Here is a 144,179-nt window from a genome sequence, read left to right on the forward strand (position 1 = left end):
ACAATGCCTCTCAGAGTGGAACTGTACTTTTTAAATGCCCAGGCAGTCAACGGCTCACTGTCTGTTGCCTTTGTCCACACCACAGCTTGAAGGGGTCATCAGGGACATGGCTATGATGGGGGTAACACGGAGGGGTGGCACTAACTCTGCTGGAGACTGAGCAGAATTGGATGGACACTTGTTCTCTGATGAGTAGGCTTAAGGGACTCCTGAGCTGACTCCCTGGTGGGCATTGTCACAACGCCCATGTCACCCACTCATGCCTTTGGCTCTTAATACAACATGCTTCCCAGAATTGAATCCTTTCTCCCCAGCTTAATAAAATCGGATATGGCATGGGACCAAAAAAAAAAAAAAAAAAAAAAAAAAGACTCCCACAAACAAGTGCCATGGATTCCATTTAGGGTTTCTGGAATCATAGACACTAGAGATCAAAGAGATTCTTTAAAGACCTTTTCTTAAGTCCTACGGACTAAAACAAGACAGAACAAAAAATCAGAAGTGAGGTCTCTCCCCAGATCAAACAAAACCACTAGTAGAATTCCAAGATATAAAGTAAAATTTCAAAGCCAAGCTGGTTGGGTTGCTGGAGGAGTTTGGTGTTATTTTGTTTTGATAGATTTTATTTATTTATTTATTTATTTGAGAGAGAGAGCACACACGAGTGCATGAGGGGGAAGGGCAGGGGGGAGAGGGTGAAACAGACTCCCCACTGAGCAGGGAGGCTGACTTAGGACTTAATCCCAGCACCCTAGGATCATGACCTGAGCAGTAGGCAGATACTTGACCAACAGAGCCACACAGGCACCCCAGAGTTGGATGGTGTGTGTGTGTGTGTGTGTGTGTTAGTTACAGGGGGAAGGAAAGATGTGCTTAATCCCAGACCACCAGCCTATCCTTCGCCCCTCATTAAATCTTTATCATTAAATTAAGTCTGGGGAGGGGCTTAGTCGGTTGAGCATCCAACTCTTGATTTCAGCTGAGGTCATGATCTCAGGGTCGTGAGATCAAGCCCCACATTGGGCTCCTCACTCTGCATTGAGTCTACTTGGGGTTCTCTCTCTCTGCCCCTCCCCCCACTCACACACTCAATCCATCCATCCAACAATCTTTAAATCAAATCTTTAAAAATAAATTAATTAAGTCTAGGGGATAATCAGCTCAGGATGAAAAAAAATTCCTTTAATTGAAAGAGGGGGAAACCAAGGCTGGGAGAACTTAAAAGTCTAATAACCCAGAACCAACTGCTAGCAGAGCAAAGCCAGAACCCAGCTCCTGAGTGTTCTTTCTGTTCCTTCCAGAACAGATCTGCGTTTGGCATAAGCTGGGAAGGAAAGTCAAAGAGGCACAGGGTGAACTTCAGAACAGTTGCTAAGAAATGGTGAGAAACACTGGCCTCACCTTCAGCTCAGTGGCTCCTTCTTGGCAAAGAGAGTTGTCGGTACAAGAGGGCATTCTGCAGCTCTCACGCTCCTGTTTTCCATGTCTGTGGCCGGGCTGGCTTCCAGAGCTTCCCCTCTTTGTGCAGTGAGTGAGTCAGGAAACCAAGGGACAAGGACATTCCAGCGTGGGCTGTCAGGATGAAAGGAGATTGTCTTTTCCATCAAATCTATATTTACATCTCAAATGGAAACAACCCTAAGAGACCACTCCTAGCAACCAAGAACATTCTAACCATCACCCTGTTACGGTTCTGCGACCGCACTCCAGGCCGACATCCTTCTCTGGCATCTGGGCTCCCATGGGCTCCGGGAGCGAGATGAAGAGGAAGGGGAGAGGAAAAAAAAATGGCACAGCAGCTGTTGTCACCAAGGGAGAGGAGAGCACACGGAAGGCAGCAAACTGCTACCTCAAAGGCTCATTGAACAGCAGTTGACACATAGACACACAAAGGTTCAGGATCCAGAATAATAAAGAGTCATTCTGAATCATCCCACAATGTTGGCATTAGAGGGAGAATCAGGAGACTCTGTTTTATTTTATTTTTATTTTTATTATTTTTAACAAATTTTATTTCTTTATTTGACAGAGAGAGAGCGAGAGAGCACAAGCAGCGGGAGCAGCGGGGAGAGGAAGAAGGGGAAGCAGACTCCCCGCTGAGCAGGGAGCCCCATGCGGGACTCCATCCCAGGACCCTCAGATCATGATCTGAGCCGAAGGCAGGTACTTAGCTGTCCGAGCCACTCAGATGCCCAAGTGCTTACAACTTTAAACCATACTTTTCCACCAGTTTTTTGGTCATCAAAGTTCTAAAAAAGTCTCAGGGCATCCCATAACATTTATTCCTCTCCTACCCAAGAAAAATTGGAAGGCTTCTATGTGTCACACGTATTTATAGGAAAGTACTTAACCACCGTTGTGTTTGTGAATGATGATGATACGCATTTGGAACCTCTGACAAGTGCCCATTGCCTGCCTGCCAAGGACCAAGAACGGCTATTTTATGAGCTGCCATATTGCAAAATGCACCTTTCCAGAAGGAAGTGAAAGTGCATCTCTCAGCCCCACAGCTTGTGGGAGCTCCCCTGATCCCTGAATGACACCGTCCTCTATTCTTTTTTTTTTTTTTTAAGATTTTATTTATTTACTTGACAGAGAGAGAGAGATCACAAGTAGGCAGAGAGGGAGGCAGAGAGAGAGAGAGAAGGAAGCAGGCTCCCCGCTGAGCAGAGAGCCCGATGCGGGGCTCGATCCCAGCACCCTGAGACCACGACCTGAGCCGAAGGCAGAGGCCCAATCCACTGAGCCACCCAGGCGCCCCACTGTCCTCTATTCTTATACTATCTGTCTGCACTCTTTCGCTCGTGACTTGAACTTTTTCCTGGACTGGAACCCCAGGTGTTCTTAGCAGATTCTCGCGCTGGGGTCCAGGGCAGTGAAAGTCAATGAATCTGATCCCAGCTTGGAGAAAATCTCTTTCGATTCAGCTTTCGGTTCAACAGCCAAGATCTTACCCAACATTGAAAGCTGTGTTATTTTATTTTAAAGAACAAGTGAATTTCAACTCTTGGTCAACATCCTGCCAGACTTTTAGTTTTTATTGGAGGGAGCTCCTTCCCCTCTCAGATGGTGGAAGAATTGAAGAATGTAAAAATGGATGGACCAAGTATCTCCAGGCTTCTGTTCATCTTGGTTGTCACTGATAGGCTTATTCCTTAAATCTGTATAGTCTGGGGAAAGATCCTGCTTTGTGCCAAGGCTCAAGACACTAGTTCCTAGAGTCTGGCCTTTTTAGGTGCAATATAGACCTACTCTTTTTTGAAATACTAGTAGGGAATGAGCACAGGTCCTACTAAAAGAAACCACACCCCCCCCTTTTTTTTTGGATGGGAAGATATTTGCAAATGACATATCTTTATTTCATTTTTTATTTACTTATTATTAACATATAATGTATTATTTGTTTCAAGGGTATAGGTCTGTGATTCATCAGTGGTACAGAATTCACAGCACTCACCATAGCACATACCCTCCCTAATGCCCGTCACCCCACCACCCTGTCCCTACCACCCCTCCTCCCCTCCAACAACCCTCAGTTTGTCTCCTGAGATTAAGAGTCTCTTATGGTTTGTCTCCCTCTGTGGTTTCATCTTGTTTCATTTTCCCCTTTCTTCCGCTATGATCCTCTGCCTTCTGTCTCAAATTCCATATATCAGTGAGATCATGTGATAAAAGTCTTTCTCTGATTCACTTATTTCGCTTAGCATAATAAACTCTCTAGTTCACCCACATCGTTGCAAATGGTAAGATTTCATTTTTTGATGGCTGCATAATTCCATTGTATGTATATATGTACCACATCTCCTTTATCCATTCATCTGTTGATGGCCATCTGGGCTCTTTCCATAGTTTGGTTATTGTGGACATTGCTGCTGTAAACATTGGGGTGCAGGTGTCCTTTCGGATCACTACGTTTGTATCTTTGGGGTAAACAGCCAGGAGAGCAATTGCTGGGTCATAGGGTAGCTCTATTTTCAGCCTTTTGAGGAACGTCCACGAAGAGGAATCATGTCCTTCCCATTCAGCTTCCCACAAAGAACTACTAAAGAGCCTGCCTCTCCAGCCTCCCCAACCCCTGAACACCCACCATCATCTCTTCCATCAGTTTATGCTTTAGGGGAAGAAAAAGGCCAGGAGGAGAGGTTATCTGGAAGCCACTTCTTTAGCCCCTGAGGCAAGAGTTTTCAAAGGCAGCTACTTTCTTGGAATAAGGGAAAATATAATCAGAAACAAACAAACAAAAACCCAATTCCTGGTATTCTTTCTGATTTCTCTAAAGTAGCATAAGCAAGACACAAATTAATATTCTTAAAAAAAAATTGCCTTGCTACAACTCAGTACAAGAGTAAGCTGGGGCCCACTGAATAAAGCTCTGCCTTAGGGGCTGGGCAGCCCTCAGGAGGTTTTATCTTTTATCTTTTATCTAGTGGTAGATCAAACACAAATTCCTGTGGCAGAGCTGACCTGGCAAGAGCTGCCAGAAAGTGAAAGTGAAACTGTGGAATCCCAGAGATGGAGAGATTCCCTCCCTGGGGGACCTTCTGGAAGACATGATCCTTGACCAGAGGAGTATCACCTTGGAGAGGAGGTGCTATTTCTTCCAGAAGGCAGGGTCCTGGGGCAGGGTGCATTTCAGGCCAAAGACAGAAGAACAAAGCCAGTAAGGTAGGAAAGTGTGATTTGGCCAAAGCTCAGGGAGGCCTAAGATCTGAATGGAAGACTCCTTGGGTGGGTGAGGGGCCAGTGTGATCACAACAGGAGCCGGGATGTGTTTCCTTCCTTCCCTCCCTTCCTTCCTTCCTTCCTTCCTTCCTTCCTTCCTTCCTTCCTTCCTTCCTTCCTTCCTTCCTTCTTTCCTTACTTTTAAAGATTTTATTTATTCTACAGAGAGAGAGAATGCATACAAGCAAAGGGGAGCCACAGAGGAAGAGGGAGAAGCAGGCTCCCCACTGAGCAGGGAGCCCAACATGGGTCTCGATCCCAGGACCCCGAGATTGTGACCTGAGCTGAAGGCAGACATGTCTCTAACAGACTTACTGCAGTCCTAGTTTGGGAAAGAATATTCCCAAAGAACACTGAACATTCCCAATGAACATTTCCAAGAGCGCGTTGACCAACTCACGATGGCAGTATAAAGACTCCCAACTCCTCTGCCTTGTTTTCTGTAGACTGGGGTGTAGATGGGATACGGCTGCTGCTAGGACAGCATGATCTGCCAACACCTGATGAGCTCTGAACAGAGGTGCCTGACACCAACCTCTTAGTGACTTGTGTCTGTCCTCTTTAGAATACGAGGGCTCTTGATACCTTTTGTTCTCAGCTTTAAGACTCAGCTAGATTCTGGAAGGATGGATAAAGACCCACTTGCCTCCTATTACACAAGGCTGTAATTCTGGTGGAAGAATTTTGCCATGGGCTTGATGGAAGATATTTAGATCTTGGTGCTTTCCTTGGAAAACACCCATGAGTTTATTCGTAAAGTCCTCTGTCTTTGAAGCGATGGAGTGTTTTCCAAGTTTCGTCAGGAAAAAAAGAAAAAGAAAAATGACTAGTCTTGCATTGATTAAAATGGTATTATCAGGGGTAAAAAGATGATGATTTTAGTTGCTGTGATCTTTCCGTCATTCCTACATTCATAAATTCAACACATCTCTTGAGCTCCTGAGTAGTGGAAATCTGTTGATTTTCTGCCTAGCATATAGTCTCCTCTTTCTTCTTCCTTCTCAACAGAATTCTAATTATCTTTGGTGACCTCAACCCCCACACCAATACGTTTGATTTGGTGGAACTTGTTCCAGCCTTGACTCCAGAGGTAAACACATGACTCAGGCCAGGGCAGAGATCATACCCTAGCAAATGGGTCAGGGATGGTCATATGATGCAATCAGAGTCCATGTACCTGGGTCTCTTAATAGCTACAGAGAGACTATGAAGAAATAACCCTTTATCCTTCCAAAATTGAAACTGAAGTCGTAAGCCTGGAGACATTAACAAGAGAAGACTGGAGAGTTAAAAAAAAAATAGAGAGAGCAAGACAAGAGTCCTAAAAATCAGTGTGGATCCCTTGATACACCCTTGCCTGAGCTCCTGGACCTCACAGTTCCATAACCTTGTTTTGTTCAAACCAGTGTGGGTTACATTTAGGCAGTTGCATTTGAAGAAGTCTGATTTATTTATATATTTATTCATTTATTATTATTTTTTCTATTTTTTGTGTTTGAATGAATCTTAATGGAAACAACCTAGAATCCCGATCTGGTGCCATAGGGTCTCACTATAAACACAGCCCTAAAAATTATAACCCTAAATAAGAATAAAGCACAGCCCAGTCCCAGCCTTTGCTGTGACATGATAACTCACTGCATCCACTTGGGAAAAAGAAGACCGTTCCCCGGCCCATCCAGACTGAGGTCCTCAATAGTGTTTTTCTGTTTTTTTTGTTTCTTTGTTTGTTTGTTTGTTTTTAAACTACAACGTCCCAACAGGTTGACGGATTTCGGACAGGAAAGTCATAGGGTCACCATTGCGTGGGGCACCTTGTTGATTTTCTGTCCTTACTCAATAGTTTTTCTCTTTTGCCAGAGGGCCAAGGTGTCCTGAGCAGAACCATCTGTTTTGGTTTTTCCATTACCTACCAGTGTGTCCTTGGACAAAATATTTCATCTCCGTTTTGCCTAAATGTCATCAACTCTGAAATGGGGTGGTGAGACATAATATTGCTGCCTTACCTTCAAAGATTTCTCTAAAGTGAAAATTATATGTCTATATCTGCAAACATGATTTAAAAATTGTAAAGTGCAATAAAAACAAAAAGGTGAAAATGTATACTTACATAGTCCAGGCAAAACTTGTTTTTATTTTGAATTGGTTGAACGACCTTAGACACTTTGGTACGCCAGCAAATGTTTAACAGGGTCTCTCACGGAAGAAAACTACCCTGATTTACAGCATTGACAGCTGCCCGCGGTGTAAACACTCCCACTTTGGTCGGTTTTCATCCCCCAATTAGCTTGCAAAATTCCAGAGTCTCAGCTCCCATTTGTGGACCTGTACAGGCACAACATTTTTCGGGAATACTGGTCAACCTCAGCCTCATCTGCCTCAGTTTCATTTATACTAAGACCTGTTTGGATAAATGCTCACCGAAGTACATTTCATCTTCATGATGGCGCGATCTCATTATTTTATATTTATCAGTTAGATGAATCTTGCAAAAACTTACAATGGTATGGCTTTTCCTGAAAGGTGCATTGTGAGGGGCGCCTGGGTGGCTCAGTGGGTTGAGCCTCTGCCTTTGGCTCAGGTCATGATCTCAGGGTCCTGGGATTAAGACCCACATCAGGCTCTCTGCTCAGCGGGGAGACTGCTTCCCTTCCTCTCTCTCTGCCTGCCTCTCTGCCTACTTGTGATCTCTGTCAGATAAACAAATAAAATCTTAAAAAAAAAAAAAGAAAGTTGCATTGTGGTGATATACAATTATAATGACACTTTTTGTCTTAGCTACGTCATGCCTATGAGGGCCCTTCACATTGAAGTCTCATCAATCCTTAACTGCATTAATTTCTTTTTTTTTTTTAACTGCATTAATTTCTAATTCTATAATATTTTGACCACTCCTGTGCAAAGCATTTTTCTAGTTGCACTTTTGGGTAAACATTTTACATATCACTATAGTGTATGGATATATAAATATAAATATTTTATTTATTTACTTTAAAACATTGCTTTTTGAGATTTTATTTATTTGGCAGAGTAGAAGCAGGGGGAGCAGCAGGCAGAGGGAGAAGGAGAAGCAGCAAGAGGGAGAAGCAGACTCCCCTCTGAGCAGGGAGCCCGAGGTGGGGCTGGATCCCAGGACCCTGAGGTCATGACCTGAGCTGAAGGCAGAGGCTTAACTGACTGAGCCATCCAGGCACCTGAAATACAAGTATTTTAAACAGACAATCAGTTCCTGAGTTTGTATAAGGATGTCCCTCAGACCACTGATTTAGGATTAAATCAGTGTTCAGAACCACATTCAGTAGATATGAGTCTCCGCACTTCCCTTATGTCTTTTTGTGAATTCCTTGAAAAACAAACAAAATGTCCCCCATGAAGCAAATGTGAGGCACGTTTTCGAAGCTACCACATCGTCTCCAGTCTTCACTACCCAAAAAACCTCGGTGATGAAAACGACTTCAGGAAAGCATTGATTTTCCTGTGGAGCAGCAGAATTCTTAATTGACCATGATTAGATCATTCATTTTCCCAAGAACACGTGGGCTTTCCCCAGGCTCTCTCGCTTATGATAAGTAATCTCTGCGAGCTTCAAGCTTCTGGAAGTGCCAGAGGCTTCCCGTGAACGCATCTGACCAATGAACAGGGCGGAAACACTAAAATGAAAAGCGATGACATCAGGGGACCCAGTCCCGCCCGGGAGGGGTACTTATCAGCCTGAGCAGCTGGCCCTGACCTTGTGTTGTTACGTCATTTCCCCGAGTGGGGGTGCTGAGCTAGCTTGTTGGTTTTGTAAAAACAAAATGTGTCAACTGATATTTGTGAAATGACATTCTGCACATGGTTATTCATTGGAATTGTTTGTAATCGTACAGGTCTGCAAATCATGTCAAAGTCCACCAACGATGAGCTAAACTATGGTACATTCAAACAGTGGAAAACCATGACCCCACCAGTTGAAAAGAAAGAAGGAAGTGTTGGCATTCTGATATGGACAGCTTTCCTCATAAGTGCACAGCCTGGACTTCAGAATATTACCCTGCGTCTAAACAATAAAAATAAATAGGCAAACACGGAGAGTGGTAATAGAGGTTACTTCTAGAGAGGGAAAGAGAGAGCCTGGGTCCAAGAATGGGAAGGATGCTCTTTACCATATGCTTTTTATGTTGTTTGTGTTTTCTAAGACAGTATGTGTCACCCATTGCAACACACACACACTCACACACACACATTCCCATCCTCCCCGCACACTTTTATTTTTTTTTTAAGATATTGGAGCTTTCAGAGAAAGAAAAATATGCTATGATTTCACTCATATGTGGGATTTAAAAAAACAAAACAGATGGGACACCTGGGTGGCTCAGTTGGTTAAGCAGCTGCCTTCGGCTCAGGTCATAATCCCGGGGTCCTGGGATCGAGTCCCACATCGGGTTCCTTGCTCGGTGGGGAGCCTGCTTCTCTCTCTGCTTCTGCCTGCCACAGAGAGAGCCTGCTTGTGCTCTCTCTCTCTCTGTCTGACAAATAAATACGTAAAAATCTTAAAAAAAAAAAAAAAACAGATGAACTCAGGGGAAGGGAAGGAAAGATAAGATAAAGCAGAGACGGAGGCAAACAAAGCATAAGAGATTCTTAACTCTCGGGAACAAACGGAAGGGTGCTGGAGAGGGGGTGAGTGGGGGGATTCAGTAATTGGGTGATGGGCGTTAAGGAGGGAATGTAATGTAATGAGTGCTGGGCGTTATAGGCTACAGACAAATCACTATACTCCTGAAACGAATATTCCACTATATGTGAACTAGATTGAATTTAAATTAAATCTTGAACAAAAGAAAAAAAAAGGTATTGCACCTTTCCTTGGGGAACACCCATGAGACTATCTGTAAAGTTCTGTCTTTGAAGTGATTTTTTTTTTTTTTAATTCAAGAAGAGGGGCACCTGGCCGGCTTAGTCAGTAGAATATCTGACTCTTGACCTTGGGGTTGTGAGTTTTACCCCCAGTTTAAGTTAAGTCTAGAGATTATTTAAAAATAAAATCTTTTTTAAAATTCAAGTATAAAAATAAATACTAATAAAAATAATTTAAAAATTTTAAAAAATCAGTATAATTAACATACAGTTCACTATATATAGCTCAAATATAACTAATAAACATGGTTTCTGGTGTACAATACAATGATTCAACAATTCTATACATTGCTCAGTGCTCATCATGGTGAGTGTAACTTTTTTTTAAACCCACTCCTTGGGGTGTCTGGGTGGCTCAGTGGGTTAAGCCTCTGCCTTCGGCTCGGGTCATGGTCTCAGGGTCCCGGAATCGAGCCCCGAATTGGGCTCTCTGCTCAGCGGGGAGCCTGCCTCCCCCTCCCCGCCACCTGCCTCTCTGCCTGCTAGTGATCTCTGTCTGCCAAATAAATAAATAAAATCTTTAAAAAAATAAAAAATGAAATAAAACCCACTCCTTCATTGTCCTTTCCCCAGATATAATCTCTCCACTGTCTGCCATAAGTATACTCTTTTTTGCTTGTTTTAAATTTTTACTTCAATTCTAGTTAGTTGACATACTGGTTTCAGGAGAATTCATCACTTTCATACTAGACCCAGTGCTCATCTTGAGTGCCCTCCTTAATGTCCATTCCTCATCTAGCCCATCCCCTACCCACCTCCCTACATCAACCCTCAGTTTGTTCTCTACAGTCAAGAGTCTCTTTTGGTTTGCCTCCCTCTCTTTTTCTGTTTTTCTCCCTTCCCTAACGTTCATCTGTTCTGTTTCATGATAAGGATGTTCTTATTCCCCTTCCCCTCTTTCATGATGGGGGCATTTTGTAAGTTTCACCAGTAGAAATAATTGGAATTATGGAAAAATGTACATAATATCTATCATTTTAACCATCACAAATGCACAATTCAGTGACACCAGGTACACCCTTCACAATGTTGTATACCCATCACCACGATCTACACCCAAAGCACTTTCAGGACCCCCGACTCTAGACCCACGAAACACTAACTTCCCCTCCAGTCTCCAGTCCACTTTCTGTCTCTATGAATTGGCCTAGTCTAGGTACCTTATGTAACAGTGGAATCATACAGTATTTGTTTTTTCTGTGTCTGGCTTCTCTCACTATCCCATATCCCCTTTTAATTTTTTAAAAAATTTTTATTTATGTATTATTTTCTCCTATACACTTTTTAAAGGACACATCTACGAACTGGATCCTTAAAATTGTGAAAGTCTGAAGTGTCCTTCGTGTTGTTAGAAACACAGAGAACAGACCTTGTGAAATAGGTGGACATGCCCGGGACAAGGTAGCATGGGTTTCCGATGTTTCCTGGAAACCCCTTTGTAACTTTTAAAAGGTTAACGCCCTCCCCGCCTCCAAAATGAACTGAAATGGCCACTACTGCCCACGCTCTTAGGCTCCCCTAAGACAAGGTTCTTTAACTGGAGCTTCCAGGGACCTTGGTGAGGTGGGGGTCCAGGAGCCTTTTCTGAAACTGTATGCCAATTTGTGGTGTGCTGGCCCTGAACTTGAGCATTCCCAAGTGCTCTGTGAGGTCAGTAAGAAAAAAAAAGGCTGAAGCCCCATTGCTAAATGGGATCACTAATGCCCTCCCCTCCCATGAAACATACCTAAAAGCTATTCCTCCATCAGCTGGTTTGTCTAAGGACATGATTGATGAAGCTACACAAAAAGATAGCCACTGAAGTGGGCCCAGTCAAAGAAGTCTCTGGCTTTTATAAAAACATGATCCTTGGGGCGCCTGGGTGGCTCAGTGGGTTAGAGCCTCTATCTTCAGCTCAGGTCATGATCCCAGGGTCCTGGGATGGAGCCCCACATCGGGCTCTCTGCTCAGCAGGGAGCCTGCTCCCCCCCACCCCCGTCTGCCTCTCTGTCTACTTGTGATCTCTGTCCAATAAATAAATAAAAATCTTAAAAAAAAAAAAAAACATGATCCTCAGAATTTCCATACTTAATATAAAATGACACCTGTGATTTGGTGACCCAGGGAAAGAAGGTTCGTAGCATCAGGGTACACGAATGGCCCTACAGGGCTCCCATCTTACTGGTTAAGATTTAGCCAATTTTTTTAAGACCTAAAAATAAAGAAAAAAGAAAAGAGGAAGGACCCTTCTCAGGTATTTCTAAATGCTTCAGTGAAATTGGATAAAGAGTGGCTGGGTGTTTGCTTTTCTGTAAGGTGGTTGCAAAATTCCTTTCTAGGGAGGTAACTCTTGAGCTGACTCCTGAAGACCAAGAAGAGGCCGCCAGAGAAGAGAGTGGGGACACGGGCATGCCAGGCAGAGGGGACAGGCCGTGCAGGAGCTCCAGCTCCAGATGTGATGAGAGGTCCTGAGCACAGAGGTCATCCATGGGCCCAACAGCCAGCCCTGCCTTTGACGGACTGCTCACACCCGGCTCCTTCCTCCCCCTCTCCCACACTTCAGTCCTTACCTCTTCATATCCCATTCATCTTTTAGCAACCAGCACGATTCCAGCAGCCCTCAATGTTCCCTCTCTTCCTACAAAATCCATTTGGGCCTTTGATAGCTTCATTGCCTTGCCATGTATGCAAATACCTCATCCAGCCAAGAGCTTTGAGCTCCTGGAGGAGAAGCATCTTTGCTCCTTCCTGAACAGTCGTGGGCGACAGACAACATGGCCAGTCTCAGAGAGAAGGGTGGGCAGGACGCCCAGGATGGCCAGACATGAGAGTGGCCTTTTCAATGGAGGCTCAGCTTCGTAAGGGTCTTCAAATTGAGATTTGGCCATGATTTGCCGCACACTATGTGTTAAAAGTACTATCTATTAAATACTTATACCATATATATAAAACATTTACCATCTTTTTTCTTTTATAATACACTAGGAAATACAGAAATTGGATGTGGTCCAGATTGCTCTTACCTGGGAAGACCTAAGAATAAAGAGAATGAGTTCTAAAGGAAGTTGCTTGGGGTCAAATCCTAGGTTTGTATCTTGGTAAGATAAATTTGGTAAGTTTCTTTTTAAAAAAAAATTTTTTTAAGATTTTGTTTATTTATTTGACAGAGATCACAAGTAGGCAGAGAGGCAGGCAGAGAGAGGGGGAAGCAGGTTCCCCTCCGAGCAGAGAGCCTGATGTGGGGTCGATCCCAGAACCCTGAGATCATGACCTGAGCTGAAGGCAGAGGCTTTGACCCACTGAGCCACCCAGGTGCCCCAAATTTGGTAAGTTTCTAAACCATGCTTAACAGTTCTAAATATGGGGACCAACTGGTGTTCCAGATGGATTATAATAGAGCCTTACCCATACCTAAAGGATGAGATTTGGGCAAAATATTGAACTTTCAGTTGACCCTGGGATGTGGTCAGTATACTTTGCACACAGAATGGACCTGGCTCTCTGGGAGCAAGAGAGCAGACTGGTAGAATGACCCCCACAGACATCCTCATCCTGGCCCCCAGAACCTATGGATGTATGATCTCACATGCCAAGAGACTTTACAGATGGAAGGGTATAGCGTAAAGACAGAGATGATTTCTAGTTGCTTGAATCCTTCCAAGAAGCAAAGAAAAGCAAAGAACAAGTTGGAGTGCAGACATACAGGACTCAGCCCGCCATCGCTGGCTTGAAGATGGACAAGTGGGTCCCGCACCAGGAATGCAGGCAGTCTCCAGAAGCTAGGGAAGAACGCCCAATAAAACAGGACAGAGAACTCACAGAAAGGAAACGCAGGCCTGCCGACATCTTGATTTTAATGCTGTTGAAACAGACTTCTGACCCATGGAGCTCTAGAAAAATAAATCTGTGTTGCTTCAAGCCACTAAGCCTGTGGGAAAATGGCATTAAAGCAGCAGTAGAAAACCAACACGTGGCCTAATTAAATGAGGTCATTTTCCAGAAGTTAGTACCTCCTAACAACTTAGAAAAATGGAGTAAGCACTCAATAAATGGTTAACATCCTCCTCAAAGATGTAATAAAGATATGAATAGTTCTACAAGATGGCGTCAACAACAAAGCAATGACCTACATGGAACCATCTTCAAAGGACTTGACTTTCTGTGTAAGTTTCTGGAGATCATCAATTCCAAGACTATGACAGGTATTCCTAAAATGACTGCCTGAAGTAGGAGCAGCAAACTCAAATACGTAAGCGTCTTTGCAGGTAACATCAACAGGGCAAACCAGCAAGCTGGGCCAGATGGGAGGTGGCCCCACTTGAAGGGGCAGATCTGAGCCCAGCTCACTGACACCAATGAAAATGCATGTGGTGACTTCAAATTTTCAAGAAGCTAGAAATCTACACGTTGTTCTATGAAATCTCTTTTTAAATGTTGGGAACCAATTCCCATTGAAACATGGACAGACCCACACCTAATTTTCAGGCCAAACTGCTCACATTGGTCAATCACACGGGGGCCAGAGCCCCTCAGCTTCATACCCCTTGGGCATTTAGTGAACATATGTGAAGCATGAAAAGGTAAGCTGCATTGAATCCTTTTTTTTTTTTTTTTTCCGCTCTCTCACCACCTCACCTCATGAAAGTATCTTTTGCAGTATTGGTATCTCACCAAAGTCTAAAAAAGTATGAATTAAATGAAATTCCCATCATGTTAAACAGAAAGACAACTTGGAATTGTATTCAAATCCAGTTTTATTAAAATTATTTGGCAATGTTAGTGGCAGTACAAAGTCTTTGACTAGGACCACTGGACACATTAGACGTGAATTTGTGTTTTTGGTTTGGCCTGGGTTTAGGGGCACAGGGACTTTCCTAAAATCTTCTGGCCTCCCTTTCATTACCTAACGGCAAAGTGCCTTGAGTTTCTCTGTCTACCATATCCTACTTTATGGACAGGAATTTGTCAAGTAAGAATGAAAAAATAAAATCCATAGATTCAAAAAATTCTCTGCAAATATTAAGAACATACAAATAATACAAAAGACGCCTACATTTAGTTCTTCAAGGAACAAGGCAAGCATCTGATGTCTGTGGTTTCTGGTTTTTATTTATTGCTAATTATAATTCAGAGACCAAAGGGTTTCCAAAAGCTGTAAAAACCTTCATTGAATTGATGATAGTCATTGACATCCCTCCCCCATATGGTTCCACTGAATTCAGAGGAATAAACCAGGAGAGCACTTGCATTGGCCTTTTAAAATTACGAGTCTGTTTTGTCTTTAATGGGGTTTTTCTTCTGTAGTAGCTTGGGGCACTATCTGCTCGCTCAGTGCTTGACAATTAGCATCTGCCTTGCAGGAGATCTAAGGATTGGCTTCATAAAGTGTATTACTGGACAGCAGCTGCTGGAGGCGTCCCTGTCCAGGGTAAAACTTTTAGCAGACCTTAAGCTTAACACCTTAGAGGATGTGGTACTCCTTAGTTGTTCTCCAGGGATCCTGAAGCTGTCTGCAAGAGACAAAGAAAGTTGTGTCAGAATCTTTACATGAGAACTTTCAGCCCATTCCTAAGGAATCCTCACTTTTCTAGAGGTATATGAAAACCTGGCTTTGGCAGGGAAGCCCTGGTGTTTTGTCCCTGTGATGAGACTATCTCTTGGGGATGAGAATGCAGACAATGAGGTTGGGCAATCACCTGAGAAAATTCTGCTCTCGCTTCCCTTCGAGGCAGTATTTTAAGATTTGTTTAGGATCGTTTCCAGTATCAGTTTTCAAGCACTGTCTATTTCTGGACAGTCTCTTGTGAATTTGAAACTGTTCCCCTGAATGGCCAAAGTATTTCAGCAGCGGGAGAAGATTGGCCATACCAGACCACTGTTGGGGGCCTGATTATTTTTAGGAGGAAACATGTGGGGAACAAATTACCAGAGTCTCCTCTCACTGATTTGTGGTCTACACAGTATCACTACTCCAAGAAAAAGCAACTTGGTCATCAAAACGGGTGTGTGTTTGTATCATCAGAATAGGGCCTTGACTTTGGGAAAGTTAACTATGGGAGTGATTTGTGTTGTCCTAGTTCACAGGCAGGCCTGTGATTATTAAGTCACAGCAGGAGCAGTTAACATCAAATAATAGTTTTTATTCTTATTTCTCTAAGAAATGAGGAAACATTTTCTTCAGGAATGAGCATACATTTTTAAGTTCCTCCATGCATAACTCCTTGCATCGAATTTACGTTGTTAAAGAATATATAAATGGAAAAAAATAAAGAATATATAAATGGAAAATATCCTCTCCCAAGTTAAAGAAAAAGAATTAGGATACAAGGGCCCCCTCCACCACGTTAAGGTCATCCCACTCTTCTTTTCAACAATACTTAACCACAAGACATTCAAATAGTATCTGGAACAAAAAAAAAGCAATGTGTACAGTGTCATGTCATCAACCCACAAAGCACTTAATCCTAGGAGAGAGAACTTCTACTTACAAATGGAGTCCTGATTCCAAATTTGCTGTGGAATGTCATGGTGACTTTGTTTTTATGTCCTGTTCTTTGATCAAAGGCATGGCATGTATCAAACGGTGGACTGTACAAGTGAAGGCTCACAGCAGGTTCCGTGTGGCTAATGTTCTCGACTCGATGTAAGCCAATGGAATCTACACAAGACCCCAGAAGGAGAAGCGGATGAAGGAGCTTAGACGACTGACAGGTGCCGATAAAAGTTTTGTTAACCACCTGAGAGCATAAATCAATCTGCTACTGACAGCAGTTACTTCAAAGGGACTTTCCAGTTAAAGACCATAAACGCTGTGCTCTCTACTCTCTCCTGAAAGCCCCCTACAATTGTATTAGAACAATTTTCAAAGGGCATCAGTCCACCAAGACCAAAACACCACCACCACCAATGGGGAAAGAGCCAACATCAATAAAAGTTTAAGAGCCTGAAAGTAGATGAACCATTTGGCCAAGGACAGAAAGCTAATCCTGAGCTATCCGTGGGAAGAGCCAAAAATTAACCTGACCGCTATCTTGATATCACATCTTTATCTGTGTACAACAGCTCAGGGATTGGCAACACAGGTGCTTCTGGAAACGGGGATGAAGATGGGGTGAAAAATCCAGGAACTGGTTCAAAGCTCAAATCCCTTTTACTATTTCTTTCCCTCATTTCCCTCGAGTATAAGTCTGAGATCTATACTCTAGAAAGAGCCTAATACATGAACTCAGGACCAGCAGAAGTGACTTTAACAGGTGATCATTTACCTACTAAATGGTAAAATCCCTGCTTTCTTCCCCACTTAGCTGCCAAAATGCTGCCAGACAGGATTCCTCCCTGCCCCCTACCAGACAGGAGATGGGAAGCACCTTCTCAGGGAATCTGATCGGCTCCAGAACAGCTTTTCAAGATGTCTCCATCAGTTGTTCCTCAAGGAGAAAGGTCTGCCAGATTACCCTAGAGGGAGTCCAGTTGACACACACCACCCATGTTAACTTTTTTTTTGTCCTCAGTTTTCAAGTATTAGCATACAGCCAAGGCCACCAGACAACTGAGCAAAGCCTCTAATAGTAAAGACATGGGCTAGAGCACCACGCCCCCCTCAAAATACAGACCCCTGAATCAGACACTACTCAGGAGAAAACTTTTAAAAAAAGCAACTTTATGATTAATATCCTCAAAGAAGAGATGAGAAAACAGGATCCTTGTTAAAGGAGCTCTCAGAAAATAGAAAGGAATATCTGAGAAATAAAAACCTGAATCGAAAGGCTTAAAGAAAAACTGAGGAAGCTGGAAAAGACTCCGAGAACAAAGGGACAAAACCAGAAAACAGGAAAGAAAAAAAAAAAATCAGACGACTAGTTCAGGAGGTTTCATATCTGAGCAATGAGAGGTTCAGAAACAGAACCAAAACACCAAAACCCCATAAAACCCCAAAGAAATAACTTGAGAATATTTTCTTGAATAGAAGGATGCAGATTTCCAGAATGAAAGGACCCACAGACTACCCAACACAATGAATGAAAGTCATGAATCAAGAGAGAGGACTGTAATACTGGGGATAGGAAAAGATACCAAAAGGTAACATTCCAAAGTTTCTAGAAAGAAAACAAAATTTCACAGAAAGAATCAAGAAACAGAATGGCACCAGGCTTTCAAAAAGAAGACTGAAAATGAAAAGTCAAGGGATTACTTTCATAGCTCTGAGAGAAGATCCTAGGTCCTAATTCCACATCTAGCTAACTTATCGACCATGTTATGAGGATGGAATGGACATTTTTAGATACACGAGGTCTCAAAAACATACTTTCCATGAACCCTTTCTCATAGAGCTAATGAAGATATCCTTCACCAAAATGAGAGCATGAACCAAGAATGAAGCAGACAAGAGATCAGGAAAAAAAGGGGATCATCAATGGGAGGGAGCAAAGGGAAAGCCTGCACGGTGGGAGGGGAAGGAGGGAAGAAAGGGATGGGAAGGAAAGGAGGGAAGACCAAATACTCAAAAAGATGTTGAGAAAAAATTTCTAGTTAGGAGAGAGTTTGAGGAATAATCAAGGAAGGAATTGTGTTAATTTGTGTAGTCAAGGGAGGCACCAAATTCTGATTTATGCTTCATGATCTGGCTCCGTGAGCTCGCGTAAGACAACAGCAAAGCCTAGAAGGCAAAGACTGAAGTTCTATCCCAGCTATAGTTAGACCACCTTCCAACAACTCACAACTTCTGGGATCTTTAGACATTTTCTTCATTTCCCCAAATGGGACGTAATTCTCAAAGACAGACTCTTTGGTTCTATAGCTTACTGCTCATAACAGACTGGCTTAGGCACAATTCTGAACCTAGGTTCCACATTCTGAAGAGATGGCCACCCTTATATAAACTGGTTGTTTCTCCAACTGCAAGCTGCACAATCCTGCAGGCATAGACCCCACATAGCCACCAACCTTTAGAGAAGCCCCTGAAACTCCTGCCTGATACCTACTGTTAATAACCCCAGCATCCATCCATCCATCCACCCATCCACCCATCCTTCCGTCCATCCAGTCACACATCCATCCATCTTTGCCTCCTTTCCTTTATGCCTATGGTGTACCATCTCTCACAAAAACCCTGGACCTTTCTTGGAGATACTTATGGATGTCAATTTGGTCCAGGCATGTCTACCATTTGCCTTTACATTATTTAATTTCATCTCCTTGCCCCAATTTCCCTTTTCCTCCACCCTATGTTGTACCCCACTATGGAATCCATCAAGATACTCCCAATAAAATTCTACTGACTTAAGCCAGCTCTTAATTTCAGCTGGTTTTGGAGGCCCAGGCCCTGATCTCACTCTACTCTCTTACCACTCCTGTCCAGGCCCATTCTCCCTTCTTCTCTCTAGTGAGACCATTCCAGAACTTTTCATTCTTTGCAAAGATTGTGCCTTCCCTTCCCGCACGCTCTTCCCTGTACTTGAAACATCATTCCAGCATCAGTACCCATCTGTACTCCTCCTGCATCTGTAAAAATCAAAGGCTGAACTTTGAGGCTTTTGATCTTATGGACTATTAGTCTACAAAAATATTTAGTTTATCCCCCACCGCCCCCCCTCCCCATATTTTACCAATTGGCAAAATTTCCCATAGAAATCAGAATTTCCCACTTTGGTGGAAAAGAATTCGAACCATGTGGCTGGAACTGAGTGGCCGTCACTAACCCCCTTGGACAGTGTGGCCTGCACACACCAGTACCCTGCAGCCTTACTCCTGGCCTGTATTGCACCTGCTTGGTTCCTGGAGGTTTTGCACTGAATACCCTTGAATAAAGCTTACCTCCTCTTTAAGACCTAATCTAGTTTCATAAAGACTCGAGGACTCCAGCTGAAAGCCTTTCTGGCCTTATTGGGCAACAAAGTTTTTCTAGGAAATTTGGAGTGCCTTATATATACAGCAATCCTCAAATAAAAGCTTCCTGCCACATAAGAAATGGACACCTTTGTGCTTTGTGAACGGGGGAGAAAACTTCCCATACTATTTGACCTTTGTAATTGGCTTACATTCTTTTCTTTTCTTAAGATTTATTAGTTTGGCAGAGAAAGAGAGAGTGTGCACACACAAGCAGGGGAAGCAGGGAGGGAGATGGAAAAGTAGGCTCCACACTGAGCAGAGATCCTGATGTGGGGCTCAATCTCAGGACCCTGAGATCATGACCTGAGCTGAAGGCAGACACAAAACTGACTGAGCCATGCAGGTGCCCCAGTGGCTTACATTCTTAAACTAATGAATAAACTGAGGCCAAGTATCACAACTAATATGGGACTTTAAGATACATGAGGAAAAGTTGCATAGCCAGGAAAAAAGTCTCTATGGTATTTTCTTTTACATCAGTGGGATGGCATTCCAATTAAGAGTATGAGCTTGGGAATCAAATGGCTTGAGTTCAAATGCTGTCCGGCACATAAAAGCTGACTGATCTCAGATGAGTTATTTATTGTTCCTATATGTTGGCAATCTCATCCATAAACGGGAATCAAAAATGATCTCCCATCATTTTCAGCAGGCTTTGTGGAAAGTTAGTATCTATCCCCTTTAGAAATACAGATGTTAATCACAGCCTCTTCTAAAAAGCATCTGGCTCTCCCAGATGGCATTTAGGAGGAAGAATGAATTCTTGGTAGGAGATCTATAAATCATTACTAAATAATGTGCTCTGTAAAGATTCCCTTGAGAACATGCTTTTAGGGTATGCTGTACGCATATTACAAAAACAGGGACGAGCCAGCACTCCTAATCATTTCCAGAACATTTCCTTACATTTTCTAACACAAAGACTAATATTTCCAACCTGGCTTTGCTCCCTAAGAATCAACTTTTTGGGTGCCTGGCTGGCTTAGTTGGTAGAGCATGAGACTCTTGACCTCGGGGTCGTGGGTTCAAGCCCCATAAAATCTTAAAAAAAAAAAAAAAAAAGAAGAAGAAGAATCTACTTTTGTACATTCATACTCAACGCTAACTGTCCTCAGACTTGGCAGGAAATAACTTGTCAATGGGCGCCAATCTACGGGCTCTGGCTTGTACTTTGAGTAAGCGATCCTAACTCAGATGCAAAGCTTTAAAAAACAAACAAACAAACAAACAAACAAACAAAACTACTGCTGGGGCACCTGGGTGGCTCAGTGAGTTAAAGCCTCTGCCTTCAGCTCAGGTCATGATCATAATCCCAGGGTCCTGGGATGGAGCCCCTAGTCGGGCTCTCTGCTCAGTGGGGAGCCTACTTCCCCCTCTCTCTCTGCCTGCCTCTCTGCCTGTTTGTGATCTCTGTCAAATAAATAAATAAAATCTTAAAAAAAAAAACAAACAAAAACCAACCTACTGCTTTTAGATCATTTTCTAAGTATCTGGAACCATGACTCCATGAACCCAATTCTGCAGTGTTTCAGAAGGGAGTTGAAGGCTTTTCCCTCTTGCCCTTTGAAAAAGGTAATCGATTGTTACCATTGATGTAGGCACACTGGTTTTCTCTCAAGATTCTTTCAGACTTCTTGATCATCTCGTTGGATTTTTTGTCAGGCCAGGCAAATAAGGTCTCCTTCAGGTTTCCCTGCAGCATCTTCAGAAAGCAGTGGGAGTCAGTGTGATCATGGATACTGCTACACATAGACAAGAAAACAATGGAACTCAGTGGACAGTCCAGCACCCCGGGCCACATAACACTCTGCCCAGAGCTTACCGCTGCAGCACACTGTCAAGAGCACAGGTCACAAACCATTTCAGCTGGCTTTGCAAATATATCATCAATTTGTAATTAACAGCGTTCAGGGCAACATGTAACATACTAGGTCTTCCATATCAGTACATATATGCAGGGCAATTTGGATGCATAACCGAAGTACAGAACAGTCTGTTTTTAAAAAGCGAGTTTGTAATACTACTACTTTGATAACAGAAACACAAAACCAGCCACCTTTTATCCTCTGCAAGACATAGCTTTCAAGAACTCAATTAAGCTGAGCCACAACTCAATTATAAAACTTCAGAGAAACTGGAGAAAGGATAATCATCTCTCATAATTGCATCACACTGGTAATATCACTTAACATAAAGTGTTTTTTGGCCCCACCCCCCAACCCCAGGCCTTTTCTATTATCTCCTCCCTCTGGGGGACACAAAAGCCATGTGTATGTGTATTAACACCCAGAGGTTTCACTGCAATCATGCCAGTATTTTGTAGATTCAGAACCACCTGTGATTAATTCCCAACAATAGAGGGAGAAAGAGAGTACCTTGAATCTGCAGAAATCTTTTATTCACGTAACCTTAGAGTAATAAAAGGTACGAACCTGTGTGTTATTAGCCTTTATCTTCTATGTTGAATGCATAAAACCATAAGAACTCATCTTCTAAATCCATAGAGGCTAGTTGTGGTTTTTTTTTTTTTTTTTTTTGAAGATTTTACTTATTTATTTAAGAGAGTGAGAGAGAGCATCATGAGAGGGGAGAAGGTCAGAGGGAGAAGCAGACTCCCCATGGAGCTGGGAGCCCAATGCGGGACTCAATCTGGAGAATCTGGGATCATGACCTGAGCAGAAGTTAATCACTTAACCAACTGAGCCACCCAGGCACCCAAGCCTAGTCCTACTCTTGACATAATCTGCTTTCAAAAAGTATGGAGAGAATGAATGCAAACAAGGCCATTCCCTATGAGTAAAGTCCTCTATAGACCTAACTCACCCCAAATCACATCAATGCAGGTCTCCTCTCTCCCATCAAAAAGGGGTCTGCAAGTATTGTTTTTACCATTCTCAAAGGCCCAAGAAGGATCTGTTTACAGAATTAACAATACTCAAAAGTGTATAAACGAAGGACAAATTAAGAAACCAAGTTTCAAAGAATTGGTGTTAGTTTAAGCTGCCTAGCCCTCTACATAAAAAGACTAAAAGAATGAAAAAGGGCAAAGACAGTAAACAATTAACTTGAAGTAGCAAGAGATTTTCTGAATTTGTGAACTGCTTTTCTAGATCCAAATGTGGACACTGTGTCTTTGGTCCCGCAATTGTTTACGGACTTCAAAGCACCACCAAAGTCAAGTTTTAGCAAAATTCCAGATACATTTAACTCCACAGAAGACACAGAGAGAGATATTAAGTTAAACTGGTTACTTACCTCCTTTGATTTACTACTCATTTGGGGAGTTGGTTTTGATATACGTGGTATATGCCTAAACCCCTTCTGTTAATTCCCAGGAGAATTTTTGTTGGGACATTTTGAACAAACAACTGTAAGGTGAGATTTGTTAATGCTCCCAAACTTGTGGCCATTCTGGCACTGTCCTTTTCTTGGGCTGGAACAGATGATCTACTAAGGATTTGCAAATGAGTAGCTGCGTTACCTGCCGTGTCCTTCACCCCAGCATAGAATCATTAGATTGAATTTTCCATTTCCTTCATCCACAAGATTTCGAGTATACCTGAAAGGAAGGTATTCAGAAGTTTGAATCTGGTCGATGAAATGTGCATTGCAAAAAAGAAGTACGTCACGAAGTATGGCTCACTGACAGGTTAACATTTCTACCTCTATACAACTTATAAATGTGGTTCTACCATTAGAAAAATACAGGACAAATGAAAACAAGTCATTTTTCCACAGTTCACTTTGGACATTTTTGTAGTTTGTATTACCATGTTTGTAACTGCTCTGTTTTAATTAATTGCACCAAAAAGGTAAAAGGAAAAAAAAAAAAAAGCAAATTCCTTAATTTTCCTCCTGACAGCCTCAAACTGATAAAAACAGGGTTTCTTAAAGAAGTATTTACAAGGTGCATTTACTAGGCAAGAATGTTGCTATTGTCTTTTTTTCCACCTCCCTGTAGCTAAACTATAACGTTAGAAACAAGGTTTCATTAAATAGCTGTTTCTGAAATTCTTAGTTTCTGTCCTAGCCTAGACACAAACCACATTCAAAAGCACTCATAATGAAAATTCCTCCACAAATAGGGTGGGGATTGACTTAAGTACACAACAAATGAAATTCCATAGGGAAGTAAGTAACACTCTAAAACCTTTTCCAGGAGAAACCAGTAATTGGCCACAAAAAAAATCCCAGATGTAAACTACCACAAGCACACCATCAGAAAAACAAAACAAACAAACCACTTCTAAAGTTTCTCTTGGTTAAAGAGGTACTATCCACACCAACTAATTAGCAAAGTCTGATAATTATGACATTCATTCAGATTTTTTTAAGACAAGGAATCTTTATCCCATAGTTGGGGGAGTGTTTGATCACAGGATCATCTGTTCAGGTTCGTCCTGAATGCCCATTCCACCCCTTTCCTCCCCAAGCAGGAGGCCAGGTGCTGGCCGGGCAGGGTCAGCAAGGGAAAGAGAATTAGTAAAATGCTTTTTAGATGTCAGTCATCCTTATTGGGTAGCCCTTGATGACCTAGCAAGGAGCTGTGCACACAGCCTTTAATTCCCAATAAACTCCGCTTTGGTGTCAGGATACTCATTCTTCCTCTACCAGTCTTGGGGTCACCCTGCCGTTACCTCTCTGGGGTATTTCCAGAGAATTTGCCATCTGCCTCACACTAGAACATATTCCATCTTGGTTTTTCTTTCTTTTCTTTCTTTCTTCCAAGACTTTATTTATTTATTTACTTGTCAGAGAGAAAAAGAGAGAGCATGCCCGAGCGAGTTTGCACGAGCCGGCAGAATGGCAGGCAGAGGCAGAGACAGAAGCAGGCTCCCCACGAAGCAAGGAACCCGATGTAGGACTGGATCCCAGGACCCCGGCATCACAACTCGAGCCAAAGGCAGCGGCTTAACCGAGACACCCAGGTGTCCCCCATCTTGGTTTTTCTGCACTGGTTTTCCCAAGGTCAGAGATCAGAATCCTTCGCAGTACTGGGACATCTATTCCGTGCAAAAAAAAAAAAAAAAAAAAATCTACCAAAGTGATTTGCGCTCTCCTACATCTCTCCCTCCACGCTGCCCCAAGGGCCCACCCAGGACTGCATCATCTTCCTTAGTTGCACCTCTGGATACCTGTGCAATAGTCAACACGAATGTCTGCATTTCAGCTGATCTGGAATTCAAAGCCCCTGGAAATGCCCTTGTTCTAAAGATTAAGAGCCTAAGCCTACTGACCTTGGTGAATTTCACTTGGTCAGTATCTAGACTTAGAGCAAACTACCATGACACCAGGGATCTGCGGAAAGGTTAGTGGTCCTTTAGAGTGAGAGCTCGGAATAATGATGCTAATTTGAATCTCGGAGCTACCTGATCAAAGTCTGACTCAGTGCAGGTGCTCCAATCTTTTTATTGCCTACCTTCCTCATCTGTAAAACAGGGATAAGAATTGTACCTATCTCACACAGCTGTCATGATAAATGAGTTAATACACCAGGAAAGTGACTGGAAGGGACCTGTGCCAGAGTTAAGACCTCATTTAGAGCTCACGGCAAAATTAGAAAGTGGACTCTTGTAGCCTTATTGGCAGCCACAGAAAGATAGGAACCAAAGGAATTTCCTGGAGCCACTTCCAAGTGCAAAATGGGATCTTAAGCAAGCTTCGCTTTATTTCAAATCCTAAAGTGCAGAAAAAACAGCTGCTGCCTACAAACATACCACCTATCTTTAGGTAAGGTAACTAAAAGGAACTGCTCCCAAGGAAAACAATCTCGGTTGATTCTTATCTTTCAGGTATTTTCCTCTGCCCAGCCTCAGCCCAACCAACCACAAAGGGTGAATCGCTAGCAGCCCTTTGGGAAAGAAACCCTCACCATTCGGGGCGAGGGAGTGGGATCAGGTTTTATTTCTGGCGCTGGAGGACTGGTAGAGATTCATTTTTATTTATATCACCAAGCCAGAGCTGCAAAGGACCATCTCACTCTAGCACAAGTGGGAAGCAGGGGTCTGAAAGCAGGGGTCTTTACAATTTACACTCCAGAGCCTCAGAACTAAGGACAGGAGAGTGCGTATTGCTTGGGGGCTCAAAGGGAAGCAGTCCTTGCATTCACAACCCTGATAGTGGGTTGAAAATAACCCCACAGTCCGGCAAGTTAAATGGGTTTGGGAGGGGCAGCAGGAGCTGAAAAACAGTAGCACACAACCCCACGACGCTCTTTTATAGTGGCAAGAACGCCTGCTGGCAGGTGCCCGGCTGCGGGCGGCCAAATGATGGAGAACTGGCTCGGGGGACTGTGTCCTCCACCCTCACCCCCTTTCTCGGGATGGCTGATGGAGTTCTCTCCGGGGAGTACGCTCCATCTGTCCCCCAGGGACGGCGGGCCGCGTACAGCCTGAGCTCTGGGGGCCACCGGGGTTTCCCTGCACCGCTGCGCCTGGCAGGCGCCCCAGCGGGAGGGAAGCGTCCAGGTGGACCGGCGAGAAGAGAACAAAACAGTCTGCAGCCGTGCGGTGGCCTCCGCATCCGGGCAGCCCCGCGGCTGGACGGCGAGAAGGAGCAGCACTGGTGTGCGGGCGAGGCGGGCTGACGGCGGGCGCAGGGCGGCCCCCTCCTCCCCCACTGCTCGCTCCTGCTCGGACTCGGCAGCCGGCGCCGCCTGGCTTCGGAGACCCGCGCCCCAGCTCCCGCGGCCAAGGTTAGGGCGCGCGCACCTGTACTGGTCGAACTTGGCGTACGCTGCCCACTCGGCGGGGTCGCTCTCGTAGGCTTCCATGACGGCCTGCACCTCCTCCACGTTGACCTCCTCGCCGGCGAAGAGCTGGTGCAGGAGGCGGATCAGATCCTCCAGGCTCCGCGGCTTGAGCACCTCGGTCTGCTCCATCCCTCGCGGAGCTGGCGGCGCGCGCGGCTCTCTGCGGGCTGCGGTGCGGGAGCTGATCGCAGGGGAGCTGGGGGCGAGGGAGCTTAGGGGCGGGCTGGATAGCTGCACGCACACACACACAACCCCCAAACAAGAGTGCCCGAGACTAAAGAGCTCCCCGACCCCCAGCAGGGCAGAGGATCCGGGCTCGCGAATGAACGCGCTGCGCACCCGAACCAGGACCTAGTCTGCGGGTTCGGCGGCCCGGGCCCTTTTTAAGCTCTCGGAGTCGGCGGGACTGTACCAACAGCCCTCGGAGGGTGGGGAGAGGCGGGGAGCGACCCGGGGACCGTGGCGGGGGCGGCGGGAGCGTGCGGACAAGGTCCACACGCGCCGCCCCGAGCCCCCCTCCCGCGGCACCGCGGCGCTCCCGGGGGCCCCTGGCTCCGCGTCCCCGCCTGATCGGTGGGCTGCGCGCGGTCCTCCGCCCGCCTCGGCTCGGCGCGTTGTGTCCGCCCATCCCGGCCCCTCCGCCCGCGCCCCCCGCCCCCTGCCGCCGCGCTTCGCGACGCCAGGACGTAGACCGGAGGGGGTCGGAAGAAGGCTGGAGGGCTGGGGGGACGCTGACGAGCGGGGAAGGGGACCCACCCTTCTAAACAGAGCTGAGGAATTGTGAATTGCTTGCGAAGGTTGACGACGGAGTCCACTCCCTGGCTGGAGAGCTACTGTGTCGTCGACCGCAAAGTCTCCATAACATGCTCCAGGCTGGGTGGAAAAGCAAAACAAAAAGAACTGGAAGTCTTTCTTGGGGGAAAAAACCCCCAAACCTAAATGTATTGTACTGAAAATGCATGTTCACAAAGGACACTTGGGTCTTGAGCAAGTCTAGGGAGACGACGGAAGGCCAGGGACCCCTCTTCGATTTTAAAATCAAACAATTCCTTTAAAACTCTTAGGTGCAAAGACCGGATGGATCATTGATGGCGCCTAAAGCCGTTAATTTAAAGGGTTCTAACTGGACTACTAAAATCAAATCGATGCGTGCACTTGAACGAGCCTACTGTTTAGGGAAACGTGTTTCTGTGCTGTGCAGGGCGCTCAGCACGCTTTCGGAAGGACACGACTTGAGTGTGAATGAAAATACGTGTGAGGGACAGATTCATTCCTTCTCATTATAAACGGACCCAGGGAATAATTCGGATTTAAGGCCTAACTTTCTGCAAGACTGGTCTTTCCCTGCCCCCCCACCCCCATTTTGCTTCACTGTATGTGTGTTTCTATTCTTAAATTTACTTGTGCCATGTAGTAAGTGCCCTAAAGTTATATTTTAAACATGAGTGTTTAAACTGATTACACTGTAAATATTAATATGTTAGGAAGTAAAAATGACGGTTGGATCGCCATTGTTCAGAAAGAAGTGGAAAGCACCTCAGAAGCCATTTTTTTGTGATACAGGTTGCTGAGAAGTGGTTAATTGATGTACTCTGGGGCAGACTACTTTGTACATGCTTTTTATTGTTTACTCGAATTTTTTTGGGTGTGTTTTCTGTTGAGTCTCTTAATTACTTCGTTTTAGCTATCCTAATCTGCTTTCACTGGCTCTTCTTCTTGACCCTCAAAGAATTCAAGAATCTTACCTAATATAGCCGTATTCAGGCATTCATATTCATTGCCTCTCTTCTCTACATCTTCCCACAAACACAATTTCATTGGTTGTTTCTATGTGGATGTCGCCCAGTTCTCCCTAATTTTATATACGGAGACCAGTTCTATTTAACATCATTTGGCACCTGAAATGCAACATATTTGAAACTCCTTTCGGGACGCCTGGGTGGCTCAGTTGGTTGGACGACTGCCTTCGGCTCAGGTCATGATCCCGGAGTCCCGGGATCGAGTCCCACATCGGGCTCCCAGCTCCATGGGGAGTCTGCTTCTCCCTCTGACTTTCTCCTCGCTCATGCTCTCTCTCACTGTCTCTCTCTCAAATAAATAAATAAAATCTTAAAAAAAAAAAAGAAACTCCTTTCAAGCCATGCTTTTTAACTCCTGGAGATTCTATTTCTTCTGCAGTGTGGCTACCTAGGCTCAAAAACCGCATCTATCACGGCCAGCCCCTTTCCTTACTTCATTCTCAAACCCTTCTCCCAAATGCCACATTTTATACCTCCATTATCTTTTATGATTTCCTGCCTTTCTATTCCTATTGTTACTATACATGCTTCAGCGTCTATGTTGGCTAGATTGTTGCAGACCTCCTAAACAGCATTCCTTGGTTCCAGCAAACTCCTCTCCTCTCCCTATGCCATTGGGGTAAATTCTTTATTCACAGCCACTTAGATTCTTATCCTAAGGCAACAGCTCATGATGTCATTTCCCAGCCCGATATTTTCAGTAACTCTTATTTCTAATACACAAGTTTGTCAGTCTGGCATTCAAAGTTCTCCGCCTTTTGCCATTATTTACTTTTTTTTAACAAATAGATCTTTCAGCAAAATGGAAGTAGCAACTATCTTGTGTTTACCCAATCCATTCTTTTGATTAAGCTTCTTCTCCTGACTAGATTCTAGAAGGTCTTAGCTCAAATGCTTTTCTCTCGAGTGAACTGTATTTCCCGCTGAACTGGGGTGATAACCAGTATCCTTCTTAGGGCACTTACTACATCAGAGCACGTAATAGTTGCTCATGGGAGTCATAATGTGACACACAGAACCTTCAGGACAGTCTCTGCTTACATTTTATTTTTGTATCCCCTTCAGTGCTGAGCACACAGTGCCCTGTGTATGCATGAAGGGCAAAGTTAGGAAAAACAGAAGTAATTGTCTAGAATAATTCGATTGCTTGGTTTTCTTTAGGGATCCTGGGGTAGAGAATTCAAATCCAGCAGACTTCTCTCAGTTGTTTCTGGTTTCTGTGCAAAGGACACCTGAATTCTTCCCTGAACAGTTACACTGCTGAAAAGAAGGAGGAGGCGGCGCGGGAGGAAGAGGAAGAAATTAGAATAAGAGGAAAATGATTGGCATCATAGGCTCTATTAACAAAAAGTAGAATACCTAGACCCAAGGAAGTAGTATTTCCACTGTACTCGGCATTGCCCAGGGCAATGATTATCACATTTTCAGACACTGATGTAGGGTAGATATCCACAGAAGGGAACAGGAGTTACTAAATCTGGAAATAATGGCCTATCCATCCATTCAACACATTTTTATTTTTTTATTTTTTAAAAAGATTTTATTTATTTGACAGAGAGAGAGATCACAAGTAGGCAGAGAGGCAGGCAGGGAGAGAGGGAAGCAGGCTCCCCGCTGAGCAGAGCCTGATGTGGGGCTCGATCCCAGGACCCTGAGATCACGACCTGAGCAGAAGGCAGAGGCTTAACCCACTGAGCCACCCAGGTGCCCCATTCAGCACATTTTTAAAAAGCACGTGCTATATGCTAGGCACTCTTCACAAAATGAAGGCTCTGCCCTTACAGGGCTTATGCTCTGGAGTGGGGTAGAGGAAGATAGACACGCCAGCGAATATTAGAGTATGTGCGGAGAAATGGACACATAATGTACACAAATATGTAACAGAGACAAAAACAGCAGAAGTGGGATAGAGAGGGTGGTGAGATCTGTCATTTTACAGGTGTTCAGGGGAACACTTCCCTGATGAAGTGGTATTTCAGCAGGGACTGAAGGAAGTTAGTGAGATTTGTAGCCATCTGGGGGAAGTTTACAGGTAAACAGTTAAATGCAAAAGCCCAGGGAGGAAATATTAAGTGTTTGATGAACACAGATAGAGGCAGCAGCGAGTGGAAGTAGGGACTACAAATCAAATAGGCCCTCACAGAACAATGTAAATCACTGAGGGAGTTTGGCCGGAGAGCAAGCAGATCAAGGGAAGCCAATTATTTGGCTATTAACAACCATCTGAGTCAGAGATAACAGTGGCTTTGGCCAGAGTACTGGCAGAAGAGAGGACAAATGGCTGCTTTTGTAATGGGTTTTGAAGGTAAAGCTGTTAGGATTTGCAGATTTGGAAGTGGGTTGTTAGAGAGGGATCGAGAATGAGCCACAACGGGGTCCCTGGGGGAGTGGGGGAGCTCAGTAGGTTAAGTGTCTGCCTTTGGCTCAGGTCTTGATCCTGGAGTTCCAGGATGGAGCCCTGAGCCTAGCCACTGTGTTGGGCTCACTGCTCATCAGGAAGTCTGCTTCTCCCTCTCCCTTGCCCCCGCCCCCAGCTCCTGTTCTCTCTCTTGCTCACTCTCTTCTCTCAAATAAATAAAATCCTTAAAAAAAAAAAAAAAGTCACAATGACTGTAACAGATTTGCCATTGACTAAGAAGATTTAGGGTGACTGGGGTGGGAATGAGGAAAAAGATAAGCTTTAAAGGTCTAGGTAGTGGAACAAACTGCAAATAGTTGAAGAGGCAGGAGGAAGAGAAGACAAGGAACAGAGCCGTCTCAAAACGGTAGGGCCTTCTTTCTGGTGACCGCTCTGAGCAGTCAATATACAATGCCCGTGTATCCACTGTGAGGACACAGACAGAACTGCAGATTTGTAAGGACTCTTGTAACCTACTCAAACATACACGGTTTATTTTTCATTAACATTATGTAAGAAAACAGGTACATCTAGTATCTGGTACCAAACTTTTTTCCTTTCCATTATTTCTAAAAATTCAAGTTAAAAACACCCAAGATTTCAGGGGCGCCTGGGTGGCTCAGTGGGTTAAAGCCTCTGCCTTCGGCTCAGGTCATGATCTCAGGGTCCTGGGATGGAGCCCCTCATTGGGCTCTCTGCTCAGTGGGGAGCCTGCTTCCCTCTCTCTCTGCCTGCCCCTCTGCCTACTTGTGATCTCTGTCAAATAAATAAACAAATCTCAAAAAAAAAAAAACCAACTCACTCAAGATTTTAGTTTAAATCTAAAAACCTGCCTAATGAGAACCAAAGTGCTGAGAATAGGGATCTTGTCTTATATACCAAAGCTGAGGGCATATAGGCACCTTAGTGAGTGAATAAATGGGAGGTACAAATAAGAGTTGTTTCAAGACTTTTGATAGATTTTGCTTAACTGTGCCTTGAAAATGTGGTGCCCATTCATATTTCATGCACCAACAATATGATGGGACTTCCCTCCCCACAACTTTGCCAATACTGACAGTCACCGTGCTTTCTACAACTGCTAGCGTGGTGACAATTAGCATCTCATAGTTATTTGGGTAAGTAAGGGGGTTCTGCACTTTTTGTGCTTTAGTAGGCATCTGCATTATAAATTTTTTAAAAATTTTAATTTCCATAGAGTTAACAGTGGTATGATAGTTTCTGGTGTATGATACAGTGATTGAACAATTCCATGAGTCACCTGGTGCTCATCACAAGGGCTTTCCTTAATCCCCATCACGTCTTCACCCATCAACCCCACACTTTTTCTTCTATGAATTGCGTTTTAATATTTTTTGCTCATTTTTCTGGTTTTTTCTTCTCCAACTGGTATGAGTTCTTCATACACACTAGAAGTTAAGAGCATATATATGTTGCAAATATTTTGCTTTATCTTAAGCCATATAAAAATTTAAGATTTTCTTTTATGTTGCTTTGCCATGTTAAATATTTTGCAGGTTGCATTTAAAAAGTTCATTTAATGTATAATGAATTACTATGAATGTATAAGAAAATGTACTAAATATTATGTGTGGGTAGCAAATAAAAAACCAAAAGGATCCTATTTTCAGGCACATTACAATCACAGAAGGTTGTTATATGCATGTTTATTTTATTTTGAAGGTTTTATTTGAGAGAGGGAATGAGAGAGAGAGAGCGAGCATGAGAAGGGGGAGGGTCAGAGGAGAAGCAGACTCCCTGCTGAGCAGGGACCATGATGCGGGACTCTATTCCGGGACTCCAGGATTATGACCTGAGCTGAAGGCAGTCACTTAACCAACTGAGCCACCTAGGCTCATGAACGTTTATGATAAAACTATGCAGTAGGGCCGTGATATGCATATTTAACTATGCAGTAGGGCTGTGATAGTGGAAGTTCACTGTGAGTGTTCTTATGAAGCAGAGAGTATCCTGAATGATTTAGACAGGCTTTAAGGAAAGTTAAAATCAGAATTAGGCAGAGAGGTAAGATGTGAAGCGGGGGAGTTCTAGGTACACTTCCAGAAGTCAACTGCATGAGCAGGTGTCAGGAAAAGGCACATTCAGGGAACAGTGCATTATCTGGCGTGGGCTGGCTAATGTTGTAGAGAAAGAGTAAGACTACACCTGCTGAATTGTTTTGAATACCTTCCTTCCATTATGTGGCCTGTAGCTGCCTTCGCCAGTGCCAGAAGCTTACCCAGGATAAACCTTGGAAAATGAAGCAGAAGCTGCAGGAAGGGAGATTTTCATTTTCATACTCCTTGCACACCACGGACCAGCCCATTTTGGGTTATGCACAGATGAATCAGGTTGACTAACATCATATAATCTCAGGCATGGTCTGCACTTTCAGTTCTCTAATCTGAGTAGAATAGGTATTTAAGGCCCCTTGAGGGTAAAACGTCTAGGAAATCATAGATACCACACAGTATCAAATCTTATTTGGATCACTAATAAACATTTTTAGCTTACCTGAGACCCTAAGTATGGGGAAATCCTGATGAGATCCTTGGCATGGATATAGTCAGAGGCAGAAGCACTGTACTCCATTATTATCTATGTTCCGTGGGCTCTGGGTCACTGTTGCACGGTAGGATAAAGAACGACATAGCAGACATCGATTTCCTCATAAACACGCAAAACTTAACATATAATTGGAAGGTTCAGTGCCCTCCAACCTCCAGGTTCAATTACAATTAACACAGGTTAAACCAGATAGCTGCCAAAATACTTGTGAAGTGTATTTTAATTTCTAGTCACTCAATAACTTGTGAGATCCAGTCTTAAAAGTAAATGTTGCAAAGTCAGCATGGAATGATAAAATCCTTTGGGTAAGGATTTAAGAGATAATAGTGTAAATAATGTTTGAAAAAAATGCAGAGTTCTGTATATTCTTCAAGGTTATTAGAGACTTAAACAGGTAAAGTATGGTGGCTCCTGGCTCAGTTGGTTAAGCGTCTGCCTTCAGCTCAGGTCATGATCCCAGGGCCCTGGGGTTGAGCCCTGTATCAGGCTCCCTACTTAGTGCGAAGTCTGCTTCTCCCTCTGCCTCTGCTGCTCCCTCTGTTCATGCTCTCAATCTCTCTCAAATAAAATCTTTAACACAAACAAAAAGGTATGTATATTTAGCTAACCTGAGATTTTCTTCACTGTAAACTGAATTGTTCCCTAGCATACCCTAAGGCTAATACAGGACAGATCATTAACCATAAAGTACATTGTGGGATTAAAGGGACAAAAGTGTAGTTCAAAGGTTTTTGACAAAATCATATATTCCTGTTACCTTTGAAAATAAACACTCAGAATTCTTGTATACATCTTAGATCCTGCTTGGACATTTCATTCAATTTATTGGAATGCTTTTTGAAATACCGCATTACCATTACAATACAGAATGATATAATACAGACTTGCACTTCAATTACCAGTCTAACAGCATCAGGGAAAATGGGACTTTTAGTCATAGCATGAAATATACATAGAATCTAAGGCTATCCAATTATTTGAGTGTTTTCAACTTAAAAAACATTGTAAAAAACTCAAAAGATGTTGCTAGGTTTACTGAGTGCTTCTGACAGTGTAAAAATAAGACATGAAATAACACCAGTTACAACCATTAGGACTCACAATCATTTAAACGAAAGGACTGAAGAATTGTATGACTTAATTGTCCAGAATTTGTAAAATTCCTTGTTTCCCAATAAAATATTTCTAAACCATGCATATTCTCTAAAGCAGCTTTCCAGTGTATCAACACGCGTGCTCTCTTGGCTAGTTGTTTGCTAGAAATTAGCAGGAATCGCTTTTTTCCTCCACTATCATCCAAAAAACCAAACTCCTTAACTCCTTCTGCCAGCTAGGCTGCCCCCTACTGGACTGTGTAAGACATAAACCCAGCAGGACGATGGGACTATTTCCTAACTGTACATGAGAAAAGGCATACCCATACTTCAAATTGAACTTCCCTGAATACGCACAGAAAGAATCCTTCAGAAAACTGACTTTCACAGTGGGGGAAAAAAGCAGCAGAGTGTTCTTTCTACAAGTAAACGATTTCAGTCACTGAGAATTGGTAGAAAAGGAGCTTTCTACAGTCTTAGTCTCCTTTTTCAACTCCTTGGTGGCCAACCTGGAACAGTTGTAGTTCATGGGTATATTGTAAAGCCAAACTTTTATGATTTGTGTATTAATACAAATCATATTTTTGTGAGTCCATCTAATCTATGGATTTCTTTATGCATAAACACGATTCATAGTAGATACATGCTATGTAAAGCACCTACACAAGTCTCTTGTCACAAGTATCAACTTTTTCCAGAGCTGTTTGCTTTGCAAAGATTCATTTGGGTAGGAAGAGCTTTTTCTCTGTACTTCATCCCCAGGCCTGAGATTTGCAGTAATGCAGGACCAGTTTACCATCACTGCCAAAACACTACAAAAAGAAAAAAAAAAAAAAAGGCAATAAATTAAACTCCATTTAATTATTATTCCTAGATGAGACTAAGGAAAAGAATGTCACATATATCATAAAATATCCTCCACCATGTAAGTTATCTAAAAGACTATTTCTTTAAACAGATCCAGATTACTCTCCGATTCGGATCGGTAATCATAAATGTGAAATAAAACCTAGCATTTTAGGCACGGGTGGGCTTGCATATTATTTTGTTCCTTTCCTACATCTCTGACGATAAGATTTGTACTGTTTTCTAGTAGTGGTGCTAGTGTGTACACACGAATAATTACGGCCATTAAACTCTAAGAATGTTGAGTACAGTCATTCTTATTATGTAGCTTTCCTTTTCAATGTCTTCGGAGGCAGATCTGGATTACTGTACTTCAAAATCATTGTCTGTTGGTATTACTTATTTCTTAATTCTTCCATCACTATAGTCTGAGATCCACCTATGTTCTAAGTGTTAGATGTAACAAAGTAATCTCTCCTTTCATGACAGCTGAGAATGGCATATCATCTCTTAAAATGTTGTCAGTTCAAGATCACATAATACACACAGATGTGCATACTTCATTAGGAATCAAAGCACTGATGTTTATTACCTCATAGAGGGTTCCAACTTCCTGGTCTGGGGAGGGGGCAAAGGACTGATTCACATAAATAAACTGCAAGAAAGAAAAAGAGGATTCATTTTTAATGGTATCCTGATTAATCTGCACTTTTCTGGGTTCAGTCAGCTATTTCAGAATTGTTTTCAGAATTGTAAAAAGCTTCCCTAGACTCCTTCTAATTCCAGTAACTTACTTAACTAATGAGATCTCTCAAAGATCACATCTTTTCTCTGGAGGACTAAAAATAACAGAATTTCTGTTCCTAGAATAGTGGTTCCCAACTTTTTATAACTAAGAAACTTTTAAATATTGTCTTTACAAATAGCATTTGAAGGTTCATTCAAGAAAGTAATTACTGGAAAAACTCATATTTCCACTTATAATTAAAGACAGAATTTCTTCTGATGAAATTCTATACATAGCCCCAAATCAAGAAATCTAATATTTGAGCTCTATGTGTACTTTGCCTGGGGGGCGGGGGGGGATGACAAACATGGTTGGAGATACATACCTTGCTATCACCCGGGAAAACTCTCAAAGGTACTGCAATTCAGATGGGGTACCACTACTATTAAGTCACTTTCAGCCATGTGAGGTTTAAAAAAAGGAACACAACTGAAGTAAAAAAGTAACATAGCTTTGTTCTTTAAAGGATTCACTCTTCAATGATTCAGTTTGATCTATTTTCACTAAAACATTTCTAGTACTTAAAACATTTCTGGGAGCACCTGGGTGCCTCAGTCTGTTATGTGTCTGCCTTCAGCTCAGGTTTGGGATCCAGCCGTGCATCAGGCTCCCTGCTCAGCCGGAAGTCCGTTTCTCTCTCTCAAATAAATAAATAAAATCTTTAAAAAAAAACAGTAACAAAACAAAAAAAACATTTTTGAAGACTCTAAAATGAAAGGCCACAGTGTCAAAGTGGCTTTTGATAATTTTCTTTTTTAGAAAACAAAACACATTATTTGCAGGTAACATAATTTTCCTTTGTAATCAAATTCTAAGGCTAAAACTTCCTGGGCTTAACATAGTCTTTTTTTTTTTTTCAAAGATTTTTAAAAAAATTTTATTTATTCGACAGACAGAGATCACAAGTAGACAGAGAGGCAGGCAGAGAGAGAAGGGGAAGCAGGCTCCCCACTGAGCGGAGAACCCGATGCGGGACTCAATCCCAGGACCTTGAGATCATGACCTAAGCTGAACACAGAGGCTTTAACCCACTGAGCCACCCAGGCGCCCCTTAACATAGTCTTTAAAGAAAAAAAAAAAAAAAAACCAGCACTAGAATAGTTGAGAGATACTACATGGGTTACCAGCTGTAACAATAAATATAGCTTCCATGTCTCCCCAGGGCAATACAGTGTAATTGTGAAGATAAACTCTCTAAGAGATAGATCTAGGTTTGAATTTTGGCTCCAAATACAAATAACCTTTCTCACCCTATTTCCTTATTTCTGGATGTGGAAAATAACAATACCTGTGCTTCACGGGGCTGCTAGGAAAGATAAAATGAGATAGGACACATCATGGATCAGTGCCTGGTGTATGTACTCAATAGACACTAGTTATAATGATTATTTCAAAATAGTCCATGCGTCATTATCAATTCATGGTTAAGACTGAGTAATGTTCTAACATTAAAAACTCAAGAACTTAACAGAAATCAGTGTGCATTTTAATGTGAATTACCTATAATACATACATAATAATTTGTGTTTAGTTCCTGGCAGTTTTGACTGGACAGAGACTTTAGTCTTGGTACATTTTAAATTAGAAGAAGGGCTCTCGATGACTGTTTATTTTAGCAAATAGTCACTGAATGTCTCCTATGTGCTGGAAACTGCACAAAGTGTGGAACTATGAAGATTATTATGATCTCCTCCCTCAGTGAGTTGTTGATCTAATGGAGAGGCAGATACACAAATATAAAAGAATACAGATGGGGAAAGTGCCAGTGACAAGGTATACAGTGCACAGAGATGTGGCATCAGTTCAGCCTAGCAGAAAGGTCAGGGAAGTTTCCTGAAGGAGATACTTGAGAAATAAACAGGATTTACTAGGTGAAGAGAATATTAAGGGCTTTGGAGGCAAATGGGCAAAAGTAAGGACTGTGAGTGTTGAGAGGACAGTAGAGTAAATGTAGTAGAGAAATACAGGAACTCAACGTGGTTTGTATAACAGGAGTTAGCAACTGAAAGCGATTAATAAAGAAAAGCAATACACCTAATTTAAAATTCCATGAAAGTAAAATGTTCATGATGTAATCTCTGGCTAAATACTACAACGCGGGAAGATAAAATTATTTTCAAAAATGATTTTATTTTTAAATCGCTAGTCTTTGCTTTCATCAAGATGAAACTTTCTGTAGTAGCTTCCTCTGGAAGGGCTCATGGGAACAATTCCAAGTTTTTGCGCATTGCTAACAGTTTATGTCTATTGAAAGTCAGTTTTGGGGGTGCCTGTGTGGCTCTGTCAGTAAAGCATCCAACTCTTGGTTTTGGCTCAGGTCATGATCTCAGGATCTTGCTATCAGCTTTGAGTCAGGCTCTGTGCTCCAGCATGGAGTCGGCTTGAAATTCTCTCCTTCTCCATCCCCCTGGGCTTCTCCCCAGCTTGCATGCACTCGGTCATGCGTGCCCCACCACCACCAAAAAAAAAAAAACAAATAAATAAAGCCAGCTTTGTTGCATAGAAAATTCTTATCTCAATTTCTTTCTTTATAACTTTGCTATCAACATTTGATGATAATCAATTTTCTTTCAAAGTCATGTTCTCTTTTTTTCCCTATGTGTCTAAAGGAGTTGTTTTTTGTTTTAATTTCAACCCTAGTTAATCTCACCAGAATACTTCTTGGTGCTTGTTATTTTTTGTTGATATGGTCAGATAATTTTTCAATATGTAGTTCCAATTCTTATTAAGAAATTTCCCTTAATACTTTCAAATATTCATTTTGTTCTTTTGCCTTTTCAGGGACTCCTGTTATCCATATGTTCACTGTCCTTTATCCATACTCAATTACTTGCCTCCTTTTCTGAAATATTTTTTATCCTTTTTTTTTTTTTAAAGATTTTATATATTTACTTATTTGACAGACAGAGATCACAAGTAGGGGGAGAGGCAGGCAGAGAGAGAGAGAGGAGGAAGAAGCAGGCTCCCTGCTAAGCAGAGAGCCCAATGCGAGCCCAATGCGGGGCTAGATCCCAGGACCCTGGAATCATGACCCAAGCCGAAGGCAGAGGCTTTAATCCACTGAGCCAGTCAGGCACCCCTATCTTTCTTTCTGATTAAAAAAATTGGCCTTTATTGGACTCCTGGGTGGCTCAGTCAATTAAGCATCTAACTCTTCATTTCGTCTCAGTGACATGAGATCAAGCCCTGAGTCAGGCTCTGCACTGGGCCTGGAGACTACTTAAGATTCTCTCTCCCTCTCCCTTTTGCCCCTCTCCTAGAAAAAAAAAGAACAAAAAACAAAACACCATAAAACAGGTTTTTTTGCCTCCTATTTTTTCTAAGGCATTATTGGTTATTTGCTCTTAGGTTTCTCCTACTTAAATCGCCATTTCCAGAATAATTTTTTTTATTTATAATTCTTTTCCTGAGCTGTGTCACTTCAATTGAGTTTTCCTAATGCTGATTTCTGATGTTCTTTCACACCTTTTATCATTTTTCTTAATGTCTTTTAGCTTGTTCTGGAATATTAAGTTAGTTATTGACTTACAGCACATCTTTTTGGCATGCTTTCATTGTCTTCAGGAATGTTATTTTTCTTTCTTATAACATTGTATGGGATTTAACCTTGATACTTCTCCATTGCCCCCCCCACTTTTTTTTTTTTTTTAAAGATTTACTTATTTACTCTCTTGAGAGAGAGAGCAAGAGTGGGAGGGTGTGAGGGATAGGAAGAAAGAATCTCAACCAGACTCTGTGCCAAGGGCAGAGCCTGACATGCGGCTCTATCACAGGACTCTGAGACTGGGACCCAAGCAGAAACCAAGAGACAGCTGCTTAACCAACTGTGCCACCCTGGTGCCCCTCATTGCTTATTTTTATATGTAGTTTCTTCAACTTTAGCTTTCTACTCTTTCTCTCCACTTTGACCTGGTATTTCTATTTCCTTCTTCTTTCATGTTACTAACGTGTTCATTTTTGTTTCACTTCTAGAAGTTCCTCCTCAGTGTGGGGTCTTGTTCCGAGATGGAGCCCTACTGAGTCTGCCCCAGCCCCTTCAGCCCTCCTTGGGACAGAAGCATTGTAATCACCTGCTACCGCACAGGAACAAATCCTCTCAATTTCAGCTACCATACTTATGGCCTGCTCTACTTCCCAGTGAATACACGCTGGCTATTTTAGGCTCTCCTTCTCTCAGTGCTGCCAGGGGCCGAACCTGTCACTTCTTTCAGCACATTTGGTGATGCCATGCATTTTAGGGTTCATGAGGATACTCCCTCAACTAGGTTTGTTATAAATACTCACCAACTGTTTTTTGGTTTTGCTATCTAATCAACAGCATTTTTTGTGGTAATGTGAAGATCCAATCATGCCTCTGATACCACTATCTTCATTGAATCCCTAGCATTTTATTTTCCTTAACATCCATTTTGCTTAAAATACTGTGGGGTACAGCTAACTGACAGTCAGATATGAGTTCTAGTTCAGTCAAGGGAAGCAACAAAATGATTCTACTTTTGTTTGTTTCCTATTGCTTCCATGGAAAGAACTAATCAGATTCACTACAAAGGTTTGAAGTTGAACCATATGAAACTGCTATTTTTATCTGTTATAATGGTTGACTGATGGCAGTTTTACATGGTTCAAGCTAATACATATTGGTATCAAGCAAGTGTTTTCAGATTACTGATTACAGGCAACACAAAGAGTCAAGACTCTAACATGGGACATGGCATCATTTCATCTTCTACTCAGAAATTTCTGACAGTAATGCCTTAATTATTTGGTACTCTTCCAGTTTTCTATTTCACCAACTCTTTGGGCTGTATCCTTTGTACAGACAGCTTCTGCTCATTTCTCCCAAGTCTGTGTCCTCAGTCCCCTAACGTTTCCATGTGGTCTTGGATGCTAGTAAAGTCCTCTGCTCCTGTGATTTTAGCTACCATAAGCATGTGGATGACATTATAATCTGCCACGCATCCTTGGCATTTCTTTAAATTCTATACAGCAATCTTGTAAAACACGCTTTTCTCACTCTAAATGATCACAAAGGCAACTTCCTCTGGAAGATTCTTTGGCTCTATGCTATTCCTGCCTCAAACACCTTCTATTTATTGACCTACCCTGCACTTACTTTTGTACCTATAACCTTCATGAGAGTCACTTACAGCCAAACTCTTAGGTCAGTTTCTTCCCCGTCAATGACAGAAAGAAAGAAATTCCAACACATACCACTTTAATAAATTCACTCATTTTATGTATTCTTAAGTTCATAAACAACTATAACACTAACACTAATGCATACAAATCTTAATTCGTATTTTAAAAACACTTACTGATTCTTCATTTACCAACTACTTCTTATACTACCTGTGTTAGTATTGACGACAATTGTGATCTGCAGATAAAGGTGTCTGATATATTACTTATAACGTGACAAAAAACAACAACAAATACACGTAGCCATTTAAAATTCTGTAGTGAGATACCAAGTCAAAAACCAGTGGCATTTAAAATATTACTCCTTACAACTGCCACCACAAAGTGTTTACCATGTACTGTATTATGAAATAGGTTATTTTCCTTAGTTCTTCCATGACATCGCAAAAAATATACTGCCTACCTCAAGAAGATTGGGAAGGAACACTGATAGTAAAAAACAAATTTAAAAAAACCCAGAACTTCTCTGTACTAATGTTCTGAGAGATCTTTCTGCATGAGCTTTCAGTGACTGAGGAAAAAAAAAAAAAAACCCAATACAGTAGGTTAAAAAGCAGTTTGCACTGTAAAAGCAAATCGAAAAATCGTTTCATTTCTGAGTTCCCCAGAGAATTCGATGAAGTACAGAAATTCCATCAACAAAAGAAATACAGACATTACTAAAGGAACATATGTGGCTCCATATTCATTTCTGTGTACAACAATTATTCACAGTTGCCTAGGAACTACTGTGAATTTGTGTAGGGAAATGACCACTTTTACTTTCATACCAACTGTTCAGAAGCCACAAGCTTAAGGAACTTTTTGATGAAGTCAATGAGTCCTTGAATGGTTCGGGTTCGCTCTACAGCCCACTTCTTTGTTTTCATTATAGGGGTGTCTCCCACAGCTTTCAACAGGACGTCAACTGTCAAAGAAAAAAAAAAAACACTGGCAATTACACTGAGCCATCCAAAGTAAATGTGATATAAAAGACTTCAGAAAACTTAAACCTTTAATTGACATACAGTTTATGTATTTATGATACTGGAGGCATGTCTAAGATGTACAAATGTTAGGTAATATTCTTTCTCATCATGCTTTTGTGGACTTTTTCCCCTTGACCCTATAGTCCGACAAAGACCTCCCCATGAAACTGACCTTTAAAGTGCATTTGCACATAACAGGCTATTCCAAAGAGAAGAAATGAAGACAGAAGAGGAAAAGATAGTACAAAAGAAAGTAAGAAAAAATATATAAGATAATGTTATGTCCTTTTTCAACGGTCAAACTAGTAAAATTATAATAACAACAATGTAGACAGTATTACTGTTGGGAAAGCAAAATTATACACCCTTTCTGGGGAATATTATGGTAATAGATATCCAAATACTTCATGATATACTTTGACTCAGTAACACTTCTAGGAATCTAGTCTAAGAAAAATATGAGATGTGAAAAGAGTCACTTAAAAGGATTTCACCTTTGTTGAAGATTTTATTTTTACAGAAAAAAACAAAAAACAAAAAAAACACCTTGGTAAACCTAAATACCCAGCAAGGATATTTAGAAGATTGGTAAATAAAGGATATTATGCTCCATGATAGAATTAAGTAACATAGTAAAGCACAACATTCTAAATTCCCTGGGATCAAAATCCAGCTTTTGTCACTTACTAGGTTATATATCAGGACAAGCTTTTAATCACCCTGTACCAGTTTCTCCATTTGTAAAATGAGGATATCATCTACCTCACAAGGTTGTGAGGATTAGATTAGTTAATACACATAAAGTACTTAGAACAGTATCAGCTCATAACTCATACTTACTGAACCCTAAGATTATTAAGCTGCCACTAGAGAAACATTATAAAAACATACTTAAAATGTGACCAAGTTATGAAAACGTACTAAATACGAAACAGCATGTACGATAGGATATCAATTTCATTAAAACCACTACAAACACATATTCACAGAAATGTGGACTATAGACCAAAATGCTACTTCTCAGTAGTGACATTAGAGACGATCACTTGATTTTATTTGTGCTTTTGTAACCACCAAGTGTTCTACAATAAACTTAATAAACTAATAAAAAGTATTAGAAAGACAATACAACTAGGAGCCAAAAGACTTCAGAATCAAATAAAATCAAGTTTCAATATCTAGACAGGGATGCCTGGGTGGCTCAGGTGGTTATGGGGTCTGTCTTTGGCTCAGGTCATGATTCCAGAGTCCTGGAATCAAGTCCCCCATTGGGCTCCCCGCTGAGAGAAGCCTGCTTCTCCCTCTGCCTGATGCTACCGTGCTTGTGCGCATGCTCTCTGACAAATAAATAAAATCTTAAAAAAAAAAAAATCCAGATATCTACAATCAAGAGTTAACACTGAAAGCAAAATAGTGTACTGCTGCCCCCTAAAGTCAGCTCTATCCTACTACATCTTCCTTGTCTCATTCCTTGGTCTTAAACGTTTGAGATTCCCACCAGGTCTCTGGAGTTTATTCAAGGTTTGCCTCTAGAATGAAGGAACCCAGAACACAGGACACATACAATTTATTTTCCAGCTAAAGTTTATCTTCCTTTCTCCATTTAATAATTATAGCTTCAGTTATTTAAATATAAATGAATTGGGAGATAACAGAGAAGATTTTGGTTGACTCAGCTTCCATACCTCCCTTAACCCTTGGGACCTATCGATAACTCAACTATAACTGGGTATTTCAGTAAAGTGAGGCAGAAAATATTGTGAGTTATATATACTACTGAAGGAAGAAGAGCGGGAAGGCAAAAAGCTAGGAAAGTTACTTAGTTATAGCTGTAACTTTTTCTTTTTTTTTTTTTTAATTCTAAAGGTGATTTGCTTAGAGTTCTCAACCATAGCTATACATTAGAATCAAGATTTACAAGAATACAGGAACCCACAACAATTAATTTGGAATCTTCTGGAAGTAGTGCGCTGGTAAGTTCAAAAGCTCTCCCAAGTAATCCTAATTAGTTCCTAAGGACCAACAACCTTGGTCAGCTTCAGGAATCTGAATTCTTCTGTAGCTTAAACTAAAGCTGGAGCATATGAAATGCTGAAGCTTCTTCCATCAGAAGAGATCCTCAAAAAAGGACAACTTCAGGGTAGATATTCAACAGCTAGAAACTAAGTTTTTCATCACAGAGGCGAACTCAAATGCTCCCAAGAGCCAGAAAATGAAAATACCATTTCTCAATGGTGGTTTAAAGAAAAAGAAAACTATGCAGACAGAAGAAAACACGCCATATAACCTGAGGCCGTATCTGGGTTATGGGCCACTAATTTTTTTCCCTCTGTTTTCCTCAGGTATCTTCAGGGTCAAGTAGTAAGCTTTTGACTGAGGCTGTCAAAGCCAACTCCAGGCACCCCCCCCCCCCAAACAAACAAACAAAAAACCCTCAACAATAAAACCTTTGAAGTCTGTTTCTGCTTATAGTAAAATGAGAAAAAAAAGAATCATGGAATTCTTCTGAAAGACTCTAGTGCTTCTTTACAGAAATCATCACAGGTTTCTGTTACTCTACTAGGGCATCGTGTGGAAATAACAGAGTATGTTTCCCCCCAAATGTAGAGCCGGTCTGACTTCAAACGGAGCGGGTACCCGGAGACCATTCTCCAAAAGCAGCAGAAACTGATGTTCTATCCAAAGGCTGTGAGACCACGGACTAGAAAACATGCCATACCTAGATTTTAAAACTCTGGACTGATAAAAACAGAGGACTAGGGTCAACCAATCCGAATTGTAATTGCTGATGCGAGGATTTTTTCAGAGGCAACGCTATAGCGGATGCTCAAGGCCAAGTGACTTCCTCAGGATTTTCCATCAACGGCGAACTAATTCCCAAGCAATAAAGGGTTTGAGGACTAATTCAAGCAATGAAATGACTCGCTTATAAAGGTTCCAAACCTTTGGGGGTGGTTTGGGGTGGGGCGGCGGAGGAGGAGATCCTATGCCTTTGGTTTTCTGTTGACACTCTTCAAACTTGATAAAATTTGTTTTGGGCACAAGGAGTGAATTCACAGGCACTTGATATAAGGCGTTTCTTCTAATCCAGACTTGCCACCGACCATCCCTAACTTAACCTTAAGCCATTCATCAAGTAATTACGACCCCTGTTAAGCACCTGGAGCTCCCTGAGCTCCCACTCAGCCCCCACCTCCAACGGGCCCACCGTCTGGCTAATTCAAAGAAGGAGTGGAACGCAGCGTAGGAAGTACTGTGGCGGTCAAGGACCCCACACCACACCGCGAGGGTGCGTCCGGAGACCGCTCTCCCCAGAGCTACTCAACGCAAAGGTCCCGAAAGCCGAAAACCACACTTCCTCTCTCCTCACTGGTCAAAAGCCACGACTGGGCCCAGCCTCCTCGAAAGTTTGCCTTTATTGGCCGCCAGGGACCCAGTCGGACGCAATCTAAACCTCCCGCCTCTGCCTGGAAAGAAACTGCTCTCAAAATTACTTTTTTTCTTGGTGTCGCCGGCAGGTTCCTCTGTCCCCGGGGAGACCGCAGCGGAAGAAGGGGGCTCCGGAGTGGCTGTCTCTGGGGAGACTTCCGTAGGTCCTTCGCCTTCAGCAGCGGTTGAGGGAGGAAGCTGCAGCGCCGACTCTGACTCCTCAGCCATCTTGCTCAGTCGAAGGCGAGGGCGGAAGTGGTGGCTCAGCGTGTTCAGGGGGCGGGGTTTACGACAGAGGGCGTCGCTGAAGAGGCGCCGGAGTGGTGGCCGGGGGAACTCAACCCAACAGTGAAAGTTGGGAGTGTCAGTTGGTCCTCTACGTGCAACATGCCACGGAGCCCTGACTACTAATCCCGCAACTACGCTTTTGCACCGCAACAATCCTCCGGAGGGAGTCTGCGAACCTCGTACCTGCGCGCCGCGTAGTGCGCAGGCGCCTCTCTGACTAGCGGGCTCGGGGCTAGAGATGTTTCCGCTTCCCTTCACGTCGGCCCCGCCTAGGCCCCGCCCAGGCCCCGCCCCGTGGCTCGGGAGCGCGCGCGCGCGCGTGCGGGAGGGGGCGGGTGGGGAAGGATCGCCGGTGAGATCCTGAGGCGAGGCTCGCGCGCCCGCCCCCGCCCTGGCCCCCAGCGCCCACCCGGTCTGCCCGGCTCAGCCATGATCAAGGCGATCCTCATCTTCAACAACCACGGGAAGCCGCGGCTCTCCAAGTTCTATCAGCCCTACGTGAGTATCCCGCCGCCGCCGATCCGCGGGAGGGGGAGTCGTTGGCGGCTGGCAGCGCCCTCAGGGAGACCCCCTGAGGCGCGCCGCGGCCCTTCGCGCGCCCTCGGCCGCCTCGCGCTCCCGGGCTGTCAGCCTCCCGCCCGAGGCGAGCGAGGTGCCCACCTCCCGCCGCGCTCCTGTCCTCCGACGTGGCTCTACCCGGGCGGCTCCTCCGCCGGTCTGTGGGCTGGGCGGCTTCCCCGAGGCGCGGGCGAGGCCCTGGGGACTTCCCGGGGCCGGGGGCCCTCGGCGGTCGGGCGGCCCCAGCCCACCTGCACCCGCGAACACACCCGGCGCTCCGGCCTGCCCGCCGCCGAGCTCGGGGCGCGCCGAGGGGCTGGGGCTCGCGGCCCCACCTCCCTGACTCGCAGCCTCTCCCGGCCGACTTCTCTCTCTCCTCCCGTGGACAGATGGGCTCCTGTTTTTCCCGGTAATCCCTTCGTCGCGCAGGAACTTGGGGCTTCCTGCGTTCGCCTGAGCGCTCGCTCTGGACCGTCTCCCCTGGGTGCTCGGTCCAGCCCTCGGCCGCCCGCTGTGACTTTCAGGTGCCTCCTTATTAGAGAAAAAAAGTGAGGACCGAACATTTTTTTTTTTTTTTTTAAATGGAGCTTTTCCCCTAGTGGCCGTGAAGAAGGTCCTGCAGTAGCCGGCGACGTTTAACCCGTGACAGCTGTGACCGTCCCTAACCTGAAAGTTCCCATTGCAGCTGCTGGTTTGGCATTTCGCTCCCTAAAGGGATGGGGTCTCGTCTGTAGCTTTTCTTCTACTTAGGAAGAATGGTCATATTCGTAAAACTCTCCGTGCAGTGTAAATGGTGTTGCAGAAAATGCAGGAGGTTTTAAGGGGGTGGGGGGTAACTGAGGGTTACAGACGTAGGTGCCTGTCTGAGGGCAAAATTCACCGCTAGGTAAAACGTAAAATGGAGCTGTCCGTGTGAGGATTCCTGTAGAGATACTAACTGTTGGGTCGTGTGGGGGCATTCTGCTTAGAGTCAGAAATGAACTTTCAATTAAATACTGAAATCGTGCCAAGGCTAGCACTTCTGTGCAGATAAACCCCAGATGGAAATGATGCCTGCCGTTGAAAATGAAATGTGAAAATGTCACTTGGCTTAAAATGATAATGCAGTCTGTGGAGGTGTTAGCCGAAGTGAGAAATCTTGAGCTTATTCCTCATTTCCTTAAGTAGTTTTGCTTCTGTGGGTGATAAGGAATATTTTCCTCTGTTCCCATTTGGTTTTAGTATGGTGTACTTCAAATACTAACGCTGTTGTTTCTGAGTTCGGTATGATTTTTTTAAAAGATTTTATTTATTTATTTGACAGAGAGAGACACAGTGATAGAGGGAACGCAAGCAGGAGGAGTGGGAGAGGGAGAAGCAGGCCCCCGCTGATCAGGGAGCTCAATGCGGGGCTAGATCCCAGGATGCTGGGATCATGACCTGAGCCGAAGGCAGATGCTTAACGACTGAGCCACCTCTATATGATTTTTTTTTTTATCATAATGAGGCGCCCCTCGATATGATTTTTTTTTGACCCAGAATAAAATCATAGTTGATCCTTCTGAGTGGGGGAAAAATGCCCTTAACTGTACGTTGTTACCCATTTTCCTAAAATGCAGTATTGGTCTTTACTGAAGGAATCTTTTTTCTTAACTGTATTCCCTGGTTCATCCATTTGCAGGGTAGGAAAGGTGTTTTGTGTTACTGAAACAAATCAAAGATGTGTTTTTTCATAGCTACACTTAATATCAGTACTCAAAATAGTAAGTTTCCTGGCTGCTTCGTGGTATCAATGTAACCCACTCATGTAGTTCAGAATTTAAGCATCAACAGAAAGATGTATTTAATTTGAGAATCCAGGAATACATCTTTCTCCTGTCCGAAAAATGGGAGAAGTGCCTTTTACCTTTACTTAGAGGTAGCAGTGAAGGTTACTGTGGGAGGAGGCAGTCCTGGCATCATGGCAATTCTGGTGTCATTTTTGGCCGTTGCATTAGTGACAGTGTTACTGGAGACAGGGAGCTAAGAGGTGTAAAAAGAAGAACCTAGTGTTCACTGGACATGTAGAAGTGGGAATGCCAGGAACTGTTTCTATTAATTATTAGTTTTTCCTAAATTGGGTTTAGCCAACTATATATTTGTTTTTCTTGGTCAAGAATAATGTAATATAACTGATTTGAGGGGAGAAATCTTTTCCACTCCTTTATGCCATCCAGCCAGTTTGTCAGCATATGTTCGTTTCATGCCTACCTTGTCCAGGCAGGGTTTTAAAATCTGGAAATGAACAAACATAACTAATGCTCTTTTGGTGGGGGCTGGGGGATGGACAAAGCTAATAAGAAGTAGAATATGTATACCGTGTCAGATAGTAGTAAGTGCTGTGAAAAAAATAAAGTGGAGTAGGGTGAAAAGGGAGTATGAGGATGACAGTTTAAAATAGGATAGTCAAGTAAGTCCTCACCGAGAAGGTGACATTCGAACAAAGTCTTGAAGTAGGTAAGAAAGCCAAACGTGCGGGTATCTGAGGGTAGGTCATTCCAGGCAGAGGGAGCAATTGATGCAAAGGCCCTGAGGATGGAATGGCTATTTGAAGATTCTGTCCTTTTTGAACAACACCAAGAAATAGCATGGCCAGAGCAGACTATGTAAGGAAAGAGTATTTGGAAAAGAGTTCTGTTTGTATAGGGCTTCAGAGTTACTCTCTTCTGACTGCCTGGAATGTCCTTCCCGTGTATTGCCAAATGTCCAGATTTGACCTCTTGTTCCACATTTAACTCGAACATCACTTAAGCACTTCCTGAAGCTTTTTATCTTGCTGGATGACTCCTCTTGGTTCTTAGGATTTTATTTTTATCGTTATTTATGGTACAGTATTTGGTTGCACAGCCTATAATTCCTTGGGGGCATCCTATAGATTCCTTGAGAGAAGGTATCAGGTTTTAGATGTATTTGTGTCACCCCTAGCAACCAACATTGAATTTTGAATATAGAAAGCTCTCAAAAGTCTTTGCTAATGTATAGTATCTATGTATTTGTTAGATTCTCCTAGCCTAATATGGAGTTTGGATTAGAAGTGACTTCTAAGGCTCCTTCCACCTTTTAAAATTTTGTCCTTCATTAACTGGATGTTTTAAGAATTCATGCCTTCGGGATAAAAGCAATGGTGGAATAGTTGTTACTTCAGCTGTTTCTGTTTTAAGTTGAAGTTTCTAAGAAGTATGTATTCTCAAGACTGACAGTTTTGAGTGTAATTTATTAAGCAGCCCCCAGGGGTGTGGTCCTGATAAGATGCCACAAATTTGATTCCAACAATAATGGTTTAGCAGTGAGCAGTTTGAAAACTGTTGAACCATTTGCCAGCCGTTTCCCTTATTGCATTGGATTTCCATTCCTCATTTATCCTTCCTCTTTTTAAAAAAAGGTTTATTTATTTATTTATTTTTTTAAAGATTTTATTTATTTATTTGACAGAGAGCGATCACAAGTAGGCAGAGAGGCAGGCAGAGAGAGTGAGAGGGAAGCAGGCTCTTCACTGAGCAGAGAGCCCGATGCGGGACTCGATCCCAGGACCCTGAGATCATGACCTGAGCCAAAGGCAGCGGCTTAACCCACTGAGCCACCCAGGTGCCCTATTTTTAAGTAATCTCTATACCCAACTCACAACTCATGACCCGGAGATCAAAAATCACATGGTCTTCCAACTGAGCCAGCCAGATACCCCTATTCTTCCTTTTGATACAACAATTTATATGTTCATCTTTACCCTTTGGTAGTGCAGATTTCTGTTTCCTGCTGTAATAGATTTTTTTAGATTTTTTAGGTTTGATTGTGCCTGCCAGCTATTGTGAGGTTTGATATATCCGAAGTCACACATCTCTTTTGCTAAACTGAAATTTTTGGTTCATTCTGCTAGAGTCAGATACTAAGAATTCAAGGGTGGACTCAGAATACTGTCACCTCTTGTTTTTGCCCTCTGTTTCCTTGAGCTATGATTACAGAAGTTTGAATGTTTTCCTTGGTTTAATTGTTTCTGTAATTGATGGTTAGCCCCAGCAACTTGGCAACAATTAACTTTAGTCTTTTAGTATTTGCTTGGCAATATTTGTGTATTGCCATAAAGAACTAAGGAGACATGTAGTTAATAAGCCAGATTTATTTTTACATAGCCATCAAACAAAACCCTTGGGTTTTGATTCCTTTGTTATTAATAAAGCATGACGTATCACTATAAATAAAGTGAACATGTTTTTCTTTTATATGAATTATAGTAGTTGTTTCCACAGATACAAAAGATTGTGCACATATAAAATGCACTGTTTATACATGAATTACAAACTGTTATATATATGAGTTGCCTCAGTTTTCTTATAAACTAAATCTGATTATTATTGTCAATTAAATGCATGCCCTAGAACGGACCTAAGATTGTTCTTTCCTTTTTTGAATTTGTTGACATAAAAAGCAAAAATTTATAAATATGTATAAGTTTTTTTTCTTTTTAAATTTCTAAGAAAGATACATCCATGTTTACCAATATCTTTTTTTTTAAATTTTATTTATTTCTTTGACAGAGACAGATCACAAGTAGGCAGAGAGGCAGGCAGAGAGAGGAGGAAGCAGGCTCCCCGCTGAGCAGAGAGCCTGATGCGGGACTCAATCTCAGGACCCTAAGATCATGACCTGAGCCGAAGGCAGAGGCTTTAAATCACTGAGCCACCCAGGCACCCACCAATATCTTTTCTTAGTGACTCTTAAGACAGACAGTGTGGCAGATGGGATAGTTAGATTTCTTTTTATGACCAAAATATCATTATCAACAGTTCTTAGGATTAAGGTGCTAACACATGGTAACATATACTTTTTGAGCTGTCTCATTAAGAAGAGAATTCCAAATGCTTTGATTTCTTTCCATATTAATTAGGATGCTGTTGACTATATAAATAGAGTTTTATTTAGCCTGACTTAAATTTGCTTGAAAAGAACCGTATTAGGATACATAATAGGAAGTGCAGAATAGTAGATTCCAAAATTATTTCATTCAGCAAATTAATGACTTCATCACAGCTTCAGTTTCTTTCTCTTTTTCTTCCTTGCTTTTCACGAAGTTGATATTCAGAGATTGGCTTCCTCATTGAAATCAGTGGTAACCAATTCAGTCTATAAGCAGAGTGTGATCTGTTCCTGCTAGATATGTCTTCCCCTTCAGTCTGGTTAGCTCTGCCCAAGATAAATAACAGCTTACAGTAATAAGTATCCACCCTTGGAGCTGAGGGTGGACACACGAATGAATTTACTATTCTGTTGGAAACATGTAAGAGAGGAGTGGATGTTGGGCAGGCAAACAGGTGTCACTATTCCCTCTTGAGTCATGCACATTTCTTTTGAATAGATACTGTTATGTCTTCTCTCATAATTTTACATTGATTCTGAGGTGGTTAATACCAAGAAAAACATATTGATAATACGTGGTTCTGAACATGTATCACAAATATTAAAAAACTGAAGTTTATTGTTGCCATGTTACTGGTTTAATCATCAATTAAAGGTACTCCTTAAAGCATCATTGAAAAATTCAAATTCTAATATCATTATTTTCCTTGTAAGGAAAATTATGTATCCTTGAAGTCTTGCTTTTAAAAAATTGATATTAAAGCTGTTGACAATTGTAAAGAAGGAAATAAAATGTTCAGAATTGTAGTGATTTTTTACTTTCATGGAAAGGTTGTAAATAAGACAATATTAGAGGTCATTCCTCTGCCTTTCAAAGAAGTAGAAGGCCTTGTATAGGGTAGCTGTATTATGTTTCTTTAGTAAAGTTGTTGACTGTTAAATTACTTAATTTTTAAATACATTTCCTTTTTTGTGATTATGTGGAAAATATTAAAGTGTTAAGATCACTAAGGTCATCTTGATTTCAGCATTCATAGTTAACTATTAACATTTACTTTAATTCCTTCCATAATGTCCCAGTGAAGAATATACACCTTTTAGACATTAATAACATAAAATGAATGCATTGAAAATGTTGGTGGATTTATAAAATATTTGTGGCTTTCAGATAACAAAATATGTTAATGTCTGGCAATTCTGTTGTTAAAATGTTTTAAAATACATTAATGTAAATAGCGTTTAGTCATTTGCATTCATTGTTTTCTCTGTGTATGTCTGTCTCTTTACGAAATTGAATTTACATGTGTGACCTGAGTGTATGAGGGCCCTTCCATTTTCTCATCCCAAAGGGAAATCTTTGCTAATTTTCTTTGGAAGGTCAAAGAATTCTTTCTTGTCTTTAGCACTTGGACTTGTCTTTGTACTTGTAAATTGTGGATTTCTTTTTTTTTTTTTTTAATTTAATTTTATTTTTTCAGTGTTCCAAGATTCATTGGGAATTGTGGATTTCTTCACTGTTCATGCTAAACCAAGGTGATTCTGAGTTGTTGTCCCCCTAGAGGAGCCAGTCTTCTTCCAGCTTCTTGTCACATAAAACTCTCATATTGGGACAAATTACACTTGTTCTTTCCTTGCCCATTCTGCCTTATCAGCCTTCCCCTTCCCAAATCCTTTGAACTGAAGTATAGATAAACAAATTTTTTTACAGAGAGATCATGCAATGCTCAGAAGGGTATTGCAGTATAGGAGGAGTAAAGGCCAGCATTCTAGCTAATGGATGGTAAGTTCTTCAGACTTCAAGGGGAGGCACTTCTAGACAGGGCTTTGAGAGGAGGAGTGGTCTTTTTGGATACTCCCGGACCTGTCCATTGTCCTCTCCTTTCCATTGTGCCCTGCCCGTATTTCTTCCGCAAATATTTGTTGTTTGTGTGTCCCTGTTCAAAGCACAGGTAATTTGATGACCAAGACAGGTATCACCCCTGCACTGTGAGTTTTACATTCTGGTGATAGGTTATAGACAGTAAACAAAGTATGTAAAATTGTGATTAGCTTGAAGAAAAATGAAATGGTGGAAGGGGATAAAGAGTGGTGGGGGAGGGACTATTCAATGAGATCCTCAAGGAGAGCCTCTTTCAGGACATTTAAGAAAAGAACCGAATGAGGTAAGGGAGTGTTTGAGAACAGCTGAGGAAAGAATATTTCAGGCAGAAAATGGTGCAGGATCCCTCAAAAGGGACCGAAGTAGGTGTTGAGGAATATCAAGAAGGCAAGCTGAGTGATCACAGGGATGTGTGGCAAGAGATGAGGCTGGAGAGGACAGGGACAGCCCTGTTTTCATCTCTCTCAGTCTGATGACATCATCTCCAACATGCTCTTCACAAGAAAGGTATTTCGCCCTGAATCCTACTTGTAGTTTGCACAATTGGACAGTGCCTCTGGCCTCTACAGGCTAGGTAGTGATGCTTTCTTCTGCTCATTTTCTGCTCTACCCCAGTCATCCTTAGGCTCCAGAGAGGTGGGGGTGCTAGCCCAACAAATGAAGGTCAAAGTGACTGCCCCAGTTCTGTGCAGCCTAGTACTAATGAGACCTGTGATCGAGCTGGTTACATTTCCTAAATCACCTGTGAAGTCATGGAGAAAAGCATTTATTTTTCTCAGACATCTCACAAACTTAATTATAGGTGAGCACTGTTTATGTGAAGCCCCGTAGACCACCTCTGTTACTGTGCTGAGAAGCGTTTATATCTTTCCTGCCTTGTTTTTGAAGCCTGGTATAATTCAAGAATCACCGGCTGTCAGTCATTGTTCTCTTTGTCACCCAGGAGGAAAGGGCTCTTTTTCAATGTGCCAGACCCTTTGAATTGTTTTGATTTCTTTGTGCTATATAATTAAATGCGTAAGATTGCCAGTTCATCCCACCACAGATATATTCTGCTGTTTCCTGTAATGAATATATCTTAGCATGACAATTCTGAGTTTTTTAAGGTGGAGAAATACACATAAAATTGACTGTTTTAAGCATACAGTTCTGTGGCATTATGTATGTTCCCATTGTTGTACAACTGACACCATTATCCATATCTGGAAGTTCTTCATCTTTAGGAATTGAAACTTTGTACACATTAAACACTGACTCTCATTCTCGCCTTCTACCAGACACTGGCAACCACCATTGTATTTTTTTGTCTCAATTTGACTACTCTAGGAACCTCATAGAAGAGGAATCATATGGTATTTGTCCTGTTGTGACTGGCTTATTTCACTTAGTAGAATGTCTTCAAGATTCACTGATGATGTAGCATGTATCAAAATTGCCTTTTTGAGACTGGATGATCTATTATATGTTACACGTATGCTACATGGTTTACTTGGATTGCTTCAACTTTTTGGCTGTTGTGAATAATCCTGCTATGACCATGGGTCATCAGGTATACATGGGAACATGTGTGTACAAATACCTGTTTGAGTCCCTACTTTCACTTCTTTTTCTACCCAGAAGTGGAATTGCTGGATCATGTGGTAATTCTATGTTTAATTTTTTTGAGAATTTGCTGTACCATTTTCCATGGTAGCTGTGCCATTTTCCATTCCCACCAGCAATGCACCAGGGTTCTAATTTTCCTACATCCTTGCTGATACTTGTTATTTTCAGTTTTTTCATTATTGCTATCAAAACGGCTATGAAGTAGTAGCTCATTGTGATTTTGTTTTACATTTGTGTAATGACATCTTGTGTTAGCATCTTGTCATGTGCTTACTGATTTTATATCTTTGAGGAAGTATATATTAAGTCCTTTGTTCATTTTTTAACCTGGTTGTTTTATTGTTGTTGTTGAGTTGTGGAAGTTCTCAATGTAGTCTAGATATCATTCCCTTATCAGATACATGATCTGCAAATATTTTCTCCCAGTCCATGGGCTGCCTAAGCAATGGCATCTTTTTTCAAAAGATAATGTCCTTTGATGCATAAAAGCTTTTAATTTTGGTAAGGCCCAGCTTATCTTTTTTTTTGGTCTCCTGTGCTTTTGGTATCATATCTGGAAAATAATTTATAGTGATTGCATAATAGTATCATAATTTAGCTAGCCTACCACTGTGGAGTTTTATTTTGAATAAGGGTTTTTTTTTTTTTATGAAGGCTAAATAAGAAAATACTTACAGATTATACAGACTAATAACAAAATTAATAATAACAATTACCTTTATTATTACTACTACTTGCTACTTCCTACTGTTGGTTGGAAGATTATGTAGCTAAGGAACTGTAGAATATTCCAGAGATAGTTCTCAGATATTTTTTGCATTTCTGCAGTATAAATTATCTCTTTGTAGGCTTTGTTTTGGAATGAACTTCTTTCTTTCTTTTTTTTTTTTAAGATTTTTATTCATTTATTCGACAGAGAGAGATCACAAGTAGGCAGAGAGGCAGGCAGAGAGAGAGGAAGGGAAGCAGACTCCCTGCCAAGCAGAGAGCCCGACACGGGGCTCGATTCCAGGACCCCGGGATCATGACCTGAGCCGAAGGCAGAGGCTTTAACCCACTCAGCCACCCAGGTGCCCCAAGGAATGAACTTCTTTCTTAATACAGAATACTAAGTCATCCAAAATTCTTCCAGAGGAGCAGTTTCATAAGGAGACTTTTTAGGAGAAAGTTAGTTATAAAACTTGCCCTGGCTTTTTTTTTTTAAAAAGAATGACCTAGTCTTTAAAAGTTACAATTAATATGTTATAAAATTCACCCATTGAAAGTATATACAGTTTAGTACAGTTAATTGTATTCACAGTTGTGCATATGACCATCACCATAATCTAAATTTAAAACATTTTCATCAAAACAGTTGAAACCTAGTACCTATTAACAGTCACTCCCCAGATCCCACTGCCCCTTTTCCTTGGCAACCACTAATCCTTTTCCCGTGTCTAGAGGTTTTTCTATTCTAGATGCCTCATATAAATGAAATCATAAAATATGTAGTCTTTTGTGACTTGCTTTTTTCACTTACCGTGGTGCTTTTCAGATTCACTGTGTTATATATCGGTATATATGTGTTATGTATCGGCCTTTTAATGGCCAAAAAGTATCCCTTTGTATAGATAGACGACCTTTTTTTTTTCTTTCTTTTCAGCGTAACAGAATTCATTGTTTTTGCACCACACCCAGTGCTCCATGCATTATGTGCCCTCCTTAATACTCACCACCTGGCTCCCCCAACCTCCCAACCCCCGCTCCTTCAAAACCCTCAGATTGTTTTTCAGAGTCCATAGTCTCTCATGGTTCACCTCCCCTTCCAGTTTCCCTCAACTCCCTTCTCCTCTCCATCTCCCTAAGTCTTCCATGTTATTTGTTATGCTCCACAAATAAGTGAAACCATATGATAATTGACTCTCTCTGCTTGACTTATTTCACTCAGCATAATCTCTTCCAGTCCCGTCCATGTTGCTACAAAAGTTGGGTATTCATCCTTTCTGATGGAGGCATAATACTCCATAGTGTGTATGGACCACATCTTCCTTATCCATGCATCTCTTGAAGGGCATCTTGGTTCTTTCCACAGTTTGGCGACCGTGGCCGTTGCTGCTATAAACATTGGGGTACAGATGGCCCTTCTTTTCACTACATCTGTATCTTTGGGGTAAATACCCAGTAGTGCAATTGCAGGGTCATAGGGAAGCTCTATTTTTAATTTCTTGAGGAATCTCCACACTGTTCTTCAAAGAGGCTGCACCAGCTTACATTCCCACCAACAGTATAAGAGGGTTCCCCTTTCTCCACATCCTCTCCAACACACGTTGTTTCCTGTCTTGCTAATTTTGGCCATTCTAACTAGTGTAAGGTGATATCTCAATGTGGTTTTAATTTGAATCTCCCTGATGGCTAGTGATGATGAACATTTTTTCATGTGTCTGATAGCCATTTGTATGTCTTCATTGGAGACACTTGTCTGTTCATGTCTTCTGCCCATTTTTTGACATGATTATCTGTTTTGTGTGTGTTGAGTTTGAGAAGTTCTTTATAGATTCTGGATATCAACCTTTTGTCTGTACTGTCATTTGCAAATATCTTCTCCCATTCCGTGGGTTGCCTCTTTGTTTTGTTGACTGTTTCCTTTGCTGTGCAGAAGCTTTTGATTTTGATGAAGTCCCAAAAGTTCATTTTCGCTTTTGTTTCCTTTGCCTTTGGAGACACATCTTGAAAGAAGTTGCTGTGGCTGATATTGAAGAGGACCACCTTTTATTTCTTTGTTATGTGATGGATGTTTGAGTTGTTTCCATCTTTGACTACTATGGATAATGCTGTGAACATTACATTCATATACAAATATTTGTGTGGACGTTTGTTTTCATTTCTCTTGGGCATATATCTAGGTGTGGAATTGTTAGGATAACTCTATCCTTAGTTGTTTGAAGAACTGCTGGAGTGTTTTCCAAATTGTACCATTTCACATTCTCATCAGAAGCGTATGACAGTCCCAGTCCCTATATCCTCATTAACTAACTCTTACTCTTGTTATTGTTCTTTTTTGATTCTGACCATCCTGGTGGATGTCTAAGTGGCATCTATCTGTTGTGATTTTTTGAGTTGTATTTTTCTAATGACAAATGATGTTGAGCATCTTTTCATGTTATTATTGACTATTTGCATATCTTCCTTGAAAAAAAGTCTTTTCAAATCCTTTGCCCATTTATAAGTTGGGTTGTATTTTTATTACTAAGTTGTAAGAGTCCTTTATGCATTCTGGATGCAAGTGCCTTATCAGGTGTATGATTTGCTCATATTTCTTTCTATTCTGGTTATTGGTTGTTGCCATTTTCCTGCTGATATCATTTGTAGCACTTATTAACTTATTAATCTTATTATAATTAAAAAGATTTTTAATTTTGGTGTCCACTTTATCTATTTTTCTTGTTTGTGCTTTTGTTCTTATATCTAAGAAGAGTTTGTCTAATCCAAGGTCATGAAGATTAAGGAAACCTGTGTTTCCTTCCAGGAGTTTTGTAATTTTAGTTCTTACATTCAGGTCTATGATCCACTTTGAGTTCGTTTTATATATGACCTGAGGTAGGGATCTAACTTTGTCCTTTTGCATGTGGCTCTCTAGTTTTCCCAGAACCATTTGTTGAAAAGACAACTGGTTTTTTTGCTTGTTTGTTTGTTTTGTTTTGTCTTAAAGATTTTACCTATTTATTAGAGAGAGAGAGAGAGAGAGAGAGAACATGAGCAAGGGGAAGGGAGAGGGACAAGCCGACTCCCTGCTGAGCAGGAAGCCCAATGTGGGACATGATGACCCGAGCCAAAGGCAGACATCTAAACCACTGAGCCACCCAGGTTCCTCAAAAGACGGCTGTTCTTTATTTATTAAATTGTCTTGGTCTCTTCCTCTAACTACCCCCCCCCCGCCCCGCCCTTCCAATTTTACCTTGTTCTTGAATTCTCAAACCTTTCAGCTGCCGCTGTGGTTAAATTCTCTCTTTAAATATTTCAAACTCAGTCTGTCACCTCAGCTATGTGTTCAAAAAAAAAAAAAAGGGTCTTTGCTTCTGAAACTGGGAGATAGTATAGTGAATGGTAGTTGTAGAGCGTTAATAATAGCTATCATTTATTGAGCACTTTATTGTGCTAAGCAAGTTTAATACATTTTTACACATTATAAGGGAAGATACCAGAGGGTTTTTCTCTAAAGAAATTTAATGAAGGATCTGGGCAAGTACTAATACTCTTCCCTCGATGTTTGGGATTTAAGGTAGCCCCATTCTCATTGCTTGTCCATTATGCACTCGGGCTTAAGTGAGGCCTACTTACATAGCACTGAGGCTCTGTGCGGACTAGACTTCCTGCTGGCAAAAAACCCACACTCACTGAATTTTCTTTCCTGGGACCTTTTCTTTTTCATTATTTCGAAATGTTAGGTTGTTCTGAGGCTTAACCTTCATACCTCTCTTGCTTTTAATGAAAAGTGAACTTTGTTTCTCATATATACACCTTGCTCTCCTGATCTCATGGTTTTGCCTGTTTTTTTTTTCCAGCTTTGAATGCCATGCAATTTCATATTCTCTATTATTGAATTTCTAAATTCTACTTATTCTATAAGTCTCTTTCTAGACATCTGTCTCTTCTTCGAAGATGATGATGTTGCTGCTGAAAATCATTGTTCCTCTTTACCTCTTGTAGTATGCTATTTGTATATGCTTAAATCAGGAATTGCTTTCTAACTTTTATTACAACGACATCTATTTCTCTTTGGGAATATTAAAAAAGGCAAGACACAGAACACCGAATAAAAGTTTGAAATGGTTATATTCATTTTATTTTTTGTTTTAATTTCTCAGAGAAAAAGATCTCTTTCTCTTTCATCTTGGTAATCCTTGATATTCTAGCAGCTAGCAGAGTCTGAATGCATTTTAAGAAAAAAATTCTCTGAGTGTGTATGGGAGGGAGGGATGAGGATTATGACATATTTACTGTTTGACTAGAGGGATGTTTTGGTTTTAAAGTTGCCTTTATGACATACATATAAGAACAGGAAATGAGCATAGGAAGAGAGAAAAGTTTTGTTAGTGGGTTACTGAGTCTTTAAAATGAATTTTCACTAATGCATTAAGAGAAGTGTTTATTTCTTTTTAAGAGAAGTAACTAAAACAACAAATGTTGTTGCCTTTATATAATTCTAGTTGTCTTTAGACTGATGTTATCTAGGAGTTGTGACCAGCTGAAATGTATCTGTTGACTTCTGTGATGAAGCTATAGTATTAGGAAATCTGATCTGCCTGAAACAAGCTCTAGGCTTCTTTATGAAAGCTATTAAATTAAATTGATTAATAAAGAAAGGGAAATTTTCTTATGTCAGCAGAGACTTGATTTGTTTAATCTTAAACTTTGGATGTTTGATTAATTTTCTTAGATGAGTATTGCTGACATTTTAAGAAAGGTGCTTATGAGAGGCAGTCTTAGAAGTTTATATGAGAAATTATTTTCACTGATAAAATAATAAAACATAGTTATGGTTTAGCTTATATAATCTGTAATTTGTTTATAAACAATAACAGTGCAAAAAGTATAACTTTTCTTAAAAGAAAACTCCTTACAAGATTTTACATCTGTCATTAGAATTCTAGAGCTTCTTTTATAGACAATCCCAGAGACAGATGTTTTAAGTAAGTCATTGTTAATCCATGTTTATTATGTGCCAGGTATTGTTTTTAAGAGCTTTATGTATTTTTTTTTTAGATTTTATTTATTTATTTGAGAGAGATATCACAAGTAGGCAGAGAGGCAGGCAGAGAGAGAGAGGGAAGCAGGCTCCCCACTGAGCAGAGAGCCCGTTGTGGGGCTCTATCCCAGGACCCTGGGATCATGACCTGAGCTGAAGGCAGAAGCTTAACCCACTGCGCCACCCATGCGCCCCAGAGATTTATGTATTTTAACTTAATCCTTGCAACAACTGTGCGAGGTAGGTATTGTTATATTATTCATGCTATAAATGTTATGATATTCAGTCACAGAGACGTTAAGTAACTTGTTCAAAGTCACACAGTTAATAAAGAGCCTGTCCAGGAATAGACCCATATAGTCTGGTTGCAGGTTTTATACTCTCCTCCCTTCCTTCTCTATTTTTACTTTGTTTAACAAAGTTATACAGACACATAGGTTAAAGGATCTAATAGTTCTTCTGTAAGGCTTATTATGAAAAATAACTTTCTTTCATTTCTCCCTTCCCACAGGTAGATACTTTTAGCTGATTATTCAGTATTTACATGTTTCTAAATGTGTTTGTTTTGCTGCCATATTTTTTCAGTTGCAGGCATGATCTGTTTACTTCTGCTATTGACAATGCTTCTTTAGCTCCCCACTCTGTCCCACCCAACGTCTGCATCCTTCCCAGTCTTCTCACTGTTATTTCATAATACTGGTTAGAGCAGTATCTGGTGTTTTCATTAATTTCCTGTGTAAATACTTTTCTCACCTGAACTGTGTTGTAAATTGTGCTTAGTTTTTTTTCTCTCCTGACAGTTCATTTTCCATGGAAATAAACAATCGCCTTTTTCTTTGATCTAGTTTTTTATTTACTTACCACTAACTGACATCTTTGCCATTCATCACAATCATATGCTTCTTCCTCAGTGTCATGTTCCTGAAGAAATCTCTTCTGGAATCTTTTGACTAGGCCCAGTCTAGACCTGTTGGATGGCAAATATCTCTGTTATCTTTGTTATCTTTAGCCTGCTTTTATGTTGGACCTCCTATTGCTTGATTGCGTGGTTTGTTACCTTACCATGGAGAACACTTCTCCAGTAACGTCTTAAGAAAGGCCATAAGGAGATAAATTATTTGAGACCTTGCTTGTTTGTGAAGAGTCTTATTGTAACTTCATATTGTCTGTCTATAGAATTTTAGGTTGGAAATAATTTACCCTCAGAATTTTGATGGCATTGCTCTATTGCCTTTTAGTTTCCAGTATTGCTATCAAAAAGATTGAGGCAATTTTGATTATTTTTTCTTTGTGTATGGTCTGTTTTTACTGTCCAGAAAGTATGTAGACTCTTGTTTTTCTGAGATTTCTAAAGGTTCATAGACCCTTTGCTCTGAGGCTGTTTTATCAGGTCTGCGTACTTGATGAGCTCTTTTTTTTCCTCAACATTCTTTTTCTCTCTGCTTGAAAAATTCCTCCATTTCTTCTGTTCTCCTTTTGAATCTCTTTTTATTCAGCATTCCTCTTGACTGTTCTATTTTTCTTATTCCTCCTCTTGTTTTCTGTCATTTTACCCTTTGACTCTATTTTGTGGTTGACTTCTCAACTTTATTTTCCAGTGTTTTCCCGAGTTAAAAAAATTTCTGTTTAAATTTTTAATTTCCATGAGCTCCCTTTAAAATATCTGGATATTGTTATCTTATAGTATGCTGTTCTTATTTTATAGTTGCAATTTCTTTATTACTTCTTTGATACTAATGATAAATATTAAAAAAATTTTCTCTGCCATACTTGGTTTGTTTTCTCTAAGTTATTTTCACTCCGTATTTTGTCTTTATGTGAGAGCTGTCTTCAGATGTCCAGTAATCCTTGATTGACTGCTCCTGGTTAGGATTCTTAAAGCTAATTAGCAGCTCTGAATCCATGATCGGTGATTGCCTATGTGAGCTGTACTTGAGATTATCAGACTAGGCAGTTTAGCTGTTGTGAAAATGGCAATTGCTGTTAACAATTCACCAAATCTTAGTGGCTTGACACAATAAAAGTTTATTTTTCACATGAAATCCAATATTGGTGATCCTGATGAGCTAGAAACTTCTTTGTGGGCATTTGTTTTTTCTTGAGGGAGGGGTCAAAGGCACTTCTGCATCTAGTTAACATGGGAGATCAGGCAGCATTTTTATATTTTTAATAACCAGCTCATCTAGGAGGAAAAAGCTATAATTTGTAGCCTTTGCTACGTGGTGTCAGTACTCCCATGATGGCCAGTTGTCACGCTCTCAACATGATGTCACAGAATGCAGAATTGGAAAGAGGTAAGCACAGTTGTTTTCCAGTTGTGCCAGCTGAAGCATTCCGTTGCAACTACCAACCACATTCCATTGGCCAGAGCCTGTTTGTGTTGGTCTACATTAATTCAAGGAAAAAATGAAAAATATTGTTGAATTGTGTGTCTGAGAAGTAAAGGAACTGCATTCTGGTGAACAGATAACAGATTCTCCATTGTGGGAACTCCCAACGTCATTATCTTTAGATCTAAGTAGAGTTCCTGGAGAAGTTTGTGCCAGGTTCCTGCCTAGAGGGTGAAGAAAACCTGGTTTAGGCATTCTGGGAACTGATTGAAAAAAGGACTAGCAACGGGTATGGGTACATTTTCCTAAATTTTCTGTTTTTAGTGCACTGTCTGTATTTGCTTTTTATTGCTGCTCTGACAAATGACCAAAAATGCAGTGGCTTAAAACAGTACAAACTTGTTATCATACAGCTCTGTGAGTTACAAGTCTGATATGGGATTTACTGGGCTCAAATATACATATCATTAAAGCTGCATCCCTTTCTGAAGGCTCTAGGAGAGAATCCATTTCCGTGCCTTTTCCAGCTCCCAGAGGCTGCCTGCATTCTTTGGCTCTTGGCCCTCTTCCTCCATCATCTAACCAACTGCATGGCATCTCTTTTGATTATTCTCTGGTCACATCTTCCTGACCACAGCCCAGGAAAGACTGCCTGATTTTAAGGAGCCACATGATTAGTTAGGTCCTATGAGATAATCTGGGATAATCTTTCGAACTCGAGGTCATTACTTTAATCACCCCTGTAATGTCCTCTTTGTCATGTAAGGGGATATATTTATAGGTTCCAGGGATTAGGATGTCATTTTTGGTGAGTCATTATTCTACTTACCGTAGTACCCCTTGCTCTCCAAAGACCCAAAATTTTATCTTCTCCTTGAAATAAGTTTACAGATTTTTCTTGGGGATGGCAGAGGGAATTTAGTGGTCCTTCTACCTCAGAAACAGTCCTCCTTATTTTACATTCCTCTTTTCCAGAAGTACCTATAAGTACCAATTCTTGAGCCCTTGGCCATTTTGTGATACAGATTGGGTTAGTTCTTGGGTTTCCCTTTCGCCAATTGGGATTAGGTTTTCTGAGATTTACTTAATACTTGACCACTCATTCAAGCCACTTACTAAATTTTGTTACCCTGTCTTCTTTCTCATTTTCCTCATCCTCATGGTTTATGCCCTTAAAAGGGGGGGGTGGATTTTGATACTGTTTTAGCTGGGTTTGAGAAGGCCACAAAAATAGATGTTTTTGTACATTTAACCTACTGTCTTAATTAGAACAGAGCTCATACCTTTAACTACTACACCATACTGCCTTTACTTTACTGCCTCCCTTTTTTGGAGTGTGTCATGTAATCCTGATGTTTGAAAATATGAATGAATGTGGCTCCCTTCTTCTACATTTGATGTTCATTTATTCAGTGTACTTATATTGGTGACTCTATGCCAGCCACTGTGTCCAGCATTTCACATTTAAAGAAGATTTGGAGGGGGTTAGAGTCTGATAGAATTCAGATATTTACAAAGGAAATTTGAGCACACTGTTAAAAGTATATGTTAGGAATAAAAACAGTATCACGGAAGCACTGAAGAAGAAGGAAATAATTTTTTCCTGGGAAAGTACAAAAACACTTGACAAACCATCATGTTTGATCTGAGGCATAAAAGGCTGTTGCTAGAGAATGGGGTGAGGGAGTAGGAAAATAGGAAGGAAGCGCATGGTGAGAAGTTCAGTGCAGTTGAAGTAGATTATATAGGAGATAAGAGATAGATGATGAAAACTTGTAGGTAGGTCAGGAATCGGCTTTGGAAGGTTTTGTTTATGGCCTGGAGGGAGTTTGGATGTTAGGTCAGATGGAATCCAGGGAACTAAGACAGGAAGTAACAAATACTGTTACTTAGGAAGGAATTCTGGTCCCATGGGTGAGATGGTTTGGAGTGGAGAGACAGGTGGCAGAGTTAATGTTTAGGTGGTTCTTACAGTATTCTGGGTAAGAATAAGAATCTGAGTTGAGACAGTATCTGAATCCAGGTTTACTGTTGTTTCTGCAGTTGAATTAACAGGACTTGGTGACCCAATAGACATGGAAAGTGAAAGGAAAGAAATCAAGATTTTTGGCTTAAGAGATAGGGTGAATGGTAATGCTGTTAAATGAGATTAGAAATACAGTAATAAAAATGGGTTTTGTTAAGAGGTACAAACTTCTAGTTAGAGTATATATGTCACGGAGATGAAAGTACAGCCTACAAAATGTGGTCAGTGACATTGTAATGATGTTGGATGGTGACAGATGGTGACTATAATTACTGTGTTGAGTGTTGAGCAACGTATAGAATTGTCACATCACTTTTTGTACACCTGAAACTAATATAACATTGTATGTCAATTGTACTTGAATTTAAAAATGAAAGAAAAACAGGTTTTACTTTTTAAATTTTTTTTATTTTTTATTTTTTTTAGAAAAACAGGTTTTAGAAGAAATGTGATGTTTTTAGTCTTTCACATGTAAGTTTTTATATGACTTTATGGATTATAACTGGAGATGTCTGTAAGCTGAAAATATCTGTCACCAGTTCAGAAAAGAAGATGGACTTCTGTTAAGCACTAGGGATATAGGAGAATGAAAGATTAGGGAGATAGCATGGTCGAAGCCGCAAGAGGAAGTAAGGTCATCCCAGGGATATTGTTTATTTCTAAATGAAGACTGGAAGGAGATGGCTGAGATAGATGATCAAGCAAACCTAAGAAAGGAAGAGGGCAGCCTTCTTATACAGTGCTTTTTCTTTCTTCCTCCCTCATTCTTTTGCATATTTTTATGAAATATTGAATAGATGAAAAATAAATGTATATATTGAATATCTGCAAGATATAGGAACTAATACTTTAATTGCTGCATGTTCACTATCCCCTTTCAAACAAAAATTAACAGTACCCTTGAAGTCTTTCTGCACCTCTCATCTTGTATCCTTTCCTCTGTGTATTTAAGAGATAACCACCACATTGAATTTTTAAAAACCATTTTCATTTTTGTTTTACTACGTTTTTGTCTTCAAGCAGTTCACTGTTTAATTTTACAGTATTCTGGGTAAGAAACTTATTTTTGAACTTTTAAAAAGTAAAGTCATAGTATTTATATTCTTCTGTGACTTGATTTAAGAAAAATTCAACATTTCTTAGATTGTTACTGGTGTTTTATATAGTTATAGTCATTCATTTTCATTGCTGTGTGATATTCCATGCAAGAATATAACACAGTTTATTTATACATTTTGCATTGATGGACATTTTACATTGTAATTTTTTTTTTTAATTACGAACTTTAGTGCTGCTATAAGCATACTTGTAAACATCTTTTTGAATTTCTTTAGTGTGTAACTAGGAGTTGAATGAATGCCTTTGTCCTTCGGTATATTCATGTTACTAGGTGATGCTGGTCTGTTTCCAGCAGTGGTTGTACCAATTTCAGTTCTTATAGTATGGGTGCTTTGTTGCTTTGTATTCTTGCCAATACTTGATATTATTAGACATATTTATATATCTTCATTGATAGTATGGGTACTTAATGTTGTTATTATAGTTGTTAAGTAGTAGGGTTTTTTCCTTTTTTGATTTTTCTTTTTCTCCTGTATGAAGTTGAAGTCTTTCATAGTTTATTTACCATTACAATTTCCTTTTCTTGATGATTTCTTAAGGTCTCTTTTGCCAAGTCATTTTTATTTTGAGATTTTATCTTTTTCTTACTGATGTCTTCTGAGTGTTTTTTATATATGCTGGGTATTATTCCTTTGCCAGTTTTTATGTACTGCAACTATATTCTTTGTGATTGTGGCTCCCCTTTCTTTTTCTGGAGTCTTTTGAGCATTAGGAATGCTTGCTTTTGATATGATCAAATTTGTCTGTCATTTTCTTTATGGTTAGCTTTATTTTGTGTCTTATTTAAGAGTCTAGCACTATTACAAGGTCATAAAGATTTTTCTTATTATACTTTTAAAGCTTTATAATTTGAGCATTGACATTCATTTTTAACTAACCTGGGAGTGATTTTTTAGTATAATGTCAGAGGTCTAAGTTCATTGTAGTAAAACGAAAACAACAATTTTTATTCCAGCACCATTCGTGGAAATGTCCTTTCTTTCTCTACTGTTCTATAATGCCTATTCAGTGTTTTAAATTTAATTAACTTATATTTGTGTGGGTGTGTTTATGGTTCAGTTCCATTAGTCAGTTTCCCTATTTCTGCATCAGTATCATGTTATCTTGATTACTGTGGCTTTATCATATTTCTTACCTGCTCGAACAGGCTTACAGTCTACTCGAGAGTGTCTTGTCATTCTTGTCTTCTGATTTAATAGATATGTTTTGGAATCAGATTCAGGTTATTAAGTTTTTCTCTCTCTGTTGGGATTTTGGTTAGAATTACCTTGATCCTTTGGAGCATTTTGGGAAGATTGAGAATCTTCATACTGTTGAGTCGTTCAGGCTATAATCACTACATTTTTCCATTTACTGAGCTCTTCTATAATTTTTTTCAGTAGAATTTTGTATTTTCTTCACAGAAGTCTTGCATGTTTTTGTTTGACTTATTCCTAGGCACTGCATGTTTTTTGATGGTATTGTATGCGGTATCTTTTTAAAATTATATCTTCCATCTGACAGTTGGAGAAGTTTGGAATTGCAACAGTTTTGTGTGCTGGCTCTGTCTTGTTATAGCTTTTAATTTTAACACTTTTGTGTAAATTATATTAGATTTTCTATGTGAAAAATCTTGTGGTCTGTGAATGACAGTTTTATTTCTTTCAAATTCTTTTACCTTTTATTTCTTTTTCTTGTTTTTCTTATACTGATGACAGCTGATAAGGCACTGAATAGGAAAACCATTATCAGTTAGCCTGTCTTGTTTCTGATCTTAAAGGAAGAGAGTGCTTAAACATTTTGTTTGTGCATATGTTTGCAAAAGGTATTTTTTGGATAGTCTTAATTAGAGGAAGTTCTCTTTTTTTAAATTTGCCAAGAGCTTTTTTTTAAATTCAAAAATTGATGTTCAATTTTATCAGATGCCTTTTCTGCATCTGTTGAAGTGACCTATGTTTTCTCCCTCAATCTGTTAATGTAGAGAATTACATCAGTCTGTTTACTAATAATAAATCAACCAGACATTACTAGAATAAACCCATTTGGGTCATGATGTATTAATTTTTTTAAATATTAATTTTTGTATGTATGCTTTTTGGTGAGATTGGTCTGCAGTGTTCATTTCTCATACATTCCTTGTTTGATTTTGTGTCAGTGTTAGCTTCATAAAATGAATTGAGGATGTTAATTCTTTATCTATGCTTTGGAAGAGTTGTATAAGATTAGAATGATCTGTTTCTTGAATCATTGGTCATGCTTGGTGTTAAAGCCATCAGGGCTTGATTTATTTTTGGTAGAGAGATTTAAAATTATTGTTTATCCTCTTTATGATAATAGGATTATTAAAGTTTTTCTTTTTCTCCTTGGGACCATTTTATTAATTTTTTTAAGGAATTTGCCACTTCATCTTGGATTTTTTTTTTTTTAAAGACTTTATTTGTTTATTTGACAGACAGAGATCACAAGTAGGCAGAGAGGCAGGCAAAGAGAGAGAGAGAGAGGAAGAAGCGGGCTCCCTGCTACACAGAGAACCCGATGTGGGGCTTGATCCCGGGACCCTGGGATCATGACCTGAGCCGAAGGCAGAAGCTTTAACCCCCTGAGCCACCCAGGCACCCCACTTCATCTTGGGTTTTTAAACTTACTTATTACTTACTATGCTTATTATGTTCATCATATTAACTTATTATCTATTAAATCTCTGCAACATCTGTGACTAGATCTCCCTTTGGATTGTTCATTGGTAGTGTATAGAAATATAGCAGATTTTTGAGTGTTGATTTTGTATCTTGAACTTTGGTAGATTTGTTTATTAGCTTTAACAGTTTTTTTCTGGATTCTTTAGACTTTTTTGGATATATGATCAATCTGTCATAGACGCCATCTGTGAATACAGATAGTTTTACTTCTTTTTTTTAAAGTTTTTTTTGTTTTTGTTTTTTAAAGATTTTATTTATTTGACAGACAGAGATCACAAGCAGGCAGAGGCAGGCAGAGGGAGAGGAAGGGAAGCAGGCTCCCTGCTGAGCAGAGAGCTCCATCCCAGCACCCTGGGACCATGACCTGAGCCGAAGGCAGAGGCTTTAACCCACTGAGCCACTCAGGTGTCCCCAGATAGTTTTACTTCTTAACAATTTGAATGCCTGTTTGAAATTTTTAAAAAACCTGTCCTTTTAATTATTTATTCTTTTACCTAATTGCAACGTGCTTAGAGAATATAGTCTATGGAATCAGTACTTTGAAATTTGCTAATCATTCCCTTGATATTCTTCACAGTTTTATTTTCATTACATATATGTGTATCAAATACTACTTACTTTTACATATTTTTTAAAAGATTTTATTACTTTTACATATTTTTGAAATTTATATTGTTGAATGATTACATGTCATTTTGTTGACTTGCTTTTTTCCCCCTGCTATAGACTGAGGTATCTTCCTATCCCCCCGAAATTCCTATCCCCCCCCAATATGTTGAAACCCTAATCCCCAGTTTGATGGTATTTGGTATTGGGACTTTGGAAGATATTTAGGTGTTTTCTCAAGTGTTGATACCATTTGCGCTCCCACTTGGTGGGATGAGTTTGGCTCCATATCTTTGTCTACATGTGGTATTGTAAGACTTTTACACTTTGCTAATGTGATGCATGTGGAGTTATTTCATTGTGACTTTAATTTGTATTTCACTACATTGCCAGTGAGGGATAACATTTTTTTTTTTTAAGTGGGGGAGGGACAGCAGGAGAAGTGAGAGAATCTTAAGCAGGCTCCAGGCTCAGCATGGACCCTGAAGTGGGGCTCCATCTCATGACCCTGAGATCATAACCTGAGCCAAAACCGAGTCAGAGGCTTAACTAACTGAGCCACCCCAGGCCTTCCATGTCTTTTCATTTGTTTATGGACCATCATATTTCCTTTCCTGTGAAATTCCTATTTGTGATTTTGCCCAGTTTTCTCTTGAGGTGTTTGAGAAGCTGACTCTTTTACTAGCATGTGAATTGCTTGGGGAATTTAATACTTACTGAGCAAACTTTTGGTTTTACGCTATGCTTATGACTAATATGATGGACTTATCTCAGTTTGCATTTAAACTTAATTGGAAGCTCTAAACTTCTATATTTTCCTTCTAATAAAATATAGATTAGCTACATGAATTATTTATAACTTTACCTCTCTGTTTCAGGTTACTCATTTGTAAAACAGTCGCCTTTGAGTTGTTACTATCTAGTGTCCCTTTTACTAGTAGTCTTTAATTCATCTGTCTAATATTTTTCTTCCTGGATTTTGAAATTGAGAAGTGTTAGTTTTATTGTAGTAGCAAACTGTAAAATGTTGGTTTTGTTTTGTTTTTGCTTTTTGTTTTTACATTGAAAAGTGATGGGTTTTGTTTCTGTGAGATGTGGTAGGTTAGTTCTCCAAAGACCTCCCTCATAGATTAATTTCCCTGACAGATAATACTGCCTTTTTCTTTTAAAATTCTTAAAATGCTGTTAAACCTAGAAATTTAATCCTAACATATATAAATTATTCTTTCTCAGAGTGAAGATACACAACAGCAAATCATCAGGGAGACATTCCATTTGGTATCTAAGAGAGATGAAAATGTTTGTAATTTCCTAGAAGGAGGATTGTAAGTAAAGCATTTCATGGACATTTCTAATCTTTGACTATATGATTAAAAAATATACTGTTTAATTATTGGTTACGGTAAAAATTTCCTAATTTTGATTAATTGGATGAGGAGATTAATTATCACCTATGTTAGCTATAAATCTAACTTAAAGAATTTTTAAAGATATGTAGTCTTTTTTTTCCTTAAAAAATGTTACAGAAGCATTTTATGTAAATGTACTATATTCATGTGGCAAAAATTCAAACGTTACAGAGACGTGTAAAATTAGTTATAAACCAAGTCTCCCTTTCCTAACTTTAATCTTTCTCACTTTCTTGTGTATCCTTCTAGAAAATTAATTTTTCACTGATTAACATATAAAGATACAACCTTAAAAAAATTTTATTTACAGGATCACACTGGGTATGCTGGTTTGCATGTTGCTCATTTTCGCTTAATATTTTTAGAAGTTTTGCATATAAACACATTTAGAGCTATGTCATTCTTTTTAATGACTAGAGGGTATTCCTTGGGGTGAATAGTCCTGTTCATAACAACTTATGAATTCTTTTATTATAAGCAGACTGAAATCTGCTTTTCAAATAAATATCTGTGTGCATGTATATGTATCTATATATAGGTATATCTGCATATAGGTAGAATTCAGCTAAAGAGTTTACTATTTTTAAAATGAATAAATAAATATTAGTTATATTTAGCTTGCCAACTATTATAAATAAATACTTTTAAATTAGCGGGTTCCATGAAAGCAGTTTTATAAATGTTCCTGCTCATGTTAATATAATCAATTTCTTAATGAGATATTTCTTCATTGACAAGTCAAGAAGTAAACTTCAGCCGAGCCCCATTATGAAAAATTATATATTAGGCAGAGAGACCTGTACTTTTCTGTATTTTAATGTGTATGACATATATTTTGAAAAGCAGGTTGAGGGGCGCCTTGGTGGCTCAGTGGGTTAAAGCCTCTGCCTTTGGCTCAGGTCATGATCCCAGGGTCCTGGGATCGAGGCCCGCATCGGGCTCTCTGCTCAGCAGGAGCCTGCTTCCTCCTCTCTCTCTCTGCCTGCCTCTCTGCCTACTTGTGATCTCTGTCTGTCAGGTAAATGAATGAAATCTTAAAAAAAAAAAAAAGAAAGAAAAAGAAAAATAGGTTGGATAATAGAAAATCCATTCTTACTTGACCATACATCACTGTTATCACATAGAAAGTTTACTTGCATTTCTTAAAGGGTTAGATCGTGCTGCGGTTCAATCTACACGTACACACTTAAAATTTATAAATTTTGCTATTGCCTCCAGACCTCCCAGTTTAATAGTTGAGACAGGTGTACCTGCTTTGTGTTTTTCGTATTTTAATTGTGCTTTATGTCTGCCACACTTCTGCAGGAGTTGAGTGATCTCTGCCATTACCACTTTTCTTCATCTCAGCATTTTATTCTCTTGCAGGGACTTGTCACCCAGCACAGGGCACCGAAGGTGATGGTCATGCAAGAACCTGGCTCTTCCCAGGCAGGGCACTGTGCGATCTAGAAATCAGGGCTCAAGTCTGTGATCATTCTTTTCCAGGCTTACAAAAAGCAGAAGGCAAACATTGCATCAGAGATGAGGCTACACAGCTGATTCAGGCCTAGTTTTGTGACTAACAAAGCTGGTTTTCTTGGTCAGGTCACTTCTTGTACCTCGGTTTCCCCCCCTGTAATATGAGATATTTAAAGTAAGGGGGGTTTTAAAATTCTGTGGTTTTATGTGGTATGTTGCCTTCCATACAAGAATTTGAATCAGTATTTATCAGTGTTGCACTCTAGTTTGAAGATAAAATTACATTTTAAAAGGCAATATACTTGTCATACTATGTATTAAGTCTTTGCTTTCTTTTAATGGCATGGATTGTCATTTTGAAACTTATAGTTCTCAATAGTTTGCTCTTCTTTTACGGTAGAGCTGAACAAAAGTTTAAGATAATCACTAAATTGCTGATTCAGGATGAACTGAATCCTGCTGTGAGCGTTCTTTTTTGTGTCTTCTCAGGAACCGTTGCCATCATAATCTATAAAAATCATCTCAGAGATTCTTTAAATTGCACATACATATTTTTTTAAAGCATTTTTTTTTTAATATTTTATTTATTGATTTGACAGAGAGAGATCACAAGTAGAGAGGCAGGCAGAGAGAGAGAGAGGGAAGCAGGCTCCCCGCTGAGCAGAGAGCCCGATGCGGGACTCGATCCCAGGACCCTGAGATCATGACCTGAGCCGAAGGCAGCGGCTTAACCCACTGAGCCACCCAGGCGCCCCGCACATACATATTTTTAATCAAATATCTTTTCTAGAAATATGTCTAGCATAGTAGTCATTCTTAATTCTTGTCAAAAATCATTTCCACTTTTGCTATAAGAAGCTATGAAAGAAGTGGGTACTTACAGAAGTTGTTTCTCTGGCCTTGTGAATTCAGTGTTAGTTTTTTGTTTTTTTTTTTTAAAGATTTTATTTATTTATTCGACAGAGAGAGATCATAAGTAGGCAGAGAGGCAGGCAGAGAGAGAGGAGGAAGCAAGCTCCCCGCTAAGGAGAGAGCCCGATGTGGGTCTCAATCCCAGGACCCTGGGATCATGACCTGAGCGGAAGGCAGAGGCTTTAACCCTCTGAGCTACCCAGGCGCCCCTTCAGTGTTAGTTCTACAGAGTTAAGAAATAGATGCTATTTTCCTGTGTCTTGTTTGAGTCTTCCCTTAGCTTTGATTACATTTGGCCTTGATTTTATTTTATATTAGGTTTAAACGTCTTTTGAGAAGTAAATTAATTACTGTAAATGTAACTATGAAATAGCTAAACTAGAAAAGCATAAGGTGTTTGGAATGAGTCCTAAATTACTATTTTTAAAATGCTGACATTCCAGTCAGTATAAATAAAAATGTTTGATGAAAGAATTGAGTATTTCTTACCTAAGTTTTTTGCATTTATATTTCAAAATAAAATGTATTTTTGGAGGAGATTTTGAAGGTAAATTTCTCTAAAACTTAAGTAATGTTATTATTTTTTTCCTCCCCAGTTAATAGTCAGCTGTAAGCTGTATAACTTACTGTGACTTACAGAGTTAAATCTAATAAGCATTTAAAAATGCCCTGTGACCTGGTTCCTGCCTACTTCTGTTTGTTAACTAATCTTTTCTTGTCCATGCACCCTCTTTCTCTTCCTTGAACATACATATTTTGTTCTTGATGACCTGGCCTTTTTATTAGCTATCACCTTTGCCTGAAATGCTCTTCTAAATTTTTTCATGGCTAACTCCTTATTATTAGCTCTCAGCCTAAATGTCACTCCTAAGATTTCATCTTGGGCAGCAGATCCATCAGTACAGAATCATCCTGTTTGGAATCACCACGTAGTACCTTCTACTCTGACCATTTTTTCTTATTTATTTGGTTACTGTTCCTTTTTCCACTATCAGTAGCTGGCAAATGGTAGGTACTCAGTGGATAGTTTAATGAACGGATGAACTAATACTAAACACCACCTTCTTTTGTTATCTCTGAAGAAAATAGCCATGTTAATTCACTAAGTCTCTAAGTTCACTTGAATGCTACAGCTTTACATGCTATGCCCAAGCATCTTATAAAAGGTTTTAAACAAATTGCCAGTTTGTTTGAGCTAATGAAAATGTGTTTCACTTTATTCCTATAACGTTCCAATTTTTGTTTTGTCGTTTAGGTTAATTGGAGGATCTGATAATAAACTGATTTATAGACATTATGCAACATTATATTTTGTCTTCTGTGTGGATTCTTCAGAAAGTGAACTTGGCATTTTAGATCTAATTCAAGTAAGTTAACACTCTCTTAATAACAGTTGTGGCGTTTATATATTTTAAAACTTGTATGTTCTTGATTTTCTAAAATGATGTTCTGTTTGGTAAGAAAGAATTTGTTCCGTAGTAGAGATTGGATGAGTAAAACAAGGTCTAGGGATGCTGAAACACATTGGCAATTTTAATCTGATTAAGACTAATCACAGCAAATTTCATCATGCCCTTTCTTCCTGTTCATGTAAGTCACGCAAGAAGTCTCAGATTCATGGATCTCTTACCATGTGTGTCCAGATCTGATCCCCAAACCCACCCCTCCCTGCCTGCTGAAAATCTACCATTATGTCCCTGGAACTCAGGGTCAGTCATAATCAAATTCCTCTTTATCTTCAGCCTCTTTATTAATATTGCCTTCACTTTTTTTGCTTTAAATTGAATTGGGCTTCCCTACTGACACTACCTATAACTGTCTCAAGTAGTAGCGGTTATCCTGCTTTCTTTGTAGTGCTGAGCCATGAGGTGTTTTCTTTGCTTCTCGTTGCATTTTCCAGACCATTCTCTCTTCAAAAATGCCTCCAAACTTTATTTCTTGTGTTTAAACTTATACACCTTCTACCCACCCTGTTTCAGTAATCTCTCATCCCCACCTCATATTCATTGGGGATTTTATAAAAAATTTTCAAAGGTCTGAGATTTACCTTCCTTGCAAGTTACTTGTACATTAACTACCACAGTGTCATGGATGCTGGCAGAAGACAGGAGACTTCTGGGTCGGAATCAAAGGACTTATTCTGAATAGCACAAGCAGCAGACACGGTAACAGCATTTGCTTACTACACTGGTTCCCCAGGTCCCAATTTCCACAGTCACCAAAGGGTGTGACTTGAAGAGGGCCAGGTGATACCTGTACCCACAGTGAATTCAGTTATAGGAGAGGAACTAGAATCTTTTATATTGGACACAAATCATGTCTGCTCATGTCCTGGAGGAAGCGTGTATCTTACATGGGTGTAGATAAACCTGCCATTTGCTTTGAAGAGAAATACTCTCTATTTTTCAGGGCTGTTTGCTTATTTATATAAGCTTGCTTGCAGAGAAAGTCTGCAATGATGACAGTCATTTTATCTGTGCTCACTTATGTGCAGAAATGTCAGAGTGATGAGGAATTGTCTACTATCAGATTGTGGTCTTAGTTCACTGGCATTCACTCCAGTACTACTTGGGTTCTAATTCGTGGTGATTTCACTATTCCATTTCCTGGGGATAATTCTTCCAGTACTTTGGTGTCTTCAGACCCGGAATTCCTCTTCATTGAATTTTTGCCCTCTGCCCCACCTTGCTACTCATTTCCAGGCCTTGTTTTTATCCAAAGTGCCATCCCTCCATAGTCTCAGTTGCAGTTTCCGTTCTGTCTACCACATCTTATCTTTTTGTATCACAATTTCTGTTACTCCGCTAATTTCCTGGGCCTGTTGGGACCTTCAGTCTTCTAAATAAAGCATTTTTTCACTCTCCCTTGTCCTCCTGATGTCTTACTTTCCTTACCCCGTCTAAATCCCACCATCAGTCATGGTAATCATAGTCTTGTATATATTCAGCACTTTCCTTGTACCCATATTTCTAAATGTAGTTAAAGAAAAAAAAAAGTAACCATACTATAGGTCTCACCTTGTATTTATGATCTCTAAACTCAGTGAGTCCTTAGTGCTACCCAGTAATCCTATTTCCCTGGTCTATCTTCATCCCAGACTCCTAGACAACAGCTGAGATACGTTCTCCTTTCTCAAACCTCTGGTGCTTCTAGCATCTTGCTTCCTTCTTCGATGAGAGAATAGAAGCCGGCAGAAGAGAACATCACCCATTTACATGCTAGTCTTTTCCTCGTGGCTCTGACACTTCTCCCTCTTTCTTCTATATCCTTTTTCCCCTCCTTTTCTGGTCATTCCTCTAGCTGTTCTATGTTCTCCTATTAAAAGGAGAAGTCCTGTCCTTCCTTCCCTCTCCAGCCTCTGGCTCATTTCTTTCCCATCCTTTATGTTAAAATGCCTTAAAAAAGTTGTCTGTGCACACTTGTCTCAAATATTTCTTCTCCCCTTTGCTCTTAAACACACTCGATTCAGGTTTTCTGCTCTGTTGTTGCTGAATCCAAAGATTCTCATCAGCCCTTCTTTTTTAACAACTTTTTATTCATCTCTTCATGAAAATACTTTTTTCTCTGCTTCTAGGATGCCGTACTTGCCGGGTTTTCGTGGACCTCTTTAGTTGCTTAATTTCAGTGTTGTGGTCTCTCTTATCTCTTCTTCAGCAGCCTAGAGGAGACACAGGATCTGACCTCATACTACTCCCTGCATGGCCGTAACCATGTTAGTCCAAGCCACCACCAGCTTTCCCCTGGACTGTTATTACAGCAGTTTCCAGACTGTTCTCCCTCCTTCCACTACCTTTTTCTCCTCTCATCTCTGCCTCGTAAAACAGCCAGTGATACTGTTGAAATAGGTCGTAGCTCACATTCTGAATTCATCAGTGGCTTCCCCTCTCACTCAAAGGAAAAGCCAGCTTCCTTACATATGACCCATGAGGCCCCACAAGCTCTGAGTCCCCTGCTGTTTCTCAAATACACCAGGCATTCTTCTCCCTCAGAGCCTTTGTATTTGTTGGTCTTTGTATCTAGATCATTCTTCGATTTGGTATTCCCATCGTTCTCTAGCTCCATCGTTCTTTCAGGTTTTGACCCAGATGTCACCTTTCAATATGGTTTTCTTTGGTCCTTTCTAAAAAATTTCCCTCTCTCACATTTTCTAACTCCTCTCTTGCTTTTTAGTACTTTAGTACTTTTCCTTAGTACATATCACCATCTAACATACTATATATTTGATTTAATTTGTCTTGTTCATTGTCATTTTCCCTTAATAAGAATGTAAACTCAGTGAGGGCCAGTTTTTTTTTATTTTGTTCACTGGTTTATCCCCAGGGCATAGAATGGAAACTGGCACGTAGTAGGTCCTCAACATACAGTTGTTGAATGAATGTATTTAGTGCCTAATATTTAGCAGTCTGTGTAAACAACTGACAACAAAACCCAAAGACTGTGTAGAAACAGGAGAGTCAGTTAGAAAAATAAAATACAGTTGCTACATGCTAGTAATATTTTGTTTTGTGTTTTTATCTGAGCACTAGGTACATTGGTGAAAATCTGGAAGCTCTGTATACAGTTGAGATTTCTGTGCTTTCTGTTTGTGGTATTTCCATAAGAAATTAACACATTTAATTCTGACACAATAAGCAAATGTAACTGCTACAAGTGATTGTATTGGGTTAAGATTATCATGAGGGAATGCTGTGTGCTTGTTTTTTTTCACTTTCTTGACCCCAGACAGGGCAAAAACAGGCACATGGTGTAGGCACATTGTAGCAGATTGGAGAAAGCTGCACATTAAAAGGAAATTTTTGTACCAAACAAGTTTCATGGTTTTGAAATCAGCAAGAAGGGGGCATGCTTTGAGATGTAGTTAGTGTGATAGAGTAAATGAGGAATTAACCAAAGCACAAAACTTTGGTAGTAATTCTGAGTGCCAAAGCATAGAAATAGTAAAAGTGGCTAGAAATGAAAAAAAAAAAAAATGACAGTGAAAAAAATGAAATGAAAAAAGATGACAAGTGATAAATGGAGCTATTAATATGTCAGAATACTCTCAATCTATAATTCTTAACCTAGGTTTTGAGAAAGAGGTAGGTACCTGAGCTACGTGAAACCACAAAGTATAACTAGGTAAAGAAGATGTGGTACACACACACACACACACACACACACACACACACACGAATTTTACTCAGCCATCAAAAATGAAATCTGACCATTTGCAACGATGTGGATGGAACTAGAGGGTATTAGGCTAAGTGGAATAAGTCAGAGAAGGACAATTATCATATGATTTCACTGACATGTGGAATTTAAGAAACAAAACAGTATCTGGGGCGCCTGGGTGGCTCAGTGGGTTAAAGCCTCTGCCTTCGGCTCAGGTCATCATCCCAGGGTCCTGGGATCAAGCCCCGCATTGGGCTCTCTGCTCAGCAGGGAGCCTGCTTCCTCCTCTCTCTCTGCCTGCCTCTCTGCCTACTTGTAATCTCTGTCTGTCAAATAAATAAATAAACAAAATCTTAAAAAAAAAAAAAAAAGAAACAAAACAGTATCATAGGGAAAAGAAGGGAAAAATGAAACAAGACAAAACCAGAGAGGGAGACAAACCATAAGAGACTCTTAATCATAGGAAACAAACTGAGAGTTGCTGGAGGGGAGGAAGGTGGAGGGGATAGGGTCACTGGGTGATACCCATTAAGGAGAGCACGTGATATAATGAGCAGTGGGTGTTACATAAGACCGATGAATCACTGACCTCTACCTCTGAAACCAATAATACAGTCTATGTTAATTGATGAATTTAAATTTAAAAAACAAATGAAAAAAATAAAAAAGGGAGAAATTCTTTACAAAAAGCTGGATCTTTATTCAGGTACTTCTGAGTCCTTAATTATTAAAACTTTCCTAAAACAGAGTCACATGACTAGATATCTACATACACGAACCCCATGAATAAATTTTTAAAAATTAAAAAAAAAAAGAAACCACAAAGTAATCATAGCAGACATTCTTGCTGTTTTCCATTGTTTAATTGGTGGTGAGAAAATAATACCATTAAGATAAATATATATGTATGTATATATATATGTGTGTGTGTGTGTGTGTATGTAAAAAGGTGAATGTGTATATTATGTGGTAGAAGAGAAATTTTTACACTGTTTAAACCTGTAAGGGCAGACATCAAAGAAATTTTGAGTTTGAGATGAATATGCCTCACGATCCCATGGATAGATACTCTCTTCCTGGAGCCTCCTTGAGAACCACTGCTAAGTTGTGTTTTGTTTTCCCAAAGGCTTTTCTAATGAAGAAAGAAAAGCAAACCTTTAAGTATGGATTAGTGACAGGGTTTATCAGAACCCTATATTGTATCCATTTATCTTTGTTCATTAACACACTTCTTGGTTTATCCCAAAAAGTAGTAGTTAATTCATTGCACTATTATTTCATAGAAACTATGTGTTTTTTAGAAAATGATTTTTAATATGAAACTGCTTTCAGTTTCTCTCTCGGTTATCCACAGCTGAAGGGAGTGGTGGGCATTCACACTACATTCCAAAACACTGTATTTTTCTGAGCTAGCTGCTAATGTTACAGGAGGAAAAAAAGAAAAACAATCTGTTTAAAATGCCCTCTGTATTGAAGAGAAAGATTTCATTGAAGAAAGACTAAAATGTGTATTTTCCTAGAGATGAATTGGCCGTATTTTATGCTTGTATCCTGGGATTTAAGCCATCGTCTTTGATTATTTTTTGATGCTGTGGGTCATCTTAATTGTTACGATAGCATAATTGTTATATCTCAGAAGAGAATTACGTGGGTAGTTGTCAGAGAACAAATATCCTACATTGTATCTGAAGTAAATTTTATCATGTGTTTGTGGAAAGTGGAAAATAGGTCTTGTGTTTTGTAAAATATTTTAGCCGTTGCTGTTCAAATGTTGATCATTAGTCTTGATATTAGGTAAGACACAGAAAAGAGGGTTTCGGGAGAATTGTGTCATCTTCCATTACTGATGTAGGCTAGAACTATTTTTATAACAGGATGAAATTGAGTTATCTTATGTTGATAGATGATGTCTTTAAAAAAAGTTCTGTAATTTACCTTACAGGGACTAATTCTACCACTACCACAAACATGTTGGAAGTTCTGTAGTTGCTCTCTTTCCCCTGTGATCACCATGGATCATTAAATCGTTACAAGGGAGTGCTGAGCATGCGTGAGTCAGTCACTCTAAAAATACTGATCAAATGAACAAAGATGGAAGGGACTAGCTCACTGTTTCTGCTTTTGGTTTCATGAAATAGCTAATCAGAGCTAATTTAGAATTGATTTTCTTGCTTTGTCCATCTTTTTAGCTTTGAGGAAGACAAGTATAATGTAAAAAGTAGAAATGGAAAATTATAAAGCAAGAGAGTTTAGATCAAAACTTCTTGGTCTTGCATTTCTTCCAAGAATGGATCAAGAAAACTTAAACATCAATATATAAATAATAAACATATGTGAAGTTTTGCTTTTTTTTAATGTTGAAATGGTACCATGATCATTGGAAACATGTTTTTATGTGTTTATGTGTTTATTTGCAAAGGTTTTGTGTTTCTAAGGTATGCATATGTTGTCCCAGATTTGACTTTATCTCTTGTGTGAAATCTGAGAGAAGGTATCATTAATAAATTCCATGTGGAATTTGTACCCCTCTGTCACCGAAGTGAGTAATCAGCTTCTGTTTTCTTTTCTTTTTTTATTTCTTTGTAAGTACGTTGGAAAAAAGGTGATCTTTTTTGTTTCTGATACGTACTATTTTAGTGTGGTATCAGCAGCCATGTAAGTGCATTTCAGAGCTGGAGGCTGGCTTTTTTTAGTCTTTCTCTTGTAGCATATCTTCATTGGAAGTGTTAAAATATTTACAGAGTGAGAATGAGAAGTTCATTAAATACTAACATTGGTTGTTTGAGTTATTTATAAGCAGTCATATTGTCCTCAATTAATTTATTATGCCAATCTAATAATAAAGAGAGGCTTAGAAGTTCACTAGATAATTCCAAATTCTGTTACAGTTTTCTGTACCACATGTAACAATTGCATCAGCATGAGTCTTGTTCAGTTGTGGTCAGGAAAAAAATGGAGAACTAACAACTAAACTTCTCTTTAGGTTTAAAAAGATGTTTGACCATGGCCTTACCATATGGAGTTAAACTAGAGCTCCATGTATAGCATCTGTTGTTACCACAGTCCTGAGCCTTACACTGGTTTTTATGAAATTATTTTACTTAATGGTGGTGAATGCCAATTTAGTATGATATTGAGCATCTTATTTAATCTCAATAGACCTTTTTTTCCCACCTGAATAAAGTATGCCTATTTTAATATGCTGCCTATAAAACCTCATGGGGTTGTTAGAAAGATCAGTGAATCAAGAAGCTAGTCGTGGTTAAAGCCATTCAGCCTCTGCTCTGTACTGGCTGTGTAACTTTGGGCAAGTTATGTAAAATAACTTGTCTTTGTCTCTCATTTTCCTCACTTGCAAAATGGGAGTGACGGTAATAATACCAGTTCATAGAGTAGGTGCAAGCATTAAAAACAATACTGTACATAGAGCTCATGGCTAAATGACTGACATGTAGTTGTCAGTCAGTGGTTTTTAGCTAACATTATCACTAAAGCATATATTTATAAGGAAGGCATATAAAGTATTATTTCATTAGTATGCAAATTGAATAGGATAAAGAAGTCCTTTTATCTTTTTCATTTTTATGAGAATTTGTTAATCTTTTTATCCTCTATGTTTTGTAATAGCTTGGGATGAATTTTATATGGTGATAGAGTTATCTGCTAAGAAACTGACCTAATTGGAGGACCTTGTAAGCCAAGAATTCTTAACTCACAAAAGATCCTGTGATTCCATTTATTGCATAGGAAATGATGCTGGGTGGGTGCTACTGGACAGAGAATGGTGTGCTGGTGAAGGCCTCACTGCCTTCCACCATATGTCATTGTTTTCTTTTGTTATAAGGGTAGGCTTGAAAGTGCCTTGTTAAGTAGTACACGGCTTAAACTTTGGGCTATATAGGTTTTATTTATTTATTTATTTATTTATAATTTTATTTTATTTTTTCAGTGTTCCAAGATTCATTGTGCACCACACCCAGTGCTCTATGCAATACGTGCCCTCCTTAGTACCCACCACCAGGCTCACCCAACCCCCACCCCCTCCCTTCTAAAACCCTCAGTTTGTTTCTCAGAGTCCACAGTCTCTCATGGTTTGTCTCCCCCTCCAATTTCCCCCAACTCACTTTTCCTTCCCATCTCCCAGTGTCCTCTATGTTATTCCTTATGCTCCACAAGTAAGTAAAACCATATGATAATTGACTTCCTCTGCTTAGCTTATTTCACTCAGCATAATCTCCTTCATTCCTTCCATGTAGATACAAAAGTTGGGTAGTCATCCTTTTTGATGGAGGCATAATATTCCATTGTATATATGGACCACATCTTTATCCATTTATCCATTGAAGGGCACCTTGGCTCCTTCCACAGTTTGGCAACTGTGGCCATTGCTGCTATGAACATTGGGGTACATATGGCCCTTCTTTTGACTACATCTGTATCTTTGGGGTAAATACCCAGTAGTGCAGTTGCAGGGTCATAAGGCGGCTCTATTTTTAATTTCTTAAGGAATCTCCACTGTTTCCAAAGTGGCTGCACCAACTTGCGTTCCCACCAACAGTGTAAGAGGGTTCCCTTTTCTCCATATCCTCTCCAACACTTGTTCTTTCTTTTCTTGTTAATTTTGGCCATTCTAACTGGTGTATGTGGTTTTGAATTTCTCTAATGGTTGATGATGATGAACATTTTTTCTTGTGCCTGTTGGCCATTTTTATGTCTTCTTTGAAGAAGTGTCTGTTCATGTCTTCTGCCCATTTTTTGTTGTGATTATCTGGGTTTTTTGGGTGTTGAGTTTGAGGAGTTCTTTATAGGTCTTGGATATCAGCCCTTTGTCTGTAGTGTCATTTGCAAATATCTTCTCCCATTCCCTCCCAAACAAAGGGTTGCCTCTGTTTTGTTGACTGTTTCCTATGCTGTACAGAAGCTTTTTATCTTAAGTCCCAAAAGTTCATTTTCGCTTTTGTTTCCTTTGCCTTCGGAGACACGTATTGAAGTTGCTGTTGCTGATGTTGAAGAGGTTACTGCCTATGTTCTCCTCTAGGATTCTGATGGATTCCTGCCACATGTTGAGGTCTTTTATCCGTTTCGAGTTTATCTTTGTGTATGGTGTAAGAGAATGGTCGAGTTTCGCTGTCACATTGCTGTCCAATTTTTCCAGGACCATTTATTGAAGAGACTGTCTTTTTTCCACTGGATATTTTTTCCTGCTTTGTCGAAGATTATTTGACCATAGAGTTGCAGGTCCGTATCTGGGCTCTCTACTCTGTTTTACCGGTCTATGTGTCTTTTTTGTGCCAGTACCATGCTGTCTTGGTGATCACAGCTTTGTAGTAAAGCTTGAAATCAGGCAACGTGATGCCCCCAGCTTTTTCAACATTTCCTCAGCAATTTGGAGTCTTTTCTGGTTCCATACAAATTTTAGGATTGTTTGTTCCAGCTCTTTGAGAAATGCCAGGGGAATTTTTGTCAGGATAGCATTGAAAGTATAGATTGCTCTGGGCAGTATAGACATTTTAACAATGTTTATTTTTCTGATCCATGAGCATGGAATGCTTTTCCATCTTTTTGTGTCTTTTTCAATTTCTTTCATGAATGTTCTGTAGTTCCTTAAGTACAGATCCTTTATCTCTTTCATTAGGTTTATTCCAAGGTATATTATGGTTCTTGGTACTATAGTAAATGGAATTGATTCTCTAATTTCCCTTTCTATATTTTCATTGTTAGTGTATAAGAAAGCAACTGATTTCGGTGCATTGACTTTGTATCCTGCCACATTACTGAATTGCTGTATGAGTTCTAGTAGTATGGGGGTGGAGTCTTTTGGGTTTTCCATATAAGGTATCATGTCCTCTGCAAAGGGAGAGAGTTTGACTTCTTCTTTGCCAGTTTGAATATCTTTTATTTCTTTTTGTTGTCTGAGTGTTGTTGCTTGGACTTCTAGTACTATGTTGAACAACAGTGGTGAGAGTGGACATCCTTGTTGTGTTCCTGATCTCAAAGGGAAGGCTGTCAGTTTTCCCCATTGAGAAAGATATTTGCTCTGGGTTTTTCATAGATTTTATGAAGTTGAGGAATGTTCCCTCTATCCCTATACTTTGAAGAGTTTTAATCAGGAATGAATGCTGTATTTTGTCAAATGCTTTTTTTGCATCAATTGAGAGGATTGTGTGGTTCTTCTCTCTTCTCTTATTGATTTGTTCTGTCAAGTTGATTGATTTGTGTATGTTGAACCACCCTTGCATCCCAAGGATAAATCTCACCTGGTCATGGTGGATAATACTTTTTTTTTTTAAAGATTTTATTTATTTATTTGACAGACAGTGATCACAAGTAGGCAGAGAGGCAGTCCTAGAATGAGGAAGGGAAGCAGCCTCCCTGCTGAGCAGAGAGCCTGATGCGGGACTCGATCCCAGGTCCCTGGGATCATGACCTGAGCCAGAGGCAGAGGATTTAACCCACTGAGCCACCCAGGTGCTCTGGATAATACTTTTAATGTACCGTTGGATCTTGTTGAGAATCTTGACATCCATATTCATCAGGGATACTGGTCTGAAATTCTTTTTAATGTGGTCTTTGCCTGTTTTGGGGATTAGGGTTAGTGCTGGATTCATAGAGTCTGGAAGTTTTCCTTCTGTTTCTATTTTTTGAAACAGCTTCAGGAGAATAGGTATTATTTCTTCTTTGAATGTTTGGTAGAATTCCCCAGGGAATCCATCAGGGCTCTTGTTTTTTTTTGGGGGGGGGCTTTTGATCACTGCTTCAATCTCGTTACTAGATATTGGTCTATTCAGGTTGTCGATTTCTTCCTGTTTCAGTCTTGAAAGTATATAGGTTTCCAGGAATGTATCCATTTCATCCAGGTTGCTTAACTTATTGGCATATATCTGTTGATCATAATTTCTGATGATTGTTTCTATTTCCTTGGTGTTGGTCGTGATCGCTCCCCTTTCACTCATAATTTTATTAATTTGGGTCCTCTCTCTTTTCTTTTGGATTAGTTTGGCCAGTGGTTTATCGATCTTATTAATTCTTTCAAAGAACCAGCTTCTGGTATCATTGATGTTATTTTTTTTTTAAGATTTTATTTATTTGACAGAGAGAGATCAGAAGTAGGCAGAGAGGCAGGCAGAGAGAGAGAGAGAGGAGGAAGCAGATTACCCTCCAAGCAGAGATCCCAATGAGTGACTCGATCCCAGGAGGCTTAATCCACTGGGCCACCCAGGCACCCTTACTGATTTTTTTTTTAAGATTTTATTTATTTATTTGTCGGAGAGATTGAGCACAGGCAGACAGAGTGGCAGGCAGAGGCAGAGGTAGAAGCAGGCTCCCTGCTGAGCAAGGAGTCAGATGTGGGACTTGATCCCAGGACGCTGGGATCATGACCTGAGCCGAAGGCAGCCGCTTAACCAACTGAGCCACCCAGGCATCCCTCATTGATGTTATTTTTACGAATTATCTGGGAAGACCAGCAGACTGGCACTTGGGAACCATGGGGAATAAACCCCTAGTCTCAGGGGAGGGTGAGTTCTGGTGCAGTTCCTCTTGCTGGAGAAAGAAGGTGCCCTGGCCCAGTTGGCTTAATTTCCAGGCACTCCAGACTGAATGCTCAGGATCACTTTAGGAAGATTTCACCTGCTATACCATACTGTTACCAGAGTATTAAAACTTTCTTTTTTTAGTAAGATTCACTTTTTTTAAAAAAAGATTCACTTCTTATATATATGTGGGAAACCAAAAAATATTTCTACAAACAATTTGAGTCAGACACTTAAGAGTGATTCATCATTCCTGAAACTCTTTTCCTGTTTTATTTTCATTGAGAAGTCTTTTTTCCAGTAACTGCAAATGTAGTATTCACTTTTCTCTTGATTACATTGCTACTTCTTGATAAATCCTGGTATTGAATTTGATGATACTATTCTAATTTACACGTTTGTTCACATCTCAGCTGCCCTCTTGGGAGGTATCACAGAGCCAAGTTGGTGTTTGAAGTCAGATGACATGGGTTTGAATACTGGCTCTGTCATCTAATAGTTACTTTGAGCACATTACTTACTCATATCCATTCCCAGTTCTCTTGTCTGTAGGTGCCGATACACATAGCTACCCTATCAACATTGTCTTAAGAATTAGAGCTAATGTATATAGTTAGCATAGGGCCTAGAATATAGTAGACATAGTATTTAATTCAGAGAGGTGAAATGAAGGAAGTATTTTGGAACTTAGGTACTTAAAGTCAGAATTTTGGAGGGGGAAGTAACTTAAAATTTATTTTTCTCCCTTTTTTTTTTAAGATTTTATTTATTTATTTTTAGAGCATGCAGTGCATGTGCTTGTGAGAGTTGGAGGGAATGGGCAGAGGGAGAGAGAAAATCTTAAGCAGACTCCATGCTGAGTGTGGAGCCCAATGTGGATCCCCATCCCACAACCCTGAGATCATGACCTGAGCTGAAACCAAGGAACAGATGCACATGAGCCACCCAGGTGCCCCTATTGTTTTCGCCTTCTAAAGCAGATTTGAGAGGAAAAACTCAACTTATGTTGGTGTTTTTCTTTGATTTAAGGTGAATTCCTTATTTCCCATAATGGAATGATAAGTTTTTAGGGAGGAATTGGGCATAGAGGAGAAGAGGGGCCCTTTGAGCTTGGTTTTTCAGATTTTCTTTTTCCTTAAAATTGTTTAAAACTTATATGGAAATTATTTCAGACTTAAAATAGAGCAGCAAATACAATACAAAGGATTCTTGCATTTCATACCTTCTCCCACATTCCCTAAATTTAACTTCTGTAACCACAGTACACGTGCTTAAAATCAGGAAATCAACATTGATAGAATATTATTATCTAATCTGCAGATCTTATTCAAAATTTGGCAGTGGTCCATTGATGTCATTTTTCTTGTTTAGGGTTTAATTCTGATTACATATTGCGTTTAGTTTTCATGTCTCCTGAGTCTTCCTTTACTCTGTAATAGTTCATCTTTGTCTTTCATGCTTTCCATGTCCTTCAAACCGTGATCCTTTGGAGAGTACTGGCAGGTTATTTTGTAGAACTTTCCTCTGTTTGGGTGTACCACAGAAGTGCTTTTATGTCCTTCACAGGGCATCATATCAGGGATCTCATTTTGTCTTGTTACTTGTGATATTTATTCTGATCCCTTGTGTAAAACGGTGCCTGCCAGGTTTCTGTACTCTAAACTTCCATGGTCTGTTTTTACTTTAAAGTATCTCATGGGGAATAATTTTGAGGCCATGTAAGTGTGTTTTTTTCTAGTCCTAGCTTTGGTCATTAATTTTAGCATCTCTCGATGATTCTTGCCTGAAGGAATTACTATTGTGGTGTTTGCCAAATGGTGATTTTTCCATTACACCCTCTGTATTGATTGGCTGAAATTATGTAAGGAAAATCTTTGTACATTTTGCACTTATTTTCTTTTGTTTTAAGTCAGTGCTCAAAATATTAATTGTACCATATACATTGAAGAAGATATTTGAAATATAATTTTAAACAATTTGTGTCAATACAAGTTTTTAAAAATCTCACATGTAGCTTTTGTGCACAAAAATAATTTGGAGGCTACTTTCATTTTCAAAATTAATATTTGATGTAGCAGCCTTGTACATTCAAAATCCTGGTTCTTCCTTAGACTTCTAAATCCAACATATAAAAAATACTAAGTCCATTTAGTGGATTGTCTCCAAAGTAATTAAATTTCCTATAGTACAAGTAGTTTCTGCTTTGCACAATTACGGTTTTCATGTGGGTGGTGGAAGTATGGAAAGTTAAAATTTTTGCTTTATATTATTCTGTATTTTCCCAAGTTTCTAAATACCCACTTCTTACTACATTAAAAATCAAGTACTATTTTCTTTTGTTGGAGGCAGTATGCCTAGTGAATAAGAATTTGGGTTCTGCAGAGAGACTTTCTCCTACCTCACTGTTTTAGTAGTTAGTTGACTTTTTGCCTTTTATCACCCTTCTGCAAGTGGTTGATAATAAAAGTACCTGTCTTATGAGATTATCATGAGGGATTAAATAAGATAATATATTTAATGGGGTGCCTGGGTGGCTCAGTGGGTTAAAGCCTCTGCCTTCGGCTCGGGTCATGATCCCAGGATCCTGGGACCGAGCCCCGCATCGGGCTTTCTGCTCGGCAGGGAGCCTGCTTCCTCCTCACTCTCTGTCTGCTTCTCTGCTCCTTGTGATCTCTGTCAAATAAATAAATAAAAATATTTAAAAAAATAAATAAATAAAATAATATATTTAAAGCTCTTAGAACAATAGCAATGCTGTAATAATATATACTCAATAGATCTGGTATTATCATCATTAACTATTTATTTATTTTAAGATTTTATTTATTTATTTGACAGACAGAGATTACAAGTAGGCAGAGAGGCAGGCAGAGGGCAGGGGGAAGCAGGCTCTCTGATGAGCAGAGAGCCCGATGCGGGGCTCAATCCCAGGACCCTGAGATCATGACCTGAGCTGAAGGCAGAAGCTTAACCCACTGAGCCACCCAGGCGCCCGGGCCATCATTAACCTTTAAAAAAAAAAGTAGAAATAAATCACATAAAAATAATTATTGATGTGAACTCTTTCTGAATCATTTTGACATGTAATATAAGACAGATTGTCCTCTCATCAACTCTTAGTTTCTTCATGCTGAAGTTGAAAGTTTAATGTGTGTAATGTACCTGTTACTTGGTAAATCCATGGTAAATGTCTTTGTTTTTCCCAAGACTGTTATTGAGTTATTAGTTTCCAGGTCAGGTTTTGTGGAAATTCGGTCTGGAACCCAGTGATACTCTGATCTTCAAAGGTAGCTGATCTGATTTTAAGTTTAGTCTGCCTTCCCTAGCTCTTCTAGTACATTTTTAGTGGTATTTTTTGAGTCTTGGCATGAGCTAAACCAGCATCTCTCTAGGACATCTTGCTGCTGACTAAAAGCAATTTTTTTTTAAGATCTCTTGGTGTATTACTTGCACTTTTAAATTTATGCCTTCTATTTTTGGGCTTATAATTTTTTCTGTCTTAAAATATGCCAATTGAAGGGATGCCTAGGTGGCTCAGTTAAGCATCTGCCTTTGGCTCAGGTCATGATCCCAGAGTCCTGGGATCAAGTCCCATATCAGGCTCCTTGCTTGGTGGGGAGCCTGCTTTTCTTTCTGCCTACAGCTCCCTCTGCTTGTGCTCTCTTTCTCTCTAACAAGTAAATAAATAAATAAAACCTTTCAAAAAATCAATTTAACTTCTATGTATTTCATTTAATGTTACAGATTTCCTCTTAAAATTTAATAGAAATCCCCAAACCCAGAAAAAAATTATATTTTTACCTAGAAACTCTAAAGGGGGGTGGGTCTGCCATATAAATGATACTGTTTAAGGATATTTTGTGGCATCTCTTTTACCTAGTGCATATTTTTATTTCTCCATAGTTACATATTATAATGCAAGCCAGCATATTAGGAGGGAGACATTGTTTTAAGGCCTTTATGTATATTAATTTAATCAGTAAACAACTCTATACCAAAGATACCATTATTATTATGCCCGAATGAAGAAACTGAGGCTTAGAGTGAAACAGCATGCCCTAGATTTCATAGAGGCTAAGCTGGAATTTTAATAGAGACATGCTTAATAAAGCCTGTGCCCTTAAGTATTAAACACTGTTAAATACTAAGCTTCCTCATGACAGATTCCTGTTACCTTTGTGGTCCAGATGCACAGATCTGTAATTAAAGGTAAAGGCAACAGAAGAAAGTTTTGTTGTTAGAAAGGCACTGGGAAGGGAGATTGTTTATATGCGATGTGGCTTTTTTTGGGGGGGGAAGATAGCTCTTTTTTATTTCTTTTTGGAAAACTAGTTAATTATTGAAATAAAGGAAAACTTAAAATATGATTTTCTTAGTAAATTTATTTTTCCTATTAACCCTTGAATTTCTGGAGGCCAGAGGTTAATCAGTTGCTCCTTAGTAGATAACTGTTATATTGAAATTGACTCTAAATTTTCAAAGATTTATTTATTTCAGAGAGATTGTGTATGTGCTCATGAGTAGGGAGGAGGGGCAGAGGGAGAGAATCTCAAGCAGATTCCCCGCTGAGCTCGGAGCCCAACGTGGGGTTGGATCTCAGGACCCTGAGATCATTCCTTGAGTGAAATCAAGAGTCAGACACCTAACAACTGAGCTACCCAGGTGCCCCTGAACTTTCTATCATTTTTAAACTAAAACATAAGAGAGTGCTATTTACCATGTCACTCACCTTTAGTGCTTTGCTCTTTTTATCTTTCTTTTTGTGAAATATAATGTAACAGCAACTTTATTATTACCTTTTGTTCTTGCTAGAACCCCATAGGTCCTTTCATTTGGTTTTCTTAATTTCTTTACTTTAGTTTGTAGATGACTAGTTTTGTCTTGGCCTTGTCCATATGCATATCAGTATGTTTATCTATCTACAAGGCTCTGAATTTCTAATTACATTAAGAATTTTTGTTAAATCGAAAGAAAACTAGTAGGAACTTTTTTTTAAAAGATTTATTTTCTATTTTTTAAGGAAACTCTACACCAAACATGGGGCTTGAACTAACAACCCTGAGATCAGGAGTTGCTCTGTCACTGAGCCAGCCAGGCCCCCAGGGGGAACTTTTTTTGCAGAGGGTTTTTGATTTTTTTAGACCAAACTTAGCATTTGAATGTTTTAAATCTTAAGAATTCCTTTAAAAAAAAAAAATCTTAAGAATTCTTTTCCTTAATTAAGAACATGTAGTTATGACATTTTGCTGCAGCCCCCCCCCCCCTTTTTAAGTATTTACGTTTTCCAAAGGTGATATTGTTCTGGTTTAAATATAGGCAACATTTGAATTCATATATATATATACATATATATATGTATATATATATATGAAGATATATATGTATATTTATTTTTTTTAAGATTTTATTTATTTATTTGACAGACAGAGATCACAAGTAGGCAGAGAGGGAAGCAGAGAGAAAGCGGGAAGCAGGCTCCCCGCTGAGCAGAGAGCCCGATGCGGGGCTCGATCCCAGGACCCTGAGATCATGACCTGAGCCAAAGGCAGAGGCTTTAACCAACTGAGCCACCCAGGTGCCGCTATATGTAGATTTAGATTGATATATTCATTTTAGAATTTAATTTCTATTTGAAGATTTCTTTATTTTAGAGAGAGAGTATGCACATGTGTGTTAGTAGATGAGGGGCAGAGGGAGAGAGTCTTTGAATCAAACTACCCACTGAGCATGAAGCCCTACACGGCTTCATCCCAAGACCCATGAGATCATGCTCTGAGCTGAAACCAGGAGTTGGACACTTAACCAACTGAGCCACCAGGTGCCCCCCTTTCTGTATTAATGAGCACATCATGAGGGCCCAGCAGCTTCGGCAGGTAGTTACCTTGCTTTTCTATCAGTGTTTATCAGAAGAATTAGAATTTTCTATTTCTATTTTAATTTTGTAATCCTTGCATTAAAAAAAAAAAGATTTTATTTATTTATTTGACAGAGGGAGACACAGAGAGAGGGAACACAAGCAGGGGGAGTGGAAGAGGGAGAAGCAGACTTCCCACTGAGCAGGGAGCCCAACACAGGGCTTAATCCCAGGACCCTGGGATCATGACCTGAACCAAAGGCAGATGCTTAACCAACTGAGCCACTCAGGTGCCCAATACTTGCATGTTTTTGAACAGCCAGATGAACAGTACTGGTTCCCTTTTATTAGATGTGTTTTGGGCACTTTAACTAAAATTTTTTTTTTTTTTTTTTGAGAGAGAGAAGCATGCAGGTGCACACACAAACGAGCTGGGGGTGGGGAGACGCAGAGAGACAAGCAGACTCCCTGCTGAACAGGGAGCCCAACTCAACTTGGGGTTCAATCCCAGGACTTTATCCCTGGACCCTATCCCAGGACCCTGAGATCATGACCTGAGCTGAAGGCAGATGCTTAACTGATGCCACTCAGGCGCCCCTAAATTATTTAACTAAATCTGTAAGATAATCCAAAAGGTAGGTATTTTTATCACTATTTTATAGTTCTGAGATCTGGAGGAGTTAATGATGCTCAAGCTCATGTAGCTAGGTAGCAGCAGAGTAGGAATTCGAAGCTAGGTCTTTCTGGTTTCCTCACTACTAGACCATACTTTCTCTTTGGCAGCCCATATATTTTTTTGCCACTCCATGGTTCACCAGTGGTATGCTTAAAGCTACGGAGGGAATTTCTTTTCACTTCGCCCAGCATCATGTGCACATTGATTCACTGGATTCCACTGATCTTTTATAACTATTCATAAGTGACAGGAAATTATTTAGACAGCATTTTCACCAAGATAGTCATCTTCTGACAGTTAAAAAGAATGTGTAACTATCATACATGGATAATCAAACCAGTGGGTTTGGAAGAAGTAACCGTGGAAAAGTAAAGGCATACTAGAAACTTTATTCTGATGAATAAGTCTAATGATGACTTTATTATTTATTTATTTATTTATTTTAAGTAGGCTCCATGCCCACGTGGGGCTTGAACTCATGACCCTGAGATTAAGAGTCACATGCCATACCAACTGAGCCAGCCAAGCACCCCTAATCATGATTTTAAATTAAAGAAGACCAACTCATACCATATTTCCACTAGATTCAGTTCAAACATGAGAAATAAAACAAAGCTTTTGTTTTTTTCTGGGAGAATATCTTCCTAGCATTGCTGTAGGCAAAGATTTCTTAAATTGGACATTTAAAAAAAGATTAACCTTGAAGAAAAGTAGTGTTAATTGGAAAATACTGAAAATTAAAACTTCCATGAATATTGCTAGGAGAATAAAAAGGTAAGCCACAAAACAGGCGGAGATATGTGTAATACATGTAGATGACAGGGTTGTGTCTAGAGTATGTGAAGAAGTTCTAGATACAAGAAGGAAGGGACAGACTGGTCCAAAAATGAGCAGAAGTCTTGAATGGACATCCTGAAGAAAGCTATCCAAATGGCTGATAAACTTGAAACAGTGCTCAGTCTTATTAGCCATCAGGGACAATCAAATTGATATTATAATGACATACCACACACACATAAGAATGGTTAAAATGAAAAGATTGACAACATAAAGTGCTAACTAACAAAGATGCATAATTTTTGGAATTCTCATATACTGCTGTTTGGAGTGTGAAGTCTTTTTTTTTAATTAATTAATTTATTTGTTAGGGAGAGAACGCGCGAGCGAGTGCGTGTGCACAAGCTGGCAGAGTGGCAGGCAGAGGCTAAGAGAGAAGCAGGCTCCCTGCTGAGCAAGGAGCCTGATGCAGGACTCGATCCCAGGACCCTGGGATCTCGACCTGAGCCGAAGGCAGCGGCTTAACCGACTGAGCCACCCAGGCATCCCTGGAGTATGAAGTTTTTTAATTACTTTGAAAATCTGTTGGTAGGAGCACCTGGGTGGCTCAGTTGGGTGGGTGTCTGACTCATGGTTTCGGCTCAGCTCATGATCTCAGGGTTTTAGGATCCTGGGATCGAGCCCTGTGTCCTCCAGCTCCCTGCTCAGTGGGGAGTCTGCTTGAGGACTCTCTTCCTCTGCCCCTCTCCCAACTCGCTTGCTCTCTCTCTAAGGTAAATAAGTAAATCTTTAAAAAAAAGAAAAGAATATCTGTTTGGTGTTACAAATTGGAAATCAGACCATGTCCAGCTTAAACAAGTATTTTGTTCGTTTTCAGTGTGAAAGGTTTTTTCTTCTCACATTCTTTCCCTCAGAAGTTAATATTTGTTAAGCTTGTTCAACTCTGTGCTCAAACAGCATTATCCCATTCAGTGCTTATAACAAGAGTCTGTTTTAACAAGAAGGAAATGATCTGAATTAGTTTCAAGTAGACTGAGTGGAATCATTCCAGTGTGCACGTCATCAAGGCCTTGAGGAGAAGTAGATGAAGTTGGGAGTTTGAGTGGCTGTTATTTACTTTCCACCTACCTCAGAATTGAACTAAACTAGAAACTCCCTTGAGGCTGACTTGTATGTGCTCCACAGTTGGTCATCTGAAGAATTGCCTTCTCATGAATGAAATCACTGAGTAAAACTGTATATTTTTGGTTACTTACAGACCTTTTATTTCTCCTAGTGACTTTGCTCTAAGCCAGCGAGCAGCAGATGACAGCAGGTCAAATCCAGCCTGCTACACCTTTTTGTTAAGTTTTATTGGAGCAGAGCTATGTGCCTTGTTTATTATCTACAGCTGCTTTTTGTTGCCCGCAAAGCTAACATATTTACTGTCTGACCCTTTGCAGAGGAAACTTGCCAACCCCTGGTCTAAGACAATACTGATTATGGCTATATAGTGTTGATGTTGTTTCACCTGTCTTACACTTCTGCACTGGTGGAAGGAACCTTGGTCTGGGGGGTCTGTATAAATTGTCCTGAGGTAGGACCAGTTTAGCAAGAAGCCTGCTGTTTCCATTTTACTCTTGGTCCTGTAGGGTTACCTGTGAATAGAGTAAGTGTACACTTCAGTTTGCTAGGAAAAGCCCTGCTTTGCATCTTTTGTTCCAGGCTGTTATGAAATTATGATACCATTGCATACTATTATAATAATTACACAATCTTAGCTGCTCCCTTTTACTCTTCATGCCCCAGTTTGTCTGATAAATTGTGTGGTCATTCTGTCTGTGACAGTTAACTTTGAGAAGGATGATGGGCATAGAAGAGATAGTGACAACCTATGCAAGGTAGAATTTAAGAGATTAAGTTTTGAAAGCTTATGTCAGGGGTCTTCAAGACGGTCTCACTGAGCCACTAGGATTCACAGGGCTCAGAAGTTGTTGTGCTCATAGTTTGGGTTTATTACAGTGATAGTAAATGGTAAGATAATCAAAAGCCCATGAGGGGTTGTCTGGAGAAAACCGAAGGCAGGCTTCAAGGTGTCCCTGCCCAGTGGAGTCACACAAGATGTGTTTAATTCCCCCAGAAATGACATGTGGTGAGGTGTACAGTGTGCTCACAATCAGGGACACTCCCCCAGCCTGTGTCCCCAGGATTTTTGTTGGTGGTCACTCATATAGGCATGTATATGTCACCATTGTGACTGACCTTGCTTGCTTACTTCAACTCTAGAACCTCAGAGAAAAGGAGATGTTCATCCTAAATCACACTGTTAGCATAAACTCTCTGCTCAGACTGGTATTTGGTGCCGCGCAAGGACTCAGGCATGCCAAACACTCTTATCAGACAGAACTTTGCAAGGGTTCAGAGCTCAGTTCCCAGGAGTTTGGTTCTCGGGAGCGAGCCCAGGGCTCATCTGTGAACAGGCCATCTGGGGGGAGGGTATAGGTTTTGAGCATCCTGTGCCTGCTGAGTTAACCCTTTCCCACATAAGGCCCTGCATGGTATTGAAGCCAGAGTTTGAACCCAGGTAAGGCTGATTCCAAAGTCTTTGCTCTTTCCATAAATAATTTTGGGTGATCTTTTATGCTCAGTTGCTAATTAAAAGCATTAGATATGGTAGATACTTGGACTGCTTGCATCTATACTGATAAATATTTCCAATAACATTTTTTTCCTCCTCACATGAAGATAAGGAGCCTGTTTAAGTATTTTTCAGTGTTTTTTAAAGTAATGGTGCTAAAAATTTCTAGTTCTTCGTTACTTTCAGCAAAGTTTATTTTGTTTTGTATGTTAATGTACCGAAATGTAATTATCATGAAGAATAATTACTCCTGTTATACTTAATACAATATCTGATTAAAACAGAAATACGATAATAGATTAGAAAAGTGTTAGTTCACAATTAAGAATTGTTTCCTTTCTAGATGATAGGTTTGAATGAATTTATACGGTTCTCAAGAGCATTTAACCTTTTTTTTTCTTTTCTTTTTCTTTAGGTATTTGTGGAAACATTAGACAAGTGTTTTGAAAATGTCTGTGAACTGGATTTAATTTTCCATGTAGACAAGGTACTTTCTATATTGTCAAATCTTCTAAACTTTTTATCTGAGAAAAAAAATGGTAATTTGTATTTCTCAAGGTAAAAATGGATTTAGCAAATAATGCTATTTTTATTCCTTTATTTATTTAGTATAAGTCATAAATTATTTTTTGCTATGAGCCAGGCACTGTGCCTGGTGAAGATTCAGACCCTGCCCAGAAGATCCACATCTAGAGGATGAAACAGTGGCATTAATAAGGAGGAGTGTGTTCAGTGTTCATGGGAACAGAGCTGACCTACCCGCCTTTGCCTGGGAGAGTGTGAATGGAGGAAATTACATTGAAGTTGGATTTTGTAAGGATTGTAGGTATTTCACTGTCAGAAATGGAGGATGGCTCTAGAGGCAGTGAAAGAAAATACAGGCTTTGGAGGGGGAATTGGTATTGATCAGGTGGCCTAGTTTTAAAGTGCCTTTAGTGGGACAGGTTTTGTTTTGTTTTGTTTTGTTTAGATTTTATTTATTTATTTTAGAGGGGGAAAGAGAACACATGTGTGAGCGAGCAGTGAGCACATGCACACTGTCTTGGGGAGGGAGAGGGACAGGCAGACTCCACACTGAGTGTGGAGCCTGACGCAGGGCTCGATCTCAAGACCCCGAGATCATGACCTTAACTGAAAACAAGAGTCGGACCCTCAACCGACCAGGTCACCCAGGCACCCAGCGCCATGAATTTTAGACTTTATTCTGAAGCACTTTAATATTTTAAATCAAGTGTTTATTGGCATTTATTGTTGCTTTGTTGAACATCGGTGGGGTGTTTTTTTGTTTGTTTTTGTTTTTTGCCAGATCGTTTTTTTCCTACATTATGAAGATTGGATTGGTAGGTAGGAGATTAAAGACAAGGATATCAATTAGGAGTCTTTTGCAGTAGTCCAGAAAGAAGTGAACTAAAGCATTATAGTAGTGATGAAAAAAGTGACTTGACAGGATGTAGTGGTCTGCTGCACGCTGGAGGTGAGAGGAGGGAAGGGTGACTGAACTTTCTAGCCAGTATTACTGGGTACTGGTGATAAGGAATTTTGGAAGAAAAGCATCCACATATACAGATTTTTTTCTGTATTAAGTTTATGTAATGTAATGGATTGTTTTGGAATGATTAAGCCATTGAATAAAATAGTCAAATAATATGCTGAAAATTTTAGCAGAAAATGTGATTTTTAAAAATCAGAGGGATTTTTAATTTACACACGTTAATTATATACGTAAATATACATAAGTATAATTTACACACGTTAGAATTCAGCAGTTTTGAGCATACGGTTATAACTAAGTCTTGGCAAATGCATAGAGTTGATGTAACTGCTGGCACAGTCAAGATGCAGCGCAAGGAAGGAATGCATTTTATTATTTGTGAACCATCAAAACAATGTCTTTATTATTAGCCAATCTTCTGGATCATAGTTCTCATTTACTAAATGATTTGATTTTGTGTCTTAACTCACTTTGGACAGAGAACTTAAATTTGATATTTTTAAGAATCTATTTTGAGTTTTCTACTGCTTTGCTCACATTATCGTGTCTTATGCTTTTTCACACTTTTAAAGACTTCTGTTATTTTTAGGCATTAGGGTTTGCAGTATTCAAAAAGGTCTTTTTAGAACAACTGTTCAGGGGCATCTGGGTGGCTCAGTCAGTTAAGCATCTGTCTTCGGCCCAGGTGGTGATCTCTAGGTCCTGGGATGGAGCCCCATGTCCAGCTCCCTGCTCAGTGGGGGAGAGCCTGCTTCTCCCTTCCCATTCTCCCTCTGCCTCTTCCCCTGCTTGTGATTGCTCGCAGTCTCTCTCACTCTCTCTCAAATAAATAAAATCTTAAAGATAAAATAAATAAAAAAATAAAACGACTGTTCAGGGTTCCTGGGTGGCTCAGTCAGTTAAGCATCTGCCTTTGGGTCAGGTCATGATCCCGGGGTCCTGGGATCAAGTCCCTTGCAGGGAGCCTGCCTCTCCCTATGCCCCTCTGCCTCCCCAGCTTGTACTTACTCTCTCTCAAATAAATAAGATCTTTAAGAAAAATGAAATGATTGTTAGAGATCATTAGCTTATGCAGTTAAGCAATTTCTTAAGAAGATTGAGGAATCACTGGTAAATGTTGTAGTAAGAGTGAAGTTTTCACATTTTTCCTAGAGAATAAAAGATTTCCTCAGTAGAGAAATTAAGCTCTACTCATCTACAGCTTTCATACATGACACAGTGTTTTTAAAACTTCATTTTAGAAAACTTCATTTTAGAAAAATTAAAAAATGCACATAAGTGGAAAATAAATGAAAGTAATCTCAATTGTAGAGATTGCCTAATGTTAGTGGAAAAACTGAGGCATATTAAAAATTTCTAAGTTTATTTGAACAAAAATTGATTCATATCGGGCAGCGCAAAACCATGGACAGTTAGGAATACGTCCCAATTGGGGAGCTGGGGAGAGGCTTTTATAGAAAAGCGGCAGAAGCAAAGAAAGGGATTATCTGATTGGTTATAACTCAAGCAGTTGTATTATTTGGGAGAGCTGAATTGACTATGATTGGTTGTCTTTAGGTTTTGATTTCTTACCCTTGAGTCCTTTACAGGCATATGTTTTGGTTTGCTTACTTAGGGTGCTGGGGTGTTAGAACCACCACAGTCTAATTGTTTAAGTAACACTAGTGTTAACATTTTAGAGTATGTGTACTTCTAGATTTTTTTGTACAAGTAGGTGCAGAAACAAGTCTTCAAGAGAAATGGGACCATATAGTATGTAATACGTATAGTCTGTTCCTTTCACACAATAGTGTCTTACTGTTTTAAAACCTGTGAAAACTAACCATATCTCTTCTTTGTGGGCTAAGTACTTGTTTTGATTTTTTTCAATGCAATGAGACAAAAAGCTTCAGGATAGCAGGAGTCAGAGACCAGTCAAATAGACCTTTCCTATGCCTACATGCTCTGTCCAGAACAACTCTAGTCTTATTTTAAGCCCTTCTAGGAAAGTAGGATTATTTTCAACTCTTAAGCAGCCCTGGATCTTACAACAGTCAGGAATCATTACTGGCTCAGCTCATTTTTCCTTAGGGTCTGCTACAGAATTTTGCCCACAACCCTCAGCCTGCTTTAGGACTTGATTAATCCAAAAGTCACCCTGAAGTAGTGGCACAGTCTTCCTGTGTAAAATGGGTTTGGATGTGGAGACTAAAGATGGTGCACATACACTGAGAAAATCTGACCTGAAGGGTTTCTCACTCACATAACAAGGTTTCGTAAGTAGTAGTAAAGTCATATTTATTTGATTAAGAGAGCAAGGAAAGAGATCATAATCATTAATAAAATTATAAACAGTAAAATCTCTGACTTAAAAGATGGTGGATATATAAATAAAATTCGATCAACCTCATGGTAAAGTAAAAGTACCAATTTCAGTTACATCTGCTATTATTCAGGACCCTAAGTATGAAGTGAATGAAGCGATCTATTTTAAGACAGAACTGATGGATTTAAAAGGTACAGTTTACATAGGAAAGACAGGATCAATTCTAGATTATTTCCCTTTACTGTCAGTTTTCCTAACAGATCAGTTCCCTAATACCCACCAAAAATGATTATTATTCTTTTTGATTTTGTTTTGTGTGAGTTCCCTGTGACATAGGAATTTTAACATACTTGGTTTATTTTAGTCCACTGAAGATACTACTCTTTTGGATGCTCACATTGTCCTGTGTTTATTCAAGGGAGAGCCCCTTCACGTTGTCTTCTGAGTCCTTCTGCCATTCCCTCACCTCCATGGACTTGATAGCTGTTCCTGTTCTGGTACAACTAGATGTTGCAGAACCCCTGTCTTCATTTCCTACTCTAGGCATGTTATCAGCTGTTCCCTCTAGGAGCCCTGATTCCTTTTAGTTGGAAATGGTATATGGAAACCATAGTATGGAGGTGCTCAGAGTTATGAGGCTGGTCATTTTTTCCTAGGCTTTTTCTATGGACAGAGCATCTTACATGTTTTCTGTCCAGCCCTGAGTCAGCTATTTCTTTTCTTTTCTTTTTTTTTTTTTAAATTTGATAGAGATCACAAGTAGGCAGAGAAGCAGGCAGAGAGAGAGGAAGAAGCAAGCTCCCTGCTGAGCAGAGAGCCTGATGCAGGGCTCAATCCCAGAACCCTGGGATCATGACCTGAGCCGAAGGCAGGGGCTTTAACCCACTGAGCCACCCAGGTGCCCGGAGTCAGCTATTTCTTTAAGGAACCCTGGTTCTTTCTCATGGACAATGGTGTTTAGAAATGACAATCTCATTACCATATTTGCTCATTGCTACCAGAGTAATAGTGTTCCTGGTTTTCTGAGCCAAGCTGGGAAATAGATGTAGGGGTGTGTGTGTGCGCGCGCGTGCGCGCACACGCATCCCAATCTCTTTCTATATCTTGTATATATTTCAAAAATCATTGAGTTCTTCATAGTACCTTGGAATGTAGTGCAACACTACAGAATGTATTCTAGCCTTCTCCTTTTCCATATTTGCAACTTGCTACTCTGACAGTAAATGATTATTCTGATTATTCTCACCCTTTTTGTTCTCATTATTCCTGATGCATTTATTTATTTGCTCAGTTCTTCCTTTCTTTAACCAAACTCCTAGCTGGGCCATTGGAAAGCTTAATTCCAGACATGCTAGTGTCTCAGACATGTCAGCACCAGCCATAAGCTTGGCCCCAGACACACCAGCCCCTGTCCCCCTTGACTGAGCAAGTTGTTAGAAAGTCAATTCTGATAAAAATTTGCAATGAATAAAGTATTAAACAAAAATATTACAGATGATTTGAAAAACAACTCAGTAGGATTTCTCAAAGACAAAAAAATGTCAAAATGGAAAATTCCAGTTTATGAATATATATATAAATATAGGTTACACATATCTGAATAGAAGGAAAGATAGAACCTGTTGTCCATAATAGAGCATAAAAAGACAAGCAAGGGGCGCCTGGGTGGCTCAGTGGGTTAAGCCTCTGCCTTCGGCTCAGGTCCTGGATCTGAGGGTCCTGGATTTGAGACCCGCATCAGATTCTCTGCTCATTGGAGAGCCTGCTTCCCCCCCACCCCCTCTGCCTGCCTCTCTGCCTACTTGTGATCTCTCTGTTTGTCAAGTAAATAAATAAAATCTTTTAAAAAATTAAAAAAAAAAGACAAGCAAGATTGAAAATATGGAAGATGGTTTACAGGTCAGGAAAGATATAGCAAGAAAGGCCTAATAAACATTTATTCTTAGTTTCAGAAGAAGAGAGAAAGAACAAGGCATATTCATAATATCTGGGTATCTAATGGCTGGGAATTTGCCAGAATTAAAGATACTGATATACAGATGAAAGAATAAGCAGAATAAATAAAAATAAATCTACATTTAGACTCATGATAGTACATTTGAAGAGCAGAGAAAGAGCTCTTAAAATACCATTTTTGATATGCCAGTTTTATTTCTGGAAGCAAAAATAAAAAGAAACATTACCTTCGCAAGAGCAGTGATAAAATTGGGAAATGATTTCTCAACAGCAACCACAGAAATTAGAAGACCTAGTTTTGAAAGAAAATAACTGTCCAACTGTAATTCTCAAGTCAAAAAAAGTACCTTACAACAATTGTCAGAGAAAAATAATGGGAGAATTTGCTACCGGCAAGCCTTTACTAAAGGAAATTCTAAAAGAAGGTACATTACACAGAAGGAAATGTGAGATATAAGAAGTGATGAGTTAAAGAAGGGAAGACAAAGAAAGATGTAAATTAGTGGGTAAGGATGAAAGAACATTGACTGTTAAAGCACTTGTGGAATTAATATGAAAAGAATTTGTAGCATTAAAATACAAGTCACCAGTAACACATAAATCAGGAATGGAAAAATCAGATCTTTTAATGAGCAACTCTGACTTTTATAATAAGCAGCTTTAAAAAAGGATTTCTTGATACTCAGCCCAGATTATAGAATAGAAAGTAGAACAGCTTTCTAGTTTTTAAAATTTTTTTTAAGACTTTTAAAAATTTATTTGATAGAGATCACACATAGGTAGAGAGGCACGCAGAGAGAGAGAAGAAGGAAAGCAGGCTCCCTGCCGAGCAGAGAGCCCAATGCGGGGCTCGATCCCAGAACCCTGGGATCATGACCTGAGACAAAGGCAGAGGCCTTAACCCACTTAGCCACCCAGGCGCCCCCAGCTTTCTAGTTTTTTTTTTTTTTTTTTTTTTTAAGGGCTTTATTTTTTTTTTTATTTTTAATCAGACTTGACTATTTTGAATTTTCAGGTTTTGAGACACTCATATTCAGTGCTCTTATAAAATGCATTGTGTGCCAGAATAGATCTATTCTTACTTATTGCTTTGAATTACTTTATCCCTGTTGCTTTTCATTGGTCAGCAATTAACAAATGTCTTCATTATTATTAATATGTTATATACTTTCCCTTTCTATTTTTGTCTTAAAAATTGTATCAAAATTTTGATAAACTAACAAAATATACTCCCGATTCCTTTCAGAATTATTTTCAAAATTGTCATACTTTTGGATTTTCTTTCATGATATATATATTGTATTGATATATAGATATATTATAATGACATGATTTTGATAACGTACTAGGAAAGAAATCAGTAATTTGGAGGGGATAGTACTCTTTAGTAGCAGAACCTGCTCAACTGACTCAGTCTTAAGATAATATTAACCAGAAGACTCTAAAACTGGTTATTTTCTTAGCAAACACTTTAAGATGAATAACATTATCAACTCAAAGTTTTGATTTGTGTGACACTTTGATATGTCAGATATCCTTTTGGAGAATAATTATAGCAAAATTTAAAAACATTTTTAGATTTAATGAAATTGTATCTTTTGAGAGGATCGATTTCTGAAGCTAAGCTTTTTTTTCTTTAATGTTATTAGCACTGATACCAGTAAACCCCCCAAACAGTCATTTTTTTAACTTAAGTTTCTTCATTATAGCTTTTATTTTATTTAGCAACCTGTGTGGGGCTTAAAATGATGAGAAAATACCCTATTTCACAGACTCTTAAGATTACAGCTTTCTCTCACATTATAACACTTTTGAGATTGGGATCATGTTACATTCTGTAGCTTGTCATAATTTGATTGGCAGTATTTTTCCTTTTTAGTAGTATGTAAAATAATAGTTTCTTTTTTTTTAATTTAAAGATTTTATTTATTTATTTGACAGAGAAAGAGACAGACACATTACAAGTAGGCAGAGAGAGAGGGGTAAGCAGGCTCCCTGCTGAGCAGAGAGACTGATGCGGGGCTCGATCCTAGGACCCTGAGATCATGACGTGAGCTGAAGGCAGAGGCTTAACCCACTGAGCCACCCAGGTGCCCCCAAATAATAGTTTCTTAAATAATCAGTTGTAGCTTAGACTTGAAGAGTATAATACCAAAATGTGAAGAGAGATCTTTTTACAGCAATTAGAATTATAAATACAGGTATTAATAGATTACTTTAGGTAAATTGTTTAAAAAAATTTTTTTTAAAGATTTTATTTATTTATTTGAGAGAGAGGCAGTGAGAGAGAGCATGAGCGTGGAGAAGGTCAGAGGGAGAAGCAGACTCCCCATGGAGCTGGGAGCCTGATGCAGGACTCGATCCCGGGACTCCGGGATCATGACCCGAGCCGAAGGCAGTCGTCCAACCAACTGAGCCACCCAGGCGTCCCTAAAATTTTTATTAGCAAATATATATATTAAAATGTTATTACCAAATTAGTAACAACAACATGACCAACAGAAGTATATAAATTGAACTTCTCTCACATAATTTAAAATGGTTGATCATTGGGGGAACTGGATGGCTCAGTCACTTAAGTGTCCAACTCTTGATTTCAGCTGAGGTCGTGATCTCAGGGTCATGAAACGGAGCCCCACTTGGGGAGCCATGCTCAGCAGGGAATCTGCTTGAGATTCTCTCCATCTCCCTCTGTCTCTCCTCTCACTCTCGCTCACTCACTTTCTCTCTCAAATAAATCTAAAAAACACGCACACAGAAAAACAGCCAGCAAGAACCTGTGTTGAAAAAATTAAATAATTGATCACTTCATCATAAGTGGCTATTGTTAATAATTAAAAAATGGTATCTTGGGCGCCTGGGTGGTGCAGTCAATTGAGCGTCTCACTCTTGGTTTCACCTGGGATAGTGATCTCAGGGTCGTGGGATCAAACCCTGCATGGGGCTCTGCAGTCAGCACAGAGTCTGCTTGGGATTTCTCTTCCTCCCCCTCTCCTGTTCCTGCATGCACTCGCACACACACTCACTCTATCCCTAAGACAAATAAATAAATCTTTTTATGTTTTATTATTTTTATTATTTTTTAAAGATTTTATTTATTTATTTGACAGAGATCATAAGTAGGCAGAGAGGTAGGCAGAGAGAGAGGAGGAAGCAGGCTCTGCTGAGCAGAGAGCCCGATGCGGGGCTTGATCCCAGGACCCTGGGATCATGACCTGAGCGGAAGCCAGAGGCTTTAACCCACTGAGCCACCCAGGCGCCCCAAATAAATCTTTTTAAAAAATCATGTCTTATGGTATCTTTCTGCAAGCAGAGGTAAAGGAGGTGTTCCTTCCAAAACACATTTTACAAAATACTTAGTGGTTAACGCTCTGCAGGGTTATATGACGAATATGCCCTTATCCCAATTCTCAAGTAGTTTGTAGTTATTTTAGGAGGATATGTGATATCTGACTGTCTGTTTATGTCTCTGACAGACATACAACCATTAAAGAACATTATACTGTTATCCATAGTAAAATCTTTTATTATTTTTAGATTACAATAATAATACTTATATTTAGAAACAAAGAAGTCAAACAATACTAAAGAGTATATGATTAAACATTGAAGTTCTTCTTACCTTGCCCCCCTCCTTATTATACACACTCAGCCCCATCCTACACTGTTTCCCTAAAGTAATTTCTTTTAATAATTTGGCTAGGTAGGCTTCTAGACTATTTTCCTATATATTTTCAAAGATATACATAGTTCTCTTGGTTTAGTGAGTGATAGGGTTTTGTTTGTTTTTAAAGATTTTTTAAAATTTATTTGAGAGAGGGAACACAAGCGGGTGGAGTGGGACAGGGAGAAGCAGGCTCCCAATGTGGGGCTTGAACCCAGGACATTGGAATCATGACCTGAGCAGAAGGCAGATGCTTAACGACTGAGCCACCAGGTGCCCCATCGAGTATGTTTTTATTTTGTACAGAGGCCCTGGAATCATGACCTGAGCCAAAGGCAGAAGCTTTAACCCACCGAGCTACCCAGGTGCCCATAGATGTCTCGTTTTTAAGTGTGTGGTAATTAATAGTGTACATCCTAAGAAACACACTTTTTCTTTTTTTAAAGATTTATTTATTTGGGGTGGGGGCAGAGGGAGAGAGAGAGGGAGAGAAGCAGACTCCCTGCTGAATGCTGAGCGAAGTGCCCTAGAGTCTTGACTATGAAGAACAAGCTGATGGTCCCCAAAGCGGGGGTGGGTGGGAGGGAGAGGTGAAACAGGTGATAGGGATTGAGGAGTATACTTGTGATGAGCACCAGCTGTTTTAAGTAAATGTTGAATCACCATACTGTATACCTGAAACTAATATTATACCATATACTAACTGGAATTTAAGTAAAAACGTAAAACAAATAGTGTGGATTCACCATTTTACAGTTCTGTGTTTTTTTTTATTTACTCTTACCAACAAAGTTTCATTGATCATTCTTGTACATAGACCAGGCACCAGTATCCTTTATTATTTTCTTAATTCACACCGTTTTCTACTGCCTCTTTCAGTCCATTCTTTATTCTCTTGCAGAACTGTGACTTTATGTGTATGTTACATGATCTCATTTGTGTAAATTAGACATACCTTTACACACACATAACAAGTATATGCCTAAGAAGTTTTCATGAAGGATATGAAGGTTTCCCTTGTTGTCTGAGACGTAGAGTGTTCCTTTGAAACATTTTGTAAGCCAAAGTGGCTAAAGCAAAGAAGCAAAATTACCCTTTCACAGAAGGGAAAATTCTGTTTGGATTTCTTTCAGTTAGCAAAAGCAGGTATGAATGTAGGCCTTTTTAAAAAGTGAAGGGTGTACGGGGAACTTTGGGAAAGTGGGGGAAACCTGTTTAGGAGAGAATGAACTGTGATTATCTTTGAATAGAGAGACCTAGAAGAAGTATGGAGTTGGGTAGGTTGGACATTTATAGTTAAAAACAAAAAAGCAAAAATACATTACTAATGTGGTATTTGCTAGTTTTTTTAAAAAAATTAAATACCTATGAAAATTCAAGAAAAAGCCCATTGAACCTTTATGTTAGGTGAACATCAAAGTGATTTAGTAGATGAATTATATTTCAAGCATAATGTCACCCTTTTATTTCCATTAAAATCTATTTTAAGTAAGGGATGCTTGAGTGGCTCAGTTGGTTAAGCGTCCGATTTCTGATTTCAGCTCAGGTCCTGATCTCAGGGTTGTGAGATCCAGCCCCATGTTGGGCTCCTTGCTGGGTATGGAGCCTGCTTGAGATTCTCTCTCTCCCTTTCCCTCTGCCGATCCCTTTCTTGTGCACTCTTTCTCTCTCTCTCTCTTTAAAAGATTTTAGTTATTTATCTGACAGAGATCACAAGTAGGCAGAGAGGCAGGCAGAGAGAGAGGAAGGGAAGCAGGCTCCCCGCTGAGCAGAACGCCTGACTCAGGGCTCGGTCCCAGGACGCTGGGATCATGACCTGAGCCGAAGACAGAGACCTTAACCCACTGAGCCACCCAGGTGCCCCTGCACTCTCTCTCTTTAAAAAAGAAAAAAAAAATCTGTTTTAGGTAAAATTTATAAAACAAAATGCTAGAATATGTCAGCCATATGTGTTAGGGCTAAGCTAAAAGCAAAGCTTTTATCATCTTCTTTCTCTTACTAAGTCTGCCAAAAATTCCTCCCAGTTATTAGAATATGAAGTTTTCTGTCACTAGATAGCTTCTAAATGATCCCTCCGTACCTTATTTGAATACCATGACCCTAATAATGTTGGATTCATCTCCCAATTGATCATTCTCATTCCCATACTGTTAATCTCTGGAATTTCTACCTCCTCACCTAGAATATATCCTTTTAGCATTTATTATATTTATATATTCTATTTCTAATAAATATATATATTCTATTTCTAATAAATGAGATTATGCTTAAGGATTTAGCTCACAGGCTAAATACAAATGAGATTTGTATTTTTTATCTTCTTGAGATTTCTGAATTTGCTTTCATAGGAGTTATTTTTACTTTGAGGACAAAATTACATCTTAGTCCTTATTAAGTTGACATATGTTCTTAGTATTTCTTGAGTGTGACCCACATTTGCAGGCTACTCATATTTTAATACCTCTAACCTTTGTAAACATTTCTATAATACTGAAATCTATGGCTTCCACTAATCTACATGTGTCTCTGAGATATTTCTGGAAAGGCAGTAGTAGATGTATAAGCCTGAACAAGGTGAGGTTGGTGGAGTTGCTGTACTTTTTGTTTGTTTGTTTTAATTTTTATTGTGTTATGTTAGTCACCATAAAATAGTTTTTGATGCAGTGCTCCAAGATTCCCTGGAGTTGCTGTACTTTTATCAGCATTACAAATTGTGCTTTCTCATGAGAATTTGTTTTAAAAAGAAGAGGGGAGGGGCGCCTGGGTGGCTCAGTGGGTGAAGCCTCTGCCTTTGGCTCAGGTCATGATCTCAGGGTCCTGGGATCAAGCCCCACAACGGGCTCTCTGCTCAGTGGGGAGCCAGCTTCCCCCTCTCTCTCTGCCTGCCTCTCTGCCTACTTGTGATCTATGTCAGATAAATAAATAAAATCTTTAAAAAAAAAAAAAAGAGGGAAAGTTCTGATAAAACAGAAGTTTTAATGTCGCTGGCTATGGGCTTTCTTTTTGAACACTTTTCCTCCATATGATTGATACCTGTTAGCTGTTGTAGGGTAATTATATTTTATCATCCAATCACCTTCTTGACCTTTAATTGAATCTTCATAGATTATGACTAAAAACTAATCTGCTGTATCGATTTCATGTATTAGTGTTAACAGAAGAAAGCAAAGAATGGGACTTGGGTCATTCAGACTTAGGTTTTAATTGTTCATTTGCTACATATTTGTTTGTGTCTTGAGTAAAAGCTGGTTTATTTTCTTAACTGTAACAAAGGTTAATGTGAGAATTAAATTAAATACCCTAAGTGCAGCACCAAAACGTCATTTCAGTAAGTGGTATTTAGTCACAAAAGGGATAGCAGTTAGGAGTGATGATATTCAGCACTAGTTTTTATTTTTTTAGCACTAGTTTTTTTTTTAAGATTTTTTAAATTTAATTTTTAAATTTTTTAATAAACATATAATGTATTTTTATCCCCAGGGGTACAGGTCTGTGAATCGCCAGGTTTACACATTTCATAGCACTCATCATAGCACATACCCTCCCCAATGTCCATATCCCCACTACCCTCTCCCATCCCCCCTCCCCCCAGCAACCCTCAGTCTGTTTTTTGAGATTGAGTCTTTTATGGTTTGTCTCCCTCCCAATCCCATCTTCTTTCATTTTTTCTTTTCCTACCCCCCAAACCCCCCACATTGCATCTCCACTTCCTCATATCAGGGAGATCATGTGATAGTTGTCTTTCCCCAATTGACTTATTTCGCTAAGCATAATACCCTCTAGTTCCATCCACGTCGTCGCAAATGGCAAGATTTCATTTCTTTTGATGGCTGCATAGTATTCCATTGTGTATATATACCACATCTTCTTTATCCATTCATCTGTTGATGGACATCTAGGTTCTTTCCATAGTTTGGCTATTGTGGACTAGCACTAGGTTTTAAAACAATTGTGGTTTCTGGTTTTGTTTGCTAGGAAAAGTAATTTCTATAATTCTTTCTTCAAGAGTTGTATGTGAGGTGTCCATCTTTCCAAAATGAAAAATTAGTAAATGATGATAGGATTTAAAAATCATGTATACATTTGCATGCAGTCTTATAAAGGAATGAAAATCGAATTTGGTAATTATCTATTTAACCAAAACCAGTTTTTGCTTAAAATAAAATTACTGGGGGCGTCTGGGTGGCTCAGTAGGTTAAGTAGCCCACTCTTGATTTTGACTCAGGTCATGATCTCAGGGTCCTGGGATGGAGCCCTATGTCTGGCTCTGCCCTCAGCAGGGAGTCTCCTTGGAATTCTTTCTCTCATCTGCTCCTAACCCCATGTTTGTGCGCACCGTCTCTCTCTCTAAAATAAATCTTAAAATAAAATTACTTCATATTATCTTTTAGGTACAATGCTACATACTTTGCATCAATTTTTTTAATTGTTATGATGACTGGAAGAGGTGTCTATACTACTTTTCTCTCTATTTCACAGATAAGGTAACAGTTGTATGGGTGCTGAAGGGCATACAACTAACGTGTGGTAGAGTCAGTATTCATACCTAATTTCAGAGTCTCCATTCTTTATACCACCACGTTGTTTTTAAAAAATTATAGCAAAGTATGCTATTCTGTGATACCCTAGTTCACCTTTGAGTTGGTGATTTTTGATTCAGTAACTACCTGTGAAAAAACACCTGGATTATATTTCTTCTCCCCAGTGGAAGATGCTATTTTTAGTCACTGTAAGATTGTATATTTGATGATTAAAAAATCTAAGTATTACATATATGGAGGTATTTGGGACAAAAACATTATTAAAATACCTGCAATAATAAGAAATTTTGCTTTATTTCAATCAGGAGCTTGTTACAGTGCCACCACATAGCTTCATTAAATGCCTTTAGTATAAAACAACTTGATAATTATTCGCCAAGAATCTGGCATAAAAGGCCATTGTAGATACTTTTTTAACATTAAACTGGTTACAGCAATAGGTGGTGTTTATTGCTCATTTACTTTGTTTTCAGCACTTCCAGGGATTACCTCATTTAATCCTTTCAACAGTCTAGGAAGGAGACACTATTAATATCTGTTTTAGGACCCATTAAACTATGACTTAAAGAGGTTCTGTAACTGTCTCAGGCTGCATAGTAGTGGCAAACATGGATTGTGAGCCCTCCAAATTATTTTTATTTTACACTTCATACTTATGAAGTAGTTACAGCAGTGTTTGAAACAAAAGCTGCTGGAATGATGAAACATTTTTGTACTGAATTTTCTTTATAATCGTACGTTATTTTTCGCTTTAGGTTCACAATATTCTTGCAGAAATGGTGATGGGGGGAATGGTACTGGAGACCAACATGAATGAGATTGTTACTCAAATTGATGCACAAAATAAGCTGGAGAAATCTGAGGTAAGAATGGAAAGCTCTCTAGTTGATGGAGGTAGTAAGCATGATCATAAATTATGCATGATGTGTAGCTTTCACTGTTTGTCCTTCAGTATCACCCTTAAATACAGCTGATAGGCTTATTCAGTTTTTTAAAAAATGAAATATATGTATCTTAGTATGTTAAATGTTCTGTGACTACTAACTACCTGATAGTTTCGTGTTCTCTTTTTTTAACCACGGTTGTAACTGCCTTGGGTAATAAACACAATTCCAGATTCTTAACAGCTTAAAAAAGAAACTATGTGTTTGAATAATGAAATCAGTATTTGCTCTACAAAACCTTAGTAATCATCAAGGAAATCTTAGACCTGATATTTTAAAGATCTATAATTTTGGTGTCACAGAACTATTTCTGGAAAAGGAAAGGAGAGGAAATGGAATTCTCATGAGGAAATAGTGTACTACCTGGTGCTTTGCAAGCCTGAGTGAACACTGAAAAAAGAAATTCATTGCCGTAATCTTTTAATTCTGGATCCTTCCAGAGGTCACTGACAAGCTGGCTACGTATCACATATTTTATACAATGATACATGTGTTCATGGCTTTTTCTGTATTCTGTAGGAGGAAGATTTGGTTAGTTACACATGCTTAGCTTTGTGCTGTTAGATGAGGTGCGTGAGGATCAACCAGCACTTGAGCATTGTGTAAAATCCTACTTTAGAATTTTCGTGACTCTTTCCTCAATATTAGGCTGAATATCAATAACAAGTATTGTAATTGAGCCACTGTAGTTCTTGTTACTCTAGCAGAAGTTTAGAAAGATGAATGGTTTTGACATGTCATTCAGCACTATACTCGTTACCTTTCATAGTTATAGTCATAACTAAGACTAGAAAAATAAATTGTATTTATAATTATTAATACCAGCTCAGGTGCTTGGTTGATTTACAGTGATTATTACTATAAAAGCAGCAAGGTATTAAAAATATGCTAGTGTTAATTTACAGCAGGTGAGTTCTAAAGAATTTTTATCTTGTTGGCATTTTAAAGAATCAGTTTGACATAATGCTATGTTCATTGGAATTGAATGAAACACAGGAAGATGGCTAAATCCAAAATCTGAGGGTTAGAAACAGTTGAAGCTTTGTAGAAAAACATTTTCCAGTGATCTCTTTTAAAGTGAAATAGTCCTGCATTTCTCTATAACTCAATTTACCATCCCTATGAGTTGCCTAAAGGAGAGACTTATAATGATGACTCTTAAGTAACTACTAATATTTGGTGTGTCCTACAGCCAATTTTTAAAATACTGGGTTTTGAAAAGGGAAAAGAAACGAGATTAATACAGAAAGTTTTGTTTTAGGACACGAAAAGAACTCACAATATTATTTAGTATAGTTGGTTTGTCTCATCTTATTTAGTATAATAAAAGATTTACTATAACCTCTGAGCTATTAAAGTCTTAAGTGATAACTCAAAGTTTTATGTAATTTGTGCAAACTTGCTTTACAAAAACCTATGGATATAGATTCTAAATGCCAAGAGACAGTGACACAATCCTTTAATAATCAGTCAGAAATGAATGGATATGTGGGAATTTGTGACTTCTGTGTAATCATCTGTAAAAAATATATTGACCTTTTGTCTGGAATGTTCATATTCCAGGTTTTAAACTTCTTTTCATTGGTGGTGTCCTCTTTTTTATTTTTTTCTTTTTTGTCCTTGGTTTGCTATTAACATACTGACAAAAGTCATGAAGGACCTATAATAATTGCATAATGGATATTTGCTTTCTGATTGTCCGGTAACACTTGGCTAATGAGGCAATTTTTCCTTATCTGTAAAGAAAGAGCAGTAAAATACAAAATTTTATATTTTCAATGGAAATAGTTTTAAGAATACTGTAACTTAAAAAAATCTCACAGAAACAATTCTGTTTAAAATGGTTTTAATATTGGTGGAAAAGGTACTGATATTTTTCATCCACTGATCATCTTTTAAATTGTATAGTTAGCTGTTACCTACTACAAATTAATTTTTCTCCTCTACTAGGAAATATATTTTAAATCTGGGAATAGACCACAACATTATGTTTTTTATCAGGTGCTTCTCTATATGTGATGTCTGCTACTATTTTAGTTATAAAGTAGGATTTTGAGTCAAAGTGAGGCCATTTAGTCGGTGATCACTATTTTAAAAAATTATGCCAAAAATAATGTTGGCTTTGTGCTATTCTTCAGTAATTTTTGTAATATGTTTGGAAGACTACCACCTTTATTCCAGATACATTGGAATATTAGAGTTTTCAGTATGGAACCCATTTCCATTTTACTTAAACTGGATATATATGTATACCAAATATATGATGGCAGAATAATCCAAAATTATTTGAGAACACACTATAAATTTTAATTAATCTGAGTCTTCCTTAAATTTTAGTTAAAATTTATTATGCAAGCAAAAACTTGTCAAGAAATAATTAAAATTCAGAATATCATGGTTGATGAAAAGACCTGGTTATCATTCTTTTAAGATTAATTTAAATGGTATTGAGAATAGCATTTATCTTTTAAAAATCAGCCTGAGTATAATTAAGGTACAACTTTAAAGACACAACATGGATATACCTAGGTGACTTTACTTTCTCAGAAATTAAAGATTTTATTATTTTGGTTTAAAGGTAGTATATTTCTGGTGACAGTGGAAAGTGGACCAGTTTAATTCCTAATAACCTAGACAGGTAGAAGCAAAGATCTCCCAGATCTTTAAAGAGAGGAGAAACTAAGATATGCTCTGAATGTATTTTCATCTATCCTGATTTGACAGAAAAATGGTTTACTATGACACTGGGATCTGGGGAAAGGAGGGTTTAAGCTGGGAGGTCGGTGGGATTTGGGGGAAGTTTTAGAGGCACTCAGGAATCTTCCTAGGAATAAAAGGACTCCCTGGGGGTGGAGGTAGAGGGGTGGGGTTGGGGAGACTTGTTAGGTTTTATGTATTTCATGTTATGAATAAATGGGTCTGAATATAGTCACTACTTTTTAAAAGTCAGTCTTCTTTTTTTCCGAACATCCTGATCTTTCTAGCTCTTTCCATTCTTCTCTCTTACAGACCTTTATCTTTCAATCTCCCAGACAGGACAGGTAGACAAGGTATTGCTGACTTTGAGAAAACTGTACTTTAACAAAGGGAAAGCAAAATGATGTCAAAGGCAATTAATTATTTAGGCCAGACTCAAAAATTCTTTGTGTTAATGAACCCATGTAGTCCCTGTAGCCTATTTTTCATTCTAGTTTCTCCTTGTAGTTTCTTCATCTTTTATTGGACTTACTGTATTTTACTAGTGTTTCATTGATGTCATGTTCTGTTTTGTCTGCCTGCATTGTAAAAGGAAAGTTTTTTTGTTCTTTTTTTTAAAACATTGTCATTTAACTGACATATTACATTTGTAGAAATGACAGTTTACTTTGTATATAAAGACGTAGAGTTTATTTCAAAATAATATGGTGGAATTAATTTAACTCTCACAGAGAGGTTCCCCCCCCCCCCAGTCTTTCTAAATTAGGATTCTAACATAAAATTGCCTGCTGGGGTTTGGAAGCTGTGAATTTGAAAACCAAAAGCTGAACCTTTAGAGTTTTGCATACAAAGTGAAAAGCAATGAAGGTTTAGAGTAGTGACTTTTAAATAGTACTTTTCCCCACATAATGGTTTTCAGTTCCAAAGTCTTAACATAATGGTTTTCAGTTCCATATTAAAAGTGGCCAAGAAAAAGTATAAGATAACAAATCTTCCAAAATTGAATTAAAGGTTCTAAAAATTAAATGTTCTGAAAATTGGAATTAAATATTTTGACCAGGGAAGCAACCTTCTGACATCTAAACACTGTAATAACACTGTAATAAGTAAGACTCAGTAAAATATTGTTAACCTTGGACATTTTTACAAAGCATATTGCCTCATATTGAAAATGTTTATAATAGACTCATAGCTTTATAAAACTAAATTTTCTCTGGCATTTCCTATGCATTTTTTTCATACCCTAAGTTAACTGTGTAAATTATTATTATTTTTTAAATTTCAATCTAAATGCTAATGAACAGCTTTTTGTTGTTGTTGTTCAAAGCCATACAAAGATGAAAAATGAAAAAGCTCGTAGGCCTCCATTTAAAAATTTCAAAATGAAAATACTTTATTGAGTCCCAAAGAGGAAAAAAAAATCTGTAAATTCAACAAGTTAGATTATCCACTTTAGTAATTAGAAAAATGCCACTGAGAATTTGGCATTGCTTTTTTAGCCACTTAAGTATTACTTTCTGGATGTGTTTGAGAAGCGACAACATACAGGTGGCTTTTTAATTTCTTATCCCAAGATGGTAGGTGCTGTCGTGAAGCTGGGAATACCGCTTTTGGTCCTTAGATCTCTATTACTTTATCCCTAGAATAGAAAACACATAATTGTGTCCTTTATTCCACTGATCCAAATTACTGCCAATTTCTGTGTTCTGGTCTTTAATTTATGTTAAATTGTCATTTTCTAGCAAAGAACCACTTGGGTCTGTAACTTCCATCACTAGAACTAGTAATTAGCTTTCTTCTTCTTTTTTTTAAATCAAATACCTATTTTCAAAGAGCTTAGCGAATAAGAAAAGCGGCCCTAATACAATGATGCTGGCCAGTCAGCTTGTGAATTGGCTCAGCTTTTTACCTGGACATTCAGTTCACTCTGTCCTTCTCCAGAATTATGGTGAGGACCCCTGAGTTCACCTGTAATGGCTGGAGTTAGGTACGTTAAATACATGAATTGGGCATTATTAGTCTGCTGTATTGATTTTGCACAGGCAAATGTTGTACTGGAAATTAAAACTATAACTGAAGATTATATTAACTGGATTGTATAATTTGGAAGGTTTTAAAATTTTTAAATACTCTAATTTTGATAAAAATTTTTATAAAATGTTACAGTTCTTCCTAGAGGGTTGTCATTAGCATTTCTAACCCGTTTGTTTATAATTGGGGTATTAAAGCACTGCCCTTAAAGCAAAGAGCAAGCCTATTACAGATTCCAAGATTAAAAGTTGCTCTGCCTTGCATTCAGAAATTAAAATATTGAATTTTCTCAAAACATGCATTCAGAAACTGCCATTATTTTGTTAATGATTTTGAGTCTGAAACCATTTAATACTGTGTTAATGTTGATGTTCTTTCACTTTGCTGTTAGGTCAAGATTATGAATGTGCATATAGCAACTTCCAGCAGGAGGGGTGGGTAGAGGTTTTAGTATGTACAGACCATTCCCACTACCATCTTACTCTGTATTTCAAGCTTGAAAAAATATTTTAAGATGGTAGGATGGTATTTTATGTCTTAGATGAAATAAATATCTAGATTCTTTCCTTTTTCCTTCGAGAAAGTTAATTGCTTATTACATGAGGAAAAGGGAGCCTTCCGATTCTTCGTAATATATTTTAGTAGTGCTGCTTTTTCACTTTTGCTTGCACATATTTTGTTTATTTTTGGGTCTGGCAATTTAAAAACAAAATCAAAAACAAATCATATCCATCCATTAGTATCTTTGTGATTCAAGTGCTTGAAATTTCCGAGAGTATGTCTGTATAAGTCTTCTATCTGTTTGGCCTCATTTTGGTATACTTGCAGACTTCATTTTGTTTTCTTTCTCTTAATTCTGTTAATTTATTTAATTTCATGGGAGAGAAAACATGACCATTCTTTTATATACTGTACTTCATTCTTTCATCCAATTCATACTCTTAACTGCTTTGGATTCATATATTTATTTTTGTTAGTGGAGTTGCTGCAGTTTGGTGGTGCTCGAGTATAGTAACATAGATGGAAACAAGTTATTTCTCCAGTAGGGTTTCATTCTTTTTATTTCTGGTTTCTGTCAACTGTGTAATCTTAAATCTTTGAGAGCTTTGTTGTACTGTCAGAAATATCTTAATTTTACATTTTAAATGTACATATGACTAACAAGTCAGGTAAGCTTAATTTCTGTAAATTTTAGTGTTCAAAAAAAATGAATTAGTAAAAGTTATCTTGTTGCTTTGAATATATCTTACTGAAAAAAAATCATAACTAAGACAAAAATTATTTTATACCTCTCTCGGCACACTGACCTCCTAATGGCAAATTACCTCTTTTACATTTTATTCTTTCATAAAAATGTTTCAGACTTCACTTTCATGGAAGTCTAAAAATGAAATTTGTTTTATAGAAGTTCTGGTGTTGACTACTTGAGACATCTTTTATTTTTAAGCCATAAGTTTTTATATATAGATAGCTCAGTTTAGCATCTACTTACTGATCAGCAATTCTTTTTATATTTTTTATATTTTATAGTCTGCAAAATCTAATTTCTTAAAATGTTAGTTTAATTAAAAATTGAAGTTGCAATTTTTTTTTATAATTTTTTTATTCCCTACCATTTAAATTCATGACATATTACACAAAAGTATTGAACATGCTTGAGAAATAATTTGATTCTCTTAATTCATTTGCGTGTTCTGAATAGTTGCCATCCTTTGCATGTGTATGGCTTGCTGCTTCTGTTTAGAGGAATTGTAGTTTGTTGTACTTAGAAACTTCTTTTTGTTTTACATTATAAGAACTTGGCACATATATGCTATTTAAATCAATTGCTATATTGACTTTATGTATTCTCATTAGCAGCCAACAGTCGACACCATCTTTGGTCACAAAGAAACGACTTAATCTAAAGAAATTTTACAGGATGCATTTTTGTTTTCATTTTCTTTGCTCAAGTTAAGTTAGCTGTTCATGGTACAGGGTCTTATGGAAAAGAAGGCTTCTTGTCAATGACATTTAATACTTAAAAAATTATTTTTACTGTTTACAAAAGTAAAATCATAGCATCCAGTAAAACATACACACCTATCTACCTTCTCTCTCTCTGTCTCTATCTCAATAATAAAAATCCTCTAATCATTCATGCCTTTTAAAATATTTGTACTCAAATATCTTATCAGTAGTTTTTTTTAATAGTCTACTCATCATTTGTGCCCTGTAGAGACACACTCAAGTAAAATAGTGGCAAATTGGTTTTTTAATTAGAAAAATTACAAAATCCTTCTACCTGGAAAACTGATACTAGCTCCAGGATATCTATAAGTTTGTAAAATAATTTATTCTTTGGCCAACGACATACTTTTGGGTAAAAGAAAGAGAACCTTGACAAGATAGTAAACCTCTTTGAACTGGATCCTTCTTTGATCCTAAACCACTCCAAATTTTGGTAGCTAGACTACGTTGAACTTGAAATAATCAGATTAAAGACCCTTTTCATTATGAGTCATGTTACCCTAAACAATATTTATTCGTATCTCCAACATCTTTGGGGGGTATAAAAACAACTGTGTTGCTTCAGGTAGGTATAAATGTAGGGGTCAGTCAAAAACAACTTACTTCCATTAAATCATAAAAATTGAATGCTCCAGCCCTATTCATTCTTTAATTGGATATGGAGTGTTTCATTTATATCATTGCCTGTGTGGACCATAGCTATTATTAATACTATTTTACTGATTTTTTCTGTTATTTCCAATTCTGAGTTGATAATCCATGGCTTTTATTTCATTGCTTAACAATGTTTGTATCCTTTATTCAGCAAATAGTTTACACTGGCCTATTTTGTATCAGTCAAGATTTTTCTCAGGTAAAAGCTTTATTATTATTATTATTTTGATTAACAAAAGAGGTAGGATTACATAAGACAAAAAAACCCTAAAATTTCAAAAAGGGACATTAAAACTAGTAATTCTAATTACACAGACATTGTTTCATATATGGAAGATTTGTTTTTGTTACCTAATTGTCTGCTTTTGTCAAGATGATGTATGCCACTGAATTCAGATGTATGTTGCCTTGATTGTGTCACGGCAATAAAAATTGATGAAATCTAAATCTAACTTAAACCATAAAAGTATCAAGACTGTTGAAGCTATTTGAAAAATATGATATATATGCATTTTTCTTTCAAGCATATTTTCTTTCAAAATTATTTCACAAATTATAAATTTCCCTAAGACAAAAGTGAAATACTGTACACTAATGCTAACTAGAAGTTTTAAAATTCATTTATTTACATAAATAATACCTTTTGCATTTATGCTGTTCTTTCTCCAAATTTGTATATTGTAAACTGAACCTATGTTGTTGGCTCTACTTTATGTGACAAAGTATTTTTAATCATTATATTTTTTTCTAACTCATCAAAGGTTGGAAAGGTCCTCCTGTTGCAGTTTCATTTTTAGGCAGAACTGTTCTCTTTGGACTGAGGCTTTACTTTAAAAGCCTGATTTTTTTTTCTTCAGTGTTCTAGAACTTCCATAGAAAAATTTAGAAGAGCCTCCGCAATTAAAATAATTTTTAAAAAAAATTTGTTGTTTTGAAATGCTTTAAGGGTTTGGCTCTAAGTAAAGAAACTAGACAAGTATGATCTGTTACTTTCAGTTTTTATTTTACATCACATTTTGATAATAAATGCTGTTTTAAAAGCAAAGCAAAACAAAACAAACCCCAAATCTATCATGATTGTTGCAAGAGATGTTTAAAAGGAAACTGATGTAAAATATGCTTCATGCTTATATCATAAGTCAGTAAGCCAGGGTTCAGGGGAAGACCTGGTTTTTGTCATTTGAATAGTGGATGTGATGTCTAAGTAGTGCAGGCTAATTTGTATCTAAATTTTTTCGTTCTTATCATTGCATGTATTCACTGTATTTTTTAATGTGTCAACTGTTTTCTCTTTATAGATTAGAGTTTCAAAGTAACCATCCCATACCAATTCAAACTACCATCTGGTCTCTAAGCTTGTTATATGAATCTTTTATCATTGTCCTCCATTTTTAGTGTTTTTTGATGAGCTACACCTGAGTTGTACATTTTCTTTTTCTTTTATTTGCTTCTGTATACAGGCTGGCTTAGCTGGAGCTCCAGCCCGTGCTGTATCAGCTGTAAAGAATATGAATCTTCCTGAGATCCCAAGAAATATTAACATTGGTGACATCAGTATAAAAGTGCCAAACCTGCCCTCTTTTAAATAAAAAATTAAAAAGGCCACTCCCAGGTAAAATCCAGGGGGAAAAGTCATCTAAGTTTACCATGCAGTTGTTTACCAAAAATAGAGGAGGAGAGTCTTAACTTTTGCTCTTGGATTTAAGTCAAGGTACTGTATAAAAGTTGTGTAAAATCGGTATGGAAGTTCAATGTTGCTTTTCTTGCTCAGTGATTTGGAAGAAATTGAGTAGTTCCAGTGTGATGTTTCTCTTTCTTTTATAAACTGCATTCCTGTGTCCACCTACGGCATGCCTCTGTGTATTGGCTACTACAGTATTTCAAAAAGTGTTTGAGACGTTTCTTTAAATTATGTACAATCCAAAATGTTGGTGTTTTGTATGGATCACAAGTGCAGCATTCCATAATTCTTTCTGTTATTTGTCACAATGGTTATTTAAAGAACCAAGTATGTATTGCATGAAAACATTATGACCTTTTCCTCTTAGTTTAAATAAACTCCAAGGTAACTGGACTTCTAAAGCACCTTTCTGTTTGCCTGATATCTACTTTAGCAATAATTTTTTTACGACCCTCTAACTCAACAAAGTAAATAAAAATATATTTTATCACTGTTAAACAGGTGTTGGTGTTGATTTATTTAATTCATACTTTTTTAATATTCAAAAACTCACTAATTCTAAAAATCAGTTATTTCATAAGTCAAGAGGTGTGTATGGGGTAATACGTTGTGTACGGATGTGAGGTGGGAGATGACAAATCTTTTTCTAAAATCCATATTGAGAAATCACAAAACCTACTTTATACAGATAGGTGTAAGTTTTTCATCTGGTCACTTCTTGCTGAGTTGATGAAAAATAATTTTGGCAAATACCTAGTTGCTTCTGAACACAAAACCCTATGGAGCTCCACCTGACTATTCTATCCCAAAATCGAAGCTAAAGCATTTTCTTAAGTTTTAACACTCTCCTATTCTGATTTCCCATTATTGTCCCACATTTTCTTATTTGGTCTTATCTTCTGAACCATGAATGGAGTTCCTCTTCCAGTTAGACCAAGGTGGTATTTTGTTGTTGTTGTTTTACAGCTTTAGTCCTCCCCACGTGTTTTCTTTGGCACATTTCCTTAGATTTGTGACATGCATGAATTTTACTCCATGAGCTCTGGGATGTAAGAAAAGTCACTTTATTTTTTCTAAATAATATTTATCTAACACTGAGTTTCTGTTGAGGCCATCAATATTTAGTCTGCGATTGTTTAGGATTTCTATCAGTTCAGAGATGTGTGAAAGTTCTGCAAAGCAGAACATTCAGGTGGTCCCTGGTCTTCGATCATTTGACAAATGTGTTTTAAATGCCTACTGTGCCAGCTCTCAGGGAGCTATAAACAGTACCCCACATAGTTAGTGCCTGGCAGGATCTCCCTCCGCCCTTTTTCTTTTCCCTCTGTTTTGGGGGAAAAATTGTGAGAAGATTAAGTTCGCGCTTGATTAGGATGTGCCAAAATTAGGTAAACTTCTGGGCCAGTTACTAGTTTTACCTCAGGAAATAATCAAAAGGATTTCATCTCCCATTGTATTCTAGTAAGAAAAACAGAACATTGTACAAATGGTTAAAAGGGGCAAGTTGTCTTACTTATATCTTACTAACCAAGGAATAGGTAGAGATGCTTAATTTCATGAGTAGTCAGAGAATGCAAGTTAAAAGGACAATTAGATTTTATTTTCACTCATCATATGAGAAAAATTAGGGCAGGTGACAACATCCAATGCTGAAGAGGTTGTGAGGAGTGAGAACTGTCATTGCTGGTGGGAATGTAATATATCGTTAACATTTTTTTTGTAAGCATATGCCAAGCTTTGTGAAAAAAAATTTTTTTAAGATTTATTTATTCTTGAGGGAGAGAGAGCACACGAGCACAGGGAGGAGTAGGGGAGGGGGGAGAGGAAGAGGGAAAGAGTCCCAAGCAGATTCTGCACTGAGCACGGACCCCAATGGGGCTTCAATCTCACAACCTATGAGATCATGACCTGAGTCAGAAAGCAAGAGTCGGACACTCAACCAATTGAGGCACTGAGGCACCCCGACTTTGTGAAAATTTTTAAAAATAAAAATACACATTTTACACATACCCATGACCCACTCTCAGGACTCTAGTCTTCTAGCATCCTTGGTTTCTGTATACACGAAGGTATTTATTGCATCAGTTTTTTATAAAGCAAAAAATTATAAACTGGAGATACCTTCAATACCTACCAGTAAGGAACTGGTAAAACTGTGGTAACTTTCACACTAATCATAGCAAAAGACTGGAATGGCCTAGATGTCCTTTGGAAGGAGATTGGTTGGAAAGCTAGGTTACGTCCACACTATGGAATCTTATGGAATTATCCAAATGAGAAACAGCTGTGTACATTGCTACAGATTGATTCCCTAGAATACACTCCTAAGTGAATACAGCAAGATGGAAAAACATACATATGGTATTATATCAGTAGTCGAGGTTTTCTCTAGAGAAATAGTCGATAGGATGACTGTATATTCATAGATCTTCCTCAATAAACCAGTCAGAAGCTGACAATATCCTAAGTCAGAAATGCATTTGTTAAACCTAACCTACTGAACATCAAAGCTTAGCCTACCCTACCTTAAACGTGCTCAACATCATGTTGGTTATGTTAGTTTACAGTTGGGCAAAATTAGCTCACACAAAGCTAATTTTATAATAAACTGTTGAATATCTCATGTAGTTTCTTGAATACTGAGTGTGAAAGACAGGATGGTTGTATGGATAGAACGGTCCTAAATGTATTGGTTGTTTTACTTTGGTGATTGCATGGCCGACTGGGAGCTTGGGCTTACTGCTGCCTACCCAGATACACAAGAGAGTATTGTACTGCATATCACTAGCTAGGGGAAAGATAAACGTTCAAAACTGGAAGTACAGTTGCTACTGAATGCATACTGCTTTCGCACCATCATAAAGTCGAAAATTTGTAAGTTGTACCATTGTACTTTGGAGACTTACTGTATAGTAAGATTAACAGCATTTAAATCAATAGGCTGAGTAAAGGGGATTGTTCTTCCTAATGCAGGTGGGCCTTGTCCAGTCCGTTGAAGGCCTGAATAGAATAAAAGGGCAGATTCACATCCAAATAAGAGAGATTTCCTTCTGCCTGTCTTCAAATTGGAATATCAGCTTTTTCCTGCCTTCAGAAAAACTGACACATCAATTTATGCCAGGTCTTAGGCCTGCCAACCTTTAGACTGGAATTACACCATTTGGCTCTCCTGGCTCTCAGGCCCTCAGACTTGGACTAGAACTTCATCTTCGGCTCTCTTAAATCTCAGACTGCTCACTCACTCTGTGAATCTTGGGGCTTGTCAGCCTTCGTAATCATGTGGGCCAATTGCTTTTAATAAATCTCCTTAAATAAAATCATGGTGTTGGTGATATTTTTAAAATAACACGAGAGATTTCTTATACAAGTCAGTTCGATTCTGAAGGGAGGAAAAAGCCAGTGTCCCAGTTTGAAGACATGCAGGAGGAATTCTCTCTTACTTGGCTGAGGGTCAGCCTTTTTATTTGATTCGTGTCTTTGACTGATTGGGTGAGGCCCACCCACACCGGGGAGAGCTCTCTGTTTCACTCAGTATACTGACTTAAATGTTCATTTCAACTAAAAATCCTCACAGAAACATCCACAATGTTTAAGCAAATGTCTGGGCACCCCTGTGGCCCAGTCAAGTTAACACAAAAAATTAACCATCACAGCAGGCTGCCAATTACCACCCCCCCCAAAAAAGTGTGTGTGTGTGTGTGTATAGTGTGTACATGTATTGTTAATATTTTTAAGTGGAAGGATACACTATATATTTTTAAAAATATTATCAATAGTGAGAGGGAGGAAACAGGGCAGAAATTTGGGAATAGAAACTAGACTTCTCAGAAGGTTCTTGGGTGCATCCTTTAGGACTAAAGCACTCATTCCCTCAGCTGCAGGCAGAGTTGGTGGCTGAGCACACTTAGCAGAGTTGCTATTTGAATATCCATCAGCTGAAGACTGTTCATTCGCCTAAGTCCCGACTCTTCTCCAAACACATCCTACATCCAGGTTATAAAAGCCCAGTCCCCTCGCCTAAGGCGGGACAACTCTGAAAGGCCATCTCCGCTCCAGTGCTACCCATGAGGTCAGCTGAGGCCTTTGTGACTGCACTGCTACTTTTTTTGTCTGCTTCATCGTACTTCCAACAGACACAGGTTTTGAGTCCGATGGCATACCACGGTGGATGTCTTGCATGCCAATCTCCGTCTCAGTCTGTCTTTCCAGGGAAGCCCATCTAAGGCAGCAATAGCCAAGAATGGTCTCAGGAAGCAGATTCTGCCATGAGACTTTGGAGCCAGATCATGCACCGGTAGGTTGCCAATGGAGGATCCCGTTACCAGTGGAACACGGAGCATGGACCACCACTGTGGCAACGTAATTGTTGAAACTTTCACCGATGCTTAACTGGAATGGGATACTGGGAGTGCTCTGGTAGGGTCAATATCTGAGGCCTCGGAGAAGTTCAAGAGAAGTAGAAATTACAAAGAGTATGGAATTGGTTGTTGGTTGTTGGGGGCAGTCAGTGCATTCGAGAAATGCTGAAGGTGATTAATCGCCAATTAAAGGCTGTGTATGAAAAGCCAGAGGGCCTCCTTGACAGCCTATAAAGCTCTCATCTCATGCAGCTGGAAGATGGAAGGTGCTGAGGACCATGGCAGATTGGCATTTAAGATTGGCAGAGCTCAATAGAAGATTGGATTCCAGCACCATCATACCTGCTAAGCCAAGGTCAGGGACACGGTTGGAAAGAAGTAGGACCTGAAACTTGAGATGAGGACATCTGGGTTCATGCACCCGAAAATCTTGGATATGGACCTGCAGAAGTAGCCCCCTTCTTCCTGTTAAGCTTCCGCTCACTGCCTTCGTTTCCCTTGTTGAAGAGGATGCGTTAACTTCTGCATCCCAGGATAACATGTACCCACTCAGAATTGCCTCACCTGCTCTGACACTAAGCCAATAACTAGAGTGAAGAAGACCCAACACACGGCGCAGTCAGGTGCTGGGCCTGCCAGAGTTGCTGTAGAACCTCACCCAAATAAACTCAGAGGAGCCACGAGAGAGTACATATGAGCCTGGATCCTGAGGATTCTGGGTCAAGGGGGAAAGAACATAAAGTTGGATGAGAGTTTATTTATATGTAAGCACTTTCCAATGATAAAAGATTTAGCTCTGGCAGAGACCAGGGAGATGGTGCTGATACACAGCTAGGGTAGTTCTTAGAAGCCTTAGCCGCTTAGCTTGGCCCAGCTAAGTATAACAGAACTTCCAAAGCAGACAAGGGGAAGGAGGGATCCAAGAAGCTCAAGGGCATGTGTACATTAGACTCAATAATACTGTGTAATAAAAGACAACACAGAGATTCCTTCATATACCCAAGCAACAAGGAATGTTCTGTTTAAAGGAATGGCATCATTTAGAAGCTCAGTACAGTCTGTCTTCTGAAAGCCAGGGCTGATGGTAGGAAATAGCTGTTACAGAGTTGAGCCCTGATAACAATGAGGATGATGAGATCCTGCATTAATAGATCCATATTATGGCACTTAACTGTCAGGAGCAATGTGGGTAAGTTATCTTAATGAACTACAAGGCCAGGGTAGCTGACAGCCAAAGGTCCTGATTTGCAGAGAGCAGTTCTATCTCTCTGCAGAGATGGTTAATGGAACACAGCTTCAGTAGCTACAAGATAGATGGTTGGCTCATAAGGGCATTGGCCAATCTATATAGTCAAAAGAAATTTAAAAAAATGGATGATCAGGAGGCCAAGAGCACCCACCACAATAAAAAGCCATGAACTGGGGCACCTGGGTGGCTCAGTGGGTTGAGCCTTTGCCTTCGGCTCAGGTCATGATCTCAGGGTCCTGGGATCGAGCCCCACATCGGGCTCTCTGCTCAGCAAGGAGCCTGCTTCTCCCTCTCTCTCTCTCTATCTGCCTCTCTGCCTACTTGTGATTTCTCTGTCGAATAAATAAATAAAATCTTAAAAAAAAAATAGCCATGAACTCTTACCCAGATTTTGACACTGAGCCAGTTCTCAGACCCAGATCTCACTCACTGACAGAAATACCAAATCTCCTGGAGGGAAGGACCCTGTTTACCATGGCATGTGCCTATGGTATGCTTCCCCAAAGGGACTTAGTGGTAACCATACACTGGGAAATGGAAAAATACCCAATATTCTGAGTAGTATCAGGCACAGTTTCCAAAGTGACAATGACAACTAGGAATCAGACACCATGTGCCCTTGCCCGTATTACAGCAGGGTCGTATAGGGGCTAGGTAATAAATTCAGTCCTGGCCCAGGTCTAGCTCCTAGTCCACGGGGTTCAAAAATCCACCTGGCGGGTCATTTTTCCCATCCCTGAATATATCTAACTGGCATCAACACAGTGTTTGGGGAGAAAATACTCTGAGTGGCTCCTTAGTCTGTGGAGTAAGAGCTATTATAGAAAGAAAGGCTCCGGGGAAGCGTTGAAATTGTCTCTACACTCTCAGCCAAGATAGGAAGTAAATCGCAATATTACATCTTGAGTAGATGAGAAAGTTTAGGTGCCGCACTTGAAGACCCTAAATGGTGCAAGAACGGTGGTCTCCACTGCGTATCCCCTGAATCGTCTAGTCTGTTCCCTACAAATGGATCTTGGAGGATGATCTACAACTTGACCAAGTTGTAGCTCTCACTGTAGCTGCTGTGCCTGATGTGGTATCCTTGTTTGGGGAGGTTAACAAGGACTCACATAGATGGAATGTGGCCACCGATCTGGTAAATGCCTTCTTTTCCACCCGTTAGGAGGGACAGAAAGTTGATGTTATGGGGGCACAACAGTGTACCATGAATGTTGTTAACTCAGCTGCCCTCAATAATAATACAGTCACAAAGGGTCTGGAGCATCAGCTGACCTAATACCACATTGGTTCATATACTGATAAGATGGTGTTACTTGAGCTGGATGAACAGGGAGTTGCAAGCACATCGAAGGCCTTGAAGATACATGCCCTGGATGGTGATAGATGTGGCCTATGAAGAATCAGGGGCCCACCATAATCAGGAACATTTTTAGGGATCCAGTGAGCTAGGATATTTCAGGATATCCCTTTCAAAGTCAATAAGTATTTCACAACTCCCCCATTCTACCGACCAGAGAGATTGGTAGGCCTTTCAGCCTCTGGAGGCAGCATATTTCATACTGGGAATACTGTTCTGTCCAGTTACACAAAGAGCTTCTAGCTTTGAGTGAGGCCCAGAACAGAAGAGGGATCTGCCATAGCTCCAGGTTGCAATACAAGTGAATTTTCCTCTTGGACCACATTGCCTGACAGACCCAATGATATAGGAGGTGTCAGTGACAGAAAAAGATGGCTTGTGGGTCTGTGACATGACCCAGCTAGAGACTTACAACATAAACTTCCTGATAACAATGAGGATGATAAGATCCTGCAATAAAATCCCATACCTTGTCCTGCAACCATACCTTGAACCCTGCAGTGCTAAATTACACATCCGTTGAAACACAGTTCTTGAGTGCTACTGGGCCCTGGTTGAGATAAGCATCTGATCTAGGAAATGATCATACATCCAGATTGGAGGTAGGATCTGCCAGACCCACAGATTCATTAAATTAGGTGGGTCCAGCAACAACGTGTAGGAAGTTGCAAGTGGTCCATGGGAAAGGATGGGGCCAGACGGCACAGATGCGCTGCACAAGTCCTCGCCCCAATTTCATTTTCTGCTACTGACCAGTGCTTCTCCTTTAGCTCCCCGGAAAGATAATGGTGAAGAGAAATCCTTCCCGTGCGCAGAGCTTTGGGTTGTATACATGGACATCCACTGTGTGAAAAGTGGCCCAAGGATTGATAGGCAGTAGCTGATGGTTTGACTGATTAGCCAAAGGCCTGAAAAGATAAAGCTTGGAAGATGAAGGATGAGGACATTTGGGTAAAAGCCATGTGACTAGATCCATAGGAATGAGCGTGAAAACATGAAGACTGTAAATCGTGCGTTATCTATCAGAGATCATCCGTCACAGAAGAGACACTCTACTACCAAACAGAATGACTCAGCAGAGTGTTTCTCGGATCCTGGCCACTACAGTGTTGGTACCATAGAAGCTTGAACAGAGTAGTGGGAAGGCGGAGGTTCTCACCAAGGCTGATTTAGCTACCTTTTGTGTCAGGTGTTCTGTCTGCCAGTAACAGACCAACCCTGAGCCCCTGATAACAGCACCTTCCTTTGTGGAAACCAGGTAGCCACTTGGTGGCAAGTGACTTGTGACCCCTTCCATCTTGGAAAACGGAGTGAATTAATCCTGACTAGAATTATCACACATTCTGGGTATGAGTTTACCTTTCCCAGCCCCATGGCCTCAACCAACATCACTATCTAAGGACTCACAAGGGGTTTGGTTGGTCCATTACTTTGGATTCCACATATACAAGAATCCACCATACAGCAAAGGAGGCAATGAGATGGACTGAGCCTGTCATTTGCTGCCAAACTCAGAAGCTACTGGACTGATAGAATGGTGGAATAGCTTTTTTTTTTTTTTTTTCCTAAAGGCACACCTGAGGCAACAAAGTTGGACATGATAACCCCGCAAAGACAGGACAATGTCCTTCAGGATGTAACGTATACTCTAAATCAACAATCATTATATGGTACTCTGCTCTCAATAGGTATACTGCATGGGTCCAGGTACCAAGGGTAGAAGTAAGCATAGCATCCCCAGTGACCCACCAGGGGGATTTCTGCTTCCTCTTCTCACAACTCTAGGCTCTATGGACATAGAGGTCTTGCTGGTTCCCCAAAATGAAACCCTTCTGCTGGGGGCACAACGAGAGTCTTTTAAGCTTTAATCTATAGCTGCCTCCCATTCATTCCTCATATCCTCATATTAAACAACCAGTGGGCAAAGAAAGAGTCCCATAACCACCGCTCCTCCACAGCTCATTGACATCTAACCAAAAAAGTCTTTCGGAGCACCAGAAGAGCTGTCATGCCTCATCTAGTGAAAACCACGGCTGTTTTGGGAGATTGTCCACTTTCATTAGGACCCTGCTGCTGGCTTTCCAGCTGCTGACAGCATGGCTCACTCAATGCAACTCCAAAACTAGATGTGAAAATATATTGTGGGGAGGGATGTGGAGACAGAGGGGGAAATATCAAATGGAAGAGAGAGAAATTGATTATTGCAGGTAAAGAAGAGGTGAGGGTAGCTATTAGGCCCCCGCCTATGCAGTATCATAGAATTCAGATATTATTTCTGTGTCAGGATTACCTTTAATAGGTTGCTCCCTAAAAATTGATGGGGGGAGATGTCAGCATCCTGGATGCGTGGGATGTTCCTCCTCGTTCTCCTGCTCCCCCCCCCCCCCCCCCCCCCCCCCAACACTTTTTTTAAACAACAAATTAGAAATTTAAGCATGAACAAAAGTGCCTCACTGGGTACTACTGGACCCAGCACCCTACACCAAGGGATGACTTGTACCCACCTATGCTTCCACAAATGGACCATGGAAATGCTGGAAAATGCTGTGGATCCAAGGTGATCCTGTGGACCCCTGTTTACCCCAGTAAGGGGGAAAAAAAAAGAAACAAAACCTGGAGTGTGCTATCCTATTCAGATGCACAGGGGCCAGAAACAATTTGTAGAACTCCGGCCTGCTTGTGGGGAGGTTCCAGCACACCTTTGGAACGGGAAGGATGAGTTTGTACACACTGGAGAGGAAGAAGCTCCACCAGAGCCCTCGCCACCCAGGGTGACAGCGCATGGGGCTAAGCTGTCACGTGTTGGCAGCCTCTCCTGCGGAGAAGACAGAAAGCTGTGAGTGAGTGCCCCACTGCCCCAGTTTTGCAGGTCATGGCTCAAGAAACCCATTTCCCTCCAGTAGCACCCAGAGGCAGGACATCCATGTGTGGGGGGGGGAGGGAGGAGAGACGGAAGGAACCAGGTAGGAGTATCAAAGGGCACTGAAGGAATGTGGTTCCTACTGACTGCTTCCAGACTTCACCAGGAAGTTGGCCCACAACCTTTTGGCGCATCCTGCTTAAAACCACCCCCCCACCCAGTGCTAAATCCACACCTGCCCCCCACTCTGTGGCTGGATCCTTGTTAGGGCTCCCAAGTCAGGGGGCGTGAAAACAGGTCCAGTATTCACAGTGCTCTCGGGAAAAAAATGGATCTGTGGGCAAGGGAGACACCACAAACTGGAGCTGTAAAGTCATCTTCTGGAAAACACAAGAGAGGTTTCCTACAGCGGGCTTGGTGAGTGACAAGCATCAGAAAAGATGGAAAAGTTTAAGAATTCTGCCACAAGAGGGAGCAGGGATAGTGGAGCCAGGTCAACCCATTCAAAAGCTGAGGAAAACCTAGTTCTAGCCAGGCCAATCATCGCTACCCCATCTGAAGTACGCGATAAAGAATTAGGGAGGTGTGTGCTTCAAAGGGGAAAACAGCAATGTAAGGAACATGAAAAATCAAGAAAATATGTCACCCCAAGGAGATATAAATAATTTCCCAACAACTTAGTGTATAGCTACAGCATACTGTGATTTGACTGGTAAAGAAAGAATTCAGGGTGGTTGTTTGGAAGAAATCCAGTGAACTACAAGAAAACTCCGTTCAATGATAATGGTGGGGGGGGGGGAACCCCAGCTAAACAACTGAACAACTAAAACGAACTCTCACCGAAGAGAGAAATTATAGGAAAGACCCTAACAAAGTCTGGAGCTGGAAAATTTAATGAGTGAGATGACGAATATGGTACCATCTGCAGCAGAGTCATGCAAAGGGAAGATAGAATGAGTGAGTTAGAGGACAGGAATTTAGAAATAACTCAGCAGTGAACAAAGGAAAAGGAATAAAAGGAATAAAATAAATAAAATAAATAAATAAATAAATAATAAATTAAATAAAATAAAAGGAATAAAAAAGAACAAAGCCTGAGTGATCTATGGGACTCAATCAAAAAGACAAATATGAGAATAACTGGGATGCCAGAAGAAGAGAGGAAGAAGGAGAAAAAGTGTTTATTTAAAGAGATAATAAGGACACCCTGGTGGCTCAGTTGGTTAAGTGTCTGCCTTCGGCTCAGGTCATGATCCCAGAACGGGGATTGAGTCCTGTATTGGGCTCCCTGCTCAGTGGGGAGCCTGTTTCTCCCCCACCCTCTGCCTGCCACTCCCCCAGTTGTGCTCTCCCTCTTCCTCTCTCTGACAAATAAATAAAATCCTTTAATTTTTTTTTTTAATTAAAGAAATGATAGCTGAAAACTTTCTAAACCTGGGAAAAGACTCGAATTCATGAACCTAATAGATCACCAATTTACATAACAGTAACTAATTAGACATCCATCCATGAACAAAAGGTAGGCATAAACAGAGGGAAAAATAAACAATAGATACACAAAACAACCAAAAAGCAATAGATAAGATGGCAATAGTAAAACCTTACAAATCAATAACTATTCTAAATGGATTGAATTTATGAGTTTATGAAAAAAATATTCCATGCAAGTAGAAACCAAAATAGACTTTAAACCAAACATAGAAACAAGGAACAAAGAAGGTCATTACATAATGATGAAAGTATCAATACACCAACAAGATCTAACAATCTTAAATATGTCCTCACCCAACATTGGTGCACCTAAATATATTAAGCAAATACTAATAGATCTGAAGGGAGAAATAGACAACAATATAAGAAGAGTAGGGGACTTTAAAAAAATGTAAAAAAAAAAAAAAGAAGAGTAGGGGACTTCAATACTCTACTTTCAGCAATGGGTAGATCACTCAGATAGAAAATCAAGAAAACATTGGAATTGAATCATACTTTAGACCAAATGGACCTAACAGTCCTATGTAGAATATTCTCTCCAATACTGGCAGCAGAAAACACATTCTTCTCAAATGCACGTGTAACATTCATCACAACAGATCATATGACAAGGCAAAAGACAAGTCTTAGCAAATTTAAGAAGACTGTAATCATACTAGCTATCTTTTCCAACCACCATGGTATAAAACTAGATACTAGTATGTAAATAACAAGAGGAGAGCTGGAAAATCTACAAATACATGTAAACTGAACATGCTTCTTCTTTTTTTTTTTTTTAAGATTTTATTTATTCATTTGACAGAGAAAGACATAATGAGAGAGGGAACAAAGCGGGGGAAGTGGGAGAGGGAGAAGCGGGCTACCTGCTGAGAAGTGAGTCTGATGCAGGGCTCAATCCCAGGACCCTGCGATCATGACCTGAGCTGAAGGCAGACGCTTAAGGACTGAGCCACCCAGGCACCCTTACTAAACATGCTTCTGAACAACCAGTGGGTCAAAGAAGAAATTGAAAGGGAAATTTAAGGGTGCCCGGGTGGCTCAGTGGGTTAAAGCCTCTGCCTTCGGCTCAGGTCATGATCTCAGGGTCCTGGGATCAAGCCCCACATCGGGCTCTCTGCTCAGCAGGAAGCCTGCTTCCCCCTCTCTCTCTGCCTGCCTCTCTGCCTACTTGTGATCTTCATCTGTCAAAAAAAAAGGGAAAATTTAAAAATGTCTTAAAACAAATGGAAATGGAAATACAACATGCCAAAATCTATGGGATGCTGCAAAAGCAGTTCTAAGAAGGAAGTTCACAGTGTTAAATGCTTCCATTGAAAAATTAGAAAGGTTTCAAACAACCTAATTTACATCACAATGAACTAGAAAAAGAAGAATTAAGCCCAAAATTAGTAGAAAGAAGGAAATAATGAAGACCAGAGAAGGAGAGGCTTGGGTGGCTCAGCTGGTTAAGTGTCTGCCTTCAGCTCAGGTCATGATTCCAGGGTTGTGGGATGGAGCCCAGAGTCAGGCTCCCTGCTCAGTGGGGAGTCTGCTTCTCCCTCTCGCTCTGCCTCCTACCCCGGTCCCCATGCTCTCTTTCTCACAAATAAATAAATAAAATCTTTTTTAAAAAAAGATTTAAAAATCTTTAAAATGGGAAGAAATAAGTGAAGTAGAGGAAAGAAAAAACAATAGGGAAGACCAACAAAACTGAGTTGGCTTTTTGAAGAGATAAAATGTCCAAACTTTTAGTTAGAGTAACCAAGGAAAAACAGAACACTCAAATCAGAAACAAAAGAGGGCACATTACAACTGATACTGCAAAAACATCCAGAATCATAAGAGACTCCTATCAACAATCGTATGCCAAGAAATAAGACAACCTAGATAAATTCCTAGAAACACAGAACACTGACTCAGGAAGAAATAGAAAGTATGAACTGACCAATAAGTAAAAGAGATGGGAAAAGTAATCAAAAACTTCCCAGTGCAAAGGACTAGACGGCTTTCCTGGAGAATAGTAGCGAATAGTTGAAGAAGGATGAATGCCTGTCCTTCTTGAAATCTTTCCAAAAACTGAAGAGGAGGGGACATTTATAAACCTGTCAGGCAAGGCCGGCATTACCCTGATTATCAAACTCAGATAAGGACACCACCAGAAAAGAGAACTGTAGGAACCATAGATCAGTATCCCTGATGAACACAGATGCAAAAATTCTCAACAAAATATTAGCAAACTGAATCCAGGAACATTATACATCGTGATTGAATGGGATTTGTCCATAGGATGTGAGGAGGGTTCAACATACCCAAATCCGTAAGTGTTTTACACCACATTAGTAGAATGAAAGATGAAAATCCCATGATCATCTCAATAGATGCAGAAAAAGCATTTGACAAAATACAATATTCTTTTTAAAAAAATTTTTTAAAATTTATATTCATTGTTTTTGCACCACACCCAGTGCTCCATACAATCCGTGCCCTCCCTAATACCCACCACCTGGCTCCCCCAACCTCCCACCCCCACCCCTTCAAACCCCTCAGATTGTTTTTCAGAGTCCATAGTCTCTCATGGTTCACCTCCCCTTCCAATTTCCCTCAACTCCCTTCTCCTCTCTAACTCCCTTGTCCTCCATGCTATTTGTTATGCTCCACAAATAAGTGAAACCATATGATAATTGACTATCTCTGCTTGACTTATTTCACGCAGCATAATCTCTTCCAGTCCTGACCATGTTGCTACAAAAGTTGGGTATTCATCCTTTCTGATGGAGGCATAATACTCCATCGTGTATATGTACCACATCTTCCTTATCCATTCGTCCGTTGAAGGGCATCTTGGTTCTTTCCACAGTTTGGCGACCGTGGCCATTGCTGCTATAAACATTGGGGGTACATATGGCCCTTCTTTTCACTACATCTGTATCTTTGGGGTAAATACCCAGTAGTGCAATTGCAGGGTCATAGGGAAGCTCTATTTTTAATTTCTTGAGGAATCTCCACACTGTTCTCCAAAGTGGCTACACCAACTTGCATTCCCACCAACAGTGGAAGAGGGTTCCCCTTTCTCCACATCCCCTCCAACACATGTTGTTTCCTGTCTTGCTAATTTTGGCCATTCTAAGTGGTGTAAGGTGGTATCTCAATGTGGTTTTAATTTGAATCTCCCTGATGGCTAGTGATGATGAACATTTTTTTCATGTGTCTGATAGCCATTTGTATGTCTTCATTGGAGAAGTGTCTGTTCATATCTTCTGCCCATTTTTTGATATGATTATCTGTTTTGTGTGTGTTGAGTTTGAGAAGTTCTTTATAGATCCTGGATATCAACCTTTTGTCTGTACTGTCATTTGCAAATATCTTCTCCCATTCCGTGGGTTGCCTCTTGGTTTTCTTGACTGTTTCCTTTGCTGTGCAGAAGCTTTTGATCTTGATGAAGTCCCAAAAGCTCATTTTCGCTTTTGTTTCCTTTGCCTTTGGAGACATATCTTGAAAGGAGCTGCTGTGGCTGATATCGAAGAGAAAATACAATATTCTTTCACGATAAAAACCCTCAATAGATTAGGTATAGAAATAACATACATAAAGACCATGTATGATGAAGAAACCCCTTACACTCAATGGAGAAAAATCAAAAGCTTGTTCACTTGATGGAGAAAAATTGAAAGCTTGTTCCCCTAAGATCTAGAACTAGCCAAGGATGCCCACTCTCACCATTCTTATTCAGCATGGTACCGGAAGTCCTAGCCAGAGTAATTAGGCAAGACCAAATAAATGATTTAATAAATAAAAGCCATCCAAACTGAAAAGGAAGAGGTAAAATTGATGTCATTTGCAGACAACATGATTTTACATTGAGAAAATCCCAAAGACTCAACCAAAAAACTACTGGCCCTAATTAACAAATTTAGTAAGGTTGAAGGGTATAAAATCAACATACAGAAATCTGTCGGACTGATTTGTAGCAACTGAGACATCTGGAAAAGCAAAGAAAAATATCCCATTCTCTCAAAACCAACGAAATACCTAAGAATAAATTTAACTAAGGAAGTGAAAGAGCTACACAATGAAAACTGTAGGACTTTGTTGAAAGAAATCGAAGAAGACTCAAACAAATGGGAAGACATTTTGTGTTCACGGTTTGTAAGAATTAATATAGTTAACATGTCCAAACTACTCAAAGCCCCATTACCCATACTACCCTACTGTTTATTTTCCTCTTTGCTAGAGTATTGTGCCCTTTCACTTACTTTTTTGTAAGTTATTAGCATCTTTTCATTTCATCTAGAGGAACATCTTTGAGCAATCCTTGCAAGGCAGGTCTAGTGATGGTGAACTCCCTGTTTTTTTGTCTGGGAAAACTTTAATTTCTCCTTCATGTCTGAAGGATAACTTTGCCATAAAAGTGTTCTTGGCTGGAAATTTTTGTTTTTTGGCATTCTGTTCTCTCCTGGCTTATAGCATTTCTTGTGAGAAATTTGCTGATGGTCTAGTGGAGGGGTTTCTTTATGATTCTTTATCATTCATTTTTCAATTAGCAATAATCGTGCCTTGGATAAACTCTATTGACTATGATACGGCCATTGTCATGTGTCTTGGAGAAGATCATTTTGCACTGAGATAAGCTGTTCTATTAGGTTATTAGACTTGTACATCCAATTCCTTCCCCAGGGTTGGGAAGTTCTCTTGCTATTATTTCTCTAAATATACTTTCTGCTCCCTTTCCCCTCTCTTCTCCATCTGGTAGACCATTATTGTTATATTTATATTTCTTATTATATCTGATAGTTCTCAGAGGGTATCTTCACTTTTTAAACTCTTAGCTCTCTCTCTTATTGTAATTGAATTGTTTCTAAATTCTTATCTTCCAGATCATTAATTCTTTCTTCAATCTGTTCTGCCCTGTTTCTTAAGCTCCAACGCATTCTTCACTGGATTCGCTGAATTCTTCAGCTCCAGAATTTCTGTCTGGTTCTTTTCCAGTTTTCAATTTCTTTGGTGCAGAACTCCTCTAAAAAACTCACTGACTTTATTCCTGAGTTATTTCATTGCCTTTCTGACTTTTCTTGTGAGTTGTTGGATCTCTTCATAACTGCTACTTGAATCCTTTAACAGATCACAGTATTCTGTCTTTGGGTTTGGAAGCTGGGGAATTATCATTTTCTTTTTGTGATACCATACTACCATGATTTTTTGTAGTGTTTGATGACTTGTACCTCTGCTGTCTCTCCTGAAATAGCACACACCTGTTTTGGTTCACCTTGACATTACGATTGAACAGAAGAGCAGTTAGAAACTATTGTCTTCCACAAGGTGGCAGTATAACTCAAGTTTTTGGTATCTTTACTTGAACTGGCTGTGGGGCTGCACTGAGAAGTGCACATTTTAAAAAGCTGGTATTAAAATAAATAAATAAATAAATAAATAAATAAATAAAAGCTGGTATACATAAAAGTGGTTGGGGGGGTGGAAGGGTGTGGACTTAGCATCTGGAGCTTTGTGGGTGCCCAATCCTGAAGGGAGGATCCTCCAGTGGTGGGTACTCCCAGAGTTTTATGGGCAGACCTTCTGCAGAAATCTTGAAGCAGACAGTGGGTATCTCCCTCCTTCGAAGTCTTGGTTAATCTTGTCTGTGTCTTTCCCTTCTCTCTCCTCTCCTTCCCCACAGTAATGGAGGTCCATCTTCAGAAATCCATACTGCTGGAAAGAAAGTGGTTTCTCCATCTGTGACCTGCTGAACCCCGTGGTCAATCAGCCACACCTGTTTTCTACCTCCTCTTGTGTGGGAGGTCACTGTTGCTGCTGCTGGAAAAAACCCAGGGCCCTGCAGTGTCACTCTGGGTAATGGGACCGACTCCTTGAGATCCTCCTTCTCCTCTGTCTCCGAACTCATCTCTGTCCTACTCCAACGGCTTGCCTGCTTCTCTGTCAGGCTGGCTAGACCTCCACAAATGTTCTACGTCCCTTGCATGTCTGCGCTGTTTGGTACTCTCCATTTGTTGCTTCCCACCTTGCTTCCCCCTTATTGTGTCAAGTGAGGCTGCGGCAGACTCACTGACTCCCTTAAATCCCCAGTACCCTTTAGGTTTCAATGCTCCTACTTTCTAAATCACAGTTGGTAGAAATCTGGGTTCTCTGCTGTCACGTGCAGAGATACTTCCGTTTCATTATGAAATGAATGACCAGTTAGTTGCAAAGAAAAGGGGAAAGGAAAAAGGAATAACTCATGTTGCCATGATGCTGACATCATCCCACCCAAAGCCATCTAGAGATTCAACACAATCCCTGGCAAAACTCCAATGGCATTCTTCGCAGAAAGAGAAAAAAAATCCTAAAATTTGTATAGAACCACAAAAGACCCCAAGTATCCGAAGCAATCATGAGAAAGAAAACAAAGCCCGAGGTATCACACTTTCAGGTTTCAAATTATACTACGAAGCTATAGTAATTAAAACAGTATGGCACTGGCATAAAAATAGACACATGGACCAATGGAACAGCATAGAGAGCTCAGAATTAAACCCTTGCATATATAGTCAGCTAATATTTTACTAGGAGCCAAGAACACATAATGGGGATAGGATTGTCTTTTCAACAAATGGTGCTGGGAAAACTGAATAAACACATGCAGAAAAATGAATTTGGCCCTGGAGCTTACACCACTCACATAAATCAACTTGAAGTGACTCTGGAAACAGTATGGAACTTCCTCAAAAATTTAAAATAGAACTTTCTTATGACGCAGCCACTGCAGTACAAGGTATTTATCCAAAGGATACAAAAAGACTAATTCAAAGGGATACATGCATCCCATTGTTTATAGAAGCATTGTCTACAATAGCCAAATTATGAAAACAGCCCGAGTGTCCATCAACTGATGAATGGATAGAGAAGATGTGGTCTATGTATACAATGGAATATTTCTCAGCCATCAAAGAGAATGAAATCCTGCCATTTGCAGAGTATATTATGCTAGAGTGCATTATGCTAAGTGAAATAAGTCAGTCAGAGAAAGACAATACCATATGATTACACTCATATGTGGAATTTAAGAATCAAAACAAATGAGCAAAGGGTGTGGGGGGGGAAAGAGCAGCAAATCGAGAAACAGACTCTTAACTACAGTGAACAGACTGATGGCTACCAGGGGAGAGGTGGGTGGGGGGATGGGTGAAACAGGTGATGGGGATTGTGGAGGGCACTTGCAATGAGCACCCGGTATTGTATGGAAGTGCCGAATCACTATATTGTACACCTAAAACTAATATTACACTGCATGTTAATTAACTGGAATTACATTAAAACTTTAAAAATCAAGTGGATCATAGACTTAAACATGTGACCTGTTACCATAAAATTCCTACAGGAAAACAGAGGGATGAACTCCTTGACATTTATTGGCAATTATTTTTGGGATATGATGCTGAAAGCGCAAATAACAAAGGCAAAAATCAACAAGTAGGACTATGTGAAACTTAAAAGTGTCTCCATAGCAAAAGAAGCAATCAACAAAGTGAAAAAGTCAACCTACAGAGTAAGAGAAAATATTTGCAAACCATATGTCAGACAAGGGGTTAGTATTCAAAACATGTAAAGAACCCACAACTCAATAGCAAAAAAAAAAAAAAGATTTCAAAAGGGGCATTGGAACTAAATAGACATTTTTCTAAGGAAGACATACAAAAGGCCAACATGAAAATATGCTCAATGTTACTAATCATCAGGGAAATGCAAATCAAAACCACAATGCAGTATCACCTTACACTTGTTAAAATGACAATCATCAATGTTGGGTCCATGGTCAAAGGAGAGAGACTGATACAAAGCGAAGGTCAAGCAAAGCTTTATTTCGCACCAAGCATTGAGAATCAAACTGACCCTCTAGGGCCGTCTCTTGCAAAGAGGTGACCTCTCTCTGCCTTACAGACTAGCTTTTAAGGGCAAAGGCCATGTGGTCAGGCCTGGTCATGCACAGGTGGCCAATGAGATTTTAACACACAGAGAAAGCTCCACAGTCCTGCTAGGTCACACATAAGTGATCAACTGAATCAATTGAATTACAATTTACCCTATAGTAGATATTTGAACTAGCCTATCACCTTGGTCAGAATTGGCTCCCAAAGGGCGGGGCCCATACTCCTTTGTAGCCAGGGAGACAGTATGCACCCCCACTGATCAGATGCCTCCACCTGGCCTGACCCGCCCCTGTATTTGGGCTTTGTTACCTGGGACTGGTTTCCTGGACTTGTTTTTAAGTAAGTCCCCTGGTGGGGAGGGGGGACAGGGACAGTTTAGGTTTTACAGTATAAACAACAAAGTCATTCAAGGTCGTAGTTTAGCTGGATGGAATCACTCTGGCTAAATAGGGCCTTACATTCCTCCCTTTTCTTAGGAGATTAGTCAAATCCTTGACTTTTAGACAGTTCTATGCCCCCCTTTTAACGGCTGCCAGACTGTTTTAATGACTCCAGTGTGATTTACCCAGAAACAGCATTCCTCTCCTAGGGCTACACAGAGCCCCCTCTTTTTAGCAATAGTATGTTAAGCCCTAATTGTCTATATTTCCCACCTATATTTTAACAATAGAAGCAATAATGAACTCAAGGAACTCATTGTTTCTGAGCCTTAGCTTTAGTCCACGACGGCGGGGTCCATCGGCAGCAGCATCCATCTCTGGGGGGCGTCTTCGTCTTGGGCTCGTTTGATGTGACCTGCGCGAATCCAGTCCCCAGTGCCCTCAACTTCCACCTCCGTGATCGCTCTGGCTACTAAATAGGCCCTTACAATCAAGACGACGGAAGATAACAAGTGCTGCTGAGGAGGTAGAGGAAAAGGAACCTTGCGCATTGTTGGTGGGACTATACAATTGTTCTGTCACTACAGAAAACAATATGGAGGTTCCTCAAAATATTAAAAATATTAAAAACAGGGGCGCTTGTGTGGCTCAGTGGGTTAAGCCTCTGCCTTCGGCTCCGGTCATGATCTTGGGGTCCTGGGATCGAGCCCCGTATCAGGTTCTCTGCTCCGTGGAGGGCCTACTTCCTCCTCTCTCTCTGCCTGTCTCTCTGCCTACTTGTGATCTCTCTCTCTGTCAAATAAATAAATAAAATCTTTACAAAAATATTAAAAACAAACCTATCATATGATCTAGCAATTCCACTTCTGGATATATATGTAAAGGAAACGAAAACAGGGTATTTAAGAAACATATGCACTACCATGTTTTTTTGCAGTATTATGCATCACAGCCAATATATGGAAACAATCTAAGTGCCCATAAAAGGAAGAATAGATAAAAGACATATACATAATGAAATATGTTCAGCCATGAGAAAGAGGAAATCCTAACATTTGTGACAATATGGGTGGACCTTGAAGATGTTATGTGAAGTGTGATAAGTCAGAGAAAGAATTCTGTATGGCATTGCTTATATGTGGAATCTAAAAAGCTGAACTCATGGAAACAAAGAGTAGAGTGGCGGTTATAAGGGGCTGAATTGTGAGGAAATAAGAGAGATGTTTGACGTTGCAAACTTGAAACTAGTAGAAAAATAAGTCCCGTATAAAATTAACACCCAGGAATCAGTGGCATTTCCACACACTAATAATGAAGCAGCAGAAAGAGAAATTCCATTTATGGTTGCACCAAAATAATAAAATACCTAGAATAAGCCAAGGACGTGAAAGACCTATACTCTGAAAACTATAAAACATTGATGAAAGAGGGGCGCCTGGGTGGCTCAGGGGTTAAAGCCTCTGCCTTCAGTTCGGGTCATGATCCCGGGGTCCTCGGATAGAGCTCTGCATTGGGCTTTCTGTTCAGCGGGGATCCTGCTTCCTCCTCTCTCTCTGCCTGCCTCTCCACCCACTTGTGATCTCTCTCTGTCAAATAAATAAATAAAATCTTTAAAAATATGATGAAAGAAATTGAAGACAACACAAATAAATGGAAAGATAGTCCATGCTCATGGATTGGAAGAATTTATGTCATTAGGATGTCCATACAGCTGAAAGCAATCTATAAATTCAGTAGTATCCCTATCAAAGTACCAACAGCATCTTCCACAGAACTAGAACAAATAATACTAAAATTTGTATGGAACCCAAATAGCCAAAGCAATCTAGAGGACGAAAAACAAAATTGGAGGTATCACAATTTGAGATTTCAGGATATGCTACAAAGCTATAGTAACCAAAATAGTATGATATTGACACACACACACACACAAAGACACAGAGCCCAATGAAACAGAATAGAGCCCAGAAATAGGCCCATGGTCAATTAATCTATGACAAAAGAGTCAAGAATATACAATAGGGGAAAAGACAGTCTCTTCAATAAATGGGGCTGGAAAAACCTGGACAGCTACGTGCACAAGAATGAAACTGGACCATTTTCTAACACCACACACAAAAATAAACTCAAAATGGATTGAAGACCCAAATGTGAGACCTGAAACCATAAAAATCCTAGAAGAGAGTACAGGTAGTAATTTCTTTGGCATTGGCTATAGCAACATTTTTCTAGACATTTCTTCTCAGGCAAGGCAGCAAAATAAAAAAAATAAACCATTGGGACTACATCAAAATTAAAAGTGCTTTTGCACAGTGAAGGAAATCATCAACAAAACTAAAAAGGAACCTACCAAATGGCAGAAGATGTTTGCAAACAATCTATCCAATAAGGGATTAATACCCAAAATATATAGAGAACTTCTACAACTCAACACCAGGAAAACACAACAATCCAATTAAAAAATGTGCAGTGGATGCAAATAGACATTTTTCCAAAGAAGACATATACAGATGGTCAACAGACACATGAAAAGTTGCTCAGCATCACCCATCATCAGGGAAATGCCAATCCAAACTACAGTGTAATATCACCTCATGCTTGTCGGAATGGCTAAAATAAAAAAGACAAGAAATAATTTTTGCAAGGATGTGGGGAAAAAGGAACCCTCAGGTTCTGTTGGAATGTAAACTGGGTGCAGCTACCATGGAAAACACTACAGAGTTCCTCAAAAAATTAAAAATAGTAACACCATACAATCCAGTAATTCCACTACTGTGTATTTACCCAAAGGAATGAAACACTAATTTGTAAAGATATATGCATCCCTGTTTATTGCAGCATTATTTATAGTAGCTGAGATATGGGAACAACCCAATTTTGTGTGTGTGTGTGTGTGTGTGTGTATTACACAGCTGTAAATAGGATGGAATTTTTGCCATATGTCACTGAGTGGATGGATATACAGGGTATTATGCTAAGTAAAAAGTCAGACAGAGAAAGAAAGATACCATATGACTTCACTCATATGTGGAATTCAAAAAGCCAAACAAATGAATAAACACAAAGCAGAATCAGACCTATGAATGCAGAGATCAAGCTCATGGGGAGAGGAGTGGGGGAATGGACAAAGTGGGTGAAGGGGAGCGGGAGACAGAGGCTTCCAGAATGGAATGAATAAGTCATGGAAATAAAAGGCACAGCATAGGGAACAGAGTCAATGATCATGTAATGGCGGTGCATGGTGACAGATGGCGGCTACACTTGGGGTAAGTACAGCTTAACGTTTAGAGAAGTTGAGTCACGGTTGTGCACCTAAAACTAATGTAATATTGTGTCCACTTTACTTAAAGTTAAAAATTAAATAAACTAATAGAAGAAGGACCCTTGGGTGGTGGAGAGAAAAAGAAAACAGGAAAAGAAGTCCTAGAGATCTAATGTACAGTATAATGATTACAGTGAACAACATTGTATTATAAAAATTAAACTTGCTGGGGTGCCTGGGTGGCTCAGTCATTTAAGCGTCTCTGCCTTTGGCTCAGGTCATGATCCCAGAGTCCTGGGATCAAGCCCCGCATCGGGCTCTCTGCTCATCAGGGAGCTTCCTCCTCTCCCTCTCTCTGCCTGCGTCTCTGCCTACTTGTAACTTCTCTCTGTCAAATAAATAAATATAATCTTTAAAAAAAAAAATCGAACTTGCTAAGAGATAAGATTTTAGTGATTCCCACCACAGAAAACAAATGCTATGCGATGAGGCAGAGGTGGCAACAGCCAGGGCAATCGTATTGCATTATGTAAATGCATGAAGTCAACAAGTACACCTTAACTTTGCACAATAACATTGGTCAAATATAATTTTGATTTTTTTTTTTAATGGATAGGGCCAGAAAAAGGAAAAAGAAACTCACAGACCCCTCCCATGTCTACCACCCATTATTGTAACCGGCCACTGCCTTCCCTTAGAGACCGTTATATACACTTTGGGCAGGGCTCAAAAGAATCACATGCGCTGCATGTTCCAGAATGATTAATTGCACGGCCTCTAGAGTCAAATCGTCTGATTTCTAATCCCCGAGTCGCCCCTTGTTAATCCAAATGCTCCCTCTCTCTAAGCCCTAGTTTTCCCGTATAAGTGGGAATACCAATGGGACTTACCTCACTGAATTACTGTTACTATATGAACTAATCTATGAGACGTGCCTAACACCGTGCCAAACCCAAGGTCAGCATTTAATGAAATCATCACATTTTTTTTTTTAATTTATGTGGCTTTGCTCCAGAGGGAACTACATACAAATACGGAAGGAGCCTGACTGGTTAGTAAGGAATGTTTTTCACTTGCAAGGGTTTGCTCTGCTTGGAACATTGCCCTTCTGGAACCCTCCTCTCACACAACCCTCCTTCACTCTTCAGGCTCCTGAGTTTTGTTTGGCTAAGACCTCGTCTCACCACTACCCCAACCTACCCCACCCCCGCCCACCCCGGGCTGGGGGAGGGACTATGCTCCGCAACAGAGAAATGAAGATCAGAGCCCTTTCCACTGTAAAGCTGCCCTCCCTTCAGAAGGCAGGAATTCTAATTATTACGTTGAAAACCTACAAAGATACTTTGTAATGTATCTTCCACTTCCTGGAGTTTATTTATAGGTGCTTTCATGTTCCTGTGAACCTAGAAGAGATAATAATACCCAAACCACAAAACCATTCCTTCTGCAATTAACAATACATGTGACTTCTTTTCCAAAGACACCCCCCCCCACACCAAATATGGAGGCTAAAATAGGTTATTTTCACACTCTACCCTTGGATACTAAGGGAACCACCACCCACCCATACCCCTGTCTGCTGGGCCTATGAATGTTGCCTGGGCCTCCCTCAGAATGTTGTCCTGTGTTTGCTCTAATTAGATGTCATTTCCTAAATACATGGTATATTTTATACCAGTTATTTGTAGAAACAGCAGAAGCTGGTTATGGACTATTCCTTAAGCGGCTTTCTACTGCCCTATGAGGGAACATATAGGATCAGGGACACCGGTGAAAAAAGTGTGTGTGAAGAAAACTCCGAAACAGCTTTATTTTATTTTATTTTATTTTATCTTATTTTATTTTTAAAGATTTCATTTATTTATTTAACACAGAGAGAGAGATCACAAGGAGACATAGCAGCAGGCAGAAAAGGGGGGAAGCAGGCTCCCTGTTGAGCAGAGAGCC

General features: G+C 39.5%; 3 protein-coding genes across 6 annotated transcripts; 1 reads left to right on the forward strand and 2 right to left on the reverse strand.

The window, feature by feature from the left end:
- Positions 1-14,336: 14,336 nt before the first annotated feature.
- CDO1 (cysteine dioxygenase type 1) lies at positions 14,337-26,438 on the reverse strand. The gene is made up of 5 exons (XM_032842245.1): positions 26,199-26,438; positions 22,970-23,047; positions 21,076-21,230; positions 16,089-16,258; positions 14,337-15,110 (listed from the first exon to the last, which is right to left on the reverse strand). The coding sequence occupies exons 1-5, from the start codon at positions 26,366-26,368 to the stop codon at positions 15,081-15,083; spliced, it is 603 nt and encodes a 200-aa protein (XP_032698136.1). The 5' UTR covers positions 26,369-26,438; the 3' UTR covers positions 14,337-15,080.
- Positions 26,439-34,308: 7,870 nt separating this feature from the next.
- ATG12 (autophagy related 12) lies at positions 34,309-45,612 on the reverse strand. Of its 3 annotated transcripts, XM_032842240.1 has the most exons (4): positions 45,393-45,600; positions 41,701-41,837; positions 35,537-35,599; positions 34,309-34,910 (listed from the first exon to the last, which is right to left on the reverse strand). In XM_032842240.1, the coding sequence occupies exons 1-4, from the start codon at positions 45,553-45,555 to the stop codon at positions 34,851-34,853; spliced, it is 423 nt and encodes a 140-aa protein (XP_032698131.1). In that variant the 5' UTR covers positions 45,556-45,600; the 3' UTR covers positions 34,309-34,850. The 3 variants fall into 3 exon arrangements, with proteins under 3 accessions (XP_032698131.1, XP_032698133.1, XP_032698132.1); XM_032842241.1 differs by lacking the exons at positions 34,309-34,910; positions 35,537-35,599 and adding an exon at positions 36,887-37,037 and having other exon boundaries at positions 45,393-45,605; XM_032842242.1 differs by lacking the exons at positions 34,309-34,910; positions 41,701-41,837 and having other exon boundaries at positions 35,538-35,599; positions 45,393-45,612.
- A 307-nt stretch (positions 45,613-45,919) lies between these two features.
- On the forward strand, positions 45,920-119,872 carry AP3S1 (adaptor related protein complex 3 subunit sigma 1). 2 transcript variants are annotated; one of them, XM_032842287.1, is made up of 7 exons: positions 45,920-46,113; positions 70,244-70,335; positions 74,045-74,156; positions 95,815-95,886; positions 110,113-110,220; positions 113,311-113,351; positions 119,154-119,298. In XM_032842287.1, exons 1-6 carry the CDS (start codon positions 46,045-46,047, stop codon positions 113,344-113,346), a joined length of 489 nt encoding a protein of 162 aa, XP_032698178.1. In that variant the 5' UTR covers positions 45,920-46,044; the 3' UTR covers positions 113,347-113,351; positions 119,154-119,298. The 2 variants fall into 2 exon arrangements, with proteins under 2 accessions (XP_032698178.1, XP_032698177.1); XM_032842286.1 differs by lacking the exon at positions 113,311-113,351 and having other exon boundaries at positions 45,921-46,113; positions 119,154-119,872.
- The last annotated feature ends 24,307 nt before the right edge of the window (positions 119,873-144,179 follow it).

This window comes from Lontra canadensis, unplaced genomic scaffold (assembly GCF_010015895.1).
Source record: "Lontra canadensis isolate GAN:19392208 unplaced genomic scaffold, GSC_riverotter_1.0 scaffold126, whole genome shotgun sequence".
NCBI lineage: Eukaryota > Metazoa > Chordata > Mammalia > Carnivora > Mustelidae > Lontra > Lontra canadensis.

Excerpts from the sequence above, each read along its gene's own strand:
- CDO1 (XM_032842245.1), bottom strand. The coding sequence starts at position 26,368 with ATGGAGCAGACCGAGGTGCTCAAGCCGCGGAGCCTGGAGGATCTGATC. Across the intron at positions 23,048-26,198 it reads GCCAAGTTCGACCAGTACAG|GTATACTCGAAATCTTGTGG; the intron begins GTGCGCGCGCCC and ends CCTTCCTTTCAG. Across the intron at positions 15,111-16,088 it reads TTGGAATCAGGACTCCATTT|ACAGCTTCAGGATCCCTGGA; the intron begins GTAAGTAGAAGT and ends TGTCTCTTGCAG.
- ATG12 (XM_032842240.1), bottom strand. The coding sequence starts at position 45,555 with ATGGCTGAGGAGTCAGAGTCGGCGCTGCAGCTTCCTCCCTCAACCGCT. Across the intron at positions 41,838-45,392 it reads CGGCGACACCAAGAAAAAAA|TTGACGTCCTGTTGAAAGCT; the intron begins GTAATTTTGAGA and ends TTTCTTTGACAG. Across the intron at positions 34,911-35,536 it reads AAGTTGGAACCCTCTATGAG|TGTTTTGGCAGTGATGGTAA; the intron begins GTAATAAACATC and ends TTCTTTTTGTAG.
- AP3S1 (XM_032842286.1), top strand. The coding sequence starts at position 46,045 with ATGATCAAGGCGATCCTCATCTTCAACAACCACGGGAAGCCGCGGCTC. Across the intron at positions 46,114-70,243 it reads CCAAGTTCTATCAGCCCTAC|AGTGAAGATACACAACAGCA; the intron begins GTGAGTATCCCG and ends ATTCTTTCTCAG. Across the intron at positions 74,157-95,814 it reads GCATTTTAGATCTAATTCAA|GTATTTGTGGAAACATTAGA; the intron begins GTAAGTTAACAC and ends CTTTTTCTTTAG.